The 120,173-nt window shown below is 36.0% G+C and overlaps 2 protein-coding genes and 1 long non-coding RNA gene across 4 annotated transcripts; 1 reads left to right on the forward strand and 2 right to left on the reverse strand.

Annotated features, from left to right (window-relative positions):
* Window positions 1-21,303: 21,303 nt before the first annotated feature.
* LOC149800926 (uncharacterized) lies at window positions 21,304-26,224 on the reverse strand. Its single transcript, XM_089954232.1, has 2 exons — window positions 24,871-26,224; window positions 21,304-21,976 (listed from the first exon to the last, which is right to left on the reverse strand). The coding sequence occupies exons 1-2, from the start codon at window positions 26,077-26,079 to the stop codon at window positions 21,713-21,715; spliced, it is 1,473 nt and encodes a 490-aa protein (XP_089810358.1). The 5' UTR covers window positions 26,080-26,224; the 3' UTR covers window positions 21,304-21,712.
* A 30,443-nt stretch (window positions 26,225-56,667) lies between these two features.
* On the reverse strand, window positions 56,668-108,201 carry LOC149800927 (arrestin domain-containing protein 3-like). 2 transcript variants are annotated; one of them, XM_089954989.1, is made up of 9 exons: window positions 107,812-108,201; window positions 99,129-99,201; window positions 92,876-93,023; window positions 89,363-89,465; window positions 87,107-87,247; window positions 84,854-84,969; window positions 79,597-79,804; window positions 78,465-78,619; window positions 56,668-67,349 (listed from the first exon to the last, which is right to left on the reverse strand). In XM_089954989.1, exons 1-9 carry the CDS (start codon window positions 108,077-108,079, stop codon window positions 67,287-67,289), a joined length of 1,275 nt encoding a protein of 424 aa, XP_089811115.1. In that variant the 5' UTR covers window positions 108,080-108,201; the 3' UTR covers window positions 56,668-67,286. The 2 variants fall into 2 exon arrangements, with proteins under 2 accessions (XP_089811115.1, XP_089811114.1); XM_089954988.1 differs by having other exon boundaries at window positions 78,465-78,622.
* Window positions 108,202-108,544: 343 nt separating this feature from the next.
* On the forward strand, window positions 108,545-111,053 carry LOC149800928 (uncharacterized). The gene is made up of 2 exons (XR_016420435.1): window positions 108,545-108,784; window positions 110,687-111,053. It is a non-coding gene; the product is annotated as an uncharacterized LOC149800928 (long non-coding RNA).
* The last annotated feature ends 9,120 nt before the right edge of the window (window positions 111,054-120,173 follow it).

Here is a 120,173-nt window from a genome sequence, read left to right on the forward strand (position 1 = left end):
TAGGATTACCTATTTAACTTTTGATATTGAACAAATCTAAACGGTATATATATATATATATATATATATATATATATATATATATATATATATATAGATATATATATATATATATATATATATATATATATATATATATATATATATATATATATATATATATATATATATATTTACGTTTGAAATACAGAGTCCGAAACATTTATCTATATCACCAATAATACCAACTAAATAAACAGTACTTGGTACTGGTAAAGCTACATGATAACAGGTAAGAATCTGACTAAATTATATACCGTATGTACTCACAGGGTAAATCCAAATGCAAATTGGATAGGCACCGGATTGTTGTCGTTTTATCCGATGGTAGATCTTGGCTTATGTTGTTCTGCAGTTAGCCTCGATTTATAATGGAGTAAATACGGTACTGATTATCATTTATGCAAATTTGCAACCAGAAGTGTGTGATGTTTAAATCACTCTTCCAGAAACATATTTTTAACTACGAAAATACAAATTTCCACGCATATGATGATGTCGACATTATACTCTTTTAAGGAATAATTTTACTATTGTGTCGTGGCTTTTTTTCTTCTTCGAAAAATATATATCTTGATCACTCGATTGATATATATATATATATATATATATATATATATATATATATATATATATATATATATATATATATATATATATATATATATATATCGACAGAAAGTTAGATAGATATGTGGATTGATATTCATTTATTTTTTTGGGATTGGCCTACAGTATTTATGCATGTATATGGTTTAATAGCACGTCAGCACATTATTAGCTGTAGCGGCAAGGTATACCCTATCCTTGCACGCGACACGAGGATTTGGGTTCCACGCTAAGCATATAAATACCCATTCCCTTCACAGGACATGATAATTGGGTTACCGGCTAGGCGTGTCAATACCATTTCCATGCACACGGCACGAGGATTGGGTTACATGCTAGGGTATAAATACCCTATCCCTTCAAATGACGGGGTTATGGGGTTATGAATAATAAAAGCCAATAGCTCAATATCCCAACAGTGATCGGAGGGAGTACACATTATTAACATTCGCATATGTTGTTTATCTATTTACCATGCATAATTAAAAGGTATAGACAGAAAGAAAGAAATCAGGATAGATAGATAGGTTGGTTTATAGTTAGGTTGATAGATAGATATATAGATATAGAGATAAATAAAGCAAAGAAGGTGCAAAATGTACATGAAAGCTTTTCGTACTTGTACCATTAGAGGGAGAGAGAGAGAGAGTTGAACATTTGGTGATGCCGCCCTTGATCATGCCGCTGACCTAAAATAAGCGACAAAGGGTGGCATCTAGGACCTCCGCCCCAGGTGGCATTTTAGCTCCGTCTGCCACTTAGGGAGGATGGTGTGTGTGTGTGTGGGGGGGGGTGATGGCATATTTCGCATATTGACAAAACAAAGACAGAAAGGATGACGTAACATTTAAATCAGGTATTGTTTAAGATTTAAGTAAAGATATATCGGAAATGCTTTATCATCCCGCACCAAATTTAATCTCTTTAACTGTAGCAAAAACGAACACAAGCTGTTAGATAGCCTCGTTCTGTCCAAACATTGTCGCAAATAACATTCTTAGAAACATAAAATGTTAGTGGGATTGCCTTTGAAGTCGGATCTTAAAGTGTGCTGAGTTCATCAATCACATGCGATATTATGTAACATACACGTGCATAGTAACAGTATACCCAATGGGTCTTTTAATTCTTTCCGTAATAAAACCAAGCATAAACAATACAATATTGGGTGCGATGCAAGGCAAAGAAGACCAATCAAATCAACTCACTTGTTAGATTCGGAATGACGAAGCTAATGTCTAAAAGTTCACATTGAAAAAGATGTTACTTCGTGTAATTTACATGACCAGTCACGATTTGCATAGCTGTTCTCATGGAAGAGGTAGAAACATAAATAGTTGGTTTTCATTTGGTGTTTTACGGCGCCGCAACAAAAGTAGGTTATTTAGTGCCGAGGAAACTGGAGTAAAGCACTTGACCAAGGACACACCGCAGTAGCCGACGCGGGCTGATCCAAAAGTACGATAAGAACTCAGACTCTTTGATTGCGAGTGCTGCACTCTAACCACGGAACCACTACGACTGAATAAGAACAAGAATATATTGCGATCGCTGGGCGTCTAAGATGGGCGAATAGCCAGTCTTCTTTAGTATTTTTGGACAAGTCAGTACTATATCTGATGTACAATAGTATAAGTTGTTGAAGCGGTAGTTATTATTGTTTGCGTTTTGTTATATTTTGTATTGTTGTTGTAAGAGAGGAAATCGCAGAATACGTAGTACATTAAAGGATAACGTATATTATCATCATCTTTGTCTTCATCGTTATCGTCACTCTACATGTAGAACTAAACAAAATGTGGATAGACGATCTCTCATTAAGATATTTTCATTGGCACAGTATATCCAAGTGTGCTGACATACCCTTTAAGATACGTACGTACAACATACATACATACATACATACATACATACTTACGTAGGTCATTGACAAATTTAATGTATCCCATCTCCAAACATCAATAATATATACTAACTAGTGTGGTCTGTGATGTGATATTTTTCTTAATAGTTACTGTTGAATACAATTAATGTAGCATATTTTGAAACAGAGCATAGTAGATTCATTCAGCTTCTTCAGTGTAGTCACATGACTGATGTTTGTTATGTTCCCTACTAGCAGGCCCGGCCTTAGGATGTTCGAGGCCCATAGCAGCATGCGGGCCCAATGCAACAAGCGAAGAGCAGGGCCTCCAAGCAAAAAAATAGCGTTGCGGAGCTGATTTCCTGAAAGCGCGAGGCCCAAGGCGGTTGCCTGGTTCGCCTTGCTTTAGGGCCGGACCTGCCTCATAGTGGACAATAGATCAGCATGGTGGCAGCGGTGACCAGCTAAGGACGCATAGATAATTCTGCCGTTTTAGAGGTAAAATGATTTTAGAATTTCCGCATTTTACATCCTTTACCATAGTGTCACGTACTACTACTACTACTGGTCTAGAGGCGGGAAAACTAACGATAACATGGCAGACGGTCTCCTAATCATATTCCGCTTAGGCCTCACGCTACTAATTCAGTTCCGGTAGTAGACCCATACAACATGATATTAAAAATTCAAAAACTTTACATTTTGAAGTGCTTGATATCAAACCCATATTTATCAGTGTATATACATCATGGATGACAGCTTCTCTGCAGATAAAAATATATGAGCCACGGGATTTTCTTGATCTATTCGTGTTTGAAACACATGCTTTCAATACCGCACCAAACAGTCAGGCGCTAATTTCGGTAATGAGTGTTCCAAACTTAAGTTTGTTAAAAAACTAAAATTCCATCAATAAAACAATGTTTCTCTCATTTATTTTTTTATAATTCATTTAATTTTGTCATCAACAGTTAATATGGATTTCATCTCGTGCCTCTGTTGTATTGGTGTCCTAAGCACGTGCTGCGTGTGCTCAATGGGTAATCCGGCACTGCACATAGGTTCCGGAATGTACCGTACCAAGAACCTTTCGACAGCTTCCTAAATGAGCTTAGGACGAGAGCTTCGTCATGTAATTTCAGCGCAAAAGATGGAATGATAAAAGATAAAATAGTTTTCACAAATACGGGAAAACGTCTGGAACTTTTACTCAGGGAACATAAGTTAAATCTGGACAAAACTTTATAAATGTGTTGTGTCGTGCATTTGAGCAGTCAAAATAGGAAAAGAACTGAGAGAAGCCGACTCATACATTCAGACCGTGAATAAGGTAACTCATGGAAATAAAGCACCAACCCGAAGCCAAAGGAAAATAAAATTTATATACAGTGCGCTGGTGTTTCCAATGAAAGGAAGTTATAGTTTAGAGGAAACAAGATACATGAATAGATACAAAGATATAAATGTATATGTATATGGTGGTGATACAGACAGACATACAGACACATCGGTGTATATATGGATCCTAAATTTTGGAGTAGTAGATGTATTGCTCAACAACCACCACTCTCACGTCATCTTTATTAGAGGGTAGTCTGCCCCTACGACCACCACTCTCACGTGATCTTTATTACAGCGTTGTTGTTGTTGTTGTAGGGTTTAACGCCATTTTTCAGCACAAGATAGGCTATACATGGCGGCCAGTATTAATGGTGGAACAATAACACGATAAAACCCCGGAAAGAACCACCGACCCACGAGAAGCTACTGGCAAGCTTTCTCACATACCAGCATAGGCCGAACCCGCGACTTTAACCCACGCAGACAGAGGTGAGATGGCAGTGATCCGTAACGGTGAGCGTTTTAGACCACTAGGCCACTCGCGCCCCCTTATTACAGCGTAGTCTGCCCCTGCAGTCGTCTGTCCCAAAAAAAGAACAACAACATTTTATTCTCAAACGGCGAAGCTTCTTTAACCACTGCCATATCTAACATAAAATCAGATTTCGTGTATCAAATAAGAAAAATGTTTAACGAATGCTATTCTTTTGACTGTACGATCGTATGTTTTAACAATGCTTATCCTTTTCTAAGAATAAACTTTCAAATGTATGTATGTATGTATATATGTATGTGTATATATATATATATATATATATATATATATATATATATATATATATATATATATATATATATATATATATATATATATATATATATATATATATATATATATATATATATATATATATACTATTGGTATTTCAAAGTATGATCCGTCCATGGCGCAATAATACAACTATATAAACATTCTTTCAACTGCAGGCCTATAGATCAATGATGAATTTCTACTCATTCATTAATCATAAATGACATGGGGAAAATAGCGATAAAAAGTATTACCAGTCCCTGTTTTCTTAATGAAATTAAAATGGTACACATTTTCATCGGAATTCTTCATTCTCCTCTTCATTCTCGTTCGTAAGGAACAAAAAGCAAAATTCTAGAGTGAGACAGAAAAGCATATGGCGCTGGACGAACAAGCAAACTACTATATCTGGTTCGTCATCACGGTATGTTTACGCTTTCCTTGGAATCTGTCTACAGTGTTCGTTATATCAATGATACATAGTTGCAATCGCCAGTCGACACTTGGCCTGTATGTTAAATTTGTCGGTTACGAGGTACACATAATGTAGCGTATTGAATTCTTTGTTGTTTTTGTTTCTTAAACCTATTATAATGTTCTAAAACTCGATTATTAATTATTAAATATAAAAACATCTAAATGGTCGCCCCCATATATATCTCTCTCTGTCTCTCTCTCTCTGGATTACCGTGGCTAGATAAGAGCGAAAATTAATGAAAATACGAGTGTTGGGGTTTTTTTTCCGCTTGTGTCATACGACGATGTCTCTGGACCTATTAATGACGATAAAGTTAAAAAAGTCCCACCGTCCATAGAGAGAGAGAGAGAGAGAGAGAGAGAGAGAGAGAGAGAGAGAGAGAGAGATAGTGAGAGAAAAAGAGAGAATTTTATAATTTTTAGAAATGTTAATTAAAGAATAATGACTTAGACGAATTGTCAATATATCAAATATTTTAATTATCTCTCGTTGGTTCGTCATTTCGCTTAGTTTCTATTCCACGCTAATTTCCATGCGCCATTACGTAAATGCCTGACAGTTCAGGTTCGGTGTACAAGAGGATAACCGTGTTATGCTTTCTTCATAAAAACGATATTTCATGTTTAATAGTGTGTCTTATATTGATTTAAAAAATCTGAATAAAAATAGAAACTCAAGCAGAAAACAATCAACTTATCAATTTGCATATGTGATTGTGAACAACAAGAAAAATCGTAGAACTACATTTTGTGGAAGACAATCGCATGGATGTGAGGAGTTATTTTTTCATAATTTTTCAATGGACATTTTACGTGTTTTATTTTTTTTTAAATGGATGCCTTCTTTTTTTTTTTATTTTCATTTTCACATACAAACATAGATAAAAAGAGCCACTACACTTTTCAGTTTACGGCTGACCCCCTCATGCATAGCTTTGAATAAGTCACCACACCTGTCGACTTAAACATATCCTTTATGAAAAGAACTACAGTCTGCATAAAATATTTATATTTTATTTTTTTATTTACTTCTTGCACCAATAGTATGCCATATTACTGACAAATAAGTAGATAAATAAATAAATAAATAAGCAGATAAATAAATTAATATAGATATATGGAGGGGTCGAGAAGAGGCCAAATGATTTCATGACAATAACATTACATAACTATTAGGAAAAATCGGGACAGATATAATTGACTTGATCGTGTTTTCCATATATGAATATGAAAACAACTTTCTAATTTCATGTACTCTCAAATAGCTTTTAATATTATGTAGCAATCCTATATGATACAATCTAACTAATTGCTGAATAATTTCGTGGAATATAATTTGTACGACGTTAACAAAAATGGGTTCTTTATGAGGAATACTCCAAACAGGCATAACATACAAACACAAACAAGCACCTGCGTTTGTGTGTTCACAAAAAGGACGACACCAGTTCTTTTTTTCCGATTCAAATCGCGGAATCAGTAAGAAATGGAGAAAGTAAAAACCTAAAGACCAGTCGAGAAAACGAATGAAAATGCTCGGTCTTTAAATGGTGTTTTTATATTAAGTACAGCATATACGAAATCACTAACTACAGGATTTCGAGTTAACAAACAGATATGAAATTACATTTAACTGTGTAGAACAGTACTTTATTTTAAATTATATCCTGCTAGCATTGAAGGTGTACTGCTGACAATAACTAAATCATAATAATAACTTAATAATGTTTATTCACATACAAAACGACTAGAAGACTGAACAAAACAATGAAAGAAAAACTAATGTAAGTAATAAGAAACTGAGTTCTCTATTTTCTTAATATAGATAGATTATCCTGAAAACTTTTAGAATAAATTATCCATGCCATTAATTTTATTTATCATATGCCTATCAATTTACTACCTCAGAAAAAGCGATAATTTTACTGTCACTTCCTACAAGTAGGAAAACAATACTATCGTTTTCTGATTCTGTATTACCATACTCTCAAACGAGGCTGGAGGCCACTTTATCCCTTAGGCTTCCTGGTTACAATAGCAGCGCCCACAAGCGATGGAATCCCAATACTATCAGTAAACAACGCTCTCAGAGACGTTATTTAAGAAAACTTTCTTTAAATATAAAATATCTTAAAGGTCCAAACCATGATTCTAGATGTTCATAATTGGTAACGCATAATGAAATTATAATTATCAAAATATTTAGAGGTTATGTAACAAAAATGTAATTGTCACATTAATGCGATTTTGATTGATAGATCATGTATCGTTATCAGTACAAAAATCTGGTTCATAACGTGAGGCTTCGCGTCTCGCAATGATCCGGATTTCTGATGCTGACAACTCGGTGTGATCAAGATACCAAGATCGCGATACTGTGAGTTTTTTTTTTTTTTTTTTTATAAGCCACGAAGCCCTTCTTGGATGGTAAAAATATTCTTTATTTTGATTTTACCGCTCATCCAGTTTTATAATTTAATTTTTTGGGGACAAATCTTAAGTAACAACTTTTACTTGACGTGCGGTATAATTCCGACTGAAAACAAATATGGCAATGTTTAGACGATGCAATAATTCTCCGAGTCCAGGAATCGCAAGGGGCTAATAATGAGTAAACTAACTCCTTAAATGCACAAGTCAATTCATACAGCGGCTTTAATCTAGTTTAATACACGTTTTAACATAATGAGGAAATGATTGATAGGTACAAGCAGTGAGCGCGATTGTAACAGTGTGAGGCAAAGAACAAAGTTCATGGACCTTTCCTGATTTTCTTTCTTTTTATCTCTAGTGAAACCGATAGGCAAAACACAACCAAAAATTACAAAATAGCACTCATAAATATTGACAGAAATCAAAGGTATGATGATTTTTCTTTCCGAAGTTATTTAACCCTGTCTCCTTAAATTGATGAAAATGGCACGCGTAGGAAAAACAGACCATATACGTTTAGATTACACATCTTTTCGTAACATTGACAAAATGAAAAATACACAAAATCATACTAAATTACAAAATGCAATTTGGCACCCGTTTCTCCATTATCTGGAAAGACCTAGAGCTCATTTCAAAATATTTAGAATATATATATATATATATATATATATATATATATATATATATATATATATATATATATATATATATATATATATATATATATATATATATATATATATATATATATATAATGCTGTCTGAAAGAATATTTAATTTACAACCTATTCCCATATAAATTTTCAAGAGGAAGCGTAAAGCAAAGTACTCGAATTAATTTTGTAAACCATAAATACCTTGCATGACTTAGCTAGGTAGAGACCATTGACATTTATAGAGGGTACTGTAGATCTACGATAATAATAAATAAACATTCCTTGTTAGGTTGAAGCTCCGTCAATCTTTACAGTTCTATTTATAATTGCTGTTGATTGATCAAGTCATATGGTACAGAGAATCATGAATTGTGGTCATTTTTATAGCAACGATTACTACCAATCCAAGTTCTCGTTTTCGAACAATTGATTTTGTTCTATCTCAGTTTCCTTGGCCCGATTTTAGGCTCAGCCATCCCTCCAAACCCGTCAGTCGGTGTTGCCCATCACCATTCCCTTTTGTGGGTTCTGTTTCGTGAACAATGGGTACAACCGGTCCCTCCGTATCTGCATCGCTGCCACCTCCGTTGACGGGAAAATTTCTAGGTATTATATTGGACACGGCGAACGCGTAAGCCAGCGCTGCTTTGTCCGATTCCAGAACGAGTTTGAGACTTAAGACTTGCCCCGTCTCGTTTTTCTCGATTCCAGACGAGAAAACAATCAGCGAATCCAGACTGTGTACCTGATGTGTTAGGTTAGTTAGTGCAGATCTAAAGCTAGCTTGACCAATAGTGAACTTTAGCAGATCATTTCCGATTCCGGTCACATCCTGTTGGATTTGGTTAAGGTTTGTTTTCAACATGAACACGTCCACAGTACTGTTTTGCACGAAAGTTCCCAATCTATCCCCAAATACGGTTGCAGCGTCTCTGATTATCGACGCATTGGCATTTACCAGTGGAGTGACAGAATCAACAGTCTGCAGCGTAGACTTTACCTTTTGTAAATTGGAACCGATATTACTAACGTCATTGTCCGAAACTTGCACACGCCTTTCCAAATCCTTGAGATTGCTATCTGTCAGGATCCTTACAGTTTCCACGCGAACGCTTAATTTGAAAATTTCATCGCTCAGATTTGACAAAATAGATGCGTTCGGTGCATTAGCGTTCACTGTTGCCACCGAAGCGGTCGCTAGAGCGCTTGTGATTGCTGATTCCAGAGTTTGCACATTTTGAACAGCTTGGTTGATATTTTGTTGATTTATTTGTAACTGACGCTCGAAATCTCTGTTCAGCTGTACTCTCATCTTTTCGTTGTCTTCCAGAGCTTTGCTCAGATTGGTCAACTTATTTTCGAGATCAGCAACAGCTCTTGCAAAGTCTTTCCTAATCGTGTCAATCATGTTTAGATTCGGCACCGTAATCGCAACTTCTATTTCTTCAACCGATTCGTGTTCGGCCACCAGCGACTGCAGATCTTGAAGATTCTTCATCAGCTTATACAATTGTTCTTCCGTCTGTCTATCCTGACTGTTAAGACCATGAAGATACGTTTTTAGAAAATCATGGCTTGTGTCTTGAAAGGCCACTAATCCTTGAAGATTTCCTTCTAATTCGACAAAGTTTTCCTGGAAATCTTCAGCCAGTCCTCCACTAAGGTTGCAAACCTCCACGTTTGGAACTTCCAATTTGAAGTTGCAGATGTTTTGCGATGTTCCATAAGGAATGAAAACGAGTAGAGTCACAGCAAAAATAACGCCGAATTTCCCAGTAGCCATTGTTTGCTCAGTAATCCTTGTCATACAAAGTAGAAATGCAATCGCAAATGTTGGTCCTTCTTTTGTCAGTCTGTCAAGGGATTTTGCGCCAGATTGCGAGACCACTCTATATACCCTATACATTTAACGGATTACAGGAAGAGGTTGTTAGGGGCGGAGACTCGTCACTTTTTGAGCCAGTGGAGCCCACTAGTGGCTTGTTTACATAATCCTCGTGTTGATAAACTTGCTCCAAGCTGAATTGCCAGATAGTTGTAACTCCATTCATGGTGGGTTGTTTCTATCGCAATACCAGGAATGTCACCGGCACCATTGATAGAGATACTTTGAAGTCGGACTTTCTTTTCCCCCTTGGAACTGAAGTACCTTGTAGTATTAACAAGATCATCAGAACGAATTAATAGGTTGTGGGGGTCATATATTTTGTACAAAAATTACATGGTAATTGATTGGTTTACATATAAACATGTCCGTATTGAAATTAATGTGCATCACGTGACCGGTCGTCATGGTGCCGTCACCAATGAAAATTGCATTTATCCAAAATTTCATGAAGTCTTATCCAACAGTTATACGAGACTTGTTACCCCTCCCCCTATTAATCATTCAAACATAACCTTTCTGATATCAGTATATTTTTTGTATAAACTTAAGCAGCTAAACAGCAGCCGGCAGCTTAAGACAAATCCCCTACTTCCGTATTTCAAGAATTAATTTTCTATTTTTCCAATCAAAATCCTCGATCGGTTCAAGTGTAATTACTCATACGTGTCAATATTAAAGGTGTTACTGATATAATTTTCAAACTTTCCTACTCGATTCCATTGGAATTTGACCCCCATCTTTGAGCTCTACATATTCATTTTCTTTAGCGACAGGTATGTTTTCTCCAAAACATTATAATGACTTGGATCTCCGTGTAATCTATTTCTGCAAAAGTTCTCTAATCTGACAGAATTGTTACAAACTTCAGTCTCCGTGAGCCCCGCTGTTAAAGCTGATAAGAATCAAATAAAAGACGAAAACTTCAAATAATTTTGGCTTCCAATGATTAAGCAGAAAACAAATCACGAGTTTAACCATATAGACTGTTCTGGTTACATTTAAACAAAACTAAATCATTATAGGTACTTGCAAAAATTTTGATTACTAATTAGGCTTTCCATTTCGCTTGAAGGGTCTTTTATTCTAGTTTCTTCGTTTCCCACGCCACTTTAATCTTGTATGGGTTTTTTAAAAAAGTATTATTGTCTCACGATTATTTTATAATTTAGTATTTATAACTGTTAAACATCGCTTGAATATGAATGCAGTTTTTATGGCTGCAAATGCTAATTAAGTAAAATAAAATTATTTAAGGCCAAATAACACATTTACAAACTGTTTAGGGTTAATATGTATATATTTTTAGTATCAACAATATTTGAAAGGCATGCTTCAATGAACCAATGCTATTTCATTTTATTTTATTTTTTATATTTCAAAATATAGTATTTGTTGTGATCAATACAGCTGTCGTTATCTTTATTAAAGGAAGCAAAAAATACCACATTTGGAGAAAACAAATATCCAGAAAGCTTAAACAAAACCTTGGCATAATGCAGTAACTTAAGTATCATGGCAATTTTTATTTCGAATCCTATTAGCATAGTTACACGAGACGATGAACTTCAAAGCGTGTGTCTCTCTGTATGTATGCTCTTAATCCAGAGACGAATTTCCTTCTCGGAATATATTCCCTGCATCTTCGTTATTTGTTTATCGCAATTTGCAACTAGACAATAATGGTACAAAATAATACACACAGTCATCACTCAAACATGAAAAAGATTACGAAATGTGCGGAATCGTCGCCTGCATAAACTGCAACGTCGATTCATGCACAAATGCACACTTAACATTAGCTTCACATAATCTTTCTGTATGTCTGTCTGTCTGACTATTTGTCGTTCTATGTATGTATCTAGGTAGGTAGGTAGGCAGGTATGCATTTGGAAACTTGCAAAGACTTTTACTAATAGAACTATCAATACAATACGTTGGAACTGTGACGCTTAAGCATGTTCACGAAAACAGTCTCAGTCTAGGAGACTATATATATTTCTTTCTTCAACTTTCCTTAATTGGTTTTTTTTTCGGTAATAAATTTTCAAAACCCTCCTTGTTATTTGCTCACAGGTGGTATTTCTAAACAAAGTTTCTTCTTTTTGGAGGCGCTATTTATTTTCTCAGTAATTTCTTTTGGGAAATTTCATTGTTGTACAGTCCTCCAGAAATGAGGGCACCGTTAAAAAAAAATACGTGATTGACTGATCTATAAAGTATACCGACGTGTTTCATTTTGTTGCCATATGTGAGTATTGTATGCATATTTTATTACCCATCAAGCAGATGTCAGATTGGACACACACAAACACACACACACACACTCGCGCGTGCTCGCGCTCGCACGCACGCACACACACACAATAATAATTATTATAATAATAATAAACTCCAGTACGATCGATTTGTGCAGATTTTAATCTGAAATTAGCTTACAAGTACCGACTGTGATCTTGTTTGTCCCAGAAATCGAGAACTAGGGAAATTCTTTTCCCAAGAAAATAGCGTGATCATCCTGACTGACACAAATTCAAAGATCATTCCAATGTCTCTGTTACTAAGCGGAATCACTGATATATCCGTTAAAGATCACAGTTCGAAAAAGGGAGTTTACCCTGTGAGCGTGACCATTGCATAAATTAACCACGTTGGCCAGTATACATCAACAACTATTTCCTAACTTCCTAATTGCTCCACATTTTCCGCTCCAAACTTCGGAATACCCATCCCTCCACACATCATGACTACCTTGTCAAGTTTGATCAACATCCAGTTTTTGATAAACCTGGCCATAACCGTTAACTTTTAATCCTCAATGTATTGGTCAAGTTTGGAAGTAATGGCCGATTGTATTTGTTTAATGCCGTTGTAAACAAAGACATTTTGTCAGGTACACGGGCAACTAAGATTCCATTGGTTTCAGAACTCTGCCCTAAATAGACCCCCTAAAATCGTGTTTAGTACAAACTCCGACACACCATCTCTGATTGCCCTATTTAGATAAACAAAACATTTACTGGCCGGAGAGGGCTGTGTTGTACAAACTATTTTAACTGGAAGGATGCCGCAATATTTATCTCGGATATCATTGTATTACCTCCCGGTTCCTGATACGCATTATACAATATTAATACATATTCATGTACTCAACACCAACCCACCTCTACATCCCGAATAGAAACAAAACAAACAAAACAAAACAAAAAACAAAAACAGACCTTTATCTATTATAAATGTTGGATTTGCAGACTTTTTCAGCCTGTATTTGTTCGTTTTTAAGTTTTGTCCTTTTTAAGTTGCAAGCTTTGAAAAATTATTTTTTTATTATTTAAGAGTGATTGCTAAGACAGAAATAAACTGTGATGATTCATTATAGTATTTTAATAGCTGATCATAATGAAATGAACACATACTTACTTGATGCTACCTTTATATCCAGATACGTATATATATATATATATATATATATATATATATATATATATATATATATATATATATATATATATATATATATATATATATATATATATATATATGACATGCTTAAGAGATTTTTCCCCGGTTGTTTTATATTTGGCATAATCCTGTATATAAATAGTTTTCTTTTTTTTAAAAACTAGGAATCAGGAGACTGCGCTTACCCCACCCCCACCCCCACCCCACCCAACCTCAGCCTATCCTCCAATTTTATCAGGATCCGAACTTATAGAAAGAAGTTATTACAAATGTTTATAAATCTATGTTTATGTGTACAGGTCAACATGTCACAAATTGCAATAAACTCAACGATAACGATGGCAGTGTCCGTCGAGACCTCTGTACAATTTTATTGCAAAAAGGTTAAATAACTAAAAATAAAAATAGTATTATATCATTGGAGGATTATTAAAAAGCGTTTAAAGTAAAAAATTAAAATTTCAACTGGTTGTAATTTTATTGTTTTCAACGAAAACTTTGCTTTCATTTTAAGATCGGCTAGACACACGTGCTTTTGGATTGGTTAAAACCATATATCTCTCTAGAATAAAATCCCTTGTAAGCACTTGCTATCACTATCAGGACCAGTGAAATCTCGTTTACACCCGGTCTTATGGGTGAGCAGAGAGCGATAAATTGAGAATGGTTGTACATTCCAGGCGCCTGTTACTTACAATTTTCGTCTAAGCAGACTTGGAACGAAGAAATCAAACAAACAAATCCCGAAATAAACAAAATATTCACACACAAATTTATTGTTCAGGGGATTAAGTTTAGTCAGTTAGACGGTTTATACGACGATGTATTACGCCACTGAAAGGAAAAAAATATATTTCGAAAACATCTTTTCGAGATAACTAGAATATTTTCTGTTAATGGCGGCAATACGTCGTGGAAGCTTTCGTTGTCTTATATGGGGAATTCAATATTCTATAACACATAGGCTGGTAACAAAATAATTCGTAGCATGCAACCTACAAATAAGTCAAGATTTTTATTTTCTCTGTTTCTTCCATCTGCTTCAGATCTGTAGTCAAAACCATTTACTCTCAAATAAAGTTTGCCAATGTATATTAATTTCGGTTTCATCGACAACATTTTAAGCAACGAGCACTAATTAGATATCTGAATTTAATTATTCTTCCTCTTCTTTCCTTCAGTTTTCAATTTTGTAAGTTGCTTGATTATGTAACCTCTTTTATTTAACTCGCTGTCTCAAAGATTTGCGGATTGTTGTGTATCCGTCGAAACCTTTGTAATATTAACTGGAACGGTTGGCTAGAAAGACAGACAGACAGAAGGAGACATACAGAAAAAATAGATAGCTGGAAGTAGCGAAGGCTGGCTGGCCGGTTGATGGATGGATGGATAAGTATATAAAAATATGGATATACGGATTGACTGATGGACAGATTACAAGGTATGTCACAAGTAGAGCTTTTTTTGGTGAAATTTCGATGCATTTCTTTGTTTTTAAATAGCATTAAGAGGGAGCTCACCAGTTATTATGTACTTTTGAAAGAGTGACGTATGTAAGTTGAAGTTGTTTCCATTTAAAATATGCACAATGGAAAGAATGTTGGCATATCTCTATGCTACATTAATGTAATGTGGATGATATTTCTTTGGATATTGTAATTTTGGAAATTGTACATGATCTAAGCACACTGCTAACTAAACTGACTGCTCCCTTGTGCTAAAAAATTAGTCTAAAGCACACTATCCATAGCAGCTATTAAAATAGGGAAAATGAATTTTGCCAGACTAGACAATACCATCTTCTGAAAGTGCAATGAATGAATTCCAAATATATAAAATGTATAAAAAAAAAGTTATCGGCTATTTTTTATACAACTTAGCTCTGAAGTGAAAATGACCAAGTGGTGTTAGCACTTTTTTTAAAAGGTGCATATCTGGAGTAAGGCCGAGCTGTATACTCTATAACCCATATTACACTTATCAATCATACACCAAAATAAAGGGAATTAAAGGTTCTTTGAATTATATCAAAGATATACAAGGTCTTTGTTTTAAAAAAGTAGCCAGCATAACCAGTGAGAAAGCGGGGGAAATTCTTTTTCTTTAAAATTCTAACCTATGCAAAATACGAAATTGTAGAGCGCCACTAAAAATAGCATTTTTAGGCCAAAGGTCTTCATAAAAATTTTCTGCAATTGTTTACAACCACCTGGATAAGTTATCTATGCAATCTGCTCCACTGTAAACCATAGGATATGTTTACCGTTTACACACACACACACACACACACACACACACACGCTAATAATAATAATATACACTATCGGCTCTACGATACTTTCAAAATCATAATAGAGAACAAAAATTAACTCTATGTTGATAGGGACAATTTTGAGATTGAACAACATAACCATTTTCTGGCATTGGATCAATGGAGTTATCTATTTGAATGCGTACGTTTTCGCACTGTTGTAATTTAAATTAAAAACGAAATTGATTTAGGCAAGTAATAGTCTATTGCTTACTTGAAAACTATTTGATAGGTTTTTCTATAGCAACTATTCTTTTAACTCGGTTGCAGGATTCTTTCCCTTTCTTTTTCCCCCCTTAATTTCGCTCATTCAAGATTTTTATGAAAGTGTCGTGCATGTCGTCTCCCTGTTTTCGTTTTCACTTTTTGAGCCCTTGTGTTTTAAAGAAACATCCATCACTGTTAATCCAAATGTGTTTGTATCCAGTGGTGTGCTTTCATACGCTTGGACTTTAATATTGTCCACTGGTAATCCACGTGACTAACATAATTCGTTTTGTACGTAAGTGTTGGTTTTGTCTTTTATTGTTAGTTTGTGCACTGTATTTGTAAATTAGTCGTTTATCAGTTCTTTCAGGTGAGAATTTTGTGTGTGTGTGCTTAATGAGTACACCGAATTTATTCATATCTGACCTGTCAGAATCGTGGCCATTATTTCTTAAATACAAATAATAGTTTTTTATTATCCGTTTATTTATTGTAAAGATATTGTCACATTTAATACGAGCTGCATTATAATTAGTCAAATATATTTGAAACATTGGTATGCATATTTTCCGACTTTTGTTGTAAAATAACGATATCTGCATGTGAAAGTAATGTTTCAAGCGTGGATGGTGTAAATATATGGTCTGATATATTCTTTTTAAAAAAAATTAAGATACTAGGAAATGAAAACACTATTGTACCCATTTCAAACATCAAGAGAAATATTCGTCCATGCTTAAAAAACTCGGATATTTGGATTGAAATCTGATTACTATCTAGTAAAACAAACATGGATCAAGCGCAATATAAGAAAATGTATCAAAAATGAAACACGTATTCATTACTTTTTTCAGCCGTAATATTACAGATTCAAAACGTTTTGGATTTTGTCAGATCTCTCCGTAATGACTAGAGCAATACCGAAATTTAATATTTAAAAAAATACAGCTAACATTTTCTACGAAGTTTCAATTCTGGACACCACTAAATTATATTCGGTAACGGAAAAAAAAACCGATTAGCATCTGCAGGAGAATTTATATTGGCCTACGATTGCTAAAACTGTAATAATAATCCATCCTTTAATTGGTATGATATTATCCACTCAAGTTGAATTGTAAGAGATTAAATATAAATTTCATATATTTACCATGCGATATTGGTGTTATCTCATAATTCCCGCTGGCTTTATTTACCTTTCAGCATTTTGACCTTACCCTTTTTCATAATCTTTAACCTTCGATTTTCATGGATGCGTAGTAGTTACTAGAGTACTCAGAAATGAACCAGGCCGATAAGCAGTATTGCGAACACCTGACCTGACCATTTACCTCTATTATACACGATCTGTTTACTATCTTCATTACCTAGTAGAGGAATGCATACGCTTATTGTGTTCTGTTAACCTGTGGTTGTCTATCGGAACTGACTTTCTTGCATTTAACAGAATCCTTACACATGCGTCTGATTGCGATTAAACAATAATTTGGTTTGTTTTCACGGATACAAGTGATGGTTATTTTTTTGTTGTCCGATTGCACCGGAGCAACCACTGCGCAATAGGACGGGATCAGGTCAAGTAATTGGCGCGGGATGGGCCGGGGGGGGGGGGGATTTTACTAATTTCAAATGTGCTCGAAAGGGTGCCAAAGCAAAAGTTTATATGTTTATTTACTAAAAGTGTGCACAATACCCAATAAACTTGCGCAAGAATAAAACGATAGTCAAATTTCAAGTGAACAGTGACTGTGCTTGTGTGTGTGTGGACGTTCTTTTTTTGTTGCAGGGGTGACCAAGGACATTCTGGACCCACGCACCCCTCCCCGATCCGGCACCACAATCTAACTTCCGTCTAAGTTGGAACAAAAGTAATTTAAATTTTTTTTATCTTACGTTAGAAATCTCGCACAATTCTTTTCAAGATTTTATAATTTACGCAAAGCTTGTCATCTTTAATTACTATATTGAAAGGTAGGGTTTTTTATGGAGTTTTCACTGTCAAACTTCAATAAACTACACCAGCATTCCCGTTAAGTGTATTTTTATATATTATATACACCTGCTTCTGTTAAATTTTATTTACTATTATCATGTTCTTTGATAGAGCAAGGTTACAAGAACGTGCCATGTTTTTTCTATGGTAATTCCCGGATATATCAATCGAATAGATTGCTGATTAGGTAAATTAGGTTTCTTTTTAATTTGTTTGTATCGACAATTTTTTAAAAAATACGCCAGGGTGTAGCATAGCGATTTGTCATATTTGTCGTGCCACTGTGACTGGCATGTTACCCTGGAAGTTTCACCCTCCCCTCCCTAAGTGATGTTAATTTCATAACACCTGCAAACTAGCTGATACAGGTAATCGTTTGTTTACCTGTTTGGCGTAGGCTCACTTGTCGTGGCGTCGCGTAACAACGATGGTGGCATGGGAAAGTTTGCGTCCCTAGTTCTAAAAAGAATAAATACCTGTCGATTATGGCGCAATTTCTGAACCTTTCGTACAACTGAATGAGGGAATTTATATAGTTTTTTTTTTCTAATTGTAAATGTCTGTTTTAGAACCTGGAAATTTTATTTGAATGAGGTGTTTCAAGAGCTACTTGAAAACATACGCTTTGTTTCGATTTGCGTTTTACTGCATTTAATCAAGTCTCTACAATACCATGTTATTTCGCTCCATTTTAAAATTCTTTGTAGAATATAATTTGAGGATATCTTCATCCCATATATCTTAGGTTACAAGATTTACAGTTTTATTTTATTTTTTACAAAAAGGGAAAAATAGCTTACTAACGGGTAGAATTCGGACAGGACATTTGCCGCGGGCGCCAGAGGTCCTGGAGCGCCAAAACCCCTTGGGCCTTCATTGTTGCCCTTGCACCTTTTACCCTTAGTACGGAACTATACAGAATACAGCCTTACCGGGTCTTTCCTGTTGAAAGTCGCGGTTCCTGCTGAGCACGATATTAAATAATATTAACCAATTGTGAAAGAATTAAAGTGCAAACATAGATACATACATACATACATACATACATACATACATACATACATACATACATACATACATACAGACAGACAGATAGACAGACAGACATATATACATACATACATACATACAGACAGACAGACAGACAGACAGATATACATACATACATACATACATACATACATGCATGCATGCATGCATGCATGCATACATACATACATACATACATACAAGAACAAAGGCACACCATTTAGTAATTTCGTCCTTTTTATTTCTTTGCTAAGTAAATACAGCTTTATCTACTCTAATTTTAGCTTCACTTTAATTTTGATACATTCCAAAATGCACGTTGTTTCTTGAATTCTGATTCTTATTCATGAATTTGTTTTTCAACCTTAAATTATATATTTGAAAACACACACACACACACACACACACACACACACACAAACACACACACAAACAAACAAAAAACAAACAAACTTAATTAGACAGCAAGTTTTCATCTCTTCGCAGTGGTGGCTGTTTCGGTTGTTGGTATTATCTATCTTCGTCATAGTGTTAATGTTGTTTATTTTTCTATTATTTTGCTCTGCATTTAAATATCTGATAATGATTTTGCTAAATCTAAATTTTCCATCTCCTCACCATTTCATCAAGTCAGTTAGTGTTACGTGTATCATTAATGTTCTGTGTATCATCAGTGTTATGTGTATCATTAGTATTATGTTTATCATTAGTGTTATGTGTATCTCCTAGCTGGCGATAGGTTAATTGTAGCCCTTACAGAAGTAATACATGAATGTAGATTGAATTGCAGTTCCCTTGTTTCACTTTTTTGCACTTGCAGTTATGTGCCCTAGTTCGATACTAGTTTTTTTTTAAAAAAAACGAACAGTTAGTGTTATAATAGTATTATTATACTGCATACCTAAGTCGATTCCAACCGTGACATTTTGCGCCGGCATTTATGGGTCCATGCTTTTTATTAGGAGATATCAGTAGAACAAACAACATAGACCATGATGCATTTTGCAAAGCAGGATCAATATTGTTTGCAGCTGGACGCGACTAATAAGTGAGAACAGACGGTACACATTTCCTTCTTAAAGCAACACACATACCGATTGTTTAAATTACGTTGTCTTCGCCACAATAAATGAATGCAAAATCTTCTTAAATCATGTAGATTTGGCGATCACCCATAAAGGTTCGTGTTCTGCTCATTCCCAGTACGCTTATTTTTAGTAACATGTCAGCTAAAGCGACTCATTTCGCGTTACCAATGGAATAACGTTAGCAACATTGCATCCCGACTAACACTTTTCACTTTCCTAAATATTAAAACTTAATCGGTAAATTGAAAGTCCAACATGTTATGACCTCGTACTGAGGTCATCAGATCTTCATTATGTCGGGGATATCGAGTTTAATGATATATAGATTTTAAGGATATATCGATTTTAACGATATCTGGATTTTAATGAGATATATATTTTAATGAGATTAATGTAAACGCATTCATATACTCGAAATCTTCATTCTAGTCTCAAATGAATAACTTACCAAATAACTTAAAACTATCATTAAATCACCAGCTAGCTAACTGACAGATAGCAAGCTAACTAAATATCTAAAAATAATGTAATTCAAAGGTTCTTTTCCGTGGGTGACGAAGATGAGGAATGAGATTACAGTACAAAGTTTACTTAATGCTATGAAAGTTTTGTTAACTCGTCAGATCCCATAGCTCGCAAACGTAAAAGAACCAAAAAAATCTAATATAACACTATTTTATTAAGCTATAAGCGCATGAAAAGCCAAAGCATTTTCACAAAACAATATACAAGCTTTCTGATTGTTCTTATGCAACAGTTGTACGAATCATGATGTACAAGTTTTAGATTTAAATAAAAAGACAGCGTATAAGTCTCTGTTGCACCGAGAAAGATGCTTTAACTAGACGTGTTTGTTATTCGCCAGCGATGTAACTGAACAGTCTAAATCCTATGTGCATGAACGCTAAATTGTCAATCAGAAATCTAAAAGATAAGTTCTGCTGAGCTAATATCGTCTGAATCCCTTGATAACAAACAAAACACTGATATGATCACGAAGAAATATTTATTTATTTCGACAAAAAGCCAGAATAAAAAGCTATTCAAAGAAACGTGCAAAAAGTACAGTTCTTAACTTCAACATATGGATGCAGTCTGGTTTTTAAAACTATTTTCCACTTCCGGAAACCAAAGGATATCACCGGTATCAAAATACACTAATAAAGGAACACTTACAGATATAATCTTCGGTTTAAAAAGATCAGGTATAGAAGAAAAAATACGAAGAAAACGGAAGCAGCAAAAATGTTTTCAAAATATATTTTAATGTAATGATGTAATTAATGTAAGGTTTATTTTTGAACAGTTAGGGTGACACTTCACATGATCAAGTAACACATGAATTTCTGCACCACAGAATTGCTATAAAAGTTCTCTCTTTTCAAGGTATATTTAACGTAATCTCTAGTTCATTGGACATGAAACAGGGTTATGTACACGTTAATAAGCAAAACACGTCATTCTGCACCAGGCAACCATACGTAAAATTTCTCGATGTGATGATTTATCCAGTGACTCTTGCGATCCCCGGGACCCTCGTCAGCTCAGACTGAATTTCGGAAATCGTCCTTTTCAAGGTGGATATATCCATGAGGTTGATGGCTCCGGCCTTCTGCAGATTTGTCAGGATACGGTTCATGTTGGTCAGCTCGGTCACATTAACGGCCTGCTTGAGATGAATCTGGTCTACTGTAACGTTCCTTAGTTGCATGGCCAGACCAGACAAATCGCTGCTCAGCTTGGTGACTTGACCCTTAAGGAGTGAAGTCTGAAAAAAGGTCAAAGGTTGAGAGTTGTTTGGATATTATTATGGAAAATTACAGAGTAGAAAACGTGGTATTTGGACATTGTTTCTTACCAAACATATTTTTATATAAAAACTTGCTTTTATTTCTAAAGGCTTAATGGAAGTCGATGAGTTCGAGGAACTTTGACAATGCGTTTTTATTCTGCATTTTCGATTTCGAGAAAACGCGTTGTGATTAGAAAGTTTAAACAAATAACAATGTTCACTTTCTCTTTTAGATGCATGATAGGTGACAAGATTCCCCCTTGTGAGCCACAAGTTCATCGAAGCTCATTAACCACCTCCACCCCCGGAGTTGGTCGACACAAGTGACTGGGTTAAAATATCTAGCTGAAGAGTATACAAGCCAAGTCCTCAGCCCGAGTCGAAGTCACAGTCCCTAATGTACGAATATACAAGCCAAGTCCTCAGCCCGAGTCGAAGTCGCAATCCCTAATGTACGTGTTCAAGTTCTTAGCTTGTAACTTGCTCAATACTCGTTCAAGGACTATACAGGTTGAAATATCGTATACTTTTTAATTTCGTCTAATTCTTTTCTAATTGTTTTGATAAGTCATGTGTGCAAAGAAATATGCTTGTCACCACTGAGTACTTTTCAACTCTCCACGTTGAATTTTGTCAGTTTGTTCCTTTTTTAAAGTCACTTCTATGACAAATACACACTCCAAAATTAAATTTCCCATCCCCACAAAACAAAGTGACTTGGCTAGGGACGAGCGTGGTAGAAGACGATAGTGGGGAGGGAACAAAGCTGTGACTAAAGCTTGGATAAAAAAAATATATGGTGCTGTTGCTACAAATTTTCGAGTCAAATTTATTTTCAGTAACAACGATCACTATGAATGTAAATGATGTCACCCTTTCAGTTGTTACTCTCTTAAAAAAAGAACAATAATGTCATAATCACGGAAATAATGCATTTGGTTCTTCATAATGATGGAGTATGTTAAAATACTTGAATCATAACACGTAGTTGTTATTATTCTATATTGTTCAGGAAAAAATTATGGATCTTGAGATATAAGCATTAGCTCAGAATTCCCATCTAAATGCCGAATATATCTACTGTCCAAAGCTCCTTTCATGATTTGTATTCCTTAATTTATGATCCGAAACTTTGTATATTTTGTTTCCAATAGTTTGTAATTACAGGAACCTTTATATTTATATTATAGAATTCTTTATATTTACAGACCTTAGTTTTCATTTCGCATCATATAACCTGTATTGTGGTGTTATACCGTTAGACTATAATATCTTTTGGTGTAAACTTTGACGTTGCACAATTCCACTGGAATCGATTATAGGAGAGAAAATCAGTAGACCTATAATTTTTTAAACTTTAGTTCCACGGAATGTACATTTTTGGAAATCGAACGATGCCGTACTTTACATTCCGTCCTTTAAATTTTTTCTATCAATAATGAACAAAGCAATCGATTAATTATCCAATCAAAAATCAAGCCGTTGGTTTTTTTTTTCTCGTTTTTTTTTCTTCTATTGCCATATGCTCAATGTTTTATAATAGTCTTTCAAAGAGGTTTGAACAGCCTTAATCACTACTTTGGTTGGTTGTACTTTTGCAAATATTTTGTCGTCATTTGTCAATATGTGAAGTGGCAAACCCGAATTTTCTTACTTTCTTTAATTATCTGAGTTCTCTCCCTCATAAAAATGCACTCAACTTTTCGAATAACATTTTGTTACTCCAGGTATGGAAAACTGAAACAAAATGTACTTATGGCGCATTTTGATTGGTTAGAATAATTAGGATTAGTATATGGAATCAAATACAGTTTTGTAATTTATGGACTTAGAGACAAACACTTATGTGTTTAAAAACAACAACAACAAACAAAACAACAACAACAAAAACAAAGCCTACATACGATCCCATAGAAAAAGAAGTAGCCGGGTAACCTTCTTGATAATGTATCATTTGAGTTCGGATAATTTTAATTTTTTTTAACCAATATATATTTTATGATGGCTGACCATCAGTTGATTATGTTTGCATTTCAGATACAGCTAATCATCGTTGTCCATGTTTTGCTGTTTTATAATGTCTCCTAATTAGTAATTAGCGTTACTTTGTTTATTTGTGATCATTTATGAGACTGTAAATCTTCAAAAACATATCAAATTTGTTTAAGTTAGTATGGAAGATACATTTTTAGAGGTCTCGAAATTGTATTACCTAGCACAATTTTCACTCAGAGATCTATGAATATTCGTTTTTACATTTGCCTTTTGGTGATTTTGGGAAGAAGACAGAAAGAAAACAAAACGAAACAATTTTAAAGCCTAAATAAATATTTCACTCAAGGTAGACTCGTGTAATGGGACGAAAATTAAACACAACATTAACGACTTCCTCGATAAAAAACAAACAATTACGAATAAATTAGTATAGAAATTCTAACAGTTGAGTGTCAGAATCAACATTTAACTTTCTGAGTTTTCACAAGCATTTTCAAACATTACTTCCTGGAACGTACGAAACTTCCATAGCTGTAACGAACGTGTGAACCAAATTTCAAAGCACCCCATCATTTAACAAAACAGTTCCTAGTTTTCTTAATTTCAATGCTAATCTAATCGAAATTTACCTTTTGCTTGTTCGTTTATTAGTGGTTACGTTAGATATGTCTGTCAATTAATAGGTTATCTAATTGGCCAGTCAGCAAGTCACAAGCAACTCTGTTGCTGCATTAAATATATATCGTTCTTGAATGAAGATGCATCAAAGCATTAAGTTCTCTGTGGTATTCAATTCTGTCGTAGGAAACATTTTTTGATGTACAAGGGGAAAAGAAATCAAGCCCGTATGTTTAAATGAAAAGAAAACTTCCTACCTGTGTTTGGAGATCTTTCAGATTGGTAGTGTCTTGCGCAGTACTGCGTTGAATATTGAAGACAGCCCGACCTAGCTGCGTTATGGAGACGTCGAGAGCTGAAGCATTACCCTTCAGTCCAGAAACCTGGATTGCCAGATTCTGAATCTGAGGTTCGAAGCGTTGACGATACTGTGCAAGCTGGTCGTGAACGAAAGTGATGTTGGTTTCGGCAGCCCTAAGGCGGGAGATAGCCATCCCAGCATTCAATTTAACTCCGTCGATTTCTGTCTTCTGAGCTTGAACTTGCTGCGATAACGCATCGGTTTTGTTTGCTACCAATCTGTATTCTGCAACTTGTGAAGTGTCAATGGAGTCAATTTTTTTAGTTAAGGCCTGGATCTGGGCTTGCATTTTCACAACTTCTGCACTGGAGATCCCTGCACTTCCAGAACCTGGAGTGGTGCTAACAGCCTGCAGTTGTCTGAGCAGAACCTCAAGGTCTTGCATTTTCTGATTCACACGGTTGACTTCGCTGGTTTGGGTGCTGATCTGAGTTTCAAGGCTCGTGCGGGCTCTGGTTTCCTCTATGGTTCTGGCCTGAATGTTAAGAGAAAGGTTGAAAAGTTTGTTATTGGTGTCAGTGACGACTCTATTGAGGTCATCTTTCACGATCTGAAGCGCCTGCTGGAAAGCTGCGTTGTCTGATCCTCCGCTAGTTGTGGGGACGGGCGATGAAGATGGGTTGGGTCCACTCACAGCATTGAAAGCAGCAACCAGATTCTTTACCTCGTTTTGGAGATCAGAGATCTGTAGGAGGTAACTATGCTGCTGGGCCTGAAGCTGGGCTATGGTCAGTTGCAAAGAAGAAGTCTGGGCCATGCTCTGAGCCTTCGTGCTGTCAAGGTCCTGCTTCACTTTATCCAGCATTTGCTGTAGGGCTGGCGAATTTCCGGAACAACCACCATTTGGAACAATGAAGGAATATTGGCACCCTGATGATGAAGACTGCCTTGCTGCGCCTGATGCCGTAGTGCTCGGTTCAGTTGTTGTCGCGGGGTTTTGAGTAGTCGATAGTGTTTTTTGATCCGCGGTTTGTTTGGGTGTAGGTTTTATCTTTTGCGTCTCTGGCAGAGGTGGGATTGGGACGAACCCTTCTGGAATCCGGTCTGGTGTTACCATGTCAAGAATGCTTAGGGCAAAAAGAACTATAAGTACTCTGGAATTCATCTTCGATGTTATTAAATGTTGCAAAGTTTGCAAAGTCTCTATTCAATTATCTAGTCTAGTCACCCCAAACAAGCTTATAGACTCAACTAGTATTTCTTTCTGGCGCTGAAGTTTGATACAATCGCCTTGCTCTGATAGAGATTTTATATGAAAGTCCCATGTATGTGTCCAAATAATCCTCCATTTAAACCAATCTAGTATTAAGTAGGCGTGTTTGATGGCTCAAGCGCGATACTACCATTGGTAAACAGAGGGCGGGGGTAAACGTCACAATGTAACAAACTAACATAACAACAACATCTCATACAGCTGCCTTATCTATAGCTGTCTGCAAATATCAGCCAATGAGCATAATGATATTTTTGCATCCTTTCAAATACCAATCGAAATTTTGTCTTTATCTATTAGTGCATTGTTAGCTAAAATTGCATAGTTTAGGACACGATGCCCAGAAAAAAGAAACAAACTCTTACATGAGAATTTTGATCTGAGAGTGTATCTATGAGATTAAGGTAGTTTGGTTAAACATGTAATGAAAAAGAAATTTAGACAGAGTTGTTGCCCAGCAATAAATCCTTTTTGAAACCGCTTCTTTCTTTGATAGCAGAGACAAACCCTCTTTTGATTCACTCCGCTGTTAATTAAATCAATCAAGACGGTAATAAACTGGTACAAAATTTCTTTAGCTTACACACTTGTGCCGTTTCATTTTTTCTGTGCAAAAACATCTGTTAAAAAATTACGAACTCGGCATCTTTTGTGTAACTCTAGACTGCATAGTTGCTAGGTTTTATCATACTTCCACGGAAACAAGGTAGTTTTCAAAGGTAAAAGGTCAAGTTGCTTAATTGTTCACGAGAGGCAAAAGAAAACATCGACGAATATAAAATATGGTTATTTGGATCGCACGTGTATTTTGGGATTCCGAACAAAAACAACAGTAAAACATTTTACTATTTATAACATCTGATACTTCAATAATTTAAACTCTTCAAGTACAGTGTATTTTTTTAAAATTTGTATGACGAAGGTCACTAAGCACAGTTCAAAATTTCATTTGAAAGTGCATTGTCGAAGTGACATACCTACAATATTGCATTTAACTCTCTTGACTGGTCATAATGAAGTCAATACACACAATAGTCTTCATTTTTTAGACTAAATCGCATCATTTAAATGATTTTATTTTTATAATAATATAATGCAAATACCTTGAGATGTATTTATTAAGGGCTAAAGCAGAAGTTAACAACTCATATAGATACAAGCAATAGTCACGTACGAAACATTATCAGTTGCCAATTATGTGAACTGTTAGTGTTTTTATATATAATTTAGCACAAGTCTCCCCCTTTCTTGTCTGTCTATGTGTATATTTCTTGCATTCAAAAAGAAACCTAGCGATAAATATTTTGAATTACTTTTTGATAAAAACCAGTTTTGTTAAACAAAAATATCCCTAATTCTAGTATATATTGAACTCAAAGTATAAGTACGATGGGTTGATGATTAGACGAGACCAACAGCCGTCCAGCTTGAATTTTATCAGTACAAATAAACTTGTCTTAGCGGACACCTATATAGAAAAGTTACCTGCACTTAAAGAACAATAATCAAGGACCCAATTTTTAATATCATATAAATACTTTACCTAATTGATATATAAAACACAAGCAGGCCTTCCCATCGCCAGTTTCACAATTTGCGTTTCCCCCTGAATTTTTCTAAATGCATTTGTGCAGTACATAAACTGCACACCCTGATACTGACTATGTCCTCCTCCGCCCGCCCACCCCTCAAATAGCGTGTCCCTCCCCCCATACATACACACAAAATAATTATTGCGGACGTCTATGAGTGCATTACATAGTTTGTGTCTTCAAGAAATTTCGCTGCCGATAAAGAATTAAGATGCGCCCACTCTGACTCGACATAAAAATTATTTCCGGGTCAATGCCCCAAAAATGTTGTATTCTATATTTTACTTAATTTTTTTTCTCTCTCTCATTTGGTAGTAATTCTAGGATTCGATTTATGCACTCTTGCTATTGATTTAAAAGAAACAGATTATTTTTGGATTATGAGCATTATGTGTGATTCTATGTATATTTTTGGCTAAATTACATTCTGAGTAATCAGACCTCATTGCTGCCATATGTGTTAAATCTATGACCATGGCAGGTTGCATTGTTAACTGTTCAGCGTCTCAAAATAATGCCAGATAAATCTGAATAGTAAAGGTATTTTCAAAGATGCTTCCCGATAAGGTCTCTAGCAGACGATATTCTGCCCATTTTACATGGACGATGGGCAATCTGGCAGATTCTCCTATATGCGACCACCAAAACTGACCATTTTGAACGAGGCACACGGAAGAAAAATCAACTTATAAATTGCAAATATAAATAATAATATAAAGTCTGATTTGCTTTATGTTCATGTGTGTAGGCTTTGTAACAGTATTTTGAGACTGAATGAATTTATTTCAGCTTCCAAAAACCATTAACTTTCTCAGTGACAGGTACAGCAAGAAGAAAACAACCATATGACGTTTGTTTTGTTTGTCTCACATGCTGATCTTTATTCTTCCAAAAAGGAATTTATATTTGGTTTTGCATTTACGAGGGATATTTAAAAAGTTCTGCGCTGTACAGCAACATTATTTATGAGCAGCAAACTTGAAAATGTCCGGTGTTTTTTTTTCTAATTAATTTAAACCGACCACTTCTACTTAGAGATTATGGGATTGAGGACTACATACACGATTTACTTACCTCCAAAATTTAAGAAACTGACAGCATACAAAACAACGTCCCCGAAACTGAATATTTGACATCGGGAGTGCTACATTAAGCATGCGCAATTTTACGTTTCGCAAAAAGACATGTTAATATATATTGTTCTTTTGCAGGAAAGAGAAAGAGAACATAATGGTGTTTTCTTGTTGAGAGGCGTTTTCGGGGGTGGTGGTGGAAAGAAGATGATGATGACGATGACGAGCACGATTAGGACGATAAAAAAGAATGATGATGATACTGAGAGAGCTACTACTACTACTGGTGTTGTTACTACTACTACTCTAAATGACGATTGTGATTATCGTCATTATCATTGTCTTCCTCCCCTTCCTCATCATTGAGTACTTGGAATTTAAATTAAATATGATCATTAATGAAGATGCAGCATATTTAATGAGATACAAGTGACCTTTGGTACAAGTGACCTTTGGTACTAGTTCTTCATTTAAACGGTATTTAAAAGTATACAAAAAGGATCCCCATAACAGAGAACAAAAAGCTAATGTTCGCGATTGACTGCCTTGCGATACAGGTTGGTGTATTTTTGATAGCAGTAAGCCGATAGGTTTATACTCAGAAGTTTTATAGTTAGATAGCAGCCTTTGTTTAAGGGCACAGTTGCATTATGTGATTATGGTCAAAAGTTAAAGTCAATAAACAAAAAATAAAAAATATAATTGTGTAACAGGACTTGGTGTTTCTCCCAGCACTTGACTTGGTGTTTTCCCAGAAAATATAATGATAAGTTGTTGACATCAGATGTTTAATGACACAGGAAAATTACACACGTTCAATTTTCGTTTTCGAGCACGAAAGGAAATTATCATAAATCTCTATCGCGCGCGCGCGCACACACACACACACACTAAAGATCTCCTAAGACAGCATTCGTTAATTCATTCGAATCCCCTACCGAGGAAGTGATTAGTAACAAAGGAAGAAATTTTGTTTAAAACATTTGGACACAATATTTGCAGTTAAAGGACCTGTGTAAACACGCAGGCCCTCACTGCAGGAGAAATGTATTAGTCTTAAAGTCTAAAAATTTAAAACAAATTTAAAAATCCCTATACGAGCCAGAAAATCTAAACAGGTGATCAGCATATGACACAAATACGCATTTTAAATTTTGTTTGTTAAGATTTTCATCTCAAAAGGTTTAAATCCTAAATATTTTTCTTAAAATGTGAAAAATATTAATGGCTACAAACACCAATCAGATAATCAAGGCGTAAATGCAAACCTGAATACTATATTTCATTCGTGATTTTCAATTGGTTTTTGCTTGATCGTGCTGACAATCTTTTTGTAAAAATATATTGAAATGAACAAAGTCCAAAGATGTGGTTTAACAATGGAATTATTGCAATACAGGCCTGAAAATCTAAAAAAGTCCATCAAGATATGGATTCAAATCAGATTGCAAAACTTCATTTACGTTGAGAGGTTTGTGAGGAATATTGTTAACAAACTTCTCACAGACCCACGGACAAGACCAAATCAAGATGCCAGCAGTGGGGGCCATATAAATGTAGGCAGAGGACCATAAAAGTGATTGACAGATTGTAATATCAGCTGACCTCTGCTTTGCTGCCATTTAGATTTTTTTATGATTTACGGTCTTGAGCCACTAAGTACTGTTATATATCATGGTTGTAATGCTGTCAACACACACACACACACACACACACACACACATACATACATACATACATACATACATACATACATACATACACGTTCCTGATCTATTTAATAGGCACGTCTGCTTGATTTGAAAATCCTATCTTTAAGCAGTTTACTTTCCTACATTGATATAATCCATTTTAGTCGGTATATTTTACCAATATATTTTCATTTAACTTTGCTTAAAAGATGTACAATGGTCGATGCACTCTCTGTATATAAATAAATTTAACTGACACAAATAAAAGTTTTGTGATAAGTTTATATTCATAAATAAAATATGAACAGAACCGAAAATAAAACGAAAATGGAATACTCGCCGATCCATTGTCTTAGTTTAGGTTAATCATATTAATGTCAAAACTTTCATTGAAAAAAAAAAACATATTTGACCTTAGGATCTGGAATCACGTGCAATTTGCACTTACATAAATCCCTTTCCCAAGTAAATAACATACGATACATGTAAAGATAGCATACACAATATCCACATGTGTGTAATACCCACTCTGACTAGGTGTAAGTATGCTATGCAGAATATTCATATGAGTGTAATATTCAGTCTGAGTAGGTGTAAGTATACTATGCAGAATATTCATATGAGTGTAAAACTCAGTCTGAGTAGGTGTAAGTATAACATGCAGAATATCCATATGTGTGTAATACTCCGTCTGAGTAATACTCCGTCTGAGTAGGTGTAAGTATAACATGCAGAATATATATATATATGTGTGTAATACTCAGTCTGAGTAGGTGTAAGTATAACATGCAGAATATCCATATGTGTGTAATACGCAGTCTGAGCAGTTGTAAGCATCTATATGTATGTGTAATAGTTTGAATAGGTGTAAATATAACATGCAAACTATTCAGTTCTAACATTGTAGAATTACACTGCCTGGTAAAAGAGTAGTTTATTTCTATACAAGAACATCATGGAGAATCAGCAATATTTCTGTTAAACGAAATGTAATTGTAATTCGCAGTAGGTGATCCTCAGGTGCAAATGTAAAATCTGTCATTCCCTATTACTCGCATTAAAATGTTTCGAAAAAGTGTGACGTGGTATTTAAGAAACTTTCCAAGTTCATACTAGAAAGATTATTTCTGACGTGAACGGATACTGAATACCAGTCCCTAATAGTTCTGACGTGAACGGGTACTAAATACCACTCCCTAATAGTTCTGAGGCGGACGGGTATTGAATACCAGTCCCTAACAGCTGCAGGGAGAAAGGATAAATGGTACATTTGTATTCTACAGAGTACAATGTTTATATTAGCATTGTTGTGCCGAGTTTGCCCAGTTACATTCTTCGTTAACTAGGCAAACTATTATATGGTTAATGAGGACATTTTCCTTGATAAATTTGAAAGAAGTGTAAGAGTTTGTTTTTCATGTCCGTCTTACAGTTTATCCCGCCCTGGTTCATATAGTACTGAATTAGAATTTGCAAGCCTACTTGCTATAAATATAATTATGGTGGCCTCTAGATTTCTTTTTTCAATTTCCTCTCATTCGTATCGTGCAAATCTATCGCATATTAAGCCCGCGTTTTCGAAAAGAGGAAAGTGCAGAGTCGGTACTGATGATCGGGTTTGAAGTTTTGAAGTACATCAAATACGTTGAAGCGTCGTGTATGGTATTGAATATATGATTGTGCCATTATATAAGTGATATATGTACCAAGAACGGTCTTGTATAAGTGCCCACGCAAGATGAAGGGTAAGTATTGGTTGATTTTAGTTCGTTTGTTTCATTTCATCTATTCATTTATTACTTTATTTAGTTACCTAGTAAATATTTGATCATTAGAATGTAATAAAAACCACTAAAACAACGATTCAACACAGTAGACAACACAGTCTCTAATCAAATGACGTCACTGTTCATGACATCTAAAAGAGAAATTGTATATAGGTGCCCTGAGCATGGACTCAAATCACACGCACACACCTCACAGTATCATTGCTCTTCAACGGCCACACAACTTTTGACTTGTCAATCATTGGCCTGAAAATGCTACCAGCGTAAAAACACTATCCAAGTATCTAGACAGATGTCAACGTGCCAAAATGGCCTTCAAATGGCCCTAAATGTTAAATCATCATTATCGATGTTATAATAAAACTGAATCTGATATGATATTATAGGTTGGTGTATGCTAAGTTTAAAAACTCTGAAGACGACATTTTCACAACCAATGTGCTTTGTTTTTTTTAATGGTGTCCACGACAACCGTATACAGAGCCGAAAACAGAAGGTTTGATTCTTCTATGATAATACAATATTTTTGCCAGACAATACTATTGTCAGACGGAATTAGAGAGTTAATTTGCAATCAGTCAATCAGTATATAAGGATCTTTTACATATTTCAACGAACCAAGCGCTAAATGAAAATTTAATAGGCAGATCAAATAAGTGTCCAATATATTATTTACGAATTGCGGAAATAACCAATAATTTGATAACTCTACAGAGTAATTATCCACCCCCACCCCCAACTGTGGCAAATATGAAAGGCATACACTGTCAAGAAAAAGCAACAAGCGACAAGAAAAGGAGTTAATGGCTACATTTAAATATTTTCTTATATATATAATTCCAAGACAACAGAACAACGAAAGCACTGACATAAGTCTCGGATAACAAGACGGCACTTCCAATAATAAAGGTGAATGCAGTCTCTTCATGCTTCGCACGCTGGATGCTTAGCATCAAGGATATAAAAAATAAACAAAGATATTGGTCATTTCATTCCTCATATTATAATTCTAACAAAATTGTCGCCATGAGGTCCCAAACACTGTCAACTTTTTGCCGTTTCGAGTAAAAGTGGAGTTTCTTTGGTAATGCGGTCGACATATTTGCAGAGTCGGGTTTGTGAATCAGGCAAGAGATTTTGAAGTAGTTCACCGCGTTTGACATTCTGAATAATTTCGTACATTTTGGCGTTTCATCTCTTTCAACACGTGTATACAAGATCTCATCTTTCTTTTTGTTTGTTTGTTCAATTTGTTTTAGAAATATTAAAACTAGAGATTGGAAATATAAGAAGGAATACGATATATATATATATATATATATATATATATATATATATATATATATATATATATATATATATATATATATATATATATATAACTGAAATAGACTATTCTAGAAAACAGAAAAGACACCGAGCAGTCTGTCTACTTGCTTGCGTTAAGAGTTGTTTAGTTTGAAACGCTAATACGTTGACAGTGTTAAGGACCATCTGGCGCCAATCAGGTTAGAAATTATAAATTGATGAATGAAATGACTTAGTTTTTGCATATGTTTATATTCTTGATGCTTTTCGTGTTTAAAATCGGTGGGGTAGGGTGTGGGGAACAAACAAGCGTGAGAGTGTGCGAATACTTAGACAAACATGCTGTCATATGTAGCTACTTGTATGTTAATGCAAACATAGTTCATCGCTTTGGCAGAAAATTGGAACACATTCGGATCTTTACTGCCAGTAACCGGGAAGCACCTTGGAAATTATGCAGTGCCCGCCGTTACCAAACTACATAAGTTCCGTTGTTTTTATTTTGTTATATATTTTTTTCTTTCTGTTTCTTTTTTGTTTTTGTTTTGTTTTGTTTGTTCTTTTGTTAAATTGTCTCATCAGAATCAGTCATTTTTATGTAAGCATTATGGGGTTGCGGACTACATGTAGTTTACTCCGAAACCGAAGAATTTGACCACGTGCAAAATTACACGCCTTCGAAATTGATCACATGACAAATGAACAGCTTAGACGAGCATAGGACAGATCATGTTTTCAAATACACGTGTTAACACATTTTTTTTTCAAACAGACATGTTAACACATTTTTTCAAACAAAAAAATGTTAGTTTATATTACAATCAAGACATATATCTGACAAGTCATAAAAATCTTCGGGCCAATTAATTTGTTATTCTTAACATCCAGTCTGCTTAAAATCAGACCACTTTCTGACACAACGTAGGAGAGTGGAGATCTGATTTTAATCAGATTGTCTTAACATCTAGTACTCTAGACAGATCCTCCGAGTTTGTCAACGTAGGGATGATGTCCAAAATTGGATAGTAAATCGCATGAGAGCGTAGGCGCTCAGTTACAGATGATAGAGCTGAGTCATTTCTAGGTCGCACAGGTCATTTATTATGGCATCTCGATTGAGATGATTTATTAATGGCAGAAAAATTCCAAGTACTTTTTATCAAGTATGAAAATTACTGTAGAACTTTTCGTTTACTAAAATTGTGGACATAATTCAATAAAGGTATAATTATGCTTTTGACACGGTTCGATTTTGTCTTGTTGCTTTAGCGTGGGATTGAAGTATTCTAACGATTTTCCTATTTTATCGCTATATCGCTCAAACGAATAATTTCTGAGCTGGCTATTGGTAAAATATTCACGAGGTGTTCTGCTTTGGCTTGTTGCAGCACATTGTCGAGCCAATGAAAATGATTTTGTTACGTGGAACCACGTGATCGTTATGCTAGTGGCACAGACCCTTAGAAAACTAAAACATTCTCATGCGTGAACTCGGACTAAACAAAAATTATGATCACTGATTGGTTTAAGTCAAATCACTATCCAATCAGCAAACGGAATTTGTGGTCGAATCTGCGTTTTAGCATGAAAATATGGTTAGTCTACATGCCAGGTCTAGAGATAAGAAACTCACTATTTTCACGAGTGGCGAAGCAACAAAAACAATTCACCCAAGTTATTCATTCACTCGTTAAAAGCAAATTTTATTTTCATTTTATGCTTAAACGTCTTCTTTACAAGATTTGCTGCTTAGCAGATTGAAAAGCTTATTTCTTACTGGATCACGCGCGATGTCAGTGGTTTACCGTTTATGTTCTTCTCTGTTTTGTGATAATTTACACAGAAAATATGAACAGTTACAAAATTCTCCTTCCCAATTAAAGATACAATAGGAAAATTAAGATAATAAAATATCACGCGCTTTAATGGATTTAAATTCGAGTTGTATTTAATTGCAATACTAACCTCTCGACTACTTAAGAATAACTTCGAATTTCATAGCTATAATGATTTCCGTGTCTATTCACGCCAGTAAAATATTATCATTATTTTTCTCACATATGCTACAGAAAAATCTAGGTGTTTTGCTAACCTTACTTTTCATATCTTAGTCTAATCATCTCAGACCAGTCGTCTCATTCAAGGTGTCCACGCGCTCAGAACTACTTTAAGAAAAAAAGAAACCCTTGTTGTCTTCTGCTGTGACTGACGTAGTTGTTCTAAAATCAAACAATAACAACAACAACAAATATATAACAAAAACATAGTAACTTAAGGTAAATCCATCTTTGAGAACACACCACACAAAAACATTTCGAGAAAGACAAAGACAAAAGCATACAATTTCGAGCTTTTTGGTATTGTGCTAGTTCGTTCCACACAGCATGGTCACTTTTATCGTATATACAGGCCTGGCTCAGTATATTTTCAGGTCAGCGTCATTAAATGTAGCTAAAGTTACGTAACTAGTTTTAAATACTGCGTTTGAAACGAATTATATACTGCTAGCTACATTTAATGACGCTGACCTGAAAAATGACTGTTATGGATAGGATACAATTCTCTATGCTATGTGAAATGAACTATGACAGAAAACACTGATTCGTGCACATAGACTATAGACATATACACTTCATAGCCTCCCAACTCTCTTAACAACATGAGAAAACTTAGTAACAGCCAGAAATGTGTTATGTCAAACATGCTTTATTCAAATTTTGTTAAGCATCTCCATTGTGCCCCAGCTGAATCAAAAATATGTATATAATCTTTAATGACAAATAATGTACTTATCAGCCAGAAGGAATAATTTATCCGTCAACACATTAATCCATAAGCAAATTTCACGGTAGCACTTACCATATTTCCGAGCCAGAAAAATGAATTTTCAATGAATCCGTGAACTTGAAATTTTACTACATGATTATCCGCTAGGGTCCGTATTTGGAGGGTCTTTTATACACCTGGGTTATTTTACAATTACTATTAAGGACAATATAAGTATGTCACAAACAGTTTCACCTCCTCTAAAGAAAAGGAGAGTTATATACGATAGTGGCACAGATCACTAATTACCCGTGAATAACGTAAGCATGGACACTCATGATACATGTAGCTTGTCGTTATGATAATAGCCTATACACTAGAACAGAGGCGTGGACCCAGTATCTCTTTATTATTTATAACATAATTTTCAAATTTGGAACTGATGAAAATGAAACATTTTCTTGTAATACATATTAACTATTTAGTGTTAATTTCATATAACATCCATATATTAAATGTGATAATACCTCAATACTATGCAACGTTTTAAGTTGTTAGTCTTTTGGGTTCACGTATAAAAACTGTGTACTTCGGATGACACGGTCACGCCACAGTCCTCATTAACATATTTGTATTAATGCACCGCATGTAAACATTGGCGCGTGAACTATATTGCACAACTGAGAAGTTCTCTTTTTACGTTAAAGGAAATTATTGGGTGAGAAAAAGAATCTACGTTGGGGTTTGGACCGAGACAAGGAAATCCTAGTCGCGGGATTACATTATATGTAACCCCTTCACTGGGATTTCCTTGTCTCGGTCCAAACCCCAACATAGATTCTATATATCTCAGGAGAAGAAAAAAAACCAGTAACTCACGACCTAGCATAAAATAAATTAAAGAGAAATATAACACGAGCTGTTTTTCTGCACAATACTGTTTGCAAATATAATGGATTCTAGTCAGTCTTGAACAACCCTGACAGTAGTGCCTTAAAAAATGTACGAAAGCCTGTATTGGCTATACGCAGTAGTCATGTGATAAAATATAAGAAGTTGGTTAACTCGTCTTAAGCACTGTTGGTAATGTACAATTCAGTATAGGTGGGTGGGTGATTGTACTCTGATTGTAAAGAAATGGATATAAAATTATGATAATCGTGACGTCCCATTTCTTTCCCTTAAGTATCCGGCAGCATTTAGCTGTGAGTGTGTGAAAAAATAGCTTACAATAAAAAAAGCCATACCTTTTTGTACGCAGACTTGGATACAATGTATAGCAATACGCAGACTTGGATGCAATGTATAGCAATATGGAGTCTGTATGCAGTGAAATAAAATGGCATGGACACTTAGGAATTATCTATTTAGTACCAAGGAGAAGTGGAATTTTATATAACTTGGAGAAATAGAACAAGGGCTGTTTTTCAGCACAATACTGTTTGCAGATAAAATGGATTCTAGTCAGCCTTAAACAACCCTGACAGTAGTGCCTTAAAAATGTATGAAAGCCTGCATTGGCTATACACAGCATTTTATGACGAAGACAATAAGAGTGCACACATTATGATGACCCCAAAAATAAACAGTCTGGAGTATTTTCAGATTCTGTACTCACACATCTTTCTGTGCATATTGTACATCTATCTATCGATCGATCGATCTGTCTGTCTATCCATCTAAAATTGGAAATTCAGTTTTCTACATTTTATTAATAAATGAATCGTGAATTGAAATCTCTAATCCATTTCTTTGTATCCTAGTAATGGGTTCACGATAAAAAGTACAAAATATAAGATTTTGGTCGTTTATTTCCCCTTTATTTAGACCACCAGCCATATTAAAATTGCCTCCTTGTGCCTGGTTTTTAAAGCACCCCACGACTTCCAAATGACTACACTGTAAAACGGTAAAAACTAATTTGCCCACAACAAATGCCATGCACAAAGCAATTTAAATAACTTCTTATCACAAGTACTGAAAAATGTCAATAAGTCATCACGAATATGAATGTAACTGAGTGTACAAATAGGTGTCAACTCTTTTCTTATACGTGGCCTATTCGATCAATCGTAGACTCCAATTAAGAAAAGCACCTGGTTATATACATGCGCACGACATATACCATAATTGAGCATGTTGCGCTATACTTAGTTTAACATCCACGAGTAGTGACAATCATGACATCCACTAGAACTGAACGAAGTACCATCTTGTAAAGTCTGCAATTGATCATGTATCTTACCTGATCAGTTTGTAATTTTCTTAAAATTTAACTTTTACTTTATTTAAATCTCACATTTGCTTTGCGGGAAGTTCCCTGTCACACACCACTGGAAACACACCACAACCAGGCCCGGTCCTTGGATGTGCGGGACCCAAGGCAGCATGCGGATCCCAAGGCAGCAAGCGATGAGCGCGGAGCCCCAAGCAAAACAATTACATTTCCTGAAAGCGCGGGGCCTAAGGCGGTTGTCTCGTTCTCCTTGCCCTAGGGCCCGGACTGATCACAACTACACTAATTTTCATACTTACAAGCAGATTTGATATGCATCTCATTTAAGCATAAATATAAAGTTTATTTAGGATAAGTATCTAATGGCAAATACTTTTATTTAGAATGGGTATTAAGAGCGACAGACTTATGATACCCGAATATATAAACGTTGCTGGGACTAGTACTTAGAGAACTACACGCGGTGCAAGATGAGATGAAAAGAACTAAAATGCAAACAAGCAAATAAGTCATTTTAAAGTATGTATTCCAGGAATGTTTCGGAATTGTCTTCACTATTATCAGAACCGACTACAATAGTACTTTCAGAATGGAAAATTTGATAGCCATCGGATTACTGGTATGCGTGTATTATGACTGTCAGTCATGGGACCGGGCTGACTGGAAGAAAATCAAATGGCAGCACCCAATTACGTGGCATCGTGATGTTTTCCACGTACATTGTACGCAAGTACGCAAGTCCCAATGTATATGAAAAATGTATGCATCTTGCAACAAGATAATTACAATGCAATAGTTCAATACTATATCAATGCAGTGATCCATTGCGTGTAAAATGCAAAATTAAATTACTTATTTTAGTTCATATAAATAAATTTCTGTAAAATATATGTTCCCTGAATATTTAAAAACCAGTTTTTGTTGTTGTTGGTAGATTAATAATATATAGCTTTAAACTCATTACGTACCATATGTGATATTTGACTGTATCACACCTATCGACACTGAAAGTCCATTCTTATTACCAAATAGTCCTTAATCAAATCAATACAACAAAAGCATTTAGCACGATAAATGTTATATTACCATACTTAGACATTTTCACGTGCAAGCTATCGAATCTTTTTGAGTGCTAACTTTAACCTGTAACTTGATCTGCAAAAATTTAAAAAAACCGCCACATCATGACTGAAGATTGCTGAAAAAGAACCACAAAATGTAATTAAATAACAAAATAAGCAAACAACAAATATTGGACCAATAATAAACTTGAGCAACATGAAAGTGTTCGCGACTCTTTTGGGAAGCCTATATCAGTTGTTGTGTTAGCTGCATGTAAACGTAAATATAACCACGGACAGTGCCAGATTAAACCTTGTGGAGGCCCTTAGGCTTTTAGGCAGTCGAAATCTTGTGACCCCCTCGCAAATTATCTCTAGTACGTTTTATCAATATTAATTTGATCCGTTGTCCCATAGCCCCTAGGTCGGTGCACTGACCACGGAGAATGTACTGTTGTGTTAGCTGCATACAAACGTAAATATAACAATGGAGTATGTCTGTTGAACACTGGAAAACATTGCCAGGAAGTCAAACACATTTATGTGGCAGAACAAAGACGAACCTACTGGCTGCACTTTCTTCGAAATAGCAACGGAGGAACAGATGGTGGTATTGCAAGGATACATAAATACAAGGTCTTATGTAGTCGGTATATTAGGTACACAAATTCCCAACAGAGGATTTATTACACGGTATATTGGGTATTCACTTCCCAACAGAGCATTTAATACTCAGTCAATTGGGTACACAAGTTCCTAACAGAGCACTTATTAAACGGTCTATCTGGTGCACAAATTCCCTAGAGAACATTCATACACGGTCTATTTCGACAGTATCAGACTGTTTTGCTTGTATTGGGGTAATACATTATAAGAGGGCAAGTTACGACATAGATGGAGAAGAAGAAAAACACTATGGTAAAATTTCATCAGTACTTCATAGATATAAGTAAAATTAGATTATGTTAAGGACGGAAAATATATCTATATATTGCCAAGTGAACATCGGCAGTATAGTTGGACACAAAACGTTACAGAAATCCAGTGACTTGTTTAAAATGTGTTTTAACCATATCAATAATACCGATGTAAAAAAAAGCCTGATATTATAAAGGCTAGAAAATAAGCTGTGGCAGTAAGACAAGAGGACAAAACGGAAAATAAAGTGCATAAATTTTAAGTGGAGAAGAAATATAACGAGGACATGATTCATACCGCCGAGCTGGTGAAGCAGGTGCAAAACACAAATGTATCTCAGGCACAACATTGCCAGATATTTCGTGCCGACGTCCGTGAAGCAGAGCTAAATGCAATAAGTAATTAAATTAATGACGCCATGTCTAAATGTATTAAGTACCTAAATTAATGACGCCATGTCTAAATGTAATAAGTAACTAAATTAAACCATGTCTAAATGTATTAAGTAAATAAATTAATGACGCCATGTCTAAATGTAATAAGTAACTAAATCCATGACTCCAGATCTAAATGTAATAAGTAACTAACTTAATTACGCCATGTCTAAATGTATTAAGTAACTAAATTAATAACGCCATGTCTAAATGTATCAAGTAACTAATCAATGACGCCATGTCTAAATGTATCAAAAAACTAAATTAATGACGCCATGTCTAAATGTATTAAATAACTAAATTAATGACGCCATGTCTAAATGTATTAAGTAAATAATTAATGACGCCATGTCTAAATGTATTAAGTAACTAAATTCATGACACCATGTCTAAATGTAATAAGTAACTAACTTAATTACGCCATGTCTAAATGTATTAAGTAACTAATTAATGACACCATGTCTAAATGTATTAAGTAACTAAATTATTGACGCCATGTCTAAATGTATTACGTAACTAACTTAATTACGCCATGTCTAAATGTATTAAGTGACTAAATTAATAACGCCATGTCTAAATGTATCAAGTAACTAATCAATGACGCCATGTCTAAATGTATTAAATAACTAAATTAATGACGCCATGTCTAAATGTATTAAATAACTAAATTAATGACGCCATGTCTAAATGTATTAAGTAACTAATTAATGACACCATGTCTAAATGTATTAGGTAACTAAATTAATGACGCCATGTCTAAATGCAATAAGTAAATAATTAATGACGCCATGTCTAACTGTATTAAGTAACTGAATTAATGACGCCATGTCTAAATGTATTAAGTAACTGAATTAATGAAGATATGTTTAATTTTGACTAAGCTTGATTAGCTTGGAGTAGGAGAAAGCGGACTAGCAGGTGAAGCGGGAGGAACACGAGAAGATGGATTAGATGAAGTAGCACGAGGTGGAGTGGGTAGCTGGGGTACAGCAACCCTTGTTATCAAATTTACTAACGACAAAGCAATGATTGATATAATCATTGTCATTGCTGCATACATATTAACTGTTAAATATTTCTCATTGAATAATATTTTCATTTTTCTCCCATGGTTACGTTTTATAACTTAACACTTTCCAGCTATGTTTGCAATAAAGAATTTTGTTTCGGTCTGTGCTTTTGTTATTGCTCTTTTTGAGCTCTTCGATTTTTTGGTTCGTACATTTCAATATTAGATTGCCCCTATTCTATGACTGATTGGACAACTTGGGTAACGTTTCGTTTTACTACGCTTCTATCTGAACTTGTATATTTACATCATCTTATATACAAAATTTAATGTTCAGTTTAAAATTTTCTCCACCTTCAACTATTTTTTGGGGGCATTGGAATAACATACAGTGGATAACGTTTAATTTTTAAAAAAATATTTCAGATTTCTGAAAGGCAAAAGTAGAAATAACTCCATTTTTACAAAACCAAAACCCAAAGAGTACAAACGAGAGTTTAACATAGTTATTGCAAATGAAACATGCAATGTGATAAACGCTAAAACTTGGTTGGAAACAAAAGGAAGAGAAACCAATAAAGATAAATATGACATTTCAAAGAAATCTGCTGGCTATTATAATTTCAATATACATTGAGAAATGTTTTAATTTACTGCGTTATTAACAGATTTCTAGCTATATTCAATGACAAAGCCTGCAAAATGAATGTAATTATGATAACATGACATCAAACAGAATTAGTTTAATGGGGCTGGAGGTATCATTCAAACTGGTAATCCCTTTATCTTCACTAAGTGTTAGTTTTATTGTATGATGATTTCATACCTCGTACAAGTACTGTCAAGACAAGTCTTGTGTTATTAACTTCCGTCTATTATGCAATACAATCGTACTGGAAAAACATACCAAACAATGCAGTTTGAAACATTCTCAGTAATAAAGTTAGCTCTCTGGAATGTTTCAAAATTATTTTTATACTCTTCTTTCTGTCTTTAGAGACCAATAAAGTGAGCACTACTCATGAATAGCAGTACGGACTGTATGAAGTTGGACTTATTCTAGTCTCTTCTTTTCAGTTCGATAAGACTATTTCTAAACACAACACAATCATTAAAATTCTTACAACTTTCCAGTTAATAAATGCATAAATTTTGCCATCAAACAAATGTCGAGTGCAGCAATTTGTTTTAGTAACGCTGTTGACGATACGACACTTAAATTTGCTCTTCTAGTCGCACACACCGTAATTTTGAAGATGTCTACCATCGAATATGGATATTAGAGACATTGCAAAACATCATATCATTTTCATTTAACTAATTCACAATGATGCACCCGATAGAACATGATTTTTTTACCTGAAAAAAATGTTAACTCTGTAGAGGGAAAAGGAAAATCAGACTAAGGCAATGCATGCCAAAAGCACATTCAAATTAACATCGGAAAACATAAGGCTTGGTCCTGACATTTAAGATGCCAGATACGTGATAAAAATTTAAAATAAAGTTCACTAAATATGTAAAGTTATTTGCATTTCAGTTTAAACGTATGTAGAGAATTATTATAACAAAGCAGTTTTTGAAAATAATACATTTGATCAATAATGACGCATATAGTTTTTGCAAACAAGCTGTAAAAAGCAATGAATACTTAATTTATCACTGTACAGTTACTGAAGTTTTTTGGAAATCCTTCATTGTTTGGAATAGGAATAATATACCAAATATCACGGTTTCTAAAACTGACGCCTTTCTTGGAAATGATAAATTGGGCTAATTAGTTTCTTCATTCGGATTGCAAAGTATTAGATTTATCGGTCCGCTGTGCTTCAAAACCACACACTTTTGCACGTTACATAAAGCATTGCTTTATACAACTAAACTATTGAGAGAAAGAAATATTTAGCAGACTTACATAATAAAACGGTTACCTTCCAGAAAACATGGACCTGTTTCTATAACTTTAACACATTGTGGTTTAAATATGGTCAACAATCAAGCACTGAAGATATTGAAGAAGTTGTAAATCTAATAGAAAATGGACCTTTAACCTGACAAATATTTTTATTCAATACCTGGTTTGCAAACGTAAGCTTTGATTGTAACTTTTAAAGCATATCAAATAAATTATATTGACAAAGGGATATGCATGGTGTGAACAGTACACGTGCCGAGTACGAATTAGCACCTACTGAGTCAACCAAACTCCCTCGTTATATCCTACACTATCCACATACAACACTGATCTTAGGTTTAGACGACACACATTAACTAGATTAAAAATGATTTTGCCAGAGAATTAGAACACTCTAGAGGTGTTAGAAAGAAATACAAAGTAGCATACGAAGCTTCGAGTCGGGTAGAGGTTACCATGACAACAGTTTGAGGTTGCATTGGAATAGCATCAGCTGGATTGATTGTTAGAAAAATAACTACCGATGTAGTTGTTCACTGGGCTTTTAGTAAGCTTAGTGAAACATTTATTTCAACAGCTTTGAGAAGTTGGTCTGTAGCAAGCATTTAAAACGTGTTGAAATAGTAACATCTGCAATCAGTACTTTGAACAGTATGGACGATATGATACACACTATAAGACGTGATAATGAAAAAAGGGGTGAGGACTCTACAATCGTCATCATCGAGTATAGCAGGTTCAATCAGGAAACAAATACAGAAAGACAAGAACTAGGAGTTCCACTGGAACTGGACATAGCAGATTTAAAAATAAAACAAAAGTCTTGTTTGGAGGAAGAAAATACATTAAACGAAAAGATATTATGGAGATCACAGCGAACTGAAGTCTGTAAATGTTACAACAAAGGAGGTAAATAACCATACTCTAAGAGAGGATAAAAATTAAACAAAACATTACCTATTTGTTTTTAGATTTTGACTCCCCTAATTTGTCGTATACCAATGTTTTGCATATGCGAACATTTCTGCCATTAAATGGGTATGCTTATAGATCTCCATTTTATTACTCCCTTTCAGGACTAATAAATGGAAATCTATATTACTATCGAGGTTTAATTCATAGCTATTGAACAAAAGAGTAGAACTGAAAAAGCTCCAAAAATCTAAAAACTGCAGAAATAGAGTGAAGTCAGAGAAAGGTCTTAGCTACACAGGAATTCTTTATATCCTTACATAGTCTCGTACAAACATTGTAAACAGTAAGAGCAAGAGTAGACCTACAACGGTCATTGACTGAACTATAAGAGAAAGAGAAGACCTACAACGATCAGTGACTAAACAGTAATATAAAGCGTAGACCTAAAACGATCATTGACTAAACAGTGAGAGTAAGAGTAGACATACAACGATCAGTGATTAAGCAGTGAGAGAAAGAGTAGACCTACAACGATCAGTGACTTAACAGTAAGAGAAAGACTAGACCTACACTAATCAGTGACAGAATAGAAAGGGAAAGAGTAGACCTACAACAATCATTGACTAAACAGTGAGAGAAAGAATAGACCTACAACGATCAGTGACTAAACAGTAATATAAAGCGAAGACCTACAACAATCATTGCCTAAACAGTAAGAGAAAGAGTAGACCTACAACGATCAGTGACAAAACAGTGAGAGAAAGAATAGACATACAACGATCATTGACTGAACAGTAAAGGAATGAGTAGACCTAAAACGATCATTGACTAAACAGTGAGAGTAAGAGTAGATCTACAACGATTAATGACTTAACAGTAAGAGAATGATTAGACCTACAATGATCAGTGACAGAATAGAAAGGGAAAGAGCAGACCTACAATAATCATTGACTAAACAGTGAGAGAAAGAATAGACCTACAACGATCAGTGACTAAACAGTGAGAGTAGATCTACAACGATCAGTGATTAAACAGAGACAGAAAGAGTAGACCTGCAACGATCAAACGACCATTGACTGAACTATAAGAGAAAGAGTAGAAGTAGAACTACAATGATCAATGAATGAACTATAAGGGAAAAAGTAGATCTACAACTATACAACGCTAATTGACTGAACAGTATGAGAAAGAGTATGCCTACAACGATCAGTGACTAAAGAGTGAGAGAAATAGTAGACATGCAACGACAGTTGTAAATGCCTGAAACGTGACAAGAGGCGGTTATCAGAAATTGTGACCTGGAGAACATGTCTCCACATATAATTACACCAATGAACAATTCATTAACTATAAATCGAGACATGGGATGGAATCGCTTTTCTTGACGACTACATTAGGCGAGCGGGAATCTTCGACATAGCATCCAATACAACTTAAAAGAACCGTACACTTAATTCTCACAGAATGAACTGAAACGGATTTTTTATTTATTGCAAAATAACGAAAAAAGAGATTCAGAATGATATTCATCTCAGCAATAAAAAAATTAATAATGGCGAAAACGAAAACCTCACAAAAGTTACTAACACGAGTTTTAATAAGTTTTCAACCATCGTATATGACTTGATTGGAGACATTGACATGATATCAGATGCCATGGCAGTGGTCTTAAAGTAGCTAACGTTCAAGAAGTTAACCGCTATCAAATCAGAAAGAAAGAACAACGTAGATATTCACAAAATAAATCTGTATTTTCTTCCAGTGCGTAGGCAAACATTCAACACAAATTATTTCAAATCAATTGTGTTTTAGGTATTGTAAAATGTAACGAAAAAATCTTATCCCACACTAATCTGTGGTAAAACAAAGTCAAATAAATCAAAGAGACATTGAATATAGTAACATATTTGATAACATCATAACATTGATAACATCATTATCATTTATCGAACTAGTCTGGACAAGACTTGCAATATAATGTGATTACCCAAAGAAAGGTGAGCGTGATAGATCCTGAGCATAACTTAGACACATGGTTAGAGTTACTGGTTTATATCTTTCATGAATAGATGCTTTGTTTATTTAATGATGACAGTGGCAATGATGAAGATATAAAATAGAAAGCAACTAACAAACTAGACTTTAAGGAAAGATATTTTGAGATCAGTATCTATGATTGTACAAAACTATATATCTTTTATAAAGGACATATGTGAAAGTGTTAGGCTTTATTGTGGTCTTCTACGACAAGAATACATTTTCCTGTAACTAATATACATTCATTGAAATGGTCGTGAAGTGTAATAGAATCCACAAATCCACTCCAGTATCACAGTTGTTCGTCGTTTTTACTGGCATGTATCGGCTTACGTCCCACATGCAGAAGTTGTTAGTAATTAGGCGTAAAATGAATCACCTTCACGTTTTCATATTCACCTTCATGTTCTATACATTGTTCCATAAATTTAAACCAATCTACAACTATTTAACTGTTTCTTTTCCTTCTTTAATTAACTAATCAACACCGTTAACTAATCAACAATGAAATCCTTAATCAATGAAATATATTGTCACGTTTGTTTTGTACGATTTGCACCCGGTCATTTGAATTATCTGTAATAATATTTTACGAAACAGATGACTATCACAGTCAGACATGTTATGCATAAACAACGGCATGTCTTTTCCAAATTTACAATTTAAAATGCATTTAGTATATGCTCCATCTCTGTACTGGCCTCTTCGGCATTCATGATCGTGAACTTCACATACTTAAAATATTTGTTCCACACAGATGTAGGATATGTTGTTAAATAAAAATGATGTCCTCTGTGAAATACCATAGATTTTGCAATTTACATCCTACCTATCATACCCTAAAACACTCGAATACAGTCTATACCGATATAAACTATTGGTTTCTGTGTATCATCTATTGGTTTTTAGGTACAAACAAAACCCCGATGGAATATATTTGAAAAAAAGTGCATGGCAAGTTATGTTCACAAGGTTCTGTCTTACACAATTTTCAGATGCAGGATCAATACACAATTGCAGGTGCAATGAAATTTGTTTATTTTTGCATCCTTATGCGGTGACTATAACATTTAAATATTTTCATCGCAATCCATCAACCACTGCAAGACTACTTGTTAAGCTACATTAAGGTACAAGACAAAAACGCCAAAACCAAAGTTATGGGAGCAACATGATTCATTGATATGCACATCTAGTGATGATTATATGTGCATCTTCATGTGATGTCCAACTTTCCAAGTGATTTGTTAACATGAACATATCCAAAATATTTACATTTCAGGCAATCCATCAAAACCCGAGGAACTAGATGTTCTAACGAGATTGTGCATTGAGATACTGGAGAAAAATTGTGTGAACAAATTGATTTCTTAATTAATCCATCATAATGTGACAATGTAATACATACTCTCGGTGTGAGACTAGCCTCACTAACCAAACTGTGTCCGGCTACAAGACAAAAAAGGCAATAACTCAAACAAAAAAGTGTGGGAAGACAGTCATTTGCTGATGTATGCATCTTTAAATAACGACGATAACATGTATACAATTTCAGGCCAGTCCAATTGTGCTAAAGACTGTACCCGATGGAGAGATATATTGACATACATGTGGATCCCTATATATCACTGCTTGATAGGTACTGTACAAATGAATGGTCCACAACTCTCAATTTCATTACTACTTTCTATTTTTAGTAACAGTAAACATATTTTGTTGCAGATATACACCATTCGCACAAGTTTAAAAGCCTTTGACTCAGGGATGCATTCCGTCACATGTGGTTCAATTATGTTAAGCAATTTTTGAGAAGTCATTTGATTTTTTTTTTCTTTCTACTTTTAGTAATGGTTGAAATATTTTATGCCAGATTTGCATCATTCCTAAAAATCAGAAAGTCTTTATGTAAAAAAAACTTTTCTTTCAATATTGGTCAAATTTTGCTTCATGCATTTTGGAGAAGTTTAAAGCTTTTTCTAGTTTTATTAACTATGATTGTATTATATAGCAGATTGGTGATAACATTGATAGGGAAGGGGAGTTAACAAAAAATACTAAAAGTACAACAGAAACAGAAAATATATATGTAGACTGGAATAGGGCATGGAAAAATTGGACGAAATTAGGTTCGCTAAAAATTCAAAGCCTCTGCTTCAAATACATGCATAATGCATGGTTGACAGGAGAGGCCGCAGTGAGACGGCGCATGGTCAGAGTACCGCCGAGATGTCCACTGTGTAAAATAGGACCCTTCTCTAAATATCATGTAATGGTACAATGTTCAAAAACACAAACTAATCGTATAAAAGTTATAAGTGAAATTCAGAAAATGAATCCATACAAAAAACAAAATATTTTATTCCTGGATGGAATTTTCACTAAAAATACGTTATATGAAATTAGTAACTATATCATATCAACAGAGCCTGTGGTCAGGTCATAGTTATTAGGAATTAAGGTGGGGTTTCCCCTCCCTCACTTCTTTTTTTTTACACCCCGAAAGGGAAGAACAATTTTGGCGTTTTGGCATAAAATATCAATTTCAAAAGATGGACCTGCTCGAGATGGGAGAAGTACAAAAAATTAAAAAATGTATGAACCCCATCTCGAACACAGCCCTATCTTATTCTTATACGAGAGTGGGATATAGGCGCACACACAAAAACCAATTGGGTTTTAAATTTATATACATATTACCACTCATCGTCAAAATTCAAAATTAAACATAAACACGGGAAAGCTAAGACAAATGGATTCTTGAAATTCGGCATAGCGGCTGTCCTAACATGGAAACATTTATAGCAATCAGAACACACAGCACACACACATAGCAAACACAGGACATAGGAGACCCTAGCCAGGTCGATAACACACTAGGGAAGGATTTCCGAGAGGATGACAGAAATCACTCTCGGAGAAACAACCCTATAGACACACTTGGGAACTTAGAAATACCCCGCTCTAAATTTCTAAAAAAAAAGTTAAATTCCAAATTAGAGATAAAATATACAAACAACACACCTTTGGGGCAACAAATATACATAAACCATTTACAGCTTTGGCTAGGATAGGTAGGGGCATCTGTCTGGTGCCCTCCAAAATAAATTTTAAAAAAAATTATATAGCAGATTGGCATTGTTTATATATTCTTAAAATTCCTCCATGCCAGGATGCTATCAAATTTAAGTTATTTATTTTTATATTTAAAAAAAAGGATAAAAAGGGAGAAAACAGAAAGAAAAAAAAGAGAAAGAAGAGGAAAAATAAAAAATAAAAAATTAAGAATGAAGAGGAAGAGAAGAAAAAATATTTTAAAAAAAGAATTTATATTGATGTTTTTTTTGGGGGGGGTTGTAGCAAGGGATACAGGGAATCTCTGCGTGGGAGAAGTATGTTGCATAGACGTCGCAGGGCTAAGTCACAAGGCGCTACGCGAAGTGGACAGGCCTGCGAAATAGTGACAGAAAAACCCACGCAGAGGAAATGGACAAACAGAACAGAAACATGGGGAAATACAACAACATTTAGAGAAGAACAAGACTAACAATACTAATATAACTATAACATAAATACAATATATAACTTTTAGAACTTTCAAATTACACTTTCAATAAAGGACAGAGCTCCACTCGGCTAAAGGCGAAACATTCAGAAATTAAAGGAAAATGCGGAACCTTTACCGAACAAGCCTCTCATTCAATCAAAGTAGAGAGAAAACGACACATATGACCACTCACTCAAAACAATAAGTTTCTTTTATAAAAACAAACATTACACCGTTTTCTCTACCAAATTTCGAAACCTCAGTTTAAATAATGAAATAAATATTTTACGAATGCAGGAGAACACAACTGGGGAAATTTGACAATAGAGGCCATCCCAACATATAAACATGTAGCACACACACATATAGCATATACATATAGCACACACGGATCTCTGGCAAAGATCACCAAATACACAAGGGAAGGAATTTCGACATCGGGGACATAACCCAGCGTCGGATGAACAGCCCTTTGGATAACACTAGGGGACTAAATACCCCATAAAAAAATTCAACAAAATTAAATTTTTGATCAAAATTCTACTATAATTAATACAAAATACACACCTTCGGGTAAGACACAAACACATAACCTTTTTCTCTTCTTTTTTTTTGAAAATGGGGGGGGGGGGATCTGTCTGGTGCCCAAAAAAATAACAAATAAAATTTAATCAAACTCTGCTGAGCAGTGTTTGAGAGCACATGTTAAGGTTTTTTTTCCAGTTTTAGTAATGGTAGCTGCAGTGGATAATGAATTAGCATCAGCTGACAAATGTAAATGCCCTGATGCCAGACTTATTCCTGTAAAATCAATAGTAAACAAGACAGACAGTTTTTAAGAAGTTGTTAATAGCAATTGTGAATGCATAATGCACAAGAGAAATTACCCCAACCTAGATATGAAAATCCATCCAGGAGTAGCATTATGTGACGGCCGTAATGGACTGCATGAAACAACAATTTCGTTTAGGACTAACCCGACATTAAAAAAAAAAATTCTGGCGAAAACCCCGTGTTCATACAACGTTTCATTCAGATGGAGTAGCATTAACAAGATTTTCAAGATGTCTGCTGTGGAATCACAACTAATTTTTCAGAACCAACTAGACAGCATAGAAGTCTTTTAGTGAAGACCTCCATGTTGATATGACCATCCACTGAGAAGTATCAATATTTTTAAAGATGGCCATTTTAAATTTCTGAGCTGCATCATTTTAAGACCAACCAACTGGGCCATGTGACGAATGCTCAAGCACGGCTTCAGGGCAATTCTTGAAGTAGTTTAGTGGGAATAGCGGTAAAAATTACAGGCAGACAGTGGACAAAACACTATCCCATAAGTTCTGATGATTTATGTCAAAAAGTCTTGACCTTGTGGTCTAAGGTTGACATTGCCCGGGGTGGGAGTGGGAGACAAGCGCCCCAATCCTCCAAAATGCCCCATACGGCCTGCGTCTCCTACTGCCTCTGTCAACTAAAATCCAGCTCCTGGCCTTCGCGAGTGGCTTAGATTTGAAGCCCGGCAGACCATGTTTTCTACTAACAGGAGAACGGGTGAAGGCGGCCCCCTGGCGCCTTAAAACCAGTTGCTTCGGGTAGATGGGACTCGTAAACCTTGGATGGTAGCTCATCTAGGAGAAGGAAAACTCCGATTCCAAACCTCTGCTGCCTTGTGGCTATACCCACTCATGGGAAAGGCTAAGGGAGTAAACCCCGACAGAAAATCCGGAGATGGAGTCCCTAAGGCGGTATGACATTGACTTCAACGTCATTCCGGCAACTCCTGCGACGCCGTTGGTGCCAAGCTGTATCGGCATTCGTCGTTCCCTTGGGCACACCAGCTGCGTGGAGAGGGGGGATCTGCTGCATGGGCAACAGCTGATTCTCCATACCACCCTGCCCAGGCTTCATAGCTCCACTGGAGAGGACACTCCAGCGTCGTCGTACGGCGTCGGCACAACACGAGAAGTAGCAGTTTACCGGTTCTAAGTCAAAGCTCGATTGGCGTAGAGCTTGGCGCCAGGGGTTACTTCTGACGGTGGGAGAGATCATCAGGTCTCACTGGACAGCTACCGCCCGCCTCAAGCTGGGCAGCCCCCAGTCAGTAAGGTGCTGCCCGCCATGGCCTGCCTGCTTCACTGGGTGCGTGGAGCTCAGAGAACCATCTCGACAAGTGGGCCACAAAACTCTGCACCAGGAAAGACTAAAAGAAGAAATAAAAAGACTCCAACTCTTCGTTTTGCAACCTGGAACATCAGGACCATGTGCCCTGGATTGACCACTGACCTACAGCAGATCGACGATGCACGGAAGACTGCCGTCATTGACAGAGAACTCTCCCGACTGAACATCGACATTGCCTGCCTCCAGGAGACCCGACTGGCTGACAGCGGCACCATCAGGGAAGCCAATTACACATTCTTTTGGCAGGGGAAGCCCTTGGATGAACCTAGGCAGCATGGTGTAGGCTTTGCCGTCAAGAACACGCTAATCGCCTTCATTGAACCTCCATCATCAGGTACTGAGAGAATCCTTGCCCTCCGGCTGTCAACATCCTTAGGCCCGGTCAACATCTTCAGTGTGTACGCCCCAACCCTCTACTCCACCTACGAGGAGAAAGACAAGTTTTATGAGGCTCTGGATCAGGCAATATCCAGTATCCCCAACAATGAAAGCCTTTACTTACTAGGAGACTTCAGTGCTAGAGTGGGAGCTGACCATGAGGCCTGGTCCACCTGTCTCGGTTTTTACGGAAGGGGCAAGATCAACGAGAATGGTCAGCGACTGCTGGAGATGTGCTGCTCCCACAGCCTATGTGTGACAAACACTTTCTTCAAATGCAAGGAGATCCACCAGGTGTCGTGGAGACACCCACGTTCACGCCACTGGCACCAGCTAGACCTCGTCATCACCAGGCGTGCAGAACTGGCCAGTGTCCTCCTTACCCGCAGCTACCACAGTGCCGATTGTGACACGGACCATTCCCTCGTGGCCAGCAAGGTGCGAATATTACCCAAGAAGCTGCACCACGCCAAGAAGAAGGGTCACCCACGTATCAACACCTACTGTGCAAGCAACCCAGAGAAAACACAGCAGTTCATCAGCAAACTGAAGGAAGCCCTCACCAAAGTGACACCTGATGACACCATTGATTCCAAGTGGTCCCATATCCGTGACTCTGTGTACAAATCAGCCATCACAGCGTACGGGAAGAGGGAGCGAAAGAATGTCGACTGGTATGAGGCAAACTGGGAGGAGATGGAGCCCGTGACTGAGGCAAAGAGGAAAGCCCTTCTGGCATACAAGGCTGCACCTAGCTCAGAACACTACAAGCCCTCAGGATTGCAAGGAATAACGCCCAGAAGACCGCCCGCCGCTGTGCCAACACCTACTGGCTGAACCTTTGCAACAGTATACAGACAGCTGCTGACACCGGGGATACAAGAGGAATGTATGAGGGTATCAAAAAAGCGACAGGCCCCCCCCCCAGCTACAAGACCGCCCCCCTCAAGTCCAAGACGGGCGAAGTCATCACAGACCAGGGGAAACAACTGCAGCGATGGGTTGAGCACTATCTTGAGCTATATGCAACCCAAAACAATGTCACTGGAACTGCCCTGGACGCCATTCCAGACCTGCCTGTCATGGAGGAGCTAGACACACAGCCCACCCTGGAAGAGCTCGGGAAAGCCATCGATTGCCTTGCCTGTGGGAAGGCTCCTGGAAGCGACGACATTCCGCCTGAAGTCCTCAAGAGCGGAAAACCAGCACTGCTCCAGCCCCTACACACACTCCTCTGCCTTTGCTGGGAACAGGGATACATCCCACAGGACATGCGTGATGCCAACATCGTCACTTTGTACAAAAACAAAGGAGACCGTAGCGACTGCAACAACTATCGGGGCATCTCCCTCCTCAGCATCGTCGGAAAGGCCTTCGCCCGTGTTGCCTTGGCACGCTTGCAGATCCTAGCCTCCCGCGTCTACCCAGAATCCCAGTGTGGATTTCGAGCCGGCAGGTCAACTGTAGACATGATCTTCTCACTACGTCAGCTGCAGGAGAAGTGTCGCGAGCAGCGTATGCCCCTCTACATTGCCTTCATAGACCTGACGAAGGCGTTTGACATGGTTAGTCGGAGTGGACTCTTCAGACTCCTGCAGAAGATCGGCTGCCCCCCACGTCTGCTTGCTGTCATTATGTCGTTCCACGAGAACATGCACAGCACAGTGTGCTTCAATGGCGCAACATCTGAAGCATTCCCAGTCGTTAGCGGAGTCAAACAAGGCTGTGTCCTTGCACCGACGCTCTTTGCCATCTTCTTCTCCATGCTTCTCCAGTACGCATTCAAGGACTGCAGCGAGGGAGTGTACATCCATACCAGGGCTGACGGCAAGCTGTTCAACATCGCCCGTCTCCGTGCTAAGACTAAAGTCACAGAGGTACTCATTCGTGAATTGCTCTTTGCCGACGATGCAGCCTTGACATCACACACGGAAGATGGACTCCAGCAGCTGGTATGCTGCCTCTCCCATGCATGTAAGGAATTTGGACTGACCATCAGTTTGAAGAAAACAAATGTCATGGCACAGGACACAGACTCCCCTCCCTCTGTCTCCATCGATGGGTACAATTTGGAAGTTGTCGAGAACTTCACATACCTCGGGTCTAACATCTCCAGCTCACTCTCCATTGATTCTGAGGTGGGCGGCAGGATTGCCAAGGCAGCAGCAGTGATGGCCAGACTTAACCAGAGGGTCTGGAACAACCCCAACCTCACAGAGAAGACCAAACTGCGTGTCTACCAAGCGTGCGTGCTCAGCTCACTTCTCTACAGCAGCGAAACATGGACCACCTATGCAAGATACGAGAGGAAACTCAACAGCTTCCACCTGAGATGTCTGCGGCGCATTCTGCACATCCAGTGGCAGGACAAAGTACCCAACACAGAGGTTCTAGAACGCGCCAACATGAACAGCATGTTCTCCATACTCAGCGAGAGGCGCCTTCGCTGGCTCGGCCATGTCAAGAGAATGGACCCAGGTCGCATTCCCAAGGACCTGTTATATGGGGAGTTAGCAGAAGGTGCACGACCAACTGGACGACCACATCTGCGCTACAAAGATGTTTGCAAGAAGGATATGAAGACAGCAAACATCAATGTCAACGACTGGGAGAGCTGTGCAAACAACCGTTCCAGCTGGCGTCTAGCTGTCAGGCAGGGAGTTCAAAACGCAGAGGAAAAGAGAAGAATAAAGCAAGCTGAAAAGAGAGCTAAAAAGAAGGATAAGCAAAAGCGTACTTTGGAGCTATGCCATCGTCTCTCGTAGACGGACGGATGCCAAGAGAGCTAATTAGAAATTTACGAGTTATTAAGACGTGATCTTTGACCATGAATTCAATGTTGCACCATGCTAAGTATCAAACTCAACTGAGACGTGATCAAGATGTACCTATATACCAAGTCTGGACAACCTACATTTTAAAAAAATTATTGTGTTCACATGCTAGCTGTGGAGATGTGATCAAGACTTACCCATATAACAAAGACTGGTTCCAGCTTTTTTTTAATTTTTGTGTTCACATACTATCTGAGGAGATGTGATCAACATGTACCCATAGACCAAGTCTGGACAGGTTCCATTTTTTAAAGTTATCGTGTTCACATGCTACCTGTTGAGATGTGATCAAGATGTACCCACATACTAAATCTGGACAGATCCCATTTTTTTAAAAAGTTATTGTGTCCACATTCTGTATGTGGAGATGTGATCAAGATGTACTCACATACCAAGTCTGGACAGGTTACATTTTTTAAATGCCACTTGTGGGGCAAATATTGTCTCTCTAATGCTCTCTAGCTTGAGCACTGTACCCTATTTAAGCACGATTTTATTACTTATTTTGGTTGTTGTTGTTGTAGGGTTTTACGCCATTTTTCAGCACATGATTGGCTATACATGGCGACCAGTATTAATGGTGGAGGAAGAACCCGGGAAAACCGCAAAAAGTACCACCGACCCACGAGAAGCTACTGGCAAGCTTTCTCACATACCCACATTGGCTGAATCTGAGACTCGAACCCACGCAGACAGAGGTGAGAAGGCAGTGATCCATAACAGAGAGTTATCTAGACCACTCGGGGCTCCCACTTATTTTGGTAACTGTGAAGATAATGAAATAAACCCCAAGACAAATTCTTCATTTTATGATTTATTCATATAACACAAAGACACTGGAGGCATGAAAAACTAATGGCATTCTAAGCATGACTAGTAAACAATGACTGAACATCATGTGGATGTTTTCATATATATAATCAAAACCACAATGGATTCAAGAATTTGCAGTATTTTAGCTTTTATTAATGAATGAATTAAACACAAAAAAATTAACATAAAAAACTTTTACATATTTCTTTTACTGTTCAATGAATACTCTTCTGAAAGGAATAAAAGTTTTTTTTACTTTTGTTCAATTGTTTCCCTTTCTTACACTTGTATTTACCAAAGTTCTCCTATAATGATGTCATTCTTGATGTTAAGATCATCTCCCATTTTAACAAAATCTTGGAAAATTTTGTTCTTCAGAGAGCTTAAGCAAAGAGATGATGATCATTAACATTTCACAACAAAGCTGGCATGCTAAATTAAACCCCTGGGTTATCACTGGAGAAATACTGTACTTGATATCTGAGGGTCCATCAGCTGTAGCATAATACAGACAAAGTCCTGGAATTTGCTTTTTATTATTTGGCTGATACGCGTAAAACCAACTCTAAAGTACATAGTAAACAATGCCTTGCAGGAACCTATGACAAGTTTATATTATGGATACATGATTGAAAAGCTGTCATAGCAGGGAATTTCTTAAAATGTCTGAGACAACAGTGATATGAAGAAATGATCATGCTAGATTAGTCCACAAGTTTTAGATATGTATTTTAAAAGACATATCGTCTGTGACAGCAAATCTCCATCCTCATGATCATGAAAGACTCAAAAATATGCAAAACTTAAACTGCTTTTAGGACGACACCGATAATGATGAAAAGTGGTCAGGTAGCTATGTATGCAGGCAATGATTCAGGACAAGAACTCCCAAGATGATACCCAACATATATATATATATATATATATATATATATATATATATATATATATATATATATATACCTCTCCCTTGATAACTTATGCACAAACATAGACTGCACTATAAGGAATGCTTGTACATCGAGAAAAACCATGGGGGGGGGGTGGGAACTGGGCTATTTACAATCACATTGTTGTTGTTGTTGTTGTTGTGGGGTTTAACGCCTTTTTTCAGCACGATAGGCTATACATGGCGGCCAGTATTAATGGTGGAGGAAGAACCCGGAAAACCCCGGAAAGAACCACCGACCCACGAGAAGCTACCGGCAGGCTTTCTCACATGCCCACATTGGCTGAATCTTAGACTCGAACCGCCGCAGACAGAGGTGAGATGGCAGTGATCCGTAACGAAGAGCGCTTTAGACCACTCGGCCACTCGGGGCCCCTACAATCACATTGATGTTAATTGTTAATAATGCACTTTTTATAATGAAGTTGTTCATCATTCTGTATAAATAACATTTATTTTCAAAATGTCCAACATGTGAAAGATCATTCCAACTGGTTTCAACAACCATCTTGTGTATGTGAAAACATCTGTGTATTAAGTCACTGCTTTTTGTTTTGTTGATTAGTCTGGTTCCTGGAGTGGTGTTTAATAATATGCTGCCAAGTTGGGAGACAAAGTAGTAGGGAACTTTTTTTCGCTCAAAAACTAGTGACATTTATTTCGAGAGACAATCACCTATGTCAAATCTCAATTTTTGTATTGTTCAGTTAGTACAATACTGATGTTGTGATTTCCTTGAAAGCAATAGTGAAACTTCTTATCATCCTTGAAGATATCTCTAATTGCAAGTTCTGGAATTCTCTGAAACTCGTTTACCCAAAATGGTCTGTGTCTGTGAACTCAAGCTCTTTATATTACGAAGTATTCATTTCACTTGGCTGCCTTGCTATCTTTGATCGCAGTTATGAAAGAGTTGGTTAGTTTAAGGTAGTTTATGTTACATACACAATATTAATTTTAACAGTGTTTAATTTATCAATGAAGTGAGTTCACCCAATAAACGACCAGGGCCCCTAGATTTTAAGTATGTAGGATTTGCATGCCTTTTAACTTTTTTTTAAATTCCACCTCCTTTATTTGATTCAAAAGACATAATTAACATGATAATACAAAGGAGGCCATCTTTTAATTCAGGGCAACAATACAACAAATACTTCCACAAGTCAGTTATCAAAACACAGCCAGCACTTAATTAGGTTATCAGAGAAACACTCGCAGACACAGCTGTTATGGTAGATTGACACATTGTACATTTAAATACACACAGCATGTATGATGATTACACTTAAAAGGAACTAAAAGATAGAATTAAAACACAAATTTCACTGAATAAAAATTATAAATTTGGCATTTAAATATTAATGTTCTGCCTGCACTAGGCGTAAGTGACATTTTCATTGACCAAACATTGCCTGAATATCTTTAATTACTGTGTACTAGGAATGTCATTTGGAAAGTAAATGTAACTAACTATATGACTTCTTTTTAATAACTGATAATTTCAAAATGGTGATTAAAATTTCCAGGTCATCTCTACCGTTTTTGACCATAAAAAAACAAGCAATATATCAACGTTTCATTTACCAATTTTGATTGCGATTTTTTCCAAGTTCAAGAAATAGGGATCACTTTTTGGGGGTATTTTCTGGATTGAAAAATGAGATCCATGCCGGACCCTGTGGTATAAAGCAGGTTCATGAGTTATCAGGTAGTGAATTATCGAGGGAGTGGTGTGTGTGTGTATACATATATATATATATATATATATATATATATATATATATATATATATATATATGTCAGGACATGATAAAAATATACTGTAAACAAAATGTGGTTACCGTAGAAAACAGACATACAAAAGAGTTTCTAACATCACATCACTGTGGAATTTTCTTTTCAAACCACTGAATATATATATATATATATATATATATATATATATATATATATATATATATATATTATTATTATTATATAAATATTCTTAATAGTATCAGTTTTGATAGTCAAGATACCAGCATGAAATATACTGCACCAAATCCAGGAAACAATGCTCATTTCAAAATACTCAAAATATCATGACTGCTCTCTCTGCTGGTGTACATTTTGACCACTCCCTTGCAACTTTGACCTATGTTAGTAATTTAACTTCATATCTCAGTCTTTTACTCAGGTTACTATGAAGTTATGGATTTGCCATTATACGTGTCTTTTTGTTTTCTTAAAATGCAGATCTCAGCTTTCAATGCTTAGATGTATGTGTACAATTTGAGTCTCTACAGCCATGATAGCTACATTGTAAAATTTTGTGTTATCTAGTTACTAACTTTGAAATATAGTCATTTTTGTTGTAGGGGTGGAAGAGTGAATTTATAAGATTTTGTATCCCCATTTTTGCTGTGTATTAAGTACCAAACTACATTTATCAACCTAACTGATATTTTAAATTGAGATTATTTCATCTTTACTTTACTACCTTTTAAAAATAATTTTTCTTATCATTTTAATATGAACTCTGCATGCCAACCACTATAATGCCATCAAACAAAGGATGCCTGTCTTACCTATGCATTGCAGAGGAGACAAACATAGTATAAGGTGGGCATTTAATTTAAAAAGACAATGTACCCACAAAATGACCTAAACTCCAGACATCTTCATATTTTTATAAAAATGCAATATCAAGCTCACAAAAAAACACAAAAATTAAATAGATTTAAATATTCATACAGAGAAGAAAAAGAAAAAAGATATCTATTTGGAGAGGGTAGTATAAAAAAGTTGCTAAAATACCCTAAAAGTTACTTATTATACAGTATATGGAAACTAAATAAAAAAATAACTCAAGACTAACAGAAATAAAGAAATATACTAAAACAAAAATTAGTTTTAGATACATACAAAAGTAACAATATATTAACACATAATTCGAAATATAGAAAATTGTGATTTTCACCTTACACTCCTTGTCACATAATTAGGTACACTCAAAAATAAGAAGAAAACTCCCTGCTGTTACAGGTAGGCAAATGGCAGTAACTCTTGGATAAAATTGGCAAATTTATTACCACATTTCACAAAACAATACACTGCTGCGTGCCAGATTTGTATGCAAGGTAAAATGTTACAAATGAACACAATAAAAAAAGATGGCTAGAAATTTCATCCTATTGCAAATTAATTCAAGATCCACAGACTTTAAATCTCAAATTGTGACCATAAAATGCAGAACAAAACTTCAAAGTCTTGAATGATAAATGCAACTAAAATTGTTAGCAAGCATGGTAACATGCATTAGAATCTTTATGTATATATTCAAAAAACCCTAGCAAATGGATCAAAGCTGCCAAGTTGTGGTGCATGGCACGCCTTCATCCCAAGATGCACCCTCAAAACAGGTTTGGTGTTAGTGAGAAATTATTGGAAGAAAAACATCTACAAAAAGTTCTGAGTCATGTTAATAACCCCTTGAAAACAAGTGATAGTGACCTAATTTTGTGATATATTACATCGAATACAAAAGTATTGAAATTATAGTGTGGATTCTAATTTTGACAATTATGAACAAACTGTGGAAAGCAAGTTATAGTGACCAAGTTTTGCATCATCATTGCTAAATTCATCGCAACAATGGAAAAATTGTTCAAATTATAGCCCAGAAACAATTTGTAACCAATCTTAAATAATGAGTAGGGATTCAGGCAATGATGCTATGCTTACTTTGAGATAATATCAAGAAAATTAGGAAGATCAATGCTAATGAAATAAACAAAAAGTAAAATAATTTGTGCCCATCCAAAAGAATAGTCCTCAAAATCAAAAGCATTTAATTTTCTTAGAGAAAATCCAGAGATATCCAAGGCTCAAGTTTCAAACTTTGAGAAATATTACTGAAAGAATTGCAGTATGTTTGAGTGGTATTCAAAGGTTTTCTTTCTCTCTTATCACCCCTCCCAATTTACAGAAATTCATCCTGAAAGAGTTTTTGCTGAAAGTTGTGGCAAAATAGGTTTCTGATGCACAACAAAATCACAAAAAGTATGAAAATGGTGGGGGGGGGTAATGCTGTTCAAATATATCGAAATTAACACTGCTGCACTAGTTAACTTGCAGAATTATGCAAAAGAATTTTAGGAATACCTGATATAGGGTTTATAAATGATGAAGAAAAAGAAAAAAACAGTTTAAACAAATACCACCATATTTTTTTTTATCTTTAAAGTATTAGAGCGATTAGATTTTTGTTTTTGTTGATGTTAAATGCACTTTTAACAACCAAGTGCATACAACAAGGGAGCCAACCCAGACTGGCCTGAGCTTGGATAACGAGTATGATTCTCAACCCCCAGAATGATTAAACATAAATATTTTGAACTGAGGAAATATTACATCACAGACTTCAAAGGATTACCCTGTACAGAGAGATCAAACAGGTTTAAATCAAATCAAGTGAGACCTTTGTTTGAATACTTTTAAAACAACTGAATGAGTTTGGAGTACTTTTTAACCAACTGAATGAAATGAGTATTTTTCAACTTACTGAATGTGCTTGAGTACTTGCCACACTACTCAATGTGCTTTATGTTATGTGATAACAGGTCAATTAGGCCAAACAATTTTTAACAAATATGCCTTCAAATAAAAATGTGCAGCAAAATGCATGCAAATGAGACAAAATGTAGGTAAAACAAAACCTACCAACCTCCATATAAAGCAAATATTAGGTACATAATCAACACATAATAGTCGATGTAAAATAAATTAAATATAGCAATGTCAACAAAAATACTGAAAACAAGAAATGGAAAAGTACAACAAAGTTATGTAAAATATTGCACACAATGGATAATTAAATTAAAATATACATTAATACACTAATGCAAAAAAGGATGGTACGATTCATGGTTTAAACATCTATATGGACGGTGTTTAATGTGAGATTCCTCTTCACAAAAAAACTCCAAAAGAAACAACGGAGGTTGCTCACCTATTCGACATCTTAACAGCAACATGCAAGAGCTGCTGGCCAAGAAATCTGGACCAAAAGAATGTATTTTGCTGTCGTTTCTTTTAATGCTGTTGACTGCATATGTAAGTAAGACAACTGTTTTAAGGTTTCTCACTTTTTTTGTATCTTCAGCCATATTTGATAGGACATTGGCATCATCTCTATAATAATGAAAGGCCATTGTTCCATGATGCTTTCTGCCAAAGCTGGTCAAGTTCCAGCATCACTACTCACTTTTGTGATACATATATCCTCATATGGTCCAAATAGATGCCAAATATAAATTTTAGGGACACCGAGTTGGAAAGCCAAATCTGAGGTAAACAATAGTGTAAAATGTGTCAATAATCTAGGTAATATGTCAATCATCAAGTAATATGTGTCAATCATCCGGTAATATGTCAATTAGCAGGTAATGTGTGAATCATCAACTAATACATGTCAATCACCTGGTAATATGTAGTAATCATCTGCTAACATGCTAATCATCAGGTAATATGTGTCAATTATCAGGTAATAAACATATATTATTCATAGCATATTTTATTAATTAAAAGTGATTTCAGATCAGATGTTTTTGCTTTCATTGTTATGTTTCTAACCATCATAATAATCTTGATAATACACCAAATGTTTCAACTGATCTGGTAACTTGAAATTGAATAACTGTATAGTATTACAATAATAACCCATGTTCACTTGTTTTGGTATGTAGTTTTTAAGTTTATTTTCATCATACCGCAATATTGGACCCACCATATATATATTCTGCTTCTCAGTAGCCGATATTTTCAAATAAATATTTGTATTTTGTGATCTGCATACACAGATAAAGTCAACATACATAGCTTCACAACAATAATTTAATGTACTCAACCAATTAGCAATGATGTTATATTTCCATAAGAGTTTCTTGGTCTACAATGTGCTTGATAGGTAGTCTAGTCTACAAAAGGCAAGCAGCTGATTGATCATGATCACAAATCTGTATATGAATAATGGAGTGATCTTTTAAGTATGGGTGAAAATGGCTTTGTGCATATTAAACAAAATTACAAATTTTTAAAATAAAGTTGTTAAATATGTTTCATTTTTAGTAATCACAGCCATATTTGATAGCAGATAGGCATCACTGTATACAATGAACAGGACTAGGAGCTTAAAGTCCTCCTGTCAAATTCTATATGGTGCTTATTAAATCAAGTCATTTAAATATTTTTACTTGGCAAAGGCTGTATTTGTATGATCATGAAAGCTCTTTATACTATGATGCATTCCATCAAATTCAGTTAAATTCTGAACAGTGGTTTCATGTATAAATTGATCTTTCATATATATATATATATATATATATAGTTATCAGGTGGGATTTCAATATGTCCCTTGGTATCTAAGGGTTAAACTAAGGTTGATGTCACTTAAATAAGTAAATGTGTCCTCTGAAGTCCAGTAAAGTGTATACATGGTTACAGTGTGGGAATATCGATAACTTCAATTTATAATCCTGGGGCAAAGTTAATTGTGGTGGGGAAAGACCCCCATGTTCTGACCAAGGGTTCCTATCTGCTGACATGTGACAATACTTGGGTCATACATGCCAATTTGTTTTACATTTGACAAACAGCTTGGGAGTTAATGTCAATGTGTGTAAAATCACCCTTACCACCCACCACCCACAAGGTGAGAAATAATTCCAGATATGATGGCACAAACTACACCTATGGGACTATCAGTGACCCAAGTTTCATCTGTCAAGCCTGAACAGTGTACTAGAGTTCAAGGACATTATACATGTATGTACAGCTGGAAAGACTGCATCACAATACCTTTGCCTTTGCAAAGCATGTGAATAAATAAAGTCAAAAATCAGAACCTGTGTACAGAAGTTATCAGATCCATGACAATTTAATTAATCTTACATTCACTTTCAACTTATGAATGTTGCATACAAAAAATATAATTGCACTAAACAATGGCATATACTTAGCACCAGTTATTACTGCCCTTGATTTGACATCAATATAAGAATACAAATTATTCAGTACAAAGGTGTTATCTCTGATGTACAAAATAAATAATGTATGATTGAGAACGACTTTAACACTATTTTTAAAATACTGATAAATGAAGTTTAAGAAGGGAACAAAAGTAGTGACTTTATTAATATATCGTGTAACTATGAAATTCACAGTATCAACTAAACACTATCAACAGGTCCGCACACTGAAAGAAAATCTTCATCCTTCAAATGTTGAAGAATTTAAAATATGCCATAAATCTAATATTTCAATTACATCAAGTATTAGTTTGTTTTGTACTTAATGTTATATAAAGCACAAGATAGGCTGCTAAACATGGCAGCCAGAATAAATGGTGGAGGAAGAACCTGGGAAAACCCAGAGAAGAACCACTCTGCTATTTTTGAGATCACATTGACATGTGAGATGCATATCTTGTCTCCAATACAAATCCTATTTTCTGAGAAATAAATAAAAATTTGTTAAGTTTTGGAAAAAAATATTAGTTACAATAATTTGGGTTGTCATTTATGTTCATGGACTTGTACACCAAAAAAATTTCATTGGTTTAAAATGTATCTATTCAAAAGCAACTTCACTCAGTAAGGTTTAAATATTAATATTCAAATAAATCTGAAACAACCCAGATGTTTTGAGTAAAATAATTAGCTGCTGATTAAAACTTACTATGTGGCCGGATAGTCACCATTTTCCACTTATGTGCAGTTTGATACCCTTATAGACAGTGTCTAATTATCTGTTTAAAATATTGTCACACCCTTGTGTAGATGTCACCAACACCCTTGTATATATTGTGTAGCAACCTTGTGTTAAAAATATCTGCAGAATTCTGTGAAAAACCTATTAGTTGCAAAATCCCTCTATGTGGTTACCCTCCATATATTTTATACATTTCCAGAAAACAAAAGACAAGAAGCCACCAATATCGGTGTGGTTGGACTGAAAGCCAAGATATTTAGGTCAAGATAACCTAGTTTTCACTGATGGTTGTAACACTTATCATGAAATGAAACATTTAAATTCAAACCCATGTGACTCGTTCAACAATTATATATAAACAGTGTATATATATATATATATATATATATATATATATATATATATATATATATATATATATATATATATATATATGACCACTATGCAAACCCTAACCTCGGTATTGAGGTCAGGTCGATAGACTTCCAGGCCATAAGCTGGAATTACTTTGAAGCCTGGTCCAAAAATTAAACATATAAGTCTCACTATCTGCCAGAGCAGATGAGAAAATAAACCATACAAATGTCTGCTGATATATAACTAGATGTACTTGGTATATACACACATTTTCTAAGTAACACATTAAATAACTAAAGCTGTATGTTTAATGTCTAGCACCATTTGTCATACTCCATATTCTTATAAAACTTTATATGAAACATCAAAATGGTACCAGGCTCTATAACATACAACTATACTACTCATTGCTAATAACACTCTCTGAACACTCACATATACTTTTGGCTTTCTTAGTTGCATAACATCAGCGCATTGTACTTGCAAATTATCCTATATACCTATGGTGTAATAGTAATTTCACATGCTAATAAAATGTCATGTGAACTTTACACTTGTCAATAATAGTATGTAATAGTAATGTCACATGTCAATAAAATGTCATGTGCACTTTGCACTTGTCAATAATAGTATGTAATAGTAATGTCACATGTCAATAAAATGTCATGTGCACTTTGCACTTGTCAATAATAGTATGTAATAGTAATGTCACATGTCAATAAAATGTCATGTGCACTTGTTGGAATATACATTCTCTGAACCTCACCTTTTTTGGACAACCAGTAAAACATCCAAGGCAAACTAATATAAGCAGAAATGAAGAAAAAATGCCCACAAATTTTTTAAACATGTTAGTTTTTATACAAAACATCCATTGGAATATTTAATTTGTACTGTTAATTTTTTTAAAACTATCAAAAATGTATTTAAAAATCTGATGCCCAGTCTGTAATATAAAATGCTGAAGAAATCCTTAAGTCATAAATCATACGCTTGATTACTGACAACATTTTATGAATGAAATACAGCTCTTGTTTTCAAATAGAGACAGCAGAATACTAAGTGAGCCATTGTGAATTTACATCATGAACCAAGCAACTATTTTGTTTAACCTTGCTGAAGTCTAAATCACATTAAGAATAAAGCAAATGATTACATCAAAATTTGAACCCAATATGCTATTTGATTCTGAAAGTACCATTAAAATAAAGAAAAATTCTCTATTATAGAATAGCTCTTTTTTTAAAAACATCATTATTAGCACCAGGTTTATACAAAAAGTATTTAAAATAGATACAAAAAGAATCATTCATTTTTATGCCTGACTCTCACCCTAAACTGTCTACAAAATGTCTTGGCACTCATTTTTACCTTACTATAAAATATTTCTTGATATTTGACATCTAAGTGCTGAAAAGCGTAAAAAGTCTCCTTTCTGCTTGAGCTACATGCTAATAGCCATCAAGTATCCTTAACCCTAAATTTATGGTCAGAGGTTAAGGTCAATGTAGTCCATTTTCATGCCACCACCAAGGCAACAAGGACATAATCATGATCCAGACTGGTACCCTATACTAGGGTAGACAGGTCCTCCAAATGGGCTTGAATCACGCTAAAAAGAGAATACAACATTTTATAAACAGTCAAATTATACATTACAAAAATGTATTTATTTATTTACTGTAATTGTCCAAAAATGTTTTACAATTTATATGATGGTGCCAGAATTTCACAAGGAGCCACAAACTGAATCCCCCAAACAATGGAATTTTCCATTACCCCCAAAACACTGAAACTTTCCATTACAGATCTGGATCTTTTTCAACTGAGTCATTACCAATAGGCTAAAGAGAAATACACATTCCCATTTACTTGGACCCAGACTATGCTTAGGACATCTGAGCAGGGTTGTCAGAAGGAATCTTGCAATAGTGACAAATGTATTGCATTCTGAAATTAGTTTTACCCCTCAATAAAAACAGTATCTTAATAGCAGTATTAGTTTCTCCCCTCAATAAAAACTGTACTTTAATAGCAGTATTAATTTCTCCCCCTCAAAAAACTGTACTTTAATAGCAGTATTAGTTTCTCCCCTCCATAAAAACTGTATCTTAATAGCAGTATTAAATTCTCCCCTCAATAAAAACTGTACTTTAATAGCAGTATTAAATTCTCCCCTCAATAAAAACTGTACTTTAATAGCAGTATTAAATTCTCCCCTCAATAAAAACAGTATTTTAATAGCAGTCAGTTTCTCCCCTCAATAAAAACTGAACTTTAATAGCAGTATTAGTTTCTCCCCTCCATAAAAACTGTATCTTAATAGCAGTATTAGTTTCTCTCCTCAATAACAACTGTACTTTAATAGCAGTATTAGATTCTTCCCTCCATAAAAACTGTATCTTAATAGCAGTATTAGTTTCTCTCCTCAATAACAACTGTATTTTAATAGCAGTAATAGATTCTCCCCTCAATAAAAACTGTACTTTAATAGCAGTATTAATTTCTCCCCCTCAAAAAACTGTACTTTAATAGCAGTATTAGTTTCTCCCCTCCATAAAAACTGTATCTTAATAGCAGTATTAAATTCTCCCCTCAATAAAAACTGTACTTTAATAGCAGTATTAAATTCTCCCCTCAATAAAAACAGTATTTTAATAGCAGTCAGTTTCTCCCCTCAATAAAAACTGAACTTTAATAGCAGTATTAGTTTCTCCCCTCCATAAAAACTGTATCTTAATAGCAGTATTAGTTTCTCTCCTCAATAAAAACTGTACTTTAATAGCAGTATTAATTTCTCCCCCTCAAAAAAACTGTACTTTAATAGCAGTATTAGTTTCTCCCCTACATAAAAACTGTATCTTAATAGCAGTATTAGATTCTCCCCCTCACACAAACTGTACTTTAATAGCAGTATTAGTTTCTTCCCTCAATAAAAACTTTACTTTAATAGCAGTATTAGCTTCTCCCCTCAATAAAAACTGTACTTTAATGGCAGTATTAATTTCTCCCCCTCAAAAAACTGTACTTTAATAGCAGTATTAGTTTCTTCCCTCAATAAAAACTTTACTTTAATAGCAGTATTAGCTTCTCCCCTCAATAAAAACTGTATCTTAATAGCAGTATTAGTTTCTACCTTCCATAAAAACTGTATTTTAATAACAGTATTAGATTCTCCCCTCAATAAAAACAGTATTTTAATAGTAGTCAGTTTCTCCCCTCAATAAAAACTGTATCTTAATAGCAGTATTAGTTTCTACCTTCCATAAAAACTGTATTTTAATAACAGTATTAGATTCTCCCCTCAATAAAAACAGTATTTTAATAGTAGTCAGTTTCTCCCCTCAATAAAAACAGTATCTTAATAGCAGTATTAGTTTGTCCCCTCAATAAAAACTGTACTTTAATAGCAGTTAGTTTCTCCCCTCAATAAAAACTGTATCTTAATAGCAGTATTAGATTGTCCCCTCAATAAAAACTGTACTTTAATAGCAGTATTAAATTCTCCCCTCAATAAAAACTGTATTTTAATAGCAGTATTAGTTTCTCCCCTCAATAAAAACTGTACTTTAATAGCAGTATTAGTTTGTCCCCTCAATAAAAACTGTACTTTAATAGCAGTATTAGTTTGTCCCCTCAATAAAAACTGTACTTTAATAGCAGTATTAGTTTCTCCCCTCAATAAAAACTGTACTTTAATAGCAGTATTAGTTTCTCCCCTCAATAAAAACTGTACTTTAATGGCAGTATTAATTTCTCCCCCTCAAAAAACTGTACTTTAATAGCAGTATTAGTTTCTTCCCTCAATAAAAACTTTACTTTAATAGCAGTATTAGCTTCTCCCCTCAATAAAAACTGTATCTTAATAGCAGTATTAGTTTCTACCTTCCATAAAAACTGTATTTTAATAACAGTATTAGATTCTCCCCTCAATAAAAACAGTATTTTAATAGTAGTCAGTTTCTCCCCTCAATAAAAACAGTATCTTAATAGCAGTATTAGTTTGTCCCCTCAATAAAAACTGTACTTTAATAGCAGTTAGTTTCTCCCCTCAATAAAAACTGTATCTTAATAGCAGTATTAAATTCTCCCCTCAATAAAAACTGTATTTTAATAGCAGTATTAGTTTCTCCCCTCAATAAAAACTGTACTTTAATAGCAGTATTAGTTTGTCCCCTCAATAAAAACTGTACTTTAATAGCAGTATTAGTTTGTCCCCTCAATAAAAACTGTACTTTAATAGCAGTATTAGTTTGTCCCCTCAATAAAAACTGTACTTTAATAGCAGTATTAGTTTGTCCCCTCAATAAAAACTGTACTTTAATAGCAGTATTAGTTTGTCCCCTCAATAAAAACTGTATCTTAATAGCAGTATTAAATTCTCCCCTCAATAAAAACTGTATTTTAATAGCAGTATTAGTTTCTCCCCTCAATAAAAACTGTACTTTAATAGCAGTATTAGTTTGTCCCCTCAATAAAAACTGTACTTTAATAGCAGTATTAAATTCTCCCCTCAATAAAAACTTTACTTTAATAGCAGTATTAGTTTCTCCCCTCAATAAAAACAGTACTTTAATAGCAGTTAGTTTCTCCCCTCAATAAAAACTGTACTTTAATAGCAGTATTAGTTTGTCCCCTCAATAAAAACTGTACTTTAATAGCAGTATTAGTTTGTCCCCTCAATAAAAACTGTACTTTAATAGCAGTATTAGTTTGTCCCCTCAATAAAAACTGTACTTTAATAGCAGTATTAGTTTGTCCCCTCAATAAAAACTGTACTTTAATAGCAGTATTAGTTTGTCCCCTCAATAAAAACTGAACTTTAATAGCAGTATTAAATTCTCCCCTCAATAAAAACTGTACTTTAATAGCAGTATTAGTTTGCCCCCTCAATAAAAACTGTATCTTAATAGCAGTATTAGTTTCTCCATTCAATAAAAACTGTATATTATTAGCAGTAATAAATTACAATCACTACTGCCTTGCTGAATTTGCTTGTTGAGAGAGGCTAATGGACTCAAGAAACTGGTAAAAAGTGAACATAATTATGTTTCTGGTAGGAGTATAAGCTGTACAGTTGGGTCACTTCGTCAGAGGTTATTATAGTTCCCATATGATAAAATGCTTGCACTAAAGATCGAAGGTAAAAGGCAAAGAAAGAAATGTGCAACTGCCAAAATGTTGCTATCATAATATCCTCCAATCAAAAATGATAAAGACAGGTGAGGAAGTGGTAACAGCTCTGATTTCACATTATCCTGACACCAGGCTGACCAGTTTTAACACTAACCTCTTAATGCTGAGTGCCTAGCGAGGCAGCTAATAGTACCATTTTTATAAGTCTTTGGTATGACTCGGATAGGGTTTGAACCCTTGACCTCTTGCATCAGAGGCAGATGTTCTAACCACTAGGCCACCCAAGTGGTCCCTGCTATGCAAGAATTTAATTAAATGTACTGCTAAGTACCTATAAAAAATTCTGGAACAAAAACAAGGAAACAACTAGTTACCCTATCACCTTAATTGGGAAAAGGGGATAAACGAATAGGGCACTAGTTATCAGCATCGTGAAAAGAACTCCTTAAAACTAACAAGCTAGAAAAGGAAAAAAGTTTTAAATAATGAGGGGACAGCTACTTGATCAAAATGGAAAATATGAATAAATGACCAAATATTACTTCTGAGCATAAAATATAGGCCATTTTCACAAGCAAATTTATGCAAAGCTGAGTGTATGTCCAAAGAAATGAGGTGTATTCTGCATCGGTCTACAACATGGGAGGCATTCTGGGTATCTGTTCCTATTGTTCTAGGTTTCCAAAACTTTCCATCTAATGGGAGGACAGAGTTATGAGCTTGGACGAGGAAGCTTGCATCCCAAAGAGAGTTGGCAAGGCAATAGTGATAGACATTGTATTAATGCTATTAAAAAAGGTTTGAATTTACCATTTTGGTCACAACTTTTGCTCAATACTATATAGCCAGATTTGAGCTGATGAGCTAATAAACACTGTACGTGATCCGCCTATCTGACTGTATACATACATCATCATTGGCGACTTGGTCTCGAAAGACCATGCGAATAGCGCCCTTGGGGTGTTGTCTGTCTCTGTTGGCAACGTCTGCTGTGGCTGTGCAGGCCTATACGTGAGTGACAGTCCCTACTGCAGTTGGTGCAGACATACTGGGAAGTCTGCGTTACTGTGGTTGTTGTTGCGTTCTTCTTTCTCTTACGTTTCTCTGCCGCCAACTGGCCTCTCCTCGCATCAGCGACTGATATGCCATTGTTTACCATCAGTCTCCAGGTGCCTCGGTCCTCAGCCAGCTCTTCCCAGCCATCGGGTGAAATGTTGCATGCCTTCATGTCCCTCTTGCACACATCTTTGAAATGGAGTGAGGGGCGTCCGACTCTTCTCATGCCAGTGGCCAGCTGTCCATATAAGATGTCCTTTGGCAGCCTTCCATCCTCCATGCGTCGGACGTGACCCAGCCATTGAAGGCGGCGTTTAATTAGCAGGGAGTACATGCTGGGGGTACTTGCACGCTGCAGGATCTCGCTGTGTGGAACACGGTCTTGCCAGCTGATTTTCAGGATGCGTTCTAGGCACCGTATATGGAAGGAGTTGAGCCGGCGTTCTTGCCTCATGTAGGTACTCCACGTCTCACTTCCATATAGAAGGATGCTGAGAACGCAGGCCTGGTAGACTTGGATCTTGGTGTGCTCTGTCAGCGCGTTGTTTTCCCAAACCCTCTTTGTTAATTGAGCCATGATGGTGTTTGCCTTTCCAAGCCTTCTGTCCAGCTCCATATCAATCAAGAGAGTGTTGCTGATGGTTGACCCTAGGTAGGTAAAGTTGTTGACTGCTTCCAGGGTGACACCGCTGATTTTGATTGAAGGGGCAATGGTGGTATCTTGCACGCTGACATTTGTTTTTTCCAAGCTGATTGTGAGACCAAACTGCGTGCAGGCAACAGCAAAACGGTCTCCCAGTCTCTGGAGGGCTTCCTCGGTGTGGGCCACAAGAGCTGCGTCATCTGCAAAAAGCATCTCCCTGATGAGCACAGCTCTCACTTTGGTCTTTGAGCGCAGTCGTGCCAGGTTGAACAGCCTCCCATCAGACCTGGTGTGTAGATATATGCCATCCGTGGACGTGTCGAAGGCGTAGGACAGGAGCAGGGAGAAGAAGATCCCAAAAAGTGTTGGTGCCAGCACACAGCCCTGCTTCACACCACTGTTAATTGGGAAGGAAGTTGAGGATGATCCATCATACAGGACTGTTCCCTTCATATCTGCATGGAAAGAGATTATCATGCTGAGGAGTTTTGGGGGGCAACCGATCTTACTCAGAAGTTCAAAAAGGCCCTTCCTGCTGACCAAGTCAAAGGCCTTGGTGAGGTCGATGAACATCATGTAGAGTGGTTGACCTTGCTCTCTGCTCTTCTCTTGGAGTTGTCGTAGGGAGAAGATCATGTCTGTCGTTGACCTGCCTGCTCTGAAGCCACACTGTGATTCCGGGTACACACGGTCTGCCAGCAACTGCAGCCTGTTGAGTATGATGCGGGCATACACTTTACCAACAATACTCAAGAGCGAGATCCCTCTGTAATTATTACAGTCACTGCGGTCGCCCTTGTTTTTGTAAAGGGTCACAATTGTGGCATCACGCATGTCTTGGGGGACTACTCCTTCCTCCCAGCAGCGGCAAAGTAGGTCGTGCAGTGGTTTAATCAATGCTGGTTTTCCACGTTTGATAGCTTCGGGCGGGATGCTGTCACTACCTGGTGCTTTGTCGTTTGGAAGGCAGTCGATTGCTTTGCTGAGCTCCTCTAAGGTTGGCAGTTTGTCGAGCTCTTCCATGGTGGGCAGATTCTTTATGCTGCTGAGGGCTGCATCAGTGACTGACGTTTCTCGGGAGTATAGTTCTGAGTAGTGCTCCAGCCACCTGGCCATCTGTTGCCCACGGTCTGTGATCTTCTCTCCCGTCAGGGATTTCAGGGGAGCGACCCCTTTCACTGTAGGGCCTAGAGCCTTCTTGATGCCACTGTACATGCCTTGGATGTGTCCGGACTCGGCACTGCGCTGGATTCCTTCACACAGTTGTTGCCACTACTCGTTCGCACACTGTCTAGCAATGCGTTGGGTGTTACTTCGGGCACTTCTGAGAGCAGCAAGCGTCCGTTCATTAGGGCATTTTTTGTAAGCTATGAAGGCTTTTCGTTTCTCCTCGATTTGTGGTTCCATCCTTGATAGGTGTGCATTGAACCAGTCCTGGCTGGGTCGTTCCTTCTTGCCAAACGTTGACATAGCTGTACTGTAGATGGCACCCTTCATGGCGTTCCACTTGGCTGTAGCGTCATACTCAGGCAGGTCCTGGAGAGCCTTGTTCAGGGCAGACACATACTCCTCCACCTTGGCAGGGACTGACATCTGTGCAGTGTTTATGCGAGGACGTCCTTTTGGTTTTGAGCGGTGTAGCGCGTGTGGCTGTAGTCGCACTCTGCTGCTCACAAGGGCATGGTCGGAGTCACAGTCTGCACTGTGGTAGGTTCTGGTGGAGAGGACGCTGTTAAGGGCAGAGCGCCTGGTGATGACCAAGTCGAGTTGGTGCCAGTGATGAGATCTGGGGTGTTTCCATGACACTTTGTGTTGTGGCTTGCACTTGAAGAAGGTGTTTGTGATGCACAGGCCATGGTAGGTGCATAGCTCCAGCAGTCTCTGGCCGTTTTCGTTGGTCTTTCCAGTGCCATGATATCCGAGGCAGGTAGGCCAGGACTCCTGGTCGCCGAGGAGGAATAGTGGTTCATTTTTGGGGCATCCTTTGATCTGTTCGTCCAGCTACCCATAGAACTGATCCTTCATGTCTTCTGATGACGTGAGGGTTGGGGCATAGACACTGATGATGTTGACAGGACCTGAAGTAGTGGTGAGGCGGATGGACAAGAGACGCTCAGTGCCCCCTGTGGGAGGTTCAACCGAGGCCAGGAGATTGTTTTTGATGGCAAAGCCCACTCCGTGCTGACGGGGCTCCTCAGGTTCTCGACCCTTCCAGAAGAAGGTGTAGTTTTCCTCTCTGAGGGAGCCACTAGAGGCGAGCCTGGTTTCCTGGAGGGCAGCTATGCTGATATTTAGTCTGGTGAGTTCTCTATCGATGATGGCCGTCTTTCTGGTGTCGTCCACTTCTCTGAGGTCGTCGGAGATGCCTGTACACATGGTGCGCACATTCCAGCTTGCAAATCGAAGAGCTGGAGTCTTCTTTATTGGTTTCTTGTTTCTTTTGTCTGGTGTGGAATTACCGTCTGCTTGTCATGCTGAACAACACACTGAGCTCCAGACACCCACTGGAGCAGGCAGACGATGACGGGTCAACACCTTATTGACCGGGGGCTGCCCGGCTTGAGGCGGGCAATAGTTGGCCAGTGGGACACGATGATCCCTCCCACCGTCAAAGCTGACTCGTGGCGCCCCTTCCCTACGCCAATCGGGTGGGACTTATAACCCGTAAACTGTCAGCTTCCGTGTTGTTTCCTCACTCTGTAGCGAGACTGGAGTGTCCTCCCCAGGGCGCAAGCCTGGGCGTGGAGTATGGAGATCCTGGGCTGCCCAGACGTCAGGATCCCCCTCTCGTCCTTGCTGGTGGGGTCCAAAGGAATGCTGAGCATGACATTTGGCACCAGTTTGGATGCAGGAGCTGCCGGAAGGAGGTCGTAGTCGACCCCCAGCCGCCTTAGGGGCTCCACTCCTGATTTTCTGTCTGGGTTTACTCCCATAGCCTTTCCTTCTCCCGAAGATATCCACAAGGCAGTGGAGCCATAATCCAATGGATGGGACTTGGTTGGTTTTGAATCAGAGTTTCCTTCTCCTAGATGAACTGCCTGACAAGGCTAACGAGCTTCATCTGCCCGGGTTTGGGGTCAGAGTTTCCCTTCTCTTAGACTGGTTGCCTGCCAAGGCTAATGAGCCCAGTCTGCCCACCCAGTTATACCGCCGGGTACTCGGTCGCGCCACACAGCAGGCTCTGTTAAAAACAGGGGGCACCGCGTGAAGGTGCTGCTGTGGACACAATAGTGTAGGAGAGGCCATATGCAAGTAACCTCCTGCCCCGCAGAGCGAGACAGTGGTCCTGCGGCGATCACTACACCTGGGAAGGAGAGGCTATGAGAGACGCTTCACTTTCCTTTGGCAAGCGGGACGTCAGGCCCAGGCCACGCACCCCGCAAATATGTGTATGTATGTATGTACATACATACAAATATGTGTATGTATGTATGTACATATGTATGTACATACATACATACATATGTACATACATACATACACATATTTGTATGTATGTACATACATACATACACATATTTGTATGTACATACATACATACATACATACACCGCTCCCTTGATAAAATTGTGTCTGGATAACTTGCAAACCCCCTTATAACATGGGGCAGGCATGTATCCAATTTGTATAAAAATTGCCAGAAGAATTAACCCTTGATTGCTGACTGTGAATAAAACTGCTATAAAACACTGATATACTGCTCATTTTATTGTCAAAAACAGCATGTATTGTCTCGAAATCTGAATCAACATCATGAAATTCTCACCTTATACAAGGAAGTCATGTATGTTGTAATATTTTCTTTATAAAAAAATTTCAGTTTGATAAAATTTTGAAAAGTGAAAATGTCACTAATGTCTACTTCTGGCAAAACTTGACCAAATAAATAGCAATTAAATGAATTTTATCAAGCAAAATTTGTGTTTTAGTCATCTATTTTAATTTGGTTTCAGTGTAATCAATATATATGTGATATGCCCTCTTGTATTCAAACCTGAAAAATGACACTAAAATAACACCAATTTGCAGTGGTATTTGAATTGTTACACTCAGTTTAAAGTAGATCTGCATTGTATTATCACATTAATTATGTCTTTTGTATAAAATCAGAAAAAGGGAATGGAAGAAAAAAACAGTTAAAAGGCATGTAAATCCTATCTGTGTACAAGCTAGCATTCATGGTCATTGTCAGTTCAACTCATTTCAATTGACCACTCGACCACCATTATAAATACTGCGTAAGTAACAATTAAACTACCTTAAATTATCCTAGTCATTCTCAAATGTGATCCAAGATAGCAAGTCAACCAAGTGAATGGTGTAACTGGTGATTACAAAGCTGTTGATAGATATGGTTCATTATGGAGAAGTGAATTCAAAAGTTTGTACTGAATTTAAAATTCCTGAATTGGCACTCAGCAATTCCTCAAGGATGAGCAGAAGCTTCACTATTTCTTGGAATTAAATCACAGCATCAATATTTCACTTTTACAAAACTGAGTTTAAATGGTGACAGTGTTTTTCACGAAGCATATGTCTTCACTTTTTTAACAAAAGGAATCTTGTTTTGTTGTGCAAAATGTAGTGACATAATACACAGTGTTTTGCTGGTAACAATGAGGCACACATGTACATTATGCATTTAAACCTTTTGAGTTACGTTTTTCAGTGGCTGGTTATCTTGAAAATAAAGGTAATTTATACCAAAAAGCAATAATTTCATTTGAGAAGCCATTTATCAACAATTATACCCAACATGATTATAAAACAAGTATTCAGCCATTAAACAGCACCTCTAAGAACCCTTTCCACAGTAATCTGGATATCTAGCTAGGATGGTACTTGCTTCTTGATTTTTCAGAGGTCCCTCGTTAACTTTTATCCTTGCTTATAGTATGATCTATGTTTCTGGACACTATTGAGTGCAAGTTATTGAGGGAGTAGTGTACTTACAATATACATAGCAGGAATCCCCAAAATTCAAATGGCTCATGTTGGATTTTTTCCCACAAATTAAAATTTTTATATATTTATATTTTGTGAGAAAAAAGAAAACTTTGTTCTATCAAATTATTAAATTGGACAAGTCATCATTTATCCTTGTTCCTGCATCTCTCAAAAGGCGAATAATGAAAACAAACTGTTTATTATGAGGAATATGAAAATTAGTCATTTTTGTTTCCATCTTTCATGACCTGGGTTCACTTTGTTTCTAATTCTAAGACCCTACGTTGGCTTCATAACACTTACAGTAATTTAATAAAATGTTAACTGTTCAACATTTAATTTTATCATTTCGTTCACTGATTCAGAAGAGACATCTATCTGAAAATATCACTCTCTAATAGGGATGATTTGTTCTTAGTGAAATGAATTTAAAATAGCCTTAGACTGGTGTAATAGTAAAGTTTCACAATTTGAACAATGTTTATTTTTTAATCAAGAAAAAGTAAATTAAAAGAGAATTAGATGATGAAACTGTAATAAGTGAAAACAATAGTTGGCAAAACTAGTTTATCTCTACAGTTATTTGTATTATTAAAAAAAATAATCCTGTACACATTATTTAAAGTCTCATGACTGGAAAAAACCTTCTTCGTTTCTTCTTTATTATTATTCATAGAGCTCTACAACACAATATAGAAGCAATAAAATCTTTCCTAGTGAAAGAGATAACACCTTGAGTTGCCTCCCTTGCTGTAGTTCAGAGAGTCACTGTGAACGTTCAAAATGTCTCGTCTTCAGAGAGTCAGTCCAATTTAGGCAATATAAAACATATCAGAAACACTCATTTATGATAAGAAACTGTTTTGCGAACATTACCTTGAAGATGCTTCAATGCCAATAAATCATTTGAAAATATTTAATTTGCATCAATACAAAATTAATTACCTCTGTGTATGCTGGTGGAGGTCTGTAATTATAAACATAGCAGTACATCGGGGTATATGTCAGGTCCCCCATGTTACCTTCATCATTAGTGTTGTCATCTTCATCATCCCACAGGCTGACAGCGCCACCTACACTTTCAGCATACGTTGGTGGATCTACTTAAGAAAGATAAAAAAAGATATGGTAAATTTCCACTAATGAGCTACTTCCCAGTGCCAAAATTTGACGTAAAAAATTTTGGGTTGATTTATAAGAATTTATATTTCCTGCTTTAACATGATACTAACAGTCATAAAAGTGGAAATTATAAAATAATGTTTTTGCTTCAGCTTGAAATTTGAATTCTGGTCTAGTATACCAATGATTTTTAAATCACTGTCTACTGGTAAAAAAATTGAGTTCTAGTCAACAATACAAAAAAGTTTCTAAACCATTATCTACTGGTGAAAAAACTGAGTTCCAGACAACTATACAAAAATGTTTCTAAATCACTGTCTACTGGTGACAGAAGTGAGTTATAATCTCTATATCAACTGGTGAAACATTTCAAAAATGATTACTCATTTAATCACCTGATATTTTTTTTATAGAACTGATCTGATCTGGATTATAATATGTATAGAATTGTTTTTAAAACAAAATTTAATTCTATTACAATTTTAATCTACCCATGTTATTTATACAAGATATATTTTGCATTACATACTAAAGTACCAATTATATGCAGATCCTACAACCTGTGAAACGATAACGGAATACAAATGGAACACAGAAGGAAAACAAATGGAATGCAGAATAAATGCAAACAAAATGATGAATGCATTATGAACAAAATCCTGACTTAAAATGCAAATGAACTGCAAACATGAATGGAATACAAACTGAACACAAACAAACTGTAACTGGAATGCAAATGAATCTCAAATAGAAATAAAATACAAATCTGGTCAAATTAGCCATTTCAGGGCCTGTAATAATTGATATAATGTTAGGGCATATGCAAGTGTAAACAGTCACCTATTTGCAGTCTAGAACATACATCAGTAGTATTATTTGTAATGTTAGGGTACAAATAAAAAATCTATTTGAAATGAATAAGTTTATCTTTATCTGACATGAACTGAGTTCTTACCTTCAAACGGTGGAGGGGGAGTTATAGTTTCCTGGTATGGAGGGGGTATAGGGGCACAAAGGTAGTCCAAGGCATTGTATTCTTGGGTTTCACGGTAAAAGCATGTTTCTGTGAAGAGGAAAGCTTGAGCTCGTCTGTATGGTATGGTGCCAACAACAATCGGGAGATGCATAGTTAGGTTGTAAGCCCCTGGGATATGTAATGCCACCTGGGGGAAATAAACGTGTTCACATTTTATGTATTTATGAATTACCATGAACATGCAAAGCAATGGATATTTTTCACAAAATCTGATGCATTACATAACAGTGATACACTGTGATATAGCAACACCACTGTGAACCACTGTACACCCACCCAGTGTTTATTAGTGCTGAATGTAGGCATTAGTAGGACATGAGTGTGACTTAGATTTTTAATGTAGTATTAACAATTTTTCAGTCACATTGCAATGTCTGCAGTGTGGCAGTTTACAGTGATGTCTAGCACTGGGGCATCATGCCGCAGACATGTAGGTGGGACATCCACCTAGTCACATTAAACTTACAATTGTCCGACTAGTCCTAACACTAACCTCTTAATGCTGAGCGCCAAGCAAGGCTGCAATTAGTACTATTTTTATAAGTCTTTGGTATGACTTGGCCCGGGTTACAACCTGTGACCTCCCACATCTGAGGGGATGCTCTAACCATTAGGCCACTGAAGCGATAATAGTAGGACATGGTTGACTCACAATATCAGTGACCAAAAAGTTTCACTAATCAAAGAATGCAGCCTTGATTGCGACTTATTTTGCAGAAACCAGTATTTTCTTACAAGACTGTCACTGACCTTTGACCTTGAGACCCCAAAATGTAATGATGTCTTTTGTCTTGGCCTAAGTGCAAACCACCAACATAGTCTGGTCAAAGAACTTGTTCTAGAACAAAAGGTTTGTTCTTTTGCAAAATGAACTCTTCTTTAAGTCACAATGACCCTGACCATTGACCTTTTGATCCTCAACAATGAAAGCCATCTTCATTAAGTGCAAGTTATCAAAAAGCTCTGTTGAAGGAAAGTGTTCTAGAACTCAAGTAAACATGCAAAACTAATTTTTCTTCTTTCAGTCACAGTGACCTTGACCACTGACCCGTACAGAAAGCATTTTTTATTTTTCAGTAACAGTGACCTTGACCAGTGACCTGTGCAGAAAGCATATTTTATTTTTCAGCTTCAGTGACCTTGACCAGTGACGTGCAGAAAGCATTTTTTATTTTTCAGTCACAGTGACCTTAATCTTCAATTATTTCATCACAAAACCAATAAGACTCTTCTTTACTCCAAATGCATGCCATCCACTAGCCTATTGGTTATTATTGTTGTTGTTGTTATAGGGTTTAATGCCATTTTTTATCAGAAGATAGGCTATATATGGTGGCCAGTATTAATGGTGGAGGAAGAACCAGGTAAAACCTCAGAAAGAACCACCGACCCATGAGAAGCTACTGGCAAGCTTTCTCACATACCCACATTGGCTAAATCTGAGAATTGAACCCATGCAAACAGAGGTGAGATGGCAGTGATCCGTATCAGAGAGCACTTTAGACCACTCTGCCACTTGAGGCCCCACTAGTCTATTGGTATTTATTAACTAGTATGAACCTAAAGACATGAAAGTTCTAGGTTGCACAAAAATGTCCCAGTAATACCTTTAATTACATCAATAATCTCAATCTTCTTATTAATCACACCATGTTGATTGGACAATGAAGTCAATCATATCATAACAAATTATTAGCCAGCTAATAGGAACACGGCTAATATACTAAATTATGTGTCTTGTGAGATCACCTCTCAAAATATTGAGAATAAAATACTGTCTCTCAAGACACATATGCTCTCTGAATAAAGGCTATTAACTTTAATAGTAAATGATCTGTGTAATATTCAGAATCTGGTCTAACATGACAGCTATTAGTCTCCTATAACAGTGGTCCTACAAGTCAAATTTCAATGTACATTAGTCTGTCACTTTAAGATCAATACATTTTAAAATTCATTCAGTGAATCTTATTAGGTCTAGGATATGTATAATAATACAATAATTTTTGAGAAACACAATGTCTTGCTAGGAACATTTAAAGCAAGCATGAATACAAAATTATCCTATTGGAATATTCATAAAATGTATTAAGATACAATTATTCTTCAATATTTATACATCTATTAAATTGATCATTTTCTCTTTGCCAACTTTAGACACAGCAAGCTGCATCAAAACACTGTAAACTCAGTCATCTAAATCTACATACTGTATTTACTGTATGTTTTCAGACACCGTTTTTTGGTGGAAAATATAATATTTAAATGCCTTGTAAGTTTTCGGACATTGCTTTGCTATAATTTTTTCTACAATTTATGTTTTCGGACACAATCTAGGAAGATCTGCTGCTTCGTTTTATTGTAAAATTCACAGCGTGTTTACCATTAATTTAACTAAAACAAAATTCGCTTCATTTGGTAGCCAATTATTTATTGTGATCATGAACTTCCATGAACTAATATAATTTAAATTATTTAATTGTATGTATATATTTATGTATGTATGTATGTATGCAGATAGACAGATAAACACTGTTATATTAAGCCATACACAATAAGTAGCAATATCAGAGAATGAAAAAAAATATGATTTAATGCTGTAATATATTTAAATATATTATTCAATATCAAGTAGCTTGTCCATAGCCTTTTGTAGGTCCTCGGGTGAAAAGCCCTCAAATTCTGTATCACTATCATCGTCCATATTGTTTAATTGTTTGTCATTTTTGATCAGCGCGTTTTCACTTCCTCTCAGATTGACACTGATGCCCCACACCTTGAAAGATTTAATTATCATTGTGTGCTTTTCCTTCAATGTGTCCATGGCATTTACAACCCAGTCCAATACAGTCTGTTTGCTGGCTGTCTTGATCCATCCGTTGCTGCTTTCATTAGATGATATTAATGCATTCGTAGCATCCCTGATGTATTCCGTCCAGCTGTGGCAGAGGTAGCTCTTGACAGGTTTATTGATGCTCACATCAAGAGGTTGCAACTTGGATGTGCAGCCTCCAGGTATTATTGCTGGCACAATGTTTCTGCACCACAACTGTTTCTTCAAACTGTGTCAAACTCGTCCTCCTCACGTCTATCCATCACAAACTTGTGGAACGAAGCAATCTTTTCTTCTAAATCCTTGGGTAAACGTTGGGCAAGAGAGGTCTTCAGCAACACTTGTACCTACTTTTGTGAAGGCATTTTTAAGAAGGTAGGAAAGGACTTAATGTGAGTTCATTTTCATGGTTATACATTTTGTGGTTCAGCAGAACAAATAAATTTTGTTTTGTTGGCTTTAACAACACTTTTAACGAATTACTGCCATATCATGATCAGGAAAATGGAACATTGTTCATTGCAGAAATGCTTTCTGGATTTTATCATAAGGGGGATTTCTCCCCTTGTCATACATACATAAGGGGGGAGTAGAACAACACCAAGGGGGAGGAGGAAAAGGCCATACTTCATCATTTACATAACACTTCACTATACAGTCTCTTTCTTCTTTATCCACTCTGTAAGACCCCTATTGAAATCAAAATATTTAAAAGATGTTGCCTCTAGTCGTATAAACATTAATCTGTTCATTGTTTCTCAGCTAATTGGTTTCATATCTATGAATATTGTTCTGTACTTAGAACACCTTTTCACAGCTTACAGGTATTGTCTTTTGGAGAATTCTGCTTCAAAAAATGATTTTTCACTATCATAAGCACTGCCAAAGTCTAACTGTTGTGAATTAGCACTCTGCAGACTACTATGGCTGATTTATTATTCTGTAATGCTGTATTAGGATTTTAGATCCAATTAATGCCATAGTTTTCTTGTTCAAGCATGCATTTTAATCAAATAAATATCTTCACTTTTTAATTTCATTTTAAGATTATTATTTATTAGATTTATCGTAACTATATGGTTTTGCAGCAAATAATCCAGCAGGGCTAAATTGTCAGTAGAAAAGAAACGAAAAGTGCACTCTGCTTTGAAATTGTTTGTATTTTAATCTGGATTGTCTGCCTTTTCTACATCTCAAAATACTGCTGAAATGAGGGGTGACCGACCATCATACAACCTGTTTTAGTCCATCCAGCAGGTACATAGGATTCTAGATTAACACCAATGTTTGGTTCAAAATCACTCACTGGCATCTACTTTAACACTTTCACAGATCCTATAATCTGATATACTTCCTGACTTTAAAAATAAATTCCCTTCATTACTATGATCAGCCTGCATTTGCCGAGCTAAATTGTCATCTATCGAACAAGGCTGAAAATCGGCCATTTTGGGTCTTCTTGATAGCCCGTATGACACACACGCATTTGAGAAACTTTCTTTATGCAAGGTTCAGACTTTGATGCAATGTTTGCTACAGGGCCAAATGTGCCAATCAAATTTATATTAACAACTCATCATGTCAAAGAAACCAGGTTGTGAACAGTTGCCAAAAATACATCTCACGACAAGCTTTTAAATATTTTTACATTTTTACAAGTACTTTAAGGGTGAACAGCTCAATAAAGTTGCACATTGTGCAGAGACTATGTTCATATGTGCAACCTGAAATTAATTTGTGGGGATTATTTCACATCAACGCTTTCCAAGTGTGCAAATTTGTACAAATTTTGCATGAATCACACAATCACGTGCCCATGGAGCATCTCTGTCACTGGGCATTTAAATTTGTGTCTGCACAGAAGGAACATTGTACACTGGACACTAAAACTTGTGTCTGCATGGAAGGAACATAGTTCATTGGCACTTAAATTTGTGCCTGCATTGAAGGAACATGATTGTCTATTGGGCACTTAAATTTGTGTCTGCACGGAAGGAAGACTGTTCATCTGGCAATTAAATTTGTGTCTGCATGGAAGGAACATTGTTTATTGGGCAATTAAATTTGTGCCTGCATGAAAGGAACATAGTTCATTGGCACTTAAATTTGTGTGTGCACGGAAAGAACACTGTTCAATGGGTACTTAAATTTGTGTCTGCATGGAAGGTTGTTCATTTGACACTTAAATTTTTGCCTGCATGGAAGGAACATTGTTCATTGGGCACTTAAACATGTGTTGCTACAGAAGGAACAAAGTTCACATGGCATTTAAATTTTTAGTTTGTGGCAACCAGGAAATCAATAGATAACAATGACTTTACTTCATACAAAAGAAAACATTACCTTAACAAAGTAATCGACCTTCATGACACAGCAGTTCACAATGGACGGGGAAACTGCTGGGATTTTCAGAAGTTGGGAGTCCCAATTTCCACGTGTCCCTGGACCAACAGGCAGCCCTAAAAAACAAGAACAGAGAAAAAAATATAAAAACAGTGTTACAGATGGTCTCTTTTAAATTTCCTAGTAAATAACTGCTTAAAAATGTATCAAAATCACAAAGCTGTATAGGCTGATGTGTATCTTGCTACTCTACGTTGAATTCGATCCAGAGTAAGGAACATTATGTAGAAGAGATGGAAAAAGTACTCTTACAATAATGCCATAAAACAAAAGTTAAGCAAGTACAAATATTCACAAAATTGGCACAGACTGAAGTTTAGACTCCCATTATCAAATGCACATAAAGAAAATGGTATTTTGTGAGCAAGTTTTTTGGTATGACACACTTATTGATGTCTCATTGGTTCGTCGTCAAAAGTAATCCTGCAGAGCCTATTTATGGCAGGTTGTAAATAGCAAACTATTTTCGAAGATCTGGCATATTTTTCTCCAACAAGTTCTTTCACATTATTGTGATTAATAAAATTGTATAAGAATTTTTTAATCATTTCAATACAAGACACTACTCATAACTGTCACTTTATGACCAATCTCTCTCAGCATTAAGTGATGTCATATGAAAGATATCATAAATTTATGATTGCATCATTCCAAGTTGTACACTAAATCTTACAAAAGTGGACTACCACATAAAGGCAAAACTAAAATTCATCACTTTTTGATCGCAAGTCCATATGCCACTAAATCATACTGCCTTCCAGCATTAGATGATAAAGTACATCTAACAAACAATTTCCACAACTGGACTCTTAGAATTAGTTGCTGCAAGGACTGCTATCCACTTTATCAAATTGTCAGTCATCATTGTATTAGTAACTTTCAACACATGCCATTCAATAGGAAATATATTATTTTTGAAAGCATATGAATAACTTATTTAACTAATGAAATATTATGGTATTAACTAATGAAATATGGTATTAACTAATGAAATATTATGGTATTAACTAATGAAATATGGTATTAACTAATGAAATATTATGGTATTAACTAATGAAATATTATGGTATTAACTAATGAAATATTATGGTATTAACTAATGAAATATGATATTAACTAATGAAATATTATGGTATTAACTAATGAAATATTATCTTCATTAAGATTCTTGATGTTATCCTTGTCAAACCTGGCAATTGGGTTGAATACGTGTAACATTGATCAAAGGCTTGAAATAAAAGGAGTTCATATTATACAGAAACTTTTTTTACTGAATGCATATTTCTTTGTTTTATGTATGTTTTGTCTATCTTGGGGATGGGAAAATGTTCCAAATCCATCTCCGACCACACTGCTTTTCATTCAGAATGGAAGCAACCATAATACTTCTTACAGACAACTAGCAGTCGAATTTTACTTGAAATCTCTGACATAATGGAGATCAGATGGACACTGGTAAGAGAGCGTGTTCTTTTGACCCTGAAATTCACATATTAAAAAAGATGAACAACTTCATGTGGAACACATCATTTTGACTGACAGCTCTCCCTAGTACAAAAAGCAATGATTTATCTCATGGGTTACTAAAAACTGGACAACCAGAAAATAAAAACAAGAGTCTCTTGAGGGACTGACACTATACTGAGTGAATTTTTTCCCCAGGAATTCAGGAGCAGACCACTTCTTCCTTATAACTGTCCAGTGTTGAAGCCATCTCCAATCTTCTTCTGAGGTGAGAAGAATTAGCTGTTGTGGTTCATTTATTAAATGTCAGCTTTTCACCATTTGCATTATAAGTCTTATTTTACCTTTAGGACTTGGTGAAAACCGATACATCATTATGATCATCAATTCCAAGGGAATAGTGACAACATTTTTAAGACTGTCATCCTGGCTGCCATGGAAGGAAAGCGTGTGCGATTTCACACCATAAACTCTCTTGGTCATATAGCCAGTTGAGACAATAATTACATTTAACTGACAGGAAAGCATGACTGTGATTCCATACCATAAACTCTCTTTGTCATATTGCCAGGTTAGACAATAATTTAATTATAACAGACAGCAAAACGTGTGATTCCACTATGTAATGCAAAAAAACCTGCACAGACTTGTCATCAATGTCTAAGAAAAAGCTCAGAGATCACCAGGTACCTGCACAAGATAGGTAACTACACAACTGCCCATTTGTACCTGTAAGAACAGTAAACTTGGTCCTTCTTATTCTAGACTTCCCACCAGCAAAGAAGGCTTGAGTCTGGTATAGTGCAGCATAGGGGATGACTGTTCTTCTAGAATGGTTGTCAAACTCTGCTGATATTGCTATGGATTCACCTATAAGAAAATGAAATAAAGGATTCATACAATCCATCATATGCAGTATTGTGGGATATGGTAATCCACTTGATGGTCACACTCTGCAGGATGTAACATGGCTTTTTCAAGTTCCCTGCTCAACAAATTTCATCCTCAAGGGTATATGTCTACAACACCATACATAAGTGCATAGGAATAATTTTTTCTCTCTCATATCTTGGTAGGAAGTGATGCTTAAAAGCTACATGACATAATACCTGTAAGGATACATCTACTGAAAGGTTGGTTGGTTGGTTTTTAATGGCACTTTCGACACATTATTCTCTATATCATATTGACAAAATGGGAGCAAAATATCTTCCATAAGGACATGCCAAGGCAGCTGGCCCAGGCTGGCCTGGGTGGGCATCAAACCAAACATGACATGACCTGGGTGGGTATTGGCCCAGACTGGCCTGGGTGGGTATTGGCCCAGATTGGCCTGGGTGGGTATCAAACCCATGACCCTTGAGATACAATTCTGATGCTCTACCAAATGAGCTATCACCAAATGAAAATTGAAGTACACTATATATATATATATATATATATATATATATATATATATATATATATATATATATATATATATATATATATATATGTGTTCTCAGAATTTACAATAATAACTCTTTCAGGATATTTTGCAGTAAACTGAGGCAAATAAACTTTCACTCAAAATTATAACACATTTCTTTACTACTCTTATTCCATGTCCTACTTGATGTTAACATCTTGTATATCTTTCTTAAATCCTTAGGAAAATTACAAATAAACAAAAATATCTCGAATAGCACCTTTCATGCCTACACTGTGTTGAACAGACTTCTATGAAGGCACTACACTGTGTTTAATAGACTTCTATGAAGGCACAACACTGTGTTTAACAGACTTCTATGAAGGTACAACAGACTTCTATGAAGGCATTAGCAGGGCACACCTAACTCTACCAATGGGTTTCAATGACCCTGACATTTGATTAAGGTATACGGTCTTGAACTAAACTTAATGTCCAGAAACCATTGTTTTCTTTCCAGACTTGCTATAACCTTGACATTTAACCTTCAGGCCTGAGAATCTGAAGGTTTACAAAAAGTACAAGCCATCCAAAAAGTCTGTTTAAGGAATTCACTCTAGAATAGAAACTGCTGTACAAAAACTAATTTTTCTTACAGTTATAATGACCATGACCTTTGCTCATTTTACCCCCAAATCAGTAGGCCTTCATTATGCAAAAAAAAACCCAACATTTTTTCCTTCTGTTACAGAGACCTTAACCTTTGGACCCCAACATGAATGGGCGTCTTTCTTATCTGAAGTTCAAGCCATCCACAAAGTCTGCTGTAGGTGCATGGTTGACATCTGAAGCTTTTGTGAAGAAACTATTTTTTATTTTTCAGCCACAGCTACCATTACCTTAGACATTTCAACTCACTTCTTCCTTACTTCAAGTGCAAGTCATCCACAAAGTTTAGTTTGCAATTTAGAATTAATGTTACTGTGCACATAATGAGGGTGCAAGTGGGGTGGTCTGCCCTAGGTGATAGCCAGAAAAAGGGGGGGGGGGCCATTGGGAGAGTTGAAATACTAGTATTATGACATCACTGTACTGTTTAAAAATCTACTTGCAAACATAATATATTTTTGTATGTGTTTATATTTTAAAAGTATGTGTGGGGGTGTTGAAGGAATGATCTGCCCCAGGTGCCAAATACTTTAGGTACACCTCTGTCCATATCTGACCTTTACTTATTTAAAAGTGCCTAAGTGATCAAGAAACAAACAAATCAGCATTAGCAAAAAAGTTACATGTTGCGATCTACACAAGAAGGAAGAGAGGAGCTCCATTAAAATGCTCAGGTGGGCCCAGAGTTCCAATCTAAGAGAATTTTATAAAAGTAGGGAGTGTGAACTTACACTGGGGAGTGCTACAAGTTTCAAAACACTGGAGTCAATGGATGGACTTGCATGGAGTGTGGGGGACTATAGGTTCATTACATGGAAGAAAGCTCTTCCACATATTTAGAGCATCGGAAATAACTCTTCCAAATGTGCATGATGATCTGTGAAACATGGGAGATAACTCTTTCAAACCTGGACAATATCCCTTCCTGTCTGTCCTGGCAGTGATGGAGATTGGCCCTGAAGTGAACAGCCAGCAACATAGTGTCTTCTCCACGCTGCTCTCCACACACATCTAAACAAAACAGAAAATATGTGTCCAAAAAGTAGATACCTTTTAAACTACAAGATATTTCACCTGTGAACACTTAAAATGACATAGTTTTCATTCTTGTGCTCATAAAAAGGAAGTCTCATAATTTGAATCAAATGCATATGCAGACCCTGAAACAGGTAATATTACCAGTGAAACAAAACCAAAAGCAGACAGAATGTAAATGAAATACTGAATGAAGATACCTGAAATGATGAATGCAATCAAGAATATAGGGAATTGAAATGCAAAATGATAAATAATAAACTAAAATGAAATGGGAATACATTCAATTAATGGAATGAAAAATATATTTACCAGTGACTCAAGCAATAAATTTTCATGGTCAGAAGTCCTTTAGCATGATAATTCATGGTCAGAAGTCCTTTTGCATGATAATTTATGGTCAGAAGTTCTTTTGCATGATAATTCATTGTCAGAAGTCCTTTTGCATGATAATTCATGGTCAGAAGTCCTTTTGCATGATAATTCAGGACAGTTTCTTCATTCTTTAACTTGACAATTTTTTCACTAATTACAAGCTGTGAAATCATTCCAACAACATCTGCTGATGTTATCATGTGATGATATTGCTGATGGTACTATCTGTACATTGGTTTAAATTACAAAACGAAAGTAAAGAAGTAAAGTCTTCTGACAAATATTGTGCAACCATATTTTTATATTTATTGCAATTATATTTTTATTGACCATAAATTCAATTGTCTTTTGAATTTTAAGCCATTTCTATTTTGTTAAAAAACACTTTAATAAGATAAGAAACAAAAGCAATACCTCTTTCCATTTTATACAACTGACAATGTAAACCCCAATTTTGCTAAATGCATTACAAACAAATGAACACGATAGGAAATGATGAATGAATGGTATCACTGCAAAAGCACCATAAATAAAATATAACCCATTACCTGTTTTAGGGTCTGTAGTAACATTGTGCCAAAATTGAATAAAGCAACTAATGAAGAGGTGGTTTTGGTTCGGTGGTTTTTTAAAATGGCACATCAACACTTTGAAGGTGTATCAGTGCAACCATCAATTATCATGCAGAAAATAAATTCAAAATCAGCTAGTATTTTAGGACTGGCAGGAAGATTAGGCCTTGGAACTTTGTGACAACTACCATTTTGTGCATCCTTGCTTTCTGCGTCCACATGGGTAAAACCCAACTCTGATTTGGGGTCAGAGATGTCTGAATTGTGTCATCAGCACTACAGCCTGAAAACTCAGAGCTTGCATGATAATTTCCTACAATCCTTCACTGTTCATAATCACTACCTAAATCAGAAACATAGTCCACCATTTTGTGTAAATAAGGTACATTCACATTGGTTTCCAGGTTGTAATATACTATTCACAGCCCTTACAATTCTCATAGTTTCAAATTTCACAACTGGTTGAAAATAAGAATGCCCCACCTTTATTGGCAAAATCTACCCCCAAAACTTGCACCTATCTTCAAAGTCATAAAATATCGTCATTATGGATGTGCACTACTTGTCAAACATCGTCATGGAGGTAAAAATTAATGTTGTTCATAAGTAGGTGAGAGATTCGTTATTAGATCATAAGGAACTAAAATACTGCAAGAAGTGTTATAGCAAAAGTCATTGCCAAATATGGCAGGATTAATGATAACCAGAGTTTTAAATGGCCAGCATGGTACAACTCTCTATTCCTTTTGAGTAAAGTATTTTTGGGGGTTGCAATATACATTAATTTTCAAATAAATTGAAATATACATAACAGTTTCTTTCTTTCCCCACCCCAAAAGAAAACCAATGCAAGGCAATTGTTTTCAGGCTTTACAAAAAGAATCCTAATCCCTTCTCACTAATCACTTACAACCAAATCCATCTTCCCATGTGATGAAAAAAGCCAGCAATTCATTTTTAATAAAATATATTGAGATAAATATATTAATATACTCATAGGAATAATAAGGTGATCATGAACAATGGGACTTTAATGTCAATGCATCTGCTTCTGACAAGACATACATGTGACAAAAACCTTAGTCTTTTTATTTTAATAAATAGTCACTGGATATTAAACTTCCTCATCAAATATATGGCACTGTTTACATAGTTATTTGGTTTTTAGGGGGGTGAATGAATGTCTTGTGAAAAACTGAGTATCCAGCACATAGTCTCTCACTCCCTTTCCACAAAAGAATTCAATGATTAGATTCATTGTATTTTCATTTGACATTTTGCTGATAACATTAATGTTATAAACATTTTTATTTGAAAGATAAAACTTAAAATCATGATCATTAATTTATAAGGGAAACGATGAATATCATTCAGTGCCCTCACTGTGCTCTCTTTCTCAATGAAAACTCCTTAATGCATGCTTGATGGGGTCATAAAACACACCCACTTTATTGACACATTGAGAGTTCATAAGCAAATATTAGAGAGTCAGTGTTTTTACATGTCCAGGGTTGCCAGCTTCATGAAGGCTCCAGCAAAAAATACTCAGGTCTGAATTTTTATTTTATTAACTTGCATACTAATATCGGTGTGGGAGTAGGGGAGGGTTGCTGTTTTAAAACTTGTCAACCTGTGTGTGCACAAGTTAGACTTCTATGCAAGTTCTACATGATCTAAGATAGAGACTTTAGATTTTAGTTTGCCTCTATGAAGTATAGGAGTTGGCATCAACATACACATGTCAGCGTACACACATGCAAAAACACATCCCTCATTATAACGCAGTAGTTGGGGCCCATATGCACCTACTGCATAATGTATCAAACTACATTGCATTGAGAACCACAAATACATGAAACCGTCAAATATTGAGAACACCTATATATACAGAATCATGATATATTGAGAATAGCATTATATAATGAACCAAAGTATGTCAGGTACTATCAAAATATGACAAATAACATTGATTTGAAAAGGAAATGAAGATATGAGACCAAGCTTTACCTTGTTTTCTTTCAACCCATATTGGCATGATTTTGGTCATGGAGTCCACAGAATCAGAATCAAGTTATAACACAGCACTTTATAATTGCAAACTCATAAAACACACTTGCTGACAAGCAGTATGAAAATATTCTGCCTCTCCCATTTTCTTTAAAAGCACACATATATTAGGAAAAGAGTTAATAAAATCAAACTGTCTTTACTATAGTGACAACATACAAAAAAGCAGAAGCTGGCAACCCTGCCCATCTCAAAAACATTAACAAGGCTGACTCTCCAATATTTCATGCTTATAAACTAGCAGTGTGTTCAAGGAACTCGCATGCCACCAAAGTGCCTGAAATCCAACAGAAACACAAAACTTTACCAGACAGACACACGGATGGATTGAGGAGACACTATTTGCCCAACCACATTCATATAGGTCATTACCTGGTATTCTGGTTTGTTGATATCTATTGGACTTATTACAGTGAATGCCTTCTTGGTTTTGTGGTTAAACGACCAGAGTTTGTCCATCTCTGCTTTCAGCCAGTACCGTATACTACCATGCTTTCCCTCAAATGATGTAGCAATCCCCCTGCAGTGGAGAAAAATATTTTTTTTAAATAGAATATGTGTTTTTGATAATATATACCCAATCAGAACTACATCTGAAGAACATCCAATATTTAACAAACCCAGCCCTTCAAAGTGAAAAAAGATGTCATCCATGTCTTTAGATTTGTTTTAGCAATACAACTGTGTCTCCTTTATCATGTCACCCTTCATGAACGGGTGACAGATTCAGTAAGGGTCCATCTTGTCATCAGCTTTTGGTTTGCTTGAGGATATACTATCGTATTCGATATACTATCATATTCTAAGAGAAAGATCTTATTCCAAGGGTGCAATTAATCAGCAGAGGCACCAAAAATAAAGGTAACAGTATTTAATATCAGAAAAGATGAAGGAAAGAAATCAAGTGACTTACATGAAATGGTTGTGAAATTATAGTGTGACTAATGTATAGATAGCATTATTAGATGCAATACATTATGATCCAAAGCATTGTTAGTGTAAGCTGAATCAGTAGAACACTAATTTGTTAATAAAGCTTGTTAACTGAAGTTATGACTAACAGCAGGCAGCAAGCAATTACATATGCTTTTCTAACTGAAATACAGATGTAGAGCTGAAGCATGCAAGTGCATGTGAATGCAGTGTGTCAAGCAACTAACTAGCAATAAAAACTAAAATACTCATATGTATCTTGTTATTTCTTATATGCTGGGTTAACATGGTTATTATTGGGTCATGCAAGCTATTGGTGTTCAGCATGTTCCCATTTATTCTTTATTCATTGACAAAAAGGGGGGAATAACAAAAATAAAAGAACCTAATCTGGGCTAAGGTTTACTATTTCTGGTGCACCTCAGTCTTTGGTGCTCAGTGTGTCTAAGGTCTGGGTGCAGATGCACCCAAAGCCTATGGTTCTGGTTCACAGTTTCAGGTTTGGGTGCAAGAGTGCACCAAGCATGTCTGGTTCACTACCTCTATGATTTATTACCCATCTTGGTTCAATGGTTTGCTCACAAGCAGAAGACAAGGTTCTATTATATGAATTTCACACAAAAAGTGTACATTATATAAAAGGAATAAAGTACCAAAATAATGTTTATGAATTTAGAATAATAAATTATAAGCGCACTGAATATAAATCGAGTTGTTAGATGCAGATGTATGTTATTCACCTACTATTTAAATTCCAAAACAAACAACAAAAAAGTCCAAAACACATAATCTTACTAAAGTCACAAAATAACACTCTGCTAGTGTTATTTTATGCAATGGAATTAGATGTACAACTTGTGCATTTTTACCACAGCCACATCTGATTTTAAGGTTGGTTGAGCCATAGCGTATCAAAACAGTAGTGCAAGATTTTAGATTTCATGCCTTTGACAGAGACTGAAGAGTGACAAAGGTTGTGAATGCTGACCTCCTTTTATACTATCATTATTGAGCAATCAGAAGTTAGCGCTTGCGATCATTGGGCAAGAAAGAATTACTGACCAATCAAAATCAAGTATCAAACTTTTTATATGCTGAGAGTGACATAATCGTTTAAACATGAAGACCTAAGAACACAAAACATGCTAAAGAATTGATTCTGCAGATTTCTACATGAATGATTACGAATAAAATAAACTACACAAGGCATTATACACTTAAGATGCAAGTAGTCATGCCATGTGATCAAAATGTTTTATGTTAAATATAAAACATCCATGGACAACACATTGTAATGGTAATACACAATATTTGCTCCGCATGAATGAACATTCATGTCACATCTGCCGAAATAAGTCTACATATCTGTGAATTAAAACTGGGAAATTTTAAGTGCAACAATTATGTTTAACTAATAGGGTCATTCGTAGTTACATGAAATAGTTCACGTCATGAACAAAATACATGTTACAATGGTGCATTGAACTAGAAATGCCATGCTGTAAATATGCTAAAGGCAACACTATGACCTTAACCAGTTGTACCAGCATAACACCATGACAAGACAAAAGTCATATCAGTGGTCTCCACATGGACAGAGGGATTGGCACCAAATCTTGTCATTTACTGGACTTGAGTGGAGGTGCATACTTTTCCAGGGATGTAACTGCAGAAAGGATTTGGGAGGGTGCACTCAAAGAAACATATTGTAACAGACAGAATTTTTCTAGTCTTTACAGTAAGTGATGACTGTACATCACACACTATAGTCTATGATGTATACGATTACCCCAATTACCATGCACATGACTTTATTAAGCATGCACATTTTTAAGATAGAAAGAAGAACGTTACAGCTAAGACTAATAAGGGCTGCTGGAATAAGCAGCTGATTGCACACAGTATATGTACATGTATGTGTAACCTACTGATGATTTCGAAGGATGCATGTGCAAGTTTAACATTATATTGGATACAATTGCAGAGATAGCCTTTGTAGTTCACTGCTATTGTTGGTTATAGCTCACTGAGCATGCGGAGAATAGGTCCAGTATAGTACACCCATATGGAGGGCGAAATGAGTTACCAAACTGTAGTTCAGCAATGGATTTTCAGTAAAGTATTATCCCATTGCTGTTAATTATATATCTGTTTAGATGTAAATAATTATCCTTTTAACATAGATTTCTAGTCTCAAGACAAGTCAGGGTTTTCCAACATTTTCCAAGTCCTCCAATATCCAACACTTTTCCCACAGTCTTCCAAATTTCATGGGTTTTCCATCTAAATTCCAACTACACGGTATTTAAGGCCCCGGGGAAAGATCAATTTGGTTTTCCAGCTGAATTCCAACGACACAGTATTTAAGGCCCTGGGAAATGTTCAATTCAGCAGCCAGTATGCTGGTGTACAAACAATAAAACAGTGTCTGAAGCCCAATTTCCTTGTACATCAGCATGAAACAGTCAGGTTTAAAAGTGTCAATAATGAGACAAGAGTGTCTTCTTTAATTTCAGTAACTTCTCTAATTTATTTAATTTCTCTTCTGGAATTATTTTTATCACATTAACAGTCTCACTAGTAAACCACTTTTAAGCTAATACTGTACTGTAATATCAGTATTTCAATTTCGAACTTCAATTTCCCCAATTATTCTCACATTAGTGATATCTTTACTTCTATATTTGATCTATGATCCATATTCATGTCCTTGGAGAAGATTTGCTTGCAACTCGCAGTAGTATAAAAGAGTTCACCTTGATGTTGGGATATACTGCAGTTACACAACTTCATTTGTGTGATCCCTGGTGAAATTTACTCACCACATATCAACCTTTCTTTTTCATTTGTATGTGGTTACTGAGTCCATTTGTATGTGGTTACTGAGTCCATCTGTATGTGGTTCCTGAGTCCATTTTCTCTCCACATACCAAGCTTTTGCCACTGTAATATTGTGTGTGGTCAATGAATGAGTCTATTTTCTCTTCATAAACCATGCTTTTACTGATACAAATTGTGTTATTATTGGATGAGAATAATTCTCTCCTTACATCACACCTGTTAATTTATAAAATTATATTTATGATTATTGAATGCTGTAGTTGTTTTGGGTTTATCACTATTTTTCAGTGCAAGATAGGCTATACAAGAACATAGCAGCCAGTTTAACTAGTGGAGGAAGAACCTGGGAAAACCCTGGTAAGAACCACCAACCCATGGGAAGCTACTGGCAGCCTTCTCACATACCCACAATGGCTGAGCCCAAGACTCAAACCCATGTGAACAGAGGTGAGATGGCAGTGATCAGTACCGGCTAGCACTTTTGGCAATTTGGTCACCTGAACCCCTGATCACTGAATACATATATTTATCTTCAAATATTACACTTTCTTAGACTGAAACTCTCAATCTGATGAACTTCAGTGAATTCATCAAGCGAACTTAATTTTCCTCCAGTTACCACACCAACTTTAAACAGTCATTTAGGTTGTCATTCAAGGGACACAACTCTTCTGTATTGTAAACAATCAAATGACAAGTTCTTTCCCCTGATCAACTGTCCGACCAAAATTCAAAGTTCACATCTCAACTACTGTGATATATTTATGTGAATCTAGGTGATAGCTGCTAATATGATTACTTGCTGCATATTTTAATCCTGCATCTTGAATAAATGTATACAGCATGCATACAAAAGTTATACGTTTGATCCAATTAACTGCATATTTATCTTTAACAAATAAAGTGCCAGTAGTGTCTGGGGTTGTTGTATTAAATGGAGTCAGAGAAACAAAGTACAAATGGTCAAAAACCATTACAATATTTTACTCCAAAAATTGGCTTCAACTTTAAAACCATTATTTATTTGTAACATGTTAAGAGAATATGTAAAAAGTGGTGAGAGTTATATCTCTGTACCCCCCATGCTGGCCCGAGTTTTGGTCTCCTAATGCATGCAAAGCGGCCCCAAGTCTTTTGCAACATACAGGGAAGCTGAAGCACAAATCAATGTCTTAAGGAAAAAAATGTTCACCAAATGTTCCAGCCACATAGAGCATTGGTCTGATTTGTTGTTTTATGGCACAAAAGTAGGTTATTAAGTTCCTAGGCAATTGGAGCAAAGTGCCCCAGAACACGCCATGATACATAATACAGGGCTGACCTGATTGCAAGATTTACAATATCATATGTTTAATTATTAGTCCAGCATGCCAAACACTGTACCATCATGGTTCCAGAAGTGGACTGACCTGCATCGATCACCACAAAGCTTCAGAAACAACTGAAAAGGTAACCTGTTGCAATAGGTGAAACTGATTGTAAACCTTTCATGTGTGTGTGTGTGTGTGCGGTTTAATGACCTGTAAGCACAATACTTGCTATATGATAGATTAAAATGTAAATTCTAAAAATGCAAGAAAAATTTGCATAATAAAAAAAAACACATTAGGACGATAATTCCTTCTAAAATAAACATAAGCACATAGTTCTTCAAGAGAGAGGACAAAAGGCAAAGATGTCAAAATGCTATAAAAGATATACAAAATAAACAAAACATTAAAAAAATCGATATTTTAATGGGTCCCAATTTGATACATACATGACGTTCCTCTACAAACTCCAAGATTTGCCCTGGTGGTACATCATAAAAGTATCTCACAAGGTGGAAGTCAATACCCTCAACAAGAATGTATTTCACTGTCTGTGGACACTTTTGCAGTATGCAAACTGATCTTGAGATGCACCTTCCTGGAGATATGCATGAGTTGTTGTTCTAGGTTTAAAACCATTTTTCAGGACAAGGTAAGATATACATGACAGCCATTATATCTGGCAGGGAAGGAACCTGGAAAAACCCTGGAAACTGCCACTGACCCACAGGATGCTACTGGCAAGCTCTCTCACATACCCATGCTGGCCAAGCTTGAGACTTAAACCCACATGGATAGATTTGAAATGTGAGTGATCTGTAAAGGCAAGCACCTTAGACCATTCAGCCACCTGGGGTCCATAGGTATGCACAAGTCATACTTAAGAAATTCTAATGCCAATCCAAATATAAAAGGAAAGCAAAGTTTTAAGTAAATTATGTTTCTCCAAGAAAATTTACTGAATCACATTAAGTACGGAATATTAGCCTCCTACCTTGCAAATCCAGCCCTACTAAAAGATGAAAATCTTCTTTTTCTATCTTGTATAGACAAAGGGCAATAACTCTTGACCATTATCTCCTCTTGCCACCATCAGGTGTCACTATTTTTAGCCGAGTGATATACTAACAAGAATGCTCATATGGCAGGGTGGTTGGGATGACTTTTATGTAATCTGATTGGGTAACTATTATGCCACAGCAAAGCAGGCAAAATAAACAATAGTGTACTGTGGAATTCTGGTTAATCGGGTTACTTTAATGGACATATTTAAGTACTATATTCTCGGTACACTGTTGAAAAAGGGCTGGGATAAAAAAAATCTAGTTATCCTGAATTGAATGTCCGTTTGGAAAGATTTTTACAAAGTTTGTTCTCTAAAAAAAAAGCCAAACTGTCTTCATTTAGTTTGAAACCAATAGCTATTTTTTTTAAACCAGAATTTGGCCAATTGAGAGAGAGAGAGAGAAAGAGGGAGAGAGAGAGAGATAGAGCAAGAGAGAGAGAGAGAGAGAAAGAGAAAACAGTGCTCATATTCTTACGTTGTAGGTAGATCAAATGAAAAGTTAAACCCATGCCTTCCCTCAACCAAAGTATCTCTGCCATCTGAAACCTCTGAAATAGAAAAAGATGGTTCTTGTTCTCATTATAAAAAGCTTACAAAACAAATCAGAGCTCCAAGTGAGTATAATAAAGATTCCCTCACCTGGCTTACATAAAACATGCTTTTATGTCAGCAACTGGGGGGGGGGCAAAGTTGAAGAATACTTGCATAATACCCCTTTTGTTTTGGTATGGTCCTGTCTATTATGATTCACGCATGAGAACATATCCTGTGTGAACTATTTCCCAAACTTTGTATCAGTGACTTTAGTTATTTTACTGTAATCTGATAAAAATTGCTATTAGAGATAAAGGCATAATTAACATGCAGTCTCAAGGTCATAATCAAAGTCATCTAAAATCTTGATCTAAACCGATTTACCAAGCTTTAATGAAACAGGATGAGAAATATTGTTTCCAGATCTTAGATAGGTCACATGCAGAACCAATCAGATGCAAGGTAGCTCATTAATTTTGTGTTTATCTCACTTATTATAAAACCAATCAGATGCAAGGTAGCTCATTAATTTTGAGTTTATCTCACTTATTATAGAACCTGTCTAAGAGCATAAGATTAAAGTGCACCAAAATCAAGTTGGTATGTAGTCTCCAGAGTGTTAACAGGCCCAGCCAATAATTCACCAAAATCTTAGTTGGCATGTAGTCTCCAGAATGTTAACAAGCCCAGCCAATAATTCACCAAAATCTAGTTGGTATGTAGTCTCCAGAGTGTTAACAAGCCCAGCCAATAATTCACCAAATTCTAGTTGGTATGTAGTCTCCAGAGTGTTAACAAGCCCAGCCAATAATTCACCAGAATCTAGTTGGTATGTAGTCTCCAGAGTGTTAACAAGCCCAGCCAATAATTCACCAAAATCTAGTTGGCATCTAGTCTCCAGTGTTAACAAGCCAGCCAATAATTCACCAAAATCTAGTTGGTATGTAGTCTCCAAAGTGTTAACAAGCCCAGCCAATACTTCACCAAAATATAGTTGGTATGTAGTCTCCAGAGTGTTAACAAGCCCAGCCAATAATTCACCAAAATATAGATGGTATGTAGTCTCCAGAGTGTTAACAAGCCCAGCCAATGATTCACAAGATTACCTCATTAATATGCATAGACCTTACTCTTAATCAAACTCGTCCAACATCTTGCTAATAAGTTTAATCACTATCTGATCAAACTTAGTCACTAGTTGAGAAGCTGAGTAATTATGTAGCTGCAAGGTGACATGATTAATATACATAAATTTATTTTTTACTATATTCAGACTGATATAACCAATTCACCGAGTTTGATCAAAATCCTTGCAAAAATACAATCTTCGAAATAAAAAAATAAATGTTCTGTATCAGATGCAAGATCATATAAAACTGTCTCACTCATAATAAAAATCATTCACATGTTGATAAAATTGTCTCACTCATAATAAAAATCATTCACATGTTGATATCAGCCTACCTGCCACATAAAATTGTCTCACTCATAATAAAAATCATTCACATGTTGATATCAGCCTACCTATCATATAAAATTGTCTCACTCATAATAAAAGTCATTCACATGTTGATATCAGCCTACCTACCATATAAAATTGTCTTTCTCATAATAAAAATCATTCACATGTTGATATCAGCCTACCTGCCACATAAAATTGTCTCACTCATAATAAAAATCATTCACATGTTGATATCAGCCTACCTACCACATAAAATTGTCTCACTCATAATAAAAATCATTCACATGTTGATATCAGCCTACCTGCCATGTTTGATTAAAATCAGGTCAGAAATACACTTTCCAAAGTGGAAATAAGGACAGTCAATCATATGAAAGATTACCTCATTAAATATGTGCAGAACATAATATATATCTTAAAGTCAGAGACTTATTTACCAAGTCAAATGATCAGAAATAGTTAAAGTATTGATATGTTGAATGAATAACCTCATTTACATGCATGGATATTTGCTTATAAATTGTACTCATTCACAATCATAATGATCAGCACATTTACCAAGTTTGAATGAAACCTGACCAGGAATGCAGTCTCTAGGGTAGTGGTTCTTAACCTTTTTTAGACAGTGACCCAGATTAGGTTTATGGTGTTAGCCTTGTCACCCATCAAATTCTAAACAAACAGTTGGGTAGGAAATGTCAAATTTTTAAGGCTGATCTTGGCAAAGCATTCAAAACAGCATGGCAACCCATGGGTTAAGAACCACTACTCCAGAATGATACATGTAACAAGCTCTGACAATCACATGCAAGATCACTCAATCAATATGTGTTGATCCCACGACTGAGAGAATTCATGCTTGATCTTTATCATATAATCCTACATTTATCAAATAACATTTTAAATTTTTATCAAAATCAGAAAAAAAATAGTTTCAGTGTGTCAGCAAGCTCAACCAGACAGATGCAAGATCACTTTATTAATATGCATGGATCATGCTCATGTTCGTTACTGTCCAAGATCATGATGATATAAGTCCAATTTTTATCAAGACTGGATTAGAATTTTAGCTTCCGGAGTAAACTCAGCTAATCATGTACAAGATCTCGCTCATTATCAAAACAATCAAAGACCTTGATGATATAAGCCTACATATCAAGTTTCATCAAACTCTGATCAATGGGACTGGGAGGGGCATCATACTACATATCTGCGACATGATGCCACAGTGCTAGAAATCACTATAAACTGCCATACTGCAGACATCATAGTGATATGACTGAAAAATTGTTACAGCTATGTTAAAAATCCAAATCAAAACACACATACATACACACACACACACAGATCAATAACACAGCCTCCAAAGTAGTAACCAGCTCAGCCAATCAGAAGCCATATGTGTAGACCTCACTTTTTATTTAACCCATCCAACAGCTTTATGAAATAAAGCCCATATTTAAGTCCAGTCAAAGTCAGATCATTGGATACATGTCGCTTATTTTTACATAATGGCTTTCTATTCAGAGTTCACTCTATTGCAGTGTAAAAAGGACTGTAAATCAGGGGAATAAAAAATTTCAGAAGGCTCTGTTATCCACTGGAATTTTCCAGCTAAAAACATTCAGCTGTCTGAAAAATAATCGGTAGGGATATTGTAATTCAGATATTCAATTATATCAAATTTGACATTGGAGTTCTTGCAAATTATGTAAAAATGAGTGCCCAAATATAAATATGTACTTTCCAGCTTCTATTTCATGCAGACAGCATATTTTATTGTTTTTTTAACACGGTTAATATACTTTTTAAATAAAAAAAACATTGATATCAAAAGTTGCTTGTCTGACTGGACCTTAACTTTAAGCAATTTAGTTGCTTAGATTCAAGTTTTTGTTGTCCTGGGCTACTGGGCAATACATTTTTCTACACACACTCCTAAAATATACACAATCTTTTATTGTTCTGGTGTTTCCTCTTCAGGCAGAGTAGATTTGAGACTTGGCACAAAAATCAAGTAAACTGTTGTAAAGTGGCAATTGAAGATAGAAAATGCATACTTGAACCTACAGTTTAGTGTTTGATCAAACCCTATGTCAATAGCAGGTGTACCTGAAAACCAAACTTGCTTCCAGGTGTACTACTGTCATGTATTCTTTATGCAGAAACAGGGTATATGTTGTATAATCTGGGCTTATTTCCTATTCAAATTTTCAAAAATGTAACGGATTGTACATCTAGTAAAAGGTTAATTCAATGCCTGGAGCATACAATCTTAAAATAATTGCTGTGATCTGATTATACACGTTTACTTTTGAAACTAATCAAGTCGGAAATCACAAGGTACTTCTATGTGAATCAGTCATTTTACATGTTTTGGGGCCAAGCCTTCCAACACATTCCACATCTGAACTAAAATACTGAAATACTGGAGCAGATTAAACATTATAAATCAACAGTGTTAGAATAGCAATAACAGTTTAAAATGAAGAACAAAGACATCCTGCAATCTTTGAATTTTTTGGGAGCCTATCAAAATGAGACTTTGGCAGATTACACCAAATGTCAAAATAATACCCGACATGTTTTAAAATCTGCATGTCAAAGATGGGGTCAAGATGAAAAAAGAAACATATTTACATAATACAATCAATCTACTAGTAATTTGCCAACTACTATCTACCAGTAATTTGCCAACTACTATCTACCAGTAATTTGCCAACTACTATCTACTAGTAATTTGCCAACTACTATCTACTAGTAATTTGCCAACTACTATCTGCAACTGTTGCTTGAAACTTAAATCTTATCAAAAGTCATACATAGTCAGAATTCTCAACTTTTGATACTGTCTTGTTTGCAGAGTTTAAGAGTTACATTAATGTCAGTAAAATTTGCTTTATTTCTTAAACACAGGAGCATGAGCTGGTTTTGTGGAGACTTTCTTTGCATATAAGTACATGTGTAACTACAGATACCAATACAACAATATAATAGGAAATACTGTTCAATATGTCTGATTATAATAAACACTAAAGTTTGCTACAATCCATTAGCTATGCCTTACTCTTCATTATATCTCTTGTACATCAGGCCACAAGTCCATAGTAATTAGTATTTATTTTAACATGTCTTAAATAAACTAAATTATATTAAGATCTACATATATTAGTAATACTTACACACTCATATCTTTTCTTAAATACAGTGGAACCTGTCTTGAAAGACCACCCCTTCTGCCAAAACATAATGGTCTCTCATGACAGGTGGTCTCTCATAACAGGTTATAACACTATATAATCTCTAAATCTGTACATGGAGAACCTGGTCTCTCAAGACAGGCGGTCTCTCATAGCAGTGGTCTCTCAAGACAGGTTTTACTGTACTGTAAAATTTTCCACAGATTGTACATGCAATCAAAGTGTAGAACTGTACCCAAGTACTGGAAGCCTTTCTTAAACTGTTCACTGCTCATGGTTTTGGTAGATGAAGACTTCCATGTGATGTTGACCCCAACTAATAAAGTATTGAATAAGGTCTGAATACATACTGTAAATACTCTGACGAAGTTCTACGTAGAAATTTATGTACACGAACTGCCTTGTCAAAATCAATCCTTTAATTCACTGTAAGCAATTTTATTTCTGTATACGATGATTTTGATGAACAATCAACAAGTCCATTGAAAATAACAAGTTCTGCCAATGGTCTAAATTTAATGTAAGTCCAATTCCAGTGAGATTGGTCAGAGACTAGTGAATGTATTTATCAGTAAAGTTACTAATCTCATATCTGCACCAGCTCTATGAGAGGAAGAACTACTTGTTGATTATTTTCTGGATGTGAACAAAGTGCCCAGAATTGTAATCTAAGTTAACCCACCCTGGGTTTAAGCATTTAAGACTAGGACCTAAAATAATCTGAACAGGACAGATCTTTATATATATATAAGCAATGGTTATTCCAGTTGACCAAATAGTATTAAAGTGTGATTCATTTATAAGGTGACTCAGGAAGCAATAAGCTATCAGCAAAGCCCATCAAAAATAAATCACAGAACTCCTGGTTTTCAAAGTTTTGTTTTGCAAAACATGGCAGCAATGGGGCGCATTTAATTCTTTGCACAGCTTATCATTGTACCATTCTGATGTTGTTGTCATGGGGTTTAATGCCATTTTTCTGCACATGATAGGCTATGCATGGCAGCCAGTGTTAAGGGTGGAGGAAGAACCCGGGAAAACCCCAGGAAGAACCACTGACCCACGAGATGCTACTGGCAAGCTTTCTCACATACCCACATTAGCTGAAGTACCATTCTGAAGTGTACAACATCTGTCGAAAAAGGATCACCATCCGTAACCTAATTGATACTTTGAACTGAATATTCTGATTTGTTCTCTTTATTTGTCATCTTAATCTTGTTAAACTTTTCTGACTCGTGCATTTTAGGATTTTAGCCATGAAATAGATTGATTGAAAGACAGTAATAAATACATTCTGGTGTTTGCACAGTTGATTTTATTGATGAAGCATTAACACCCTTACTGGACAGAGGTGTTATTACTGCTGTATTACCTCTAAACCCCACCACCCATTAAACCTGAAAATATTATATCTCCTCCTGCCCCCAATGAAATGTCTGTCATCTGTCCCAAATGTGATGTATATTTTTTTCTATAGAGACACGCATATCTCGTTGACAGAATGCATCAGATATAGTTTTGCCAATGCCAATATTATAGTTGTCAAGCACAACTCAGTTCTGACCCGATTCGCACAAAGAATAAAGGCTCTAGTGAGTGCAAAGATGAACACTAATGACACCTGCATTACCTTCAAACTACGCCTCAATGGTTTCAGAACCATTACCTTTTCAAATCAACTATGACAACATAGACACATGCTAATGGCGAAAATTAAATTAATCCACAAAAAAAAATTTCAGCACTATATTTTCATCCATTCAGTCTTCAACACATGAGAGTATTACAATAAAAAATGAATAATACCAGTCACATACAAACAATGTATAATCAGAAGTCCTTTTTTCCAAAGATGATCAGAAAGCAATACATTCTTCAGTACAGGCAGAATGTACAATCTGCAGTATACAAAAATGTAGGTCAAATGCAGGTTGAATGCATATTATCCCAAAGAAAGCAATGTCATCCAGTTGAGAATAAGCTATCTTTTCATATAAACCTATAAATAACTGAAAATTCAAACCTGAATAAAAAATAAAGACTGTTTTCCTTATGCATGAATCTACTTACAAGCAAAGAGTTGGAAGACTATCAAATATCATCCCAAACATACATACACATATGCACACACTCACATAATCCCAACCACAGACATTAAAAATATAAAAAAATAGACCCATTTCTGTCGTTTAAATTCACTAGAATGTAACCTTAATCAGACGCAGTCTTTGCTGTTCTCAATAATTTTGTTGGGGATGGTAGAGTAGGTGATGCAGATGTCATCTGCATTCATCTTTGCACTCATCAGGGCCTGAATGGACCTGTTGTTCAACTTCCCCGACAAAACTGATGAATTTATCTAGATACACAAAATGATCTTTCTACATATGCACTGCTGCTTTGTGTCCATCCAAGTTAACTTATCACAATTTGCTTTTCCTGATGGTAGATGACAAACTTTCTTCATGGCATGATGATACACCTGGATCAAACTGTGAGTCTTTTCACCTCCATCATCATTAGATTCATTAATCAGGACTAAGATTATTATTTTGACCAAACTCGATTACTTGATTCTCCAACACTGGTGCAGTTCATTATTCATATTTGGTGCTCTTATCCTTTTGCAACTTGATTTCTTAGCGAAATCGCTTTATGGGAACATTTCTTTAAACAAGTCTGACAAATGATCTGCAATTGAAAACAGAAGATTATGCTGTACAACAAAATTTCAGAAAAGTATTTTAGCTCTAGTGACATCATCTTTTGATGATTGTTTTACTATGTTAGTTAATTTTGGGTACCTCATGTTTAAAATCTGCAAATATACATTGTTATTAGTTAGATTCACACGCTCTGCATTTGGAAACCGTCCTGATGTTGTATAGTGTTGTTAAATTGACAGAAGTCATGCATTCCAGAATGACTAATATCAATATGGTGTTTGCAGCATGTGCAAATAATAAAATGACCCACCTGCTGCTGCACTTCCAAACGTTTTGCTCCCTCAACCAGGAGTTCTGAAATTTGGTTTTACTGGGATAAACTTCAAACACAGATGGCTTATCCTTCCCTGCATCACAGTTGCATTTTGACATTTTGCTCTCAAAAACAAATTTCACATGTACACTATTCCTCATACTGCGCATTTTATATAAAGAGTCAAATCCAACATCAAAGAATTGTTGCTGCTAATCACAAACTTGCCAAAAGTCTTTAAGAAAGCTGGTTTAATAATTTTCCTTCAAGGCAATGATGTGATTTGTCTTCATTACCTATGCAAATGTCAACTAATGGGATCTCCCACAGTACTGTTCAATGGACTTAACATTACATCAACCCAGCTATTGTCAGCAAATTAATTAATGTGAAATGGTAGTTCTTTTGTCTCTGACCAACCTACTTTTAAATTACCTCTATGACAACTTTATGAATAGGTAATATCGTAGCTATACAAATTATATTTTCCAAAATATGACTTGGTTGTGGGGCTTTGGAAATCAAATATGCTTTTTGTGAAACATGTCATGCTGTGGCAGGTATGTGGATATTTCTTGTCATGGCCCAATTTTAGGACACTGCAACTTCTCTCCCCTACCATAATAAGCATTAGTTGTGGGAAACTAGGAACAACTGAGTGAATTGAGGTCAACATTTAGAATGTTTAAAGCAGTCACTTAAAATTGATGTTTTATTACACAACTGAGGCAAGTAATAGAAAAAGAAATATGCATGTTCCTACAAGACCTAGGGTAGAGGGCACTCATCGGTGAGGAGATTTTTAATTGCTATCCCATCCGAGAGAAAGAAAATGGAAACAATATCCATAATTTTGCTTATAAAATATAACCCCGTTTCAAAGAGACCTTCAACTCCTAGGCCCGACTTTCCGCATACTCCTACTACCACTTGTGTAGTAAGTGCCCCCACCCCCCTTTTTATAGGTGCCATAACTGTACCTCCCCCAAGTAGCACTTGTCTTTTGAAGAAATATTCCACCTCCGAGTTGTAATGTTCTGTGTAGGAACCGAGGCGGCTGCCTGTACTCCGGGACTCGCTCCAGTGAACTTTGGCGACCCCCCGCATAAAGATTCTCAGCGAGCGCATCTTCATATCCCCCTTTAACTCTACAATGACTTGACCAACAACCTTTTCCCCTGGGTGAAAAACGGTTTTGTTTTCACTCAGGATTATTTCAAAACACTTCAATTTGCCCATTTTGTTCATGTCTAGTGTTTAAGGTTGTTTTCTCTCGCAGATAAAACGAAAATTGGTGTGTGTATATCACGAAATCGTGGACATTAGGCCTTAGAATCGATCTGAATTTCTTTTTCCCTCCATCTGTCAATCCGCCCGGAACTCAATTCTGATCACCAGGAGCATGTAGACCAACAAGTAGGTCTCCGCTATGAACAATAAAATCTGAGCTTGGAGATTTCATATGTTAGTGTCTCAAAATTTTGTGTCTAGTGTTTAGCATTTATGATATATGATTGTGATTCGAAAATTATATTTACTAGATAAAAATGTAGTATTATCTATATGCACCAATGAAATAAGAGATTGCATTCGATGCTTTCATGCTATCGCACTTGATCGGAACAACGCTCGCCCATTCGTTCAGAACGTGAAATAACCTCGAGTAGGAATACACATGAATGATGTGTTTGGTGATTCGCCCATGATGGAATACAGCACATATATTACGATATCAAAGACCGATGATGCTCCGATTGTAACTTTATCTTCTTTAGTCTCAATTTGTGTTCCATGTGAACGAAAGTAGTTCCAAATATAGCGCCTCGAATTGCATGGGAGATTTCTCACTTGACAGAAGAGGCAGAGAACTTTCCAGTTGCTATGGCATTGTTTGGTGGAAAGGGAAACGGTCGAAGACTAATACTGGATTTAGGCCAAACTTCACGAGTTCAGGTGTTGTTGTTTTTCGTTTGTTTGTTGTATTTTTTTAAATATTTTTTTTTGTTGTTCTTTTGAGTTTTTTATTTTGTTTGTTAAACTAATCTCTTCTCTTTAGGCATTATGGGATTGCGAATAACAAGCAAGATTCACTAACCTCCGAAATTGAAGAACTTGCAAAACTACGCACCTCCGAAAGTGAAGATTTGACAGCAGAAGTGCTCCAATAAGCATCAGCAATTATACACTTTGCAAAAGCACATATTATCAAACCTTTTCTGAAAGATTGTGCTTATTTTAAAATTACTTCCAAGAGATATATTAGACTGACTTCAGTAAGTCATAAAAATTAACAAATGGGGCCACATGTTTGAAACTAATTTGTTGCTTTTAACACACTGACGTGACCTCAGAGTTGGTAAGCGTAGGGATCGTATTTAAAATTGGATAGTAAATCGTTAGATATCAGAGTCGCTTAGTTAGCGGCTATGACGCAGAGTGTGATTTAGGCGTGTGAGCGAGTCATCTAAAAATTCTCAGCAAAAGAAACAGTTATAGTAGATAAAGGATTAGAGGCCACGGGGAGGGGGAACAACAACCACAGACTCTTAGATAAAGGATTAGAGGCCACGGGGAGGGGAACAACAACCACAGACTCTTTGGTTCCTGTACGCGTTGTTTACTCATTTATCTCAAGGGAAAGGAGGCTGTGGTTGTTTCATAATTCTACACATTGTGAAAATACAGAACTTGAATCTGAAATTGTTTCAGAAAAAAATATCGCTCATTTAAAACCATTATCACGTAATTACTTAACCTAAACGCAACCAGAGTTAAGTCTCTGATGTCAAAGACATTTTCGCTCTGCAAAACCTTGCAGGATACAATTAATATATTGCTCAAGGTCAAAGTATTTGTTCGACCTAAAAATTGTGGCTCTGATCGTGATTAAGAATTAAATAAAAGTGTATCAGGTTCACATAATTTTATGTAAGGATGCCAGGTGTTACAGCACTAATTGCACATACACAAATATAACTAAAAGCACAGTAGGATTAATATCTCGTTAGCCTAATCCGACGAAACGGTTATTCTCTTTGTTTGAATTACGCATGCATTACAGGTGTGAGGTAAAAGTATGTCTGTGACTGTTTAAAAAAATTAAAATCAGTGTTTGTTTTTCTTATCAAACAACTACTTTTTAAAGTTCATCTTCTACACGTTTTTAGAATGTGCTACGAACAATTTTCAGTTTCACTTGGTGTGAATTTGAATTACTAAAACATATTTACAAAAGGAAAGCTAAAAATCTCTGGATGCTTAGTGTAAATGCTTTTTTATTTGAACTTTTTTCTCTCACTTTTTCAGCATGAAGGTGTTGTGTACAAATTCATTTCGTTTCACGCATATAAGCAATTAACTGTCATAACTTATGATGGACTTGTGTATCACCTGTTAGAGTGAAAGAAATAAACTGGTCTGTTTGGAGTAGCTAGCCAACGATAGTAGTGGTCAGCGGGTTAATAAACAAACATATTTGGCGGGGTGGGTGGGTGGGCTACGTCTTATATTGTGTGGTTGGAATACAACAAAATCCAAACAAAACGGGCATTATATTCGAAATATTCATGGCCTTTCAAATGCTGTAACTTGTGCATGAATTAAAGTAAACAAAAATATGCAAGAAAATGTTCTGTGAAGGAGAACTACTTTAAGGCTATATAAAGTACAATTTAAGGTGCAATATAAAGTGCTGTTTAAAGTGCAGCACTGAATATAATTTAAGGTTTAATATAAATTATAATTTAAGGTGTAATATAAAGTGTAATTGAAGGTGTAATATTCGTATATGAAGAGTCATGTACTAATTGTAACTATTTTCAAGTGGTTCTCTTTTTTTTTCTCTTTTTGTTTTAGTTGGAAAGGTTTTTGGCGTGGGCTTCCTGTGGTTAGTGGTTAGAGCGTCCGCCTCGGATCCGAGAAGTAGTGGGTTCGATCCCCAGCCGAGTCATACCAAAGACTTATGAAAAAATGGTACTAACAGCTACCTCGCTTGGCGTTCAGCATTAAGAGGTTAGTGTTAGGACTGGTCGGCCTGGTGTCAGGATAATGTGACTGGGTGGGACATCATGCTTCATGTCGGCGGCATGATGCCCCAGTGCTAAACATCACTATAAACTACCACGCTGCAGACATCGTAGTGATATGACTGAAAAATTGTTAAAGCTACGTTAAAAATCCAAATCACATCGTATCACAATAAAGTGTGTTGTGAAATATACAATTATCGATTTTTACCTTGTAAATCTCAGCGAATTATCAATAGCGCATAGATATATTTAGCACAGTCGGTAACGTGACCTGATGTGGGAAACATTATAGGATTAAATGATCATGGTTGGGTATTTATCGATATGCAAATTTTACCTAATCACTCACAAAGTAAATAAAGTCCGAAAATCCTTATAATTCCAATTTCGTTCTTTCTTTCGTCAAATCCACTTATTCCATCAACAATGCATTCCAATTTAAGCAGCGCGTACTTTCCTTTCATTCGCCGCTTTACATCGACCCATAATACATAACCTGTACAGAATCATGCGTTTGTCACATTTACGTTTATTCAGAAACTTCATACTTTACATATTAGGCAATGGCCACCGGTGATTTCAACACATTTAATTTATTTACATTCTTGTTCAATTTTAGTCAGCCCCATCTGCTACGTCAGATGACCATGACCTTACATAATACTAGCTGATACGGAAAGAACAAGTGTGCTAGATTAAATTTCCAATCAAACCTTAAGTCATAATGGATTTTATCAACGAACAACATGGAAATATGAACAAGATGTTCCTATCCCTTACTAACATAAAGGTAACAATTAAAAAATTGTGTACAGGAATAGCATTGTATATCATTCTCAATAGTGTTAATACTTACGAAGACCCGTTCAGTGATCTGATGTCAAATGAGATGTAACTACTGTCAGTCACGTTTATTCGGCAACTTCATACTTTACATCTTAGGCAGTGGCCTCCCGTGGTGTCAGCACATTTCTTTTCATAAAAAGGACGTTCTTTTTTTTTAATTTTAATATGTCCTATACAGGAATAACATTTTATATCTTTTTCATCAGCGTTAATACAAGACCCTTTCATTTATCTAATGTGAAATTAAATGTGCAGTTGTTAAATGTAGAGTTGTTCGCAAAACCGGCCATATGTTTTGTTTGGTTACATAGTGGAGTGCTGGAAGGAATTAATGACTACATATCCAAAATAACTCAGATTAGCAAGACAATTACCTTTATGGATTATTATATACATTTTTCATTGGTGTTAAGTCACATTGGTGAAGATGGCAGTTTTACCATTTAAAAACTTTATTCATTCTTTGAATAATGGTCTCATAAATATTTGTTTTTATTTTTGGGTAAGTGGTAATATTCACCATACCACCAACACCCACACACGTTTTTTATAAATAAGCAAACAAATTTAATATTTAAAAAAATTACCATTGAAAACGCCAATGCCCCATTTTGTGTTTCGTTTAGTAGCCTCTGAGTATTGATATATTTCAATAGCTTTTAAGTCCTCCTCAGATAATTTCTCGAATCTTGGTTTATATCCCTCATCGGCTTCAAAATTTACTGGCCCAGTTCCCACGCTATTATTATTGTTGTTGTGTATGGCTAAGGTGACTGAGGCCATTGGGTGCTGTGTGAGGGAATGTATCAATTTCGTAATCGGCCATTTTGCGCGACTATGTAGCAGACGAATACCAAATTGTAAACTATGCATTTCAATCAAAGAATATTTGAAAAAGTATAAAAAGAGTATAATGTATACTTATTTGCTGATTAAAAAATCTAAAAGATGAAACAGTCGTTTCACAATGATGTATCTGCAATGTTTATTTATATTGCAAACAGTACAAAAACCGAAAGTAGTCCCAGAATTTATCGATGTGTAAGAATTTCCAGATCAGTATCACGTGACCGTTTACAGCCAATCGTATTGCATGAAACTCATTTCATTTATAAAAATTGGAATTATTGCATGTTATTAATAGCGGTAAAGTATTTTTAGCGGCTTGACACGTGACGTAGATATGGCTAAACTGTGAGTAGAACTGAGATCGCGGCAATTTCGGCAATTCATTGTAATTGGAAGAAAATACAATGCGTTACTTTAATACAGTAAAACCTTGTATATCGGCTGACTTAATGATCTGTAATTAATACGTAATAATAATAATAATAACAATGGGGTATTCTGCGCTTACTATGGAATGTCATACAGCTAAATTAGCTCGACAACGACTAGATGTAATTGATAAGTGTCTTCCAGTCCGTGTTTCTGGAAAACAGCAGCTACAACTACGCCAGGAAGCTCATGAGGAATTTACTAAGAGCACAGAACGGTTATTTAAACCAATTGTTGAACCATTAAAAACATTGATACAGCGACTGAGGTAACACAGAAACTCTTGAGACATTACCTGCTCGTATTCCTGGCCATCTTCAACCCCCCATCACCACCAGTTCAGCCACCACCCGAAGTTCAACTACTACCACAATTACCACGAAGAGGTAGAACCAACATAATGGATAAATTTACTGTGGAAGGTATTTCCGCTTTCAAAATCCAGACCAAGTATTTGAAATTGCTGTATTTGGATATGGTGGAAGAGATAGACACGTAAAACCTGAAAATGTTTACCATCTAAAATCCGCCGATTGGGTCAAAGATGTATTTCGGATTGCTACTAATACTCAGCAAGTCAGAAGAGACGACAATGATTTTGAAATCTTTAAACGAGCAGTAGATGAATATGTTGCAAGAGTAGAATTGGAAAAGGAACCAAACCAAGAACAATTGATGCGTAAACTTAAAAAAGTAGGAGAAGAAACTAGAAAATCGGTGTAAAAACTAAATCTGAAGAAAAAAAAACTCAGGAAAAACCAAGTAAAATACCCATCAGGCAGCTTTCTTCAGAGTCACAACCAGATCCACATGATGAACCACCTGAAGGAGTAACAGGACGTGGCATTGCCTCTAGCAATCGACTTCATAGGAAACAAGGTGGTAACATGATCGATGAATCGCCAGTGATTCAGGATTACCTTTGCCCAAATAACATCCTCGTTGATGTTGATAGACTAAAAATTATGATTGGTGGAAGACGAACCGGCAACAATTCCCACGAAATCAGCAATGAGGTAGCTGATGTTTGTCATCGTTTATTAACTGGTGGTGTCGTGGACAGTTGCGTTTATCGAGCGCTAATCGATGAAATTACCGACAATTACTACAGTGAGTGATCAGTTAGATCGGCGATAACAAAATAGCATGATTATACACGATGCCCACGATGCCCAACGTGAATTTAAAAGCGCAAGGACGATAAATTCACGATTACCGGTTTATAAAGTGATCTACAGAGATGGTTTTGGGCGATAGTATTCAAGTTTTATTTAGAAGGATAGCCCCAAAAGTTATCCGATTGCAAAACAATTAGGTGTGAAGGCCATCAATGTCGTTCGTGATACGGGTATTGTCGCTGTTGGTGACGTTGCTGGTAAAGCATTCTCGGTGATCAAACACCGACTCGCACGATTAGCACGACGAAAACCATAGCAGAATGAGAAGCATTCTAGCGCAATCATTCCAGTAAAACTACACAGTACCGAAGTGATGCCACCAAGTGACAGAAAAATAATAAATCAAGCTGCAAATGAGCGGTTGAAAGAATTAGCTGGAGTGTCATCACCGACAAAACAACAAGCAGCTGCCGAGAGAGCAAAACATATAACAGCAAGTCTGATGGTAGGAAGTGGTCTGGCTCGACAGTCGTTTTAGACAACATAAATATAAATGAAAGTGTTCAAGCGTATATCTGATCCATCATTTGACATGGACGCACTGGTCCTCCAGATGAATCAGTGCGTGATCATCAGTATTATTCTTATGGTGCAGGTGAACATGACGCACGTGGAAGAATCGAGCTACAAGTGCAAGATAAACGCAGATATTTCATGCCTACCGAGGAATTCAGTTCGAAGGTCACCTTTTAAAAGCAGATAATATAACATACGGAATTTTAGATTGAGTTGGTTTTGTTAACAATGGTGTTATAGCGTTATTTAACGGTGTCACATACGTCATTGAAGAAAAAATATTGAATCATGTCTCGAAAACGTTGACGTTGCCTTGACGATGCTTGGCCTCACAAGGTATTCCGTTGATTATTCAAGGTCCGCTGGTCCGTCAGTGATGTTTGCCAAAGAAACCACTGATCACCCCGAGAACTATGATATCACAATGAACGCCGCTGGAGATGCAGTTGCATCAATGAATGAAAATTTCAACTTAGGATTCTCATCACGTCATCAATGTAAAAACGCCGATGGAAATTTTCTTGTGTAATTCCGGTGTCACATATCTTTGGATTTTGCAGTAATGATAGAAAAGTTATCTTTGGTGCCACACACATTAATAGTACTGGCTCGAAAAGCCACGGACGACGATGTAATATGACGACTCAATACAGTTGATGCTGGTATAATGAGACTGACAGAACCTTCATGTGGATGCCAACGATGACGCCATCACTCGTTAATGAACAACAGCTGATCTATTTCATGGACAACGGCGATAAGTCAACGCTGTCATGGTTGACTATGATCACAGAGTTCAGAGTAACGTTGTTGGGTTATTTACATGGCATATAGTATCACAGCAGGGAGTGTCGGAGCCACGACATATATTTATAGGTTTCAGGAAAACGCCAGAGTAGACTCACAAGAGCGAAACCCAATAGTGTTTGACACTATCGGAGTTAGTGAAATTTCTCGGAGAATAAATGGACATCAAGAACTATCCGAATAAGTGTTATTGAATTTTGAAAACAATCATGCTGCACATGCGTATCATCAGTTGATGTCATTTATTGGGAGTGATCAAAATGCTGATTCTGGTTTGCAGATATCTCTGGGCGATTTCTCAATGTTGTATCCAATTATTTATTTCACACTGGAACATTTGCATTTATTTAGACAATCTGTCGTTCACAAACACTTCTGAGCTCATATAGCACGATTATCAGCTGGTGGTTACAGAAGCAAACGCTGTTATATTGTCAGACAAAATAATGTTGCTTGAAGGTGTTGGAAGACGAACGAGAGTGATTGATGCGCCCGTTGAAAACATAAAAATGCTTTCCGAACATGTAATTGTTTTCCAAACATATAATCGGATCGTAAGCGATCTGTAATTAGATCATTCATGATGTTATAATGTCATATCACGTCAATGTTACTCTGATACCTACTCAGATTAAAAAATTGCAATCCGCATCGATGAAGGATTCTGGGAGCAGACATAACCCTGAAATCAGCGGCGGTGCGAGGTTCAAAAATGAATTATCGTGGACTGAACGTCAGCTCAAGCACTACAATGACGCCAATAAATCAAAATCAGGTGTTGGACTTGATCTTTCTTCGAATGCGATCAGCGACACAGCAAAGACCGGTGAAATATTACCGTTTCTATCGGAGTTACCAGCACTAATTTCATCAGCGGATCCATCTGTTTAAAACCAGTTGCACTTAGTGCTTTTGGAACAGCTACCGGTATGGCACTGAAAAATGCAACAAGACACGGCATAAATACTTCCCTCCAAAAAGGATGGGGTCTAAGATTACCAGGAACTCGGTATGACCAAGTTCTAAGACTGCCGGATTAAAGCTTCCCATGTGCAGTTTTGATTTACTTGATGATGCTCGGCGATTAAACATAAAAATCATCAGAGTTGTTTTCATGCTTGATCAGTTACCAGAAAAACCAAACATGTTGAAACCGGTGTCATTAATCTCGATGGACGTTCTGGTCCAGGTACTCATTGGGCTACAAACGCGGTTCATCCATGTGGAGTTGTTTATTTTGATTCATATGGATTAGCACCACCGAGAGAATTTTTACATATATCAGCAGAGTACAAAGCACTCCAATCTGGTATTCAACATTACCAACACAGACAATAACGGATCCACCACTATGCGGTCCAGAAGTATTTGCTGTACGAATTGAGGTGGCAAGGTCATCTGAGCCGCCTTATAAGGTCGTCCATGAGTATACCACCAGACGACCTAGCCGTCCAACGTCGTTTAAAACAGGTTAATAGTTTGCAATGGTAGGTATTTACGGACGATCTACCTAAGGCAAGCCCCAGGATGATATTGATTTATCCAAATATGCAACACGAGATGAAGTTGCTGATCTTTTGCGTCTCACCGATGTTGACACAAATGAAGTTTTTTTGGGGGATCAGAAAGACGGCTAAAGAGGTGCACAATATCTCGTTGATAGATAATTATTCTGCGAGTTCCAGGCACGACCGAAGATAACTTAGTGATAATTTTACTAAAACCGGTAAGATTAAAGATTTGAGATATATCATATGGCGATCTCAACATGAGCAGAAATACATTTACCATTGTGACAGAACCAAAATCAGACGATGACTTGGCAACAAAATGATACATGGACAACAACACTACCACTATCAGAACTGAGATTAGTAAATGTGCTGATAAAGCCGGTGATTCAATGACTGGCGATCTAAATATGAGCGGAAATAGCATCGCTAATTTGTGAGACCTAACATCAAAATATACGTGGACAACAACAACATCCCGATGATGACCTTGTTAATGACAATGATGTATTGACCACATTCAGATCTGAATATAATAATCATGTAACCGCGTTTACAAGTTTTCGTAGAAATATAACTAGAATCATAGATAGTTTCTTTGGAAATCCAAGGGTGGACAGTAAGCTCACTAAAATTTGCACACATCTTGTTGATCTAGTCAGCGTTAAAACAACAATCGAAATTATTAACAATGAGCTCAATAGCATCAACTCAGGAATCAATTCAATAAACACTGAACTCGATAAAATCAAAAAGATTGCCGATGGTGTAATTCACACCACTCCGCTCATCAACATGGTATGCACATTGGCGACTGGATCAGCAACATGGTCACCGCAAAACAACTCCATCAAACATACCGCTCAGGTTACCAGGACGTATAGGTTCTCAGTGTTTAGCACCGTAAAACCTGAGGTATATTCAACATATCTACGGAGTCATCCCACCGACAGATTTTTTTCCGAAACCGTGTCGGTCGTGTTAGATGAAAATACTGAGGAAACATTCATACTGGAACCAACAAACCAAATAATTGACATCAGAGATTATTTTAATCATTATTTTTATAATAACGTTGGGTGGCTTTTTCATGAACAAATATTTAAATCAAGTATTTATCCTGCACGATAGTCGTACCCTGGCAGATCTGCCAGATCCCAGTCTTGAAAATAGAAACCCTATGTTTGAGTTGAAACAATTTAGAGATTACGTATATGTTCAGAAGATTTATTTCGAAAAGAATCAATTTTCAAGCATTAAATAAACAACGAAAATGAGTCTTATATTAATACATGAATTATAGGCAGTAAAATATGAATTAGAATTATTTATTAAAAAGACTCTACTAGAATCAGTTACTAACAAATAGGTAAATGAGAAAATAAAAAGAGAACCATACAAAACTCATTTTCTTGATTTTTTAAGATCACAGAAGACCATATGCCCATATTCAGAATACAACGGGTTGACATCGAAAAATTACAATTGAAAATCAATGACTTAATTGTCGAACATTCTCAAATGATTTACGATACGTGGAAAAGACTGTGGTCTTGCCGGTAATTCTTCGACATAATAACGATCCGGTTGGTGGTGGTCGTCATGTATCGCCGGGTATTGTCAAAATCACGTCGACGATTTCTGTAAATCTAGTGTGTGACGCAGTCGACGGAAGCTATACCCCTTCTAGGCAAGAATTAAAAGGGCAGGCTCAGCAGGGAAGGATATGATCTTTACTGCTTTTCTCCATATGTCCGGCCGGGTCATTTGATTGTGTTGGTGCCCACTAATCCTGTTTATTTACGATGTCATAATCCATTGCTGTCACGAATACGTTTTCATCTAACCGACTAAGACGGTAATGTATTGGACACACGTGGTGAACAAATGACCATTTGTTTGTATGTGCATGACCGACCCTGAACTGCCTCTCTCGGCCAATGACAACACATTTTATAAAAGAAATAACATTTTTGTTGCCCTTAATTGTTTTTAAATTTTGTTGTGGGTCCTTTGGGCTATTTCTCCTTGAGGAATACTTGGCATTCTGCGTGAATCTGACACAAGGTTTTATTTGTCTTTCATCGCACTTTATTATTATATCCCTTGTTGTCAATGTACTAAGTCATCTATTCACCATTTACAAGAAAACGTAATTTACGAAGTTGCACGTTAATCGTCTCTCCCTGCACATCCAATTCACATTAAGTGCTCTTTATATTATTGCTCACAAAAGTCCTATCGCAAGACAAAAATATAGAATGTTTCGAAAAATAGAGAATAAAACGAATAAATTCAATAGTCTTGAATGTACTGATGTACCACAATGATGCAATCCAGAATGTATTTGAATGAGTTTTTGATAATTTCAAAATAATGTGTTAGTCCAGACGTTAATGCGCACTCCATAATTCGAATGAATAATTTACATAAATAGTTCCTCTCAAATTATATCTGAACACAAATGCACATGATTCCACGAACTGATCTTAAAACAGAAATTAATAATTTGTTTATCAAACCCCTTTTTGTTCATTTGACCTACGACGCAATACTTTTTTCTTCAAAACTAATGGAAAATTCCACTAACTCGTAAATAAGGTTAGGCCTTAAATTTAAATTTTAGTAAATGTATTACAATCATTTCAAGATTCAGGTATGCAAAACTCTATCCACGACCATTAATCACCGACAAACGTCAAATATAGAATGTAAATTTGATATGCAGAACATTATCAAGCTTCGCGAAATAAACCACCGTGTCAGGAGGAAACCTATGTCAACCTACCAATAAATATCCCCTACCAACAAAGTTTCACAACGGCAGCTGAATTCATAGTCAACCCGAGTAAAATATTCTAGTTTAGTTCAGTGTTGGCCTTTAACATCGTCACAATAATGCTGACACATGTATTTACAAACTGTTAATACCTACTTGAAGATAATATAGCTTTATCGATTACAATGGTTAGCATACCAGAAGAGTTTCACAACATATATTTTGATACTCGAGTAATCTATTAAGAACATAGTGAAACATGGTATTTACTTTCATGGCAGTACAATATTGACTAATAGAATTGTTAAATAGTCCGGAGATTTTTTTGACGCTGTGGGACAAGATGAGCTATTTTATCGAGTTCTCGAAAGGAGTGCCCCCCAAAAAAGGCCGTCAATA

Source organism: Sinohyriopsis cumingii, chromosome 4 (genome assembly GCF_028554795.1).
Source record: "Sinohyriopsis cumingii isolate HCF-2022 chromosome 4, ASM2855479v2, whole genome shotgun sequence".
Lineage (NCBI taxonomy): Eukaryota > Metazoa > Mollusca > Bivalvia > Unionida > Unionidae > Sinohyriopsis > Sinohyriopsis cumingii.

Excerpts from the sequence above, each read along its gene's own strand:
- LOC149800927 (XM_089954988.1), bottom strand. The coding sequence starts at position 108,079 with ATGAACAAAATGGGCAAATTGAAGTGTTTTGAAATAATCCTGAGTGAA. Across the intron at positions 84,970-87,106 it reads CAAGTTTACTGTTCTTACAG|GGCTGCCTGTTGGTCCAGGG; the intron begins GTACAAATGGGC and ends CTTGTTTTTTAG. Across the intron at positions 79,805-84,853 it reads AGGTCGATTACTTTGTTAAG|GTGGCATTACATATCCCAGG; the intron begins GTAATGTTTTCT and ends TATTTCCCCCAG.
- LOC149800926 (XM_089954232.1), bottom strand. The coding sequence starts at position 26,079 with ATGAATTCCAGAGTACTTATAGTTCTTTTTGCCCTAAGCATTCTTGAC. Across the intron at positions 21,977-24,870 it reads TGAAAGATCTCCAAACACAG|ACTTCACTCCTTAAGGGTCA; the intron begins GTAGGAAGTTTT and ends ACCTTTTTTCAG.